Below are 122,606 nucleotides of genomic sequence, written 5' to 3'. Positions count from 1 at the left end.
TTTTTATTCAAACAATAAAAATTTTATTTTTTTATTTATTTTTTTTATATTTTTTCCAACCATTTTTCATAAATCTAAACAACCTATTAAAAGAATGAAAAAGAAAAATGTAATGTCATCTTTATAAGTGTTTTCATATATATACTTTTATATTATGATTGTTTTTATTATTTTTTTTATATTTTTTTGTTACCTATGACATATTTTATAAACCACTCCTGATAATTATCTCGAAAGACATGAGATCTTTAATAAAAAAAAATACTATTTTCGATTTCTGATTTTTATTTCTATGAAATTGACTAGTCTTCCTATTAATATTTTCTTTCTATATTAACATAATAAGTCTATATGGCATATTAAACTGTTAATTTATTCATTAAGAGTTAATTAGAATTGACAATTTTTTTTGTTGGAAATTTTATAGTCTTTTAAGGATAATTGTCAATGTCGTTTAATTTTTTTATATTTTTTGTTATTTTTTCAAATATATTAGCTAAATTTATTGTGTAAAATTAAAAAAATATTAATATTTTTAAAATTATTTTTATTTATAAAAATTAAATGGAATATATATATATATATATATATATATTAGTAATTAACGTATCACATAAGTATATTGACATATTGTTTGAATTATTATGATCAATTAAACTGACAAATGCAAGCTTAGAAACACTAGAATGAGAGAGAAATTAGCTGCAACGTAATGAATGCAAAATACTTGATATGCATGAGGAGGTAGTTAATTACTATCAGGAGCCTCCAGTGCAGCTTGAAGTCATTGTGTTTGTCAGAGATCACCAAAATATCCTATTGTAAAGTCACATTTTGCTACAGGTTGGTTAGAAAAAAAGACTCGAACTCCGCATTTTTCTCTTCCACAAGTACAAAATTAATGAGCAAGATATTCGAGTTTTCATCTTGCGCGATAGCCAAAAGTAAAGTACTGTCATACTTGTCATATAAATGAGTACCGTCGATACTAGCTAGTGGCTTACAATGTCAAAATGCCTCAATACAAGAGAAAATGTTCAGAAAAGACGATGAAAGTACACAGTACCCTAAACCTGATCACCAACTCTAACCGGAGAAGTTTTTAACAGCACAATAGTTTTCTCTATGGTGGACTGCACTCCAAGGATCCAATGAGGTAATTCGTCATAGGACTCTTTTCAATCTCCGTAGATCTGTATTACTGCCTTCTGTTTTGCCATTTAGACCTTCTTGTAACTAGGTATGAATCTATAGGTTGTTTCAGTAGCTTGCTGCAACATCTTTATTGTAATAGTAGCATCGACTCTAACTAACGAAAAAGATCCTCACATAAATAACATGATAATCAACTTGTCGATGATCCTTGAAATCGATATAGCCAAGCAAGTGTGAGGTTTATTGTATCTTTTAACCTCTCAAGTACTTTTTCATTGCCGAAGTGTGATGCGAATCAACCACGTACAACCTTTATCGAACTCCTTGCATCTCTCATTGTACTTAAGATGATCTGACTCTATCACCCTATACTCAACTCCACGATGGATGCTATAATCTTTTACACTCAACACATATTTCTCCTTACTTTGGAAGGATTGACCAATCTAAAATTCTGTAACAGAAGTTTCCTCCTGCAATCCTTGACCCCCAAAGATAGTATTTATGTCTGGTTGTTGGCCAATGGGTTCCAAGTTCAAAGTTGAAAAATATGGAAGATGTTGTTGTGTGCTAGAACTTGATGATCTCTGATGTGTATGTGGATTGCTCCGAATATCTTTATCATTGTCCCCAACAATGTCAACACACTTTTTGTCCGAATCATCCACTCACATCGCATTTTCAACTTGATCTGGTTCACTCTCACCTGCAATATCAGGAATAAAACGGGGTGACTTAGCTATCCCAACTACAACAGATGGAGGATCAGTCAACAGACAAGAAGGCGCAACTACAGGCATCAAGGTAGAAGCACCCCCAACGTAACGTAGTCGTCTGTGGATTTAGCACTGATGCCCCAAAACTGTTGACACCATCTTCTAACTTGGCATACAACTCGTGTATTCTCACTTCCGAAAAACTTCGTCGACAATGAAACAAAATTTGCATATCTTCATTGGACCCTATGAAAAATGTTTCATACTTCACACCAATTGACACAATGGCAATAGGGATATTGTAAAATAACTTTTTTACCCACTTTGTCCCACACACCCCAACTTTTGCAATATACTGATTTTTAGTTCTGATAACGTATTTGATGACTGAACAAAGACACTCAGTGATTCCTTATCAATAAACTTAACACCATGCCTTTTGCTTTTTTAAATTTTTTTCAGAGCAATGTACTAGAGTTAGAAAACTCTCATCACTATCCATTTGTAAAAATAACACTATATTTCTTAAAAACGCCTCATACTGGATATTTATAAACAATTCTTCTATGCGTAAACTGCTACTGTGTGCCATGGTTTATGCAAACCAATACTTCTTCATAAACCGCTATAGCCACTCGTAGTTTTTAATCAGCATAACTTCTTCAGAAACCGTTACACCTTGTAATGGTTTCTTCCCAGCACAAATTTTTACGTAAACCGCTACATCATATAGCAAATTACGTTCAATTGAAAACCACTATATTCTGTAGCAGTTTTTATAGATATAAAAAATTGCAATTTCGTGTGCTGTATTAAAAAATTGTAATATGATAAATTTAGTTTTCAAACAATTTATATACGTAACTTGCCTTAAAAACAAATAAAAATATTTTTTAATAATCATAAAATATTTTTGTTGTTTATAATTATATCATCTGTTAATATTAATTTTTTCCACCACATGAATAATATAATGAGTGTATAAATCAATTAATGAATTATTAAAATAAAAAATAACGATTAATTTATTTTGAAAATAAAATAAAAATGATTTATATATTATGAAAAAATAAGACTATATATAAATATTTAATATCATTGAATGAATTAATGGATTCAACCAATTATCCGACAATCAAACTAATAATTCATTATCTCAATATAGTTACCGATTTGATTTTGATAATTATGCTATCCATTTGCATACACTTATCAATTTCTCACTCCAAACCCTAATTAAGTTAAGGGAATGTCAGAGGACAATAATTTTATTGAACAATATGAATAACCATCAATCAAATAAAAATACATTGGATTAATGTTTAAATTCATCCTTAAAAGATCACGTGATTAAAAAAATTATTTGGGGACGAAAATCATTCAGGAACCACTAATTTGACTAACAGCTTATCTTTCAGGAACTAATTTGATTAAAAAAATCATTCGGGATAAAAATGAAAATCGCGTAATCTTTCAGGGACGAATTTGAACATTAACCCAAAATACATTATACCTCCAAATTAAAACCTTTAAATTTTAATATTAAAATAACCATCCATACACTTGTAAAATGAACATCCGATATATCTATTGTTTATATTGTTTAATATTTTCATTATTTACCTATACTTTTCCTTAAGTTAATTTGATGATACAATAAAACAGCAGTCGAATTAAGCTAAGCATGAAGGTATACTGTTATACTTCAATTAGAATTCTAAGCCACATGATAATTGTTCCTTCTAGGATCTTTAACCTGAATCTTGGAATGGGCATCAAAAGTACTATCATTCATGGCCATCCTTCTCCACTTTACAATCCTTTGATTCATCTTGTTGCTAAGCCCACAATAAGACTGCAACTCTTTGGGCATGGCATCATAAACCTGCCACCATTTTTGGTGTGCCAAGTCACTAGCAAACATGCGGTACTCTTCTTTGTCCCAGTTGCAATCATAGTCCCGGTAACACATCCACGGTTTCAACCCTAAATAATGTATGGTGTACAAATCCTCATCATCATCATGGTTCCCACTATTATTAGACCTAAAAGTTTTAAGCTTGTTTAGCTTTGATGGCGTCCTATGCCACCATGCGAAGACTTCATTTAAGAAACCTTGGTCACCTCCGTTATAAGATTTCACCTTGTGAATTTTGTCCAACATGTTCTCGAACATGCACTGTGACGGTTCAATCACCATGACTCCGGAATTAAACATAGCTTTCTCGTTGGGTGCAGCGGATAACTGCGGATAATAGAAGAAACCATGTATGCTCTTGAGGACAAGAACATCGGAATCTAGGAAGATGATTTTCTCGTACATTGTGAGTTCCCATATTCGAAGCTTGCTGTAGTTCCACTCGTTGTATGAAGATTTCTTGGCGAAGGGGCTTCGGATGCGTTGGATGCGCTTGATCTTGTTCCAGCCGGCGGCTTTCAGAGCGGTTAAGGATTCGGAGGTGATGGAATCGTCGGCGAGAAGGACAAGGTCTTTGGTTTCGTGGAGGCGGTGGGTATCTTTGTCGGGGTTTTGAATGATGCTCTGAGCAAGAGAAATTGCACCACATACATAAAGCTCTGAAGAGTGAAGGATGGTAACATAGGCTGTTCTTGCATTGGGACTGAGGGTAGTGCTGGAAGTTTGTTTCTTCTTCTCTGGCCTCCATCTCCATGTTTCCTTACCTGAAATTAAAATGAAACTCATCAATTTTCCATCTTAGATTTTATTAACGCTGGAAACTCAGGTACAGTCGACTTCGCGTAAATAAAGTTGATAACTGAGAGCCGTTAGATAATTTGACTAATTTGACTAAATTTTCATCTAATCGCTCACAATTATAACTTTACATAAAGTCGATTGTACCTAAATTTTTACCTTTATTAACATTTAACAAACTATTTTTTTCAATATTTTAATATATTTTACTGATTTTTAACTATCAATTTTACATATGTTTTTATTATTTTAAGCTAATAATAATTTAAAAAGTGAATACATTAAAATAATAAATATGACATGGTGAAGGATTTAAGTTGTTATTGTAGAGAGAAAAAAGTGTTGATGGGTTGTTAAAATAATATTAATTAGTTTCCCCAATATTTTTTTTTCAATCTATTTTTTTTAACTTTATTTGATTGATATTTTAAATTGCCAAGTATTCATCAAGACAATCACGGATGAAATGTTTAGCTTAATTAAAATAATAGCATCTCTAATTAAATGAATATATTAAATTATTAATGCAATTATGGATATTATATATAAATTTAAGAAATTTTAGGGAGCCAGCAATTTTATTAAAATTTAGTTAGTATTTAATTAACAAAAAAAATAAATAATTCTATACTATTAAATATAATTTCACACCATTAAAAATACTAATAATAACTAATTAATAATTACAAATTACAAAAATTACTAACCCTCTAACACTTTTCTATAAATTTTTTCAATATACATTAGTACATGAAATATTAATATGTAATATTTATTAGCTCTGCATTAATTCATTATTATAATTAAGGTAGTTGAAACATGAAAGTTGTGCGCGGATCGGATTTGGAAATTGAGATTATCACAAAGATTAACCTTCCATAATTATTAGGATTTTATCTACTGTTAATATATTTTTTATGGTCATCTTAAATATATATTAAAATTAGTCATTAAAATAAAATATATATTAAAATATAAAATATATATTAAAAATAAGTTAAACTATATATATTATACAAAAAATATATAATTATTGATTTTAATATATAAATAATATTTTTGTATTTTTATTATTTAATTTATTCCTAGTACAAATTTAATTAAAGAGGCATGAACTATGAACATCAAAAAGTGGCATCTAATTACTATTTGATAAATAGTTAAGAAAGAATAAAGAAAAACTAATTTTTAAGTATTTAATATTAGTCACTTTTTTATCGTTAAAATATTTTTTAACTTTTTTTTAATTTAAAATATAAAATTTAATATTTAAATTTTAATGTTTAAAATTTAAAATTTTAAAAAATTATTAATTAATATTGACTAAAAAAAGTTGCCTCTTTAGTTTAAGTCATCACTTAATAACATTCAATGATGAAGAGAAACAAAAAATATGTTTAGAAGTAATTAGAGTGCAAAAATGTTAGGTATAGATTAAAATTAACTATCAAAATCAACAATAATATATATATATATATATATATATAATTTAACTCATTTTTAATGTATATTTTATATTTTAATATATATTTTAAATTGATAATTAATTTTAATGTATATCTAAAATAATTGTTATGATTTTATTATTATAATGCAAAAATGATCACAGAACAAAATATAGGTGCGTAAAATATTTATAATAACATATAAATTCCAAAAAAAGAAAAATTATACCTCTTATATTTATTCAATTCAGAATACACTAACATCCGTAATAAGAATGAGTATAAGGCAAAGTTTTTGAATAAACACACTTAAAAAATCGATCATTTTGCACAATTATTGTTATATAGTTAAGTAACTAAAATGAGGGGTGAAAATTTAGATTAAGTCGATTTCATGTGAAATTGATATCTGAGAGCCGTTAGATGAAAATTTAGTCAAATCATCTAACGGTTCTCAAGTATCAACTTTACGTAAAGTCGACTCCACCTGAATTTCCACCAAAATTATAGGAGATTATTCACATGAAAATATTTTCATGTAATACCTGGTTCAGCATAAGCAGGTGCAATCTGGCATGAACCAATAGGCATAAGGGTTTTGTGCTTGAGGCTTCTCAAATCAGGCTTGTAAACCCAGTAATACCCACCTTCTTGATGATTATGATTATTATTATTATGCATCAAAAGATCATCACACCTGAAAATCTCTTCCATTGGACCACAAGAAGAAGAAGACCCAACAAATACAACATACACAACCCTATGATCAAACTCCACCCAACTCACCCACCCATTCTCCACCGCCAAATTCGCCACCACCAAATTCACTTGCAACCTAAACACATCCCTAACCCCACATGATGGAACCCTGGCCACCACAACATTCAGATCCTCTTTCGCCGCCGCCATTGCCATTTCCGGGCACTTGGGCTTACCCCATCTCTCATTTTCATCAATCCACTCAGGATACAACTCCTCCCACTTCAAACTCTCATTCACATGATCAAAATTCACAGTTAAAGTCTCTACTTTTGGATGAAGGTGATGATGAAGTGAACCTACTAGTTCTTCGTCGTCTTGGATATTAACAAGGCCTATCTTAATCTTCTCTTCTTTGATGCCTTTTGCTATGACATCAAACCAAGCTGGTTTTGTTCCCTTCTTCTCATGAACATTATTATCATCGCTTAAGGCGGTGCCAACTAATGGCGGTTTTTGGTGTTTCGCTGAAATTATTATTACAATAATCAATGACGGTATGGAGATAAGTAAAAGACAAATTAGGAAACGTTTTTGCTTCAAAGAAGATGAATGAGGAGAGTGCCTAGGAGGAGTCATCATTTTTGTTCAACTATTAATTACAAAAGGACTCTACTCTAAGGTGGCACTTATATTTATACGAAAAATGCTAAATAAACAATGATTATTTTAAATAATATGAACAACCACCAATCAAATAAAAATATATTACATCTTTAAATTGTTCACCTAAATTTTAATATTAAAATAACCATCTTAGTAAAATGATGAACATCTGATATATCTATTGTTCACATTATTTAATATTTTTATTGTCTACCCATACTTTTCCTATTTATATTTAATGCTTATAATAAAGTCAACAAGTTTTAAGTGGCGGTTTTGCATGAAGACAAGTTGGGTGCACCTTTGAAAACGAAAAGAAGCCAAGGTTAAAAAATAAAAAATAAATGAAACTAAGGATTTGATTCGTGTAATTTGTAATTTTTTAATATTATGGTTGTTAAATCAATTTTATTAAATAGTTAAAATATTTTGATGTCCCTAGGTCATTTTTAGTATTAACTTCAAAAAGTATGTATTATATTATATATATACACACTATATTTAAAAGAGAGATAAGAGATTATTTGATGTCCAATTTTCATTTTTCTTTTAAAATATTATTTTTCATATATTCAAATACTATATATGAAATGTTTTTTCATTCTTAGGACTCAAACCTAGGACTATTATTTAGTTACAAAATTAAAACATTTATTATCTTAATTAATATTACATTTAATAATACTATATATATGCTAAATAAAAAATGGTATATTAATAATCACATTAGTTCATGTATGTTAATCTACTACTAACTCAAAATGCATGTATTAGCAATAGGTTCGAAAAGTACCTTCCAACCACTATAAAATTAGGTCCAAAGATAATGCATTCTATAAACTATAGCTAATAAATAAATTTAGGTTTAGTTATCCTTATCAATTTAATTAAATTTTTTTATTGTAGAAATTTTTAATTCACAAAAAATATTTCGTTAATTCAAATATTTTTTACATTAGTAAAGACTAATTGCAAAATTAAAAGTAGTATAGAGATTAAGTTGAAAGAAAAAAGTATAAAAATTTAGTTGTAAATTTAATAAAACTATAGAACGAACAGAGTAATTAAATAACTATAAATTTAAGAATTATGAACACCCGAAATAATTAAATTGTTTTAAATAAATATGATCAAATTATCAAAATAATATTCGAAAATTCATTACGCAGATAAAAATAATCTCAAAAGATGCGAACAATAAATAAATTTTTGAAATATTTAAAAATGTGACAAAAAAAATTAGATATTAAATGTATATTCTAAAAAATATTCAAAAATTGAATTTTGATAAATTTTTTGCAAAGATTATTAAAAAAATACTTTCATCCTTAAAATTTGGTAAAATTTTATGTTAAATGAATTTTTTATTTTTTATTGAGAATAACCATTTTTTTAAAAAAATAAAAAAAAATTAGAGATCAAATTTTATTGTGTATTTTTTTATGCATCTTCTAAATATTTATTTATATATTAACACAAAGATTCGAATCAAATGGATAAATTATTTACTAAATATAAAAAAATTTTCTTATAAAATCTAATATATATAATCGTATTTTTAAATTATTTTAAAATTTATTTGTTGTTAGAAATTTTTAAAGGTTATTTTTGTTAGCGGTATAAATTATATGGTATTATTTTAGTAGTTAATATATCCAATAAATAAATAAATCAAATTTACATTTGACATCTCACCTCAACAACTTGAAATTTCTGATACCAACACCCCGAAACAGATTAGAATTCATTGATACTTGAAAGAAAATGAAAGCTTTGATGGCCCAACCAGACGGAATCGCTTTCACATTTAGCAAAATATGCATATTCGTTCCTCTACCTGTCTGTCATATCTCTAAAATAAGACAAGAATTAAACCACTACTTTTCCTTAGAACAAAATTTGATATATATGCACCACTAGCTATGCAATAATAACTAATTAATAATAATGCCTACAAGATCAGAGGCATACAAATCACTACTACAAGTTGAAGAATCATCAGAAAATGGGACCTTGATACCCCGTGCTCTGCTTATTTTGTCCTCTGTTTGGGAGAGATCGATTAAGAAGAATGACAAATTGGTGATGATGATATCATCAAAGAATATTACCGTGTTCCATGGATCGAAGGCACCAAAGTTGAGCATCACACGGTACATGGAGCGCATCGTAAAGTATGCACGGTGCAGTTCCTCTTGTTTTGTGATAGCGCAGATATACATTGACAGGTATTTCAGTAAAAATGGTGGATACCTAACTTCCTTCAATGCTCACCGCCTCCTCATTACAAGCCTTCTTGTTGCTGTCAAATTCCTCGACGATCGGTACCGTACCGTTACTTATCCAAACTTGCATATACAATTACAATCATCTTATATGTGTAAAAAAAATTATATAATATATATCTAAATATAAAATATATATAAAGATGAAAATTCAAGTACAGTCAACTTCACGTGAAGTTAATAACTGAGAGCAGTTAGATAAAAATTTAATCAAATAATTCAAATCATTTAAATTATTTGACAGTTCTTAATTATCAACTTCATGTCAAGTTGATTGCACATGAATTTTTATCATATATAAATATAGGATAATTGATTTTTGGCAATATTTGCAGATATTTTAGCAATGCTTACTATGCTCAAGTAGGGGGAATTAGCACCCAAGAGATGAACAGGATGGAGCTAGAGTTTCTGTTTAGTTTGGAATTTAGATTGTTTGTGACAACTGAAATGTTCGTCAAATACTGTGAGAAGCTTGATAAGGTTGATAATATTGGAGAATATCAGATTCGTCGTCCAATAATAAGAAGTAATGCAAAGTAATACAGAGTTTACTCTAAACATGTACATGTTAAATCATGTTTAGACACTCAGATAAAAATGTTTAAAATGTCTTTTTTTAATATATTTTTTAATAATTAAAATTTAACAAATATAATTGATAAATTATGTTATTTTTGTTAAAATTAAGTTAGACAAATTGATTTAAGCGAAAAAATAGTGAATCAAAATTTGAACTCCCTTATTATAGAAAATAATTAAAATACTCATATATATATATATATATATATATATATATAATGGAAATATTTTAGTCATTTTTTATAATAAGATATTGTAATCATTTTTTATAAATGATAATATTAATTTAGATCAGTTCAACATTTGATTCATTATTTTTTTCGGTCAAATCAAATTGTCTAACCTAATTTTGACAAAAATAATACGATTTAATCGATTATATATATTAAATTTTAATTACTAAAAATATCTTTAAAAAAATACATTTTAGGCGTCTTTATCTGAGTGGCTCTCTTTGTTTATATAGGATTTTACAATTAAAAAGATGAAAATTAATTACTTTTTACTTTTTAAGTCTTAACTCACATATAAAGAATAAATATATCACTTAATATTTTTTAAAATATCTTTTAAATTTGGAATAAAACCAAATTGATAATATACAGCTGGGATTTTATTATCTTAATTTTTTATAAAATTTAAATAAAGTATACTACAAAATTATCATTGTTTACTTTCATATCATTATCGTACTTGTTATTTAAAAAAAAGAGTGTTAGGGGTCAGCAATTTTGCTAAATTCTGGCCAGCACTTAACCATCAAAAGAAAATTGAATGATTCTCTACCATTAGATGCAATCTCACACCATTAAAAACATCATTAATGGCTAATTGATGACTAAAAATCTCAAAATCTGCCGGCCCCTTAGACTTTCTCTTAAAAAAATTATATCTTTTTATAATTGTAAAATATTTTTGTTAAGATGATTTTTTATTTAAATAATAAAAAAATTAAAGTATAACAAATTTTTATATATTTGCTAAATCTATGTTGGTAGAGAGGTAGAATTACCCTGATGGGTATTAATAATTTTTTTTAAATTCATAAAAATAATTTATAAGAATATAAAACTTTATCAATCAATATTTATTTAAAAAATTATCTTTGAATCTTAGGTCATGTAGCTCAAAAGTTCATTGTATCTATATTTTCTAAGATTATTTTAAAAAAATAAAAACTATTCATATTTTTATAATTGGTTAAATGAACAAATAATAGTAATAACATTGTAATTTTAATGAATAAAATAAAATAATTTATCAATTCATATTAAATTATTAATTTCAGTTATATTTAAAAGTGAACAACACCTTAAAAATAACTTTAAAAAATTTCAAAAATATTATGCAAATCAACATGTATATAAAATATTATGTATTTCTATTGAAAAAAATAACATTAGCCTGAATAAGAAAAGTATAGAGACCTAATTAAAAATTTCATAAAAGTATAAGAACTAATAGAATAATTAAACCTAAAAATTATAATTAGTGCCTTCTTAGTTTTTTAAAATTTAGACTTTTTAATTTACAGATTAAATTGGAATGGAATGTGCAACTTCTTAGTTTTTTCGAAGAATCTCTTTTTTTATAAATACAGTGATTCTTAAATGAGGTGGACCTTCCAGATGTGCTTAGAATTTGGATGAGTACAATTTACTGAGCAGGTTCAGCAGTATTAAGATCAATTATATAAATAATTTTATGGCCTTATATTGTCTAAACAATAGTTTGATTTGTCTAAACAAATGCTATATCGATAAAAAAATCTCATAAAAAAATTTTCTGAGTGAGAATTTCTTTTAAAATCATAAAAACATTTGCATTCTCAACATTATCAACCGCTGCATGATATACACAAGTAGAAGCAAATGGATTAAGCACAAACTCTTTTTTCCAAATTTCATTCCCTTACACATAGGATGTAAAGATCCCAAACTAGATAAAAATAACAACGTTGAAATGAATTGCAAGAATAAAAAAGTTACAGAAGATGACCTTTTTGCATAATAAATAACATGTAACAAAGAACAAACCAACAACAATAATATAAAAAAGAATATTCAAACTTTAGGTTTGAATAGCAAATGAAACAAACTTCAAGGACCTAACAAATTTATTATGATATTTGACACAAACACACTTTGAAATCACAACCAGTACATCTCGCATGAAGAGAACAGAATGGGAGTAGCGATTACGCGATTTGTTCCACCACCTTTTTTTTTATTATTTAAAAAAATATATTTTTCTTTAATTATAAAAGACTTCTGTTAAAATTAATTTTTTATTTAAATACTTTTAAAAAATTAAAATAGAATTAAATTTAAATTTTAAATTAAAGAATATTTCTTATATATTTACTAAATCTATGATGATAATGATGTAGAATTACGTTGATGGTATCAATGACTTTTATTATTTAAAAATTTATAAAAATAATTCACAAGAATATAAAATTTTACCAATCAATATTTATTTAAAAAATTATCTTTTTAATTTTAGACCATGTAATTCAAAAATTCATTGTATCTATATTTTCTAAAATTTTAGAAAAATAAAAATTCTTCGTATTTTTATAGTTAGTTGAATAAACAAATAATAGTAATAATATTAAAATTTTAATGAATAAAGCAAAAAATATAAGTATGTATGTAATAATTTTTTATTTATATTTGTTATTAAGAGTGAGACTTAATTGTAAATCAGAGAGTACTCATAGAGTACTAAACTATATCAACTAAAACTAACGGGTTTTTTTATTTTCATTTCTTCTAAAAGTCAAGAATGATAAAATATATATTTTTCTTTTTAAAAATTACTTTATTCTTTTTATCTATATAAATAATATGATTGCAAAAAATATATACTCTGTCTCCTTCTCACAATTTATTTAACTCAATTCAGCATAAATAAATTTTTTTATCACCCACAAATTATTAAAATATTGTAATAATTTTTTATAGTTTCCATGAAAATATAATTTTTTATGATAACTTGTACTTTTTTTTGGCATACTCAATCATAGGAAATTTTTTATTTAAATAAATAAAATAAATATTTTAATTATTGAAATAAATAATTATAAAAATTATTATCGAAGTCGTTTTTCAGAGTCTCGTTTGCAGTGTAAACGAAATACACTTAACGGTGTAAACCAGATACGTACATGTTTATCTGGTTTATAATATAAACGAGATAAGCCTGGAGAACGAATTTCGACAATAATTTTATGATTATTTATTTTAACAATTAAAATATATATTTTATTTATTTAAATAAAAAATTCCAATTATGAGTAGTATCATGTTTTGTAATTTCTTTGGAGACAAAAAATAAATAGAAGTGTTTCAATATATAATTAATTTAATAAATAAAAAATATACAGAAAAATAAAAAAATATATAATAAAAATAGATAAAGATTTAAAAGAAGAGAATGAAATAAAAAAGATAACAATGGAGATAGAAAAGTAAATAAATAAAAAAAACTTAATTGATAATTATATTGTGATATTTTTTAATGATAGTGATATTAATTTCTCTTTATTGGTAGAATTAAGATAAAAAACAGAAATTGGATATCAAACTTTTTATATTTTTTTTATATATTATTATAGATTGTCATGGATGATGATGATAAATTTGAGATTTGTAGATAAGTATGTTATACAAAAATTAAAAAGTCATAGATTTAATTTTTAAAGTTAAAAATAAATTTTTATAAATATACGATGAAAATATTTAAAAAAATGTGTACACGAACTCACTTTCATATTTTTATTATATATATTGAGATATAAAATATATATTAAAAATGAGTTAAATTATATACGTATTTATATATAAATACATAATAATTAATTTAGTAGCGTATTTTTTTGTATAAATTAGTGTATGTTCTTGTGACATGTACGGGATAATACATAAAAATATATAAATTTTTATTAAAATTAAATAAAAAGTATATATAAAAATTATCACTATAAATATTTTATAAAGTTATTCAGTGTTAAAAACATCAAAAGTAATTAATATTTTTGTCAACTAATTTGAGTTAGTCGTTGAGTGATTATTTTACTCATTTGTTTAAGTAAGTATCAGAGATTTAAATTTCTACCTTGTGTGCAGTAACCTGTTAGCTAGACGAAGACTCTTAAATAAAGCTTCAATATACAGTAGATTAGTCTCATTCTGCCGAGTCAAAAAATACCATAGGAAAAAAAATATATAAGGATTTGTCTTTAAAGTAGAACAATTACTCATTGATAGCAATACTTATAAAAATTTATTTTTGTTAAAATTTATCCAGGACAATTTTATTTGTTAGTATTATATTCATTTTTGAAATCAAAGCAATATGATTAATATTTTACCGGTTAAAATTTCATATTTTATGACATGATTCTAAGCTTTAAAACTTGTAAATTTATGTCATTACAAAAGCTATTGAATTAGTTAATATTTTTTGATAACATCACCAGAATACTATCCTTAAGTATTAGTTTGTGTGAAAAAAAAACAATAACAATTTTTATTATGCAATAATTTATTCGATTATAAAATAATTTATTATCACCTAGATTGGTAAATATATTTTTTTCAATTTTTATACTATTTTATTTAGCAATAATTGCCATTAAAAGATAAATAACCATACTATTCTACAATACGATGTACAAAGTATTTTTAAAATTTTTTTTCTTAAATAAAATAAAAAGACCCCAAAATTACCAGATTTTCCTAAATCAATTTTTAAAACGCAAATCTCCTATTTCTATTAATATATAAATTGCTCAAGGGTTGTGTATTTTAGATTATATGTTAAATGTTACACTCTACCACGATTTATGTTTGGAAGTCTTCTAAAAAATTACTCATAAATCGTTTCAAGGTAATGAGCTTACCAAATTGAACATAAATCGTCTCACCATGTGATGATTTCCGCTTTTTACTTTTAAAACACAACAACTTAAGACGATTTATGTTCGAATCTAAATCTCAGAACCCGTGACGATTTACATGTTGGAGGCTAACCCTCAAAATTTTGTGCGATTTACGTGCGAATTGTAAGGATATTAATAATTTGGATAGATCAATATGTATATAATGGTCTTCATTGAATGAAGATTAATAGAACGTCTTTATTAAATTATATATATAGATGGTACATATAGAGATATTACCATTGAACTGACTTACTCTGAGAATTTTTAATGGTTATAATTACCATGTATTTGTCATATGATGTTCTCAAGATGAACATGATAATAAAGTTTTCTTTGACATGTGACTGTCAAAGTAATTAACAATATATTTATTATACTTTGATTTCGCACACCTAATATTCTAGGGTGTTAGTTGAATGGATATTAGGTATGATTTAAATACTTATAGAATTAATTATTAGTCGATAAGAAATCCATCAACTCTCAGTAAAGAGTTTGATATCCATGGTTATAATAATTGAGATGAATAAAATCTTGGCCAAGAGAATTGAATGAATGAGAAAATGAGTTTCTTAGGTTATTCATAATTCATTATAATAATTATAACAAGTTAGAGTTTGACAATAAAATAAATTTATTTAGAATGAAAGTAATGTGATTAAGTATAATTTACTTAGATGTAATTAAAAAATAATTGAATAATATGTATAGTAAAAAATTGATATTATTAAAAGATAAAATTAAAATTTATTTTTATGTATCGTCTTTGTCCCGAACGTTTTCTTTCTATTTATTAAGTCCCTAACGTTTCAAAATCATCTCAATTTTGTTCCGCTGCCAATTCTGTTAACGGATCCCTAAAACGTTAGGGATTTAAATAGAACGGTTGAAATGTTAGAGACAACTTTAGGACTTATTCCAAACGTTAGGGACAAAAACGATACTTTACTCTTATTTTAAATTCAGATTAAATTATATATTCAAGTTATATTTGTTTGTTTATCATAATTATTGTATATTGTAGATAATATAATTAAGTATGTTTTGAAAGAAACTATCCAATTTTATACAGTTAAAAGATAACTATGATATTGAGATTAACACAAAGTGAAATATACTAAATATATGAAGATTTAAAGTAAAATAACTAATTAAAAATGAGTAAATGATTAAATTTGTTCCTAAAAGATCACTTATTCTCTAAATTATCAGATTTGATTTGATTTGATTTATTAAATTAAAAATAAATAAAAAATAATTGATTGAATTAATTAGTTGATATAATAATTTATTATAATTGATTAAATTTAATGAATTAAAATAAATAAATAAAAAATACTCTTTTAGAAGATAATAATTTTTTTAACTAAATTAATCTGTATTTATTGTATTTAATTATAATAAGTAATAACTAATAAATCATTTATTAAATTGTCAATGAACTATAATTTAAATGGTATAATTTTTTTATATTCATCTAGAGGTTGCGAATTTGAATCTTATCCTTAACTTTAAAAAAGTCTCATCTATTAAATTAATGAATCAAAATAAACGATATAATAAATTATGTATTCGATGAGTCAAAAAAATAAATCAAAAATATTTTTAGAAATATATTATGTTTGTTTTATCATTTAGTGTAGAAATTCGATTTTTACATAATAGATAGATATAGATTACACATATCCGTTCAATTAAGAAGTTTTCTTTCTTTTTGGGTCCTCAAAATGTTTTGGGCTATATCAAATACCCGCTAAACTAAATAAGACATTGACATTCACGCCCCTTTGCCTTAAAAAAAAAAAAAAAACTGAGACATTTACTGATTTACGAGACTGACCACCATGTTTGACGAAGAAAAACTAAGAGGAGCTTAATATTCCTTCCACAAAACTCCATCAAAAATAAAAATAAAAATAAAAAAGAACTTGTTCTGATCTGAGGTGCGATAATTTGCGGTGTGGAGGGATAAAAAACGAGAAAGAGAACGGTGAAGGTTGAAACGCTGAAACTCTCAAAGTGTTGAAGATTGAAGAACAGAGAGAAAGAAAGAGAGGCAGATCTGAACATCAAGATGATGTCAGGCAAATACACTACCATTGATAACCAGCCAGGATCTGTTCCTGTCAGTGCTATTCTTCTTCTCTCTTCTTCCATTCACTCTTCCGTTTCGTTTCGTCTCGTCATCTCACTCTCCATATTTCCTTATTTCCTTTCAGGCGGTTCCAGATTCAGGCCATGTCGCTGTTAAGTTCGCCGGTACATTATTCTTTTTCTCCTTTCTCTCTTCAATTCTCATTCCAATTGCATCTCAATTCGTAAGGTTTTCTAGCTCCGTTAAATTATTAGATCAGGTTCTAATTATTATTATGTTCATTCGTTGCATTTTCAATATTTTAGATCATCGCACTAGCCGTAGCTATGTGAAATTTGGAAGGAGGATCTTTTGAATCCGTTATTAATTATTAGTGTAGCCTGGATAATCAATTCTCCTTCGATCTGAAGTGTTGTGAGCTGATTTTATAATAGTTGATCTGATCCGAACTTTTTCATTTTCTTTTCAGATTCAAATCTCCAGACATTTCCTCCGTCTAGCGCACAGGGCAAGATTACCGGTGGTTCCAGGCCTCCTCGTGATGCCGATGGTATGTGCCTGTTTAAGGATTTTAATTATTTGTTTTCTTTCCTAATTGATAATCAACAATTATTTTTCAAGTATATATACTTGTAATTTTATTGTTTACATTATATTGTTTTTCATTAATGTTGTTCATTATGGTTAGGAAGATGTTGTGTTGAAATTATTTTCATTCGTTTTGTGCAGATACATTTTCAAAACCTGGATCTGGTGGTTCTTCAGATGAATCCCAGCAGAGTGGGTGGTTTAAGACGTTTGCACTCTCTACATACAAACCCTTCTTTGATGTTGACACTTCAGATGTTGTAGAGAGGATTATTGACTCACTCTTTCCGTTTAGAGGAACTTTTACTGAAAAAACTGCTAGCAACCCTGATTTGTAAGTTGATTTTGTTGTTTGCTAATTTGCTTTACTTATTTAGGTGCCAATTCTATGGTTGAGTTCTGTCAAACAACGAAACATAGATAATGCTAATATCATTTGTTTGGCGAAAAGAGGGAGCTAAAATATTGAATTGCCATGTCATGCCTTGGTATCATATTCCCTTATGAACTGAAGTCATTCATAAGTTGTTAATCAAAACCTAAAATACAATAGTGGTTCGGCATTTTGGGTTTGTTTTTCTATTTCTTTAGTGTGACACATTATCATCATGAAGACTGGCGGTCGATGGATATCTCTTAAACAAGCATCTCAAATAGGGTGATGAGTTGCATCACTCATGAACTATGGAAATCACCTTTCGCAAATAACAAATAAACCTTTTGGCTAGAAGTTACGGATTTTGTATTAGTGAAACACTAGTGTCTTGTTGAGCCTAACAAATGGAGAAATGAACTTAGTAATTAACAATTTATCCATAATGTAGAGATACTGCTCCTGAGTCCTACAGCTTGATTTTTAGGAGAAGAGTGCCACTACAATAAACGGTAATCAAGCACTGATCCCAGTTGATATGCAACAAGTACTCCTGCATTGGGGTTGGACAGACAAACTATTTCTAGTAACGATTAATCATGGGCAGAAGAGCAAAAGGCATAAGATGGATCAACACTATCCTCCATTAGAATCTCCTAGGTATAAAGTATAAACATTAGAACACAGAATATCCATAAGTCAAGGTTTATTGTAAAATAACCCAATATATCCCCAACATAAATCAGTTATTTGTTTTTAACCATTTTATATGTGGCTTTGGTTTCTTTTCTTCATTATGTTAGTCATTATAATATCATGTGTGTAGTTTCTAGCCATATAAATACTATTTTCCTACATAGAGGCTGTTAACCATTTTTGTTAGACTTTGGTGGACATGTTTTATAATTTGTCGTAAAAGGAAATGAATTCTGTATTTCTATGCTCTTGTCTGCGTGTAACTTTGGTTTGTCACATTCACTATAAATACACAGGTATGGACCTTTCTGGATTTGTACCACCTTAATATTTGTAGCGGCATCTATGAGCACATTTGTGACATATATTTCACACAAGCTGAAGCACGAGAAATGGGAATATGACATTAATCTTGTGTCCTGGTCTGCTGGTTTGTTTTATGGTTATGTTACCATAGTACCACTTTGTCTATATGTAATTCTCAAGTACTTCTCCGTGCCAGCTGGCATTGTCCAATTACTCTGTCTATATGGATATTCCCTGTTTGTCTTTATTCCGGCTCTGGTAAGTTGCTGATCATACTTTTTTTCTCACCCTTTTGGCATTTCCCATCATATTACCCCCTGAAACCCCTTGTTTGGTGCAGTGTATGTCCATTGTGCCTCTGGAGATATTTAGATGGGTGATTGCAGCTGTGGCTGGGTTAATGTCAGCGACATTTCTGGCGCTTAATCTCCGGGCACATATCGTATCGGCAGGTGAAAGGTGGTTCTTAATTGTTGCTGGCATTTTTCTGTTGCAGCTGGCTTTAGCCGTTGTACTAAAGGTTTACCTCTTCACAGTATCAGTTTGACAGGAATCTGGATAGTGTCAATGAAATATAATTCACAGATTAAAAATCATGTATTCATTCATTTGTGCAATATAAAGGCGAATAACTTGTGATTTTCGGAACTACAAGCATTTGTCTTAGACATTGCAAGGTGTAATACACTGCAACTACACAAATTATTCGACAGATAATATACCAGCTCATTTGTAATTTGTAAACAGTTTTCGCAAATGCTGGTTCGGCACAGTAAGCACTTAATGTAGTGGAAACTGGAGTGAAGACGATATAGACATTTAGCATATTTTCAAAGTTTCAAGCTGACTGTGTCATAGGGCATAATAAGGAGCTGCTTTTTTTTGTTGACGAGTTACTAAGTCAGTATCGAAGCAATGGTGCTATGTGTCAATGTATTAACTAGATTTAAAGAAATAATGTTATTTAATGAAAATGTTATAAAATATAATGAATTAGCATAGTTTAAAAACACTCTACTGAATGAACCCCACCAAAAATTGTAGTTATGGTCTTATGGACGGTTCGTTTGCATTCACTTGCGTGTGATGTCATGATTACATAACTATGCTGACAAATTGTCAAACTTAGCATGCTTGGACATGATTGATTTGGCTCCGAAAATCATCAAGGTTAGGCAGAAATTACTACTCCTAATGAACTATGCTCCGTTGTCAATAGACTCTACCAACCAACCGATTTCTACTTTATTTGTTTGCTTCAATAACTCTTATTCTCTTAAGAGGCAACAGCCAATAAGAATATCAGACATTTACAATAAAATTACTAATACAATATAATCATTATGCCTCCGTTACTTGATTTTTTTTTTTTTTTTGGGTCATGGCCTCCATCACTTGACTCAAATACCATTAATGATCCCCTCAGATTTCAGCAATTCCTAGCAGAAGTCAAATCCCATACAAGTCTTTCACCTAGTTGATGCCAAAAATAGTTACCTTTTCTGGTAAAATAAGGGGCCAGAAGCCCGAAGAAGAAACAAACCACAAAATGCTCACACTTCTGGGCCAAGTGGTCCCAGTAACATCACCTATGTAATTGTATTACTACATTGAAAAATTAATGTGTCCAAATAGTACATATTTTATGGTACCAAAAACAGTAAAAATGCAACTAGTAAAAAAATCTATTTATGCCAATGCCAACTAAAGTTAGAAACTCGAGAGTCGAGACAATAAACTTCGCCCCGATTAACATTGAGAACTATTAGGAACCGACCAAGACAGTGTCTACAACTTGAAGTAGTATTCAGTTAATTGAAATCAAGCTCGGGGTCACAAGTCATTGGAACAAGTTTTTAATAATCAGTTAATGACAAATTTCTGACACAACTATGCAGCTAAATAGAAGCAAGCGAACCCCAATACTACAAAATGTAAAAGCTGCCACAAACAACTCCAAAGAAACAAACAAGCCCTTATTAAAATACATCACTCGAAACCTGTTAAGCCTGATTAGAAAACAAAACGTGAGCTAAAAAAGATACCATGTACTGTATACTGAAATCGCTTGCTCCTTCAACTGCCAAATATCTTAGTTTTGTGAGACATTGATATTGCTAAAAATGTGAAGATACCATAGGACATAGTTAAAGAAATGATGCACTAGCATTAGAAAATTTCATTGAGAAAAATAACACAAGCTAAGTGGAGACATTAAGTGTAATTTTAGACTTTGAGTATGAAAAAAATGGCATCATATAATAAACTAAACAAAGGGGTCAAAGTCTTCATCCTGGAATTGCGGTTCAATGATGGACTTGTTTAATTGACTTTGAAGAATGTAATGGTTGGTATCTAAACCTAATAGTGTACACATTATTTCACCAAAGATCAATGCTTAAACTCTAGTTTCTTGTATTGTTTGATTAACATTAACATTCATTATATGAGCACTAGCTAAGTACGGCGCATGGAAAAACGGTCAAATATGAACTGTGATTCGGTAATTATATTACTAATTAAGTGAGGCACAACCTTGACCATTTGTTCTTTCTCTACTACAGTTTCCATTATGGCCGATTCACACGTGGAAGTTCGTGGAAACAGAGAAAAAACTGGCCCCATTTATAACCAAAAATACTAATCTAGTTGAGCCTTAACCTTGTTTGAGCTTTTGACACTACTAATTAGATCCTTCTTTTTTTCCTACTATCTCTTACACATTCTCATTCTTGATGATGTCAAGTTCATCAAGGAGTCAAGTGGGGTGTCTCTTATTGATGATACTATTAAGTGTTTCAGTTCTAAGAGATGGAGTGTTGGGTGGTAGATATGTAAAAGTAACACTAGTGGATGAGTATGTTCTTCAATCTCCTCCATGTTGGAGGAAAAGCTGCATTAACAATAATGAAACAGATGGTGATGGAGGCTCTTACTCTTTCGAGACAGTTCATAGAGAAGTTCCATCCTCTCCTGACCCCTTACACAACAGGTAGTAGATATGCTACTTCTTCAAGTTAAAGCTTACATACATGTATAATCTGTTTGTCATCATCATTCATAAGAATCACAGCATGTTTCAGATCATTTGACCAACAAAGTTAAGGATGCTCAAGTTATAAGATCTTGAATCTGGGGGTTCAATATTTGAACTGCAGTGCCACTCATTGTGGGAAATGTTGAGAGTAGATATACTATTTGTACAGCTAGATATGGTTGTTCATGTTGGCAAGTTATTATTTTATTATTTTATTTTATTTAACGTCTATTATTATGTTTTTATTGAAACCCTGTAACATTGTTGGTCATTACTCATTATTCAATAGTACACAACAATAATTTGCAATAAAATATCCCCTTTCCAGGCTCTAATAGTAATGGTATGTATTATTAAGCGACAATCAATAATAATCACTGCCTCAGCTCGTGGTCATTTTGAGCTTAGTTACTATGCGCACCAAGAGAAAAATTATACCAAAAAATGATGTTTCTTATTGTTCATTCTCCCAAAAGAACAAATCAAAAGAGTGTCCTAAAAGAGCTATGACCGTGAATGCTACTCTGTTAAGAGCCAGCTAAAAAGATTGGGCACCACAACAATGCATCTGGTGTGTCATTATTCTATTACAAAACTTGTTTCAATAGTTTAGTCCCAAATTTCCAGACGGTATTGCTCTTTTCAAAAAAAATTGTAATTGAAGCCAGGATAGACGCAGATCCATTAAATTGAACATGGTTCAATTTCAATGACCTGCAAGACAGAAACCACGAAGACTTCAGAATCTCACAACACTTCTAGTATTTGAGGTTTATGCCCCTTCAACCAAAATTATAACATTACAAACATGATGGGCTGAATAATATCATCATTCACATCAACAATGTGATGCAAGCCAGCAAGGAATAAGGTCATTAAATAAAACTTTTGTTAAGACTTCTACAATGTAGTAACTTAAGTTATAGTTTGAATATCTAAGTGCGTCCTTTCTGAACAAAATCGTGAATGAACATTTTCTTTTTTCATAAATATCATTGAGACTAAATGAAATTTAGGCCTTTGATTTCTTCCCTTTGGCTTCAATAACTGGTTGGTTCTTGAAAGGCAGGAACGTCTTTCCACCCATGAATGGTCTGAGGGCTTCGGGTATCTCTACACCATCCTCCTTCTGGTTGTTCTCAAGTATGCAGCAAATGGTCCTCTCAGTAGCTGTGAGAGTAGAGTTCAACAAGTGAACATATTGCTTCATTTGCTCATTGCTCTGCAACACCAAAGAGGATAAGTTAGAATTATGAAAGATCATTGGTGCATAGGTAAGTGTCAAACAAAATATCGTTCAACTTAAATAACAAAAGGTGCATCTATTTCAGATATAGCACAACAAAAGAATACAGAGACCTGCAAGTCTAATCACAAAATATATGCATAGACAACTCCACTCTTGGCACACATGCATCATCATCGTCATCATCATCATCATCAATATTTGCTCTTAACAAATTACAAGATATAATGCATATCCTGAATTCAGATCACTAGATAAATATTATTGACATATACCAGGCAACAGAAATGAAATCTGCTATTACCAAATTGTTGAGAAATATTACTAAAGCTTTTTTTTTCCTTTGACCGTAAGAAATAGCTACTACACTGGTAATGACATAGCATTTGAGGGGATGTGGGATCAGATTCCACACGTGGCATATCAAAACATTGATAACTATATTCAACATAACTGACCTTCTTTTGCCCGTATCGAATTTCTAGTTTTCGGGACTGATAGTCTGTACAGTTTGAACAGGATACTAGCTCTCTGTAAGTTTGTGAAGATGGAAACCATGCTTCTAGATCATACTTCTTTGCTGCAGCATCATTCAAAGCACCAGACACAATAGCAACAACTTGATATGGAATGTTCAACTGCAGCAAATATTGAAAGGGAATTAGGGGTTTGGGAAGTCAACGTAGGTACGAAACAACCAACCATTTACACACCAATGTATGTAGAATCATTAACAAACATGCTTTTATGAGGGCAAAATCATACTTCTTTATAGAAATCTTCGGAGTTTTTTAACATTTCCTCATGCATGTTCCATGAATCATTGTCATTTGGGCTAGTAAGGCAAAACTGTTCCACTTTCTCAAATTGGTGAACACGGAATATCCCAAGAGTATCTCGACCATGTGAGCCAGCTTCTTTTCGAAAGCAAGATGAATATCCAGCATATCTAAAAAACCATCTTTTCAAGGTTAAAAACAATACTCTTTTAATTTACCATGCATTATTAAATGTGATCAATGAATACCTTATAGGTAGCTGGGTTGGGTGGATCCAATCATCTAGATGATAAGCACATAGGGGCTGCTCAGCCGTAGCTATCAGATATTTGTCATCTCCTTCACCCGTTACCTGCATAACAAATAATGGTGGGATGAAAATTTCATTTTAAGCTTTAGTGACTGTCATAATACAACAGGGCTTTCAACACACAGATTTAAACATGTTAACCAATATGCGGTACCTTGTAAAGCTCTTCATCAAATTGTGCTAATTGAGCACACTTTGACATTATATCTTTTCTCATGAAGAAAGGAGTATGCAACAAAGTATATCCCCTTTTCTCCAAAAAATCAAGACCAAAGTTTATCAGTGCTTGATTAAGACGAACACCATCTCCTTTAAGATAGAAGCCTCTACCTCCAGCAACATCAGCTCCTGTTATGTATCAAGCAACATGACGTTGAAATGCAAAAGATATGCTCCATGTAATAACATAGTCTAAATCAAAACTCAACATGCTAAAAATTTAAAGTCAACTCCTAGTCCAATGGTACAACAATAGATACAGGCATTGAATTGAAGATCATAAAAAGAAAAGTTGTGACCTTTTTTTGTGTCTGCGATTCCAAGAAGCTCAACTAGATCGACATGATTCTTTAGCTTAGGCTCGAGCCTCCTCTCTCCCCACGTTCGAATGACAGCATTGTTGGACTCATCATCACTGACGGGAACAGAATCGTGGACAAGGTTTCCAATGCTCTCCAATTTAGAGTTCAAGAGTTTGAGAGTGTCGCGAACTTCGACCTCTTTGTCAGCAATGAGTTTCTTAGTCTCCTCCGATTCGGCAATAATCTTGGTTGCATCTTCACCAGCCTGGGGAAAAATTGAAGAAATGATGCAATTGAAGAAAATGAATGAATGGAATTGAGAGAGTGAAGTAGTGGCGTACACGCTTGAGCTTGGAGACTTCCTTGTTGATCTTGTTGAAGTCTTTGCGGAGAGTCTCGAGCTCGAATTGACGCTTGCGCCACTCCTTGTCGAGATTGATGACGTCATCGACGAGTTCGACGCTGGCGAAACGACGGCGTTGAGATTCGCGGATGAGTTCAGGGTTGTGGCCCTTCTCCTCCCTGAACAGGTTAATATCTAACATCTTCAACCCTCCGCCGCCGCTGCTGGTGCTTCCGCTTCCCAAAAGCAATAGGGTTTAAGAAGCTTTGTGTTGCGTAATTGCGTTATTCTTTTTCCTCTTCTACCAGACCACTTCCTTAGTGTAAAGTGAAAACTATCATGTATCCCAAAAACATTTGAGCACAAAAATATTTTATTTTATATTTTTTAATTATTGTTTAATCTATTTTATATTTACTAGTTATCAATAAAATAATTAAATAATAATAAATATAATAAATATATAATTAAAAATATCATATGAAAATATAAAGACTAAAAGTGTCATGAATCGAATCACAAATTCATAATATTATCTGTATTCAATTGGATATAATCTGATATGCACTCTAATAAAATTAGATAGCAGATATCACATAATAAATAAATAATATATATTATATTTATATTTTATTTTAATTAATAATTATTATTTATATAAATTATATTATTTTAATTTTATTATTTAAAAAAATTAATTTAATAATATTTTAAGAATAAATAAATTTTAAAAAATAAAAAAGATTTTATTCTAATAAAAAATTATTTTTTTTAAATATATTTTATATTATATATATATATATATATATATATATAAAATACTCGATCTGATCTAATAAATTTAATACAATTTTAAATAAAAATTTTAATCATGACTGCAAACACTTTAGCCAGGACTAGGATCGATAATGTTAAAGAAACAAAAAAAATTAAAATTTATCTTATTTAACATTTATTAATTATCACAATAAATAATAAATGCTAAATAAAGTAAGTTCTGACTCTTTTAAACTATTTTTTTTTGTTATCAAATATTTCCAGACTAAGATTCCACTAATACCAAACATTAATTTATTAATTTCAATTTTTAACAATAAGTTATAAGTTCAACTAAAAAAAATGTAAGCACATCCCCCAAAAAAAAAGTGAAAAAGAGGGAGATTGTATCACAACTTTGTATAACCCTAAGTAAATACGCATAGTCGTTCGTGAGATTCGCGCAAATACTTAATGTAATTCTCAAGATCCCAAATTTTTTATTTTAGTCCTTCAGAGAGAATTCTGAGTACTCAAAGTGGTCACTGTGCATATTTCTGGTGATGAGTCATCACCAGAGCACTGACGTGGCCTCTGTTTACCACGCTGGAGGGATCCAATGGCTATTTGAGCTGGTCAATTTTCGATTTGTACCCACGTTGATCCTTCCCTTTATATCTAACCCTAAATCCCCAAATTTTCGTAAATTTCATCTCTTCTTCTGGTTCATCGCTCTCTTGATCGCATGCTCCAGCTTCTTGCTGATATCATAGTCTTGCAAGAGACAGCAACAACCATACACCCTTTCTTTGATCTTTGTGGGAACTAAAAACTGGTTGGGGGAATTCATGGTACCATCTACTTTGTATAGATGCAGGAGTTACAAATTAAAACAAGCTGCAAAATTTCTATCTAATTTTAGAAGCTCTTTAGCAGCATATGTGGTTAAATCCACATTTCGATGGGCTCTGCAAGCATAAAGCAGAGTCCTCCATGCTACAACATTCGGCTCACAATTTATCTCCTGAATTAGCTTAACCATGTCATCAAGCTTCCCAGCTCTTCCAAGAAGATAAAGCATGCAACTATAGTGCTTTATTTCAGGATCTATCCCATAAATATTCTTCATAAATCGAAAGTAGTTTCAGCCTTCATTTACCAGTCCTGCATGACTACGTGCAAATAGAATCCCAAGCATTGTTATATAGTTTGTTTTTGAACCCATAACTTTTATGGAGTCAAACAAATCGAGAGCTTCTATGCAGAAATCAAAGTCATCCATGAAACAACATTTCGTTTGAGCATTTCATCAAACAGCTTGTGTTCCTCTTCCATAAACGAATTTAACCTCTATAGTCTTTGTTTTTAACATCTATATACGAATTTGACAACACCCAAAAAATACCAGACAATCCTACAAGATGAAAAATCATAAAATAGACCAAGAAGATCCAAAAATGTTTTACCAAGTAACGACACAAAGCCACAAAGACAACTACATGAATTGTAAAACATTACCCTTGAAATTTTCAGATGTTGTTTCGTCAACAGTGCACTGAAATTATGTGTGGGTGGTGGTGCTAAAGGCATGCATGCTCTTCTTTACCTCTTCCATGCTAACAATACACAAAGCAAAAGCATCAGAAACAAAATACTAGAAGAACAAAGTTCCTCCCATATCACACACACAATACACCACTACCAATGTGCCATAATCCACAAGGCACAAGTAGTGATTATACACATATGAGCATGGTCGAGTCTGAGCCTGAAGATCTGTAAATTCTTCTAGTCGAAATCGTGCTTGTCCTTATTCTTGGGGCGCTTTATGAGGTCGGGAACAGGGCTTTTGGGGTCGTTGGAGTGGCGAATGGCAGCACGAAGGCCGTTGGAGGTGGAGGGTTGGGCATCAGGATGGATGCATAAAGAAAGAGAATTGGGAGCCTAAAGAATGCGATGAAAAACGCGAGGAAGAGGGAGAGTGAAGCGTGCAGGAGCGGGACTTTGTACAATAACATCAACTGCGAGGGACCAATGTGGGTATAAATTGAAGGAAAAGTCTAGGGGGCCAGCAATTTTATTGCATTTTGGCCAGCATGTAACCAGCAGAGAAATATGAGCCATTGGATGAAATCTCACACTAATCTCACACCATCAAATCATCATTGATGGCTAGTTGATGGCTACCAATCACAAATGTTGCTGGCCCTAGCATTGCTCTAAATTGAAAATGCACTAGCTCAGCTCCAGTCTGGCAAAATAACGCCACGTAAGCGTTCCGGTGATGACTCATCACCAGAAATATGCTTAGGGACCACTATGAGTACTCGGAGTTCTATCTGGAGGACTACCATAGAAAAATCGAAATCTTAAGAATTATATTGAGTATTTGTGCGAATCTCAGAGACAACTATGTATATTTACTCTATAACCCTCTATACTTGCTTGTCTAAAAAACTTCTATTTGATTAACCATAAGCATGCTCTGTTTAAGCATCGACTCTAGATGTGTGACTAAGTATACGTATGACTTCAAATTAGAAGTTCAACCATCAATAATCGTTCCTAAAAATAATCGAAAATATTTAGTAACAAAAAAAATTAGTTAAAAATAGTCATAATTTATCTCACAACAATTAATAAAAGTTAAATAAACCAAATTCTAGCTTTCTTTTTTCTCTCTGTAATATTACCGAAAAGAATCAAGTTTCAAATAATGCAATGATAATACATTTTTACAAGAGAACCACTCAGATAAAAAACGTTTTTTTAAAGATGTTAGTATATATAATTGATTAAACTGTATTATTGTTGTCAAAATTAGGTCAAATAAATTAATTTAATCGAAAAGATGGTAAATTAAATTTTGAACCGATCTAAATTTATTTTTTATAAAAAATAACTATAATACTCTTATTATAGAAAATAACTAAAATACTTCTATATACATATACATTAATTTTAAAAACTTTAAATCCTAATTTTATGACGACAAAAATTTAAATCCTAATCTTATGACGACAAAACTTTTAGGTTTGTCAAAATTAATATATATATATATATATATATATAATAAAATTTATAATTGAATTATTTTAATTATTTTTTATAATAAAAATATTCTAATTATTTTTTATAAAAAATAATATTAATTTAGACCAATTTAAAATTTTATTCATCATCTTTTAATTAAATTAATTTATTTAATTTAATTTTGATAAAAATAATATAATTTAATTAATTATATATGTAAAATTTTAATTATTAAAAAATATCTTTTAAAAAAATATTTTAAATAAAATATTAAATTTTAATTACTAAAAAATATCTTTTAAAATTAAAAAAAAAAACGTTTTAGACAAGACGGTCTTTGAGTATTTATCCGCGCAGCTCTTTGAGTAGCTCTTTATCTCTTTGAGTAGCTCCCTTTCCACAATTGTCTAATCAGGATAAACCTCCAAGGATCAATGTAAAATATTATCATTGTTGGTATGCAGGGCATATAAATCAAATTCTCATGACCATATTAATTAATTAATCAAGTATCTAAAATCAAACTACACATCTTAATTAACAGATAATTAAATTAGCGAGTCCAAATCAAGTTTACATTACATACAGCAAATCCAAATTACACCTTGGATTAAACTCTAACTAATGAAAGTCCAAAAGAAACAGAAAGCATTGAATCTAATTAACTAAAGCTAATACATACTATTAATTACTACAACAAGAGAAGAAAAAGCAAAGCGAAGAACATAAAGTCCATGGAAACGGCATGCTTAATGATGCCAGAAGTTGCTGCAGCAGCATGAGAAGCAGAGAAGGTGCCAGAGGAAGTGTTGGTGGTGAGAACAAGAACCATCCAATCATCCTCAGAACCAAGACCAACCCCAGTGAACCTGGAATTGTTGAGAAACCGTGCATAGCGATCAGAATGCGTGTAATTAGAGAGCACAACGGTGGGTTCCAATTTGGACACACAAACTGGTAGAATCACACCGTCTGTGGTGGTGTTAATGTCAATGTCACATTTGTCTACGTGTTTTTGAAGGTTTGGAATGTTTGCGCTGGAGGCAGCACCAGTTCTTGTTGACGGGTAGAACTGGTTCACGTTCTCGCATGGCTCGTCCTCTATTTCTTCAGCGATCTCATCAGCTAAACAATTTGCCTTTTTAACTTTGTTCAGTGTTGGAAGATTCTGAGTTTGCCTGAAGCTATTGATTCCCTTCAGAACACTCTCCTCCTCCTTATCTGATTCATCAAATAATAGTTATTAGTTATTTTCATGTAAAAAGAACCAACTACTTTGTAATTAAATCTATTAAAGTACCGCTAGAGTGTGCAGGAGTATAAAGGAGTAGAAGATTTGGAAGAAGGAACAGTAGACCAAGTTTGATTGAGGCCATGCTGTGTTGTTCTCTCTGTTTTGGTAAACAAAACTAGTATTGTTGATGAAGAACAAGTACATTGGAGTTAGAAGAAATGGATCGGAAAAGAACTAGAGACTTTGTTACTGACAAGTGTTAAATGACTTTTCTTCCGCGTGGCATCCATGCAAAGCAAGCTATGTTCTAGAGTTTAATACAGTGAAGTTGATAATAGAAAATTATTAAGGGGATGCTTCCATAAAGACGCAGAAAACGTCTTTTTTTAAAGATATTTTTTAATAATTAAAATTTAACACATATAATAATTTAAATTATGTTATTTTTATCAAAATTAGGTCAGAAAAATTAATTTGATAAATGAATAGTGAATCAAATTTTGAATATGTCTAAATTAATATTATTTTTTATAAAAATTACTACAATACTCCTATTATATAAAATGATTAAAATACTCTTATTATATATATTAATTTTGAAAATCCTAAATTCTAGCCCTTTTTCTCTATTGTTATAAGGTTAGAATTTAAAGTTTTTAAAATTAATATATATATATATATATAATAGAGATATTTTAGTTGTGTTTTATAATAAGGATATTATAGTAATTTTTTATAAAAAATATTAATTTACACCAATTCAAAATTTAATTTATTAATTTTTGTGCTAAACTGATTTGTCCACTCTAATTTTAATAAAAATAATATAATTTAATTGATTATATGTGTTAAATTTTAATTTTTAAAAAACATCTTTAAAAAAAGACGTTTTTAACATCTTTATTTAAGTAGCTCCCAATTATTAAATAAAAATTTAATAAAATTAATTAAATTATTTAACAATTTTTAATTATTAATTTTATACTAAATTTAATAATTTAATTAAATTAATTAAATTATTTAACGATTCTCAACTCATACCAAATTAACAGCACTTGAATTTTCGCCTAGTAACAATTAATAATTAGTAATGCAATGAAGACATCTAGAAGTTAAACACCACCGATGAAAACCTAACTTAATTTCACGTGGCCACTGCATGAGATGATTTGGACACTTAAACACAATCCTACTCCCACTTCTCGCCACGTGGCATCATAAAACAACATCTGTATAGACCTGCCTTTCATCACCGTCACACTTGCTGTGCTGGATCATCATCACCACCAACTACATTACATATGCAATGCAACATGACACACACAACACAACCAGTGAACCAAAATCCTTCGTCGTCAGAAAATGGCTTCCCAGAAGCAACACACACAACCAGGGAAAGAACACGTCATGGATCCAACACCCCAGTTCACCTCCCCTGACTACCAACCATCAAATAAACTTCAAGTACTAAACAAAATTTTATTTTGTAAATACATAATTATAATAGAATGTTTAATTCATCATCTATTAGATTGATATAAGTAATAATGTTTCAGGGTAAGATAGCAGTAATAACGGGTGGCGACTCCGGAATAGGAAGAGCTGTATGCAACTTGTTTGCATTGGAGGGTGCCACCGTGGCCTTCACCTACGTCAAGGGCCACGAAGACAAGGACGCGAAGGACACCCTTGAGATGATCAACAGGGCCAAGACTCAGGATGCCATGGCCCCCAAGGCCATAGCTGCTGACTTAGGCTTTGATGAGAACTGCAAGAAGGTCGTCGAAGAGGTGGTCAACGCTTATGGCAGAATTGACATCTTGGTCAACAATGCTGCTGAGCAGTACGAGAATATAACTATTGAGGAGATTGACGATCCAAGGCTTGAAAGGGTTTTCCGCACTAACATCTTCTCATACTTCTTCATGACCAGGTACTAACTATAACTGCAATAATTTTAGAGGGAAAACAATGAGAAGAGTGAAAAAAATGAATTCTTCTCCTGGTTAAAGATAATGAAAAATTCCCTTTCGAAAATATTTGTTGAGTTATTATATCGAAATATTTGTTGAGTTATTATATCTTTGTTGAGTTATTTGTTGAGTTATTATATCCGAGACTCTTTACGAACTCTCACTAACAAAAATATTTAAATAATTACAATAGTAAACATATTAGTGATAAAAAAATAATTTATGTAACAGAATTACCTCGTGTATTTGTAGGCATGCACTGAAGCACATGAAGGAAGGAAGCAGCATCATCAACACCACATCTATAAATGCATACAAGGGGCACCCTACACTGGTGGACTACACTGCAACCAAGGGGGCCATTGTGGCCTTTACAAGAGCACTCTCAATGCAGATTCTGAGCAGGGGAATTCGTGTCAATGGCGTCGCCCCCGGACCCATCTGGACACCTTTGATACCAGCTTCTTTCGGTGAAGAAAAGATTGCTCAGTTTGGTTCTGATGTGCCAATGAAGAGAACTGGTCAGCCTATTGAGGTGGCTCCCTCTTATGTTTTCCTTGCCTGCAATGAGTGCTCCTCTTACATAAGCGGCCAAGTCCTCCACCCCAACGGTCAATAATTCTATAATAGTTTATATTTTACACTATACTCTTAATCAGGCTTATGTTGGTATGCGCTTTTTATCTTACAGTTCTTGTGATCTTGGCCTTTTTCAGGTGGTACCATTGTCAACGGTTGAAGAATGATGGAAATTCACAAGTGATAACGAAGTTCGATATGTAATGTTTTGTTATGGTTCTTGTCTTATGTAAGAATGGTAAAAGAGCAGTCAATACCTCAGTACCGTGTGAATAAATATATGTACACAGCAGCTTCTCTCTGCTTTTTCCTTTTGTTCTTTCTATCAGAAACCTAAGAAAATAGCTAGTACTTTTGATAAACTAAAGTGTAAGTGTGTAACACTACCACTAATAATAATATAGATGATCAATATGTGTGTTGAACATATAATGATGCAGAGAATCTTCCTGAAAATAATGCAGTTCTTATCATGCTTGTGTGTTGGACATATAACTTGGTGTTTATATAATAGTATAGATACAACAGAAAACGAGAAGATAAAAACAGAAATATAATGGAAAACCTTAAAACGACAATTTGAATCAGAATCAGGATCATGAATAAAGAGGATACATGTTGGAAGAAGTGTGAGAACACAGCCACCACCACCAGCTCCGGTTAATTTGGAAACCAACTTGTACTTCAATGTAGTTCTAAAAACAGATTCTATTCTGGCATGACTGACCACCACAGATTGGAGCAGACCTTGGTTCATTTCTCTTCTTTCTCGGTTACAGAGAGAGCATCGTCTGATTCGGGTGACTGGAAAATCAAGGTCAATTCCTTGCTGATAGAATCAACAGCACTGAACACAAAAGCCATTGCCTCCGGGTGCCTTAACATCCTCTCTGAGCTTTTGTGTTCCTTCCTACTTTGGTGTTAGTTATGAGCATTTTCAGTGACACGTTTGCCTTCATGTGTGTCATGTTACGAGACTTGAAGCTTATAATGTTACCTGATAATAATAGCAAAACCCAAGTAACTTCAGCATTCAAAGGCAACACTTACTTAAATTTGAGAACTTTTAGTATTGCATCATAGCTCCTCGCCTCCTCCACTACCAGTATTTCGGGATGAGATAATATAAGATGAGAAGATACTACATCCAACTCAAAATCTTACAGTAATAAGTTAATAGGTCTCTCATCTTATAAACTCTTCATTCTTTTTTATTTTCTTTAATGTTTGACTAATTTTATATACTCTTCACACTTGCAACATTAACAATGTATACACAAGTCAAATTCGAGCTAAATACTTATTTAAACAAATGATTGAACTAGCCACCCAAGTTGGTTTTTTTATCACATATTTAATATGTACTTTAGAAACATTCTAAAATCTCACCGACTAATTTCAACTCTAATATTAGAGAGCTGCATAGAAAATTAAGTATAGATGGTTACCCATGAATGCAAATTAGTAAAATTTGTACAGCTATAGCCGATACCTTATAGGTTTTCATTTGTTTGAGAGGCCAACTCCTGATGATGTTGTACATGCTCTACTTTCTGATTCTCAGAAAACTCTTAAAATAAGAGGAGCTGGTTAGCCTTCTTCTATTTGTCATCTTTGGGGTCTTAACTCCCTTTTTCTAGTTCATAATAAATGTACGTAATCTTATCAGGATTCATATTTAATTTTCAAGTATTATATTCAAAAGAATTATATTTTTTTTTTGGGTACTCATTTTCATTATTGTACCAAATTTTTTCAAAATTTTTAATCAAAAATTAATTTTTTTTTTGACGTGGAAGGTAAGATATTATAAGAGTTATAGTTTTGCCATAATGGTGTGTTTAGGATCCATTTAATTAATATAGATTTTAATTTTTAATATTAATGCTAAGTAATTCTTTTGTGAAAATAATAAGAATTACAAATTCAATTTTAGAAAATTTTGATACAATTAAAATTCATTACCTAATATCTTCTCTTTTTGGATTTTTTATTTTAATAAATAAATTAATTATAATAATTACTGAAATAAATAATTTAAAAAATATTTATCAAAATAATTTTGCATGTATCTCGTTTACAGTGCAAACAAGATAAAATAGGTGGACGCGACAAGTGTATATCTCGTTTACAGTGTAAAATTTTTTATTAATACTATTTTTTGTTGTTCATGGTATTCCTTAACCCTACATATTAAGGATTAATCTATGGCAGATCTAAATTTTGTTTAAGGATCTGTCATTGGTCAATGAATTATTGCATGCACAAGATGAAATTCGAACTTTTGACACTTATTTAAACAAACGAGTGAGTTGACAATTCGACCAACTTAAGTTGGTTATTTATTAATACTTTCTAATATATGTATCTCGTTATATTTGAGATTTTATGATATACTCGTAATAACTTTTATGAACAATATGAACAATGGCTTTAAAATTGGCTCAATAAAATAAAAATACACTACATTGGTCTACACCTCCAAATTACCCACCTAAATCTTAATATTAAGATAACTATCTGCACAGTAAATTAAATATCCGATATATCTATTGTTCACATTATTTAGCATTTTTATTGTCTATCTATACTTTTCTAGGGAGCCAATGACCTAAACATACAATGTGTACAATGGGCTAAATCTTTGGTTTATGAATAAAATGAACATCACCTATACTATCCATAATAACCATCCGGATACCAGGGATAATAAACATCTCATGTTATAAAAAACTAATTTTGGTTCACCAAGGTTCAAACTCTTAACCTTCCGGATCTAGAACTCTAATACCATGTCCTGAAACCACTCATCCCAAAAGCGTAATCTGATAGGACAATGTAACACTAATAATCATATTTCTAATACTTTCTAAACCTTCATTGTACACATTGTAGGCTTAGGTCATTGGCTCTCTGTACTTTCTCATTTTAATAAGCTACTTGATGTTGAATGCGAAGGCCTTTCATAGGCCAAAAACGAATTAGCCACAGTAATCTAAACTCTAAAGCAACTAATATGAAGCAATGAGGTCTATGAGGAATAATTGATAACCGAAAACTCAAATGTTACAACGGCTTGGTCATGAGAAACGCGAAGCCCAATTTGTTGACCATAATTGAGATTTCTCTTGCTTATAATATGTTTAAAAGGGTGAATTGAATAAACAAAATCTTGCCTTGCTTTAACCGCATCATAACTAGGTAGGTCCGTCATGGTTGCACCCACATCTGGCTTTTCACCCAAAGCACGAATAGGCTCAAACCAGAATGACTCTTTCTTCCACAATTTTGTATCATATGTCTTACAAATATCAACATCATAGATCACTATCTTTACTGGCCTCCATGACTCCAACGCTTGGCGGCTACTCTCATTCATTTCTCCTAGGATCTTTGCTTCAAACTCCTTGGAAGGTAGGATCTTGATGCTATCCGATTTCATGCAATCCCTTGTGAGCTTGATTCTGAATGGCCATGGATTATTGTTGCCATTGCTAGAACAATCTTGTGTGGCATAATCCATCGTAACTTTCAAGAAATGAACAATGAAATTAAGCGATATGTGATATATGAGCATGTATGTGTGTGGCTAAAGAATCCAAGTCCTAACATATATTATGCATGGATTTCATGAATAAATTATTATTATGATTCACGTTTAATGTCTTACCATCTTGGACTTTGTTCCAACGTTGGTCATTGCCACTTATATGGTATTATTCACGATTTTGGAATTTACTCTGTATCCAACTGTAATTTGCTGTTAGTCTTACACAAAGCATCATTAGCATATATAAAACGTAGCACTGCATTAAGTGAATCTAAGATTGGACTTATCTATTTGTAGGAAATGGTGGCACATGAGAAATGTAAACATGATCTTGTCTTGAAACATAACTCTATGTTATACATAAAATATTTGTGTGCGCATGTACTCTAGACCTTAAGAGAGATTTATAATAATAATTGAGTCAAACAATTTTACATCCTAAATTTTTACTTTGTATAATAGACAATAAAAGTGTAAATATATAAGGTTATGATAGTATGTATATATCTTGAAAAATTTTAAAATAAAACTAACTTAAGAAAAATAATAGTTGTATTATTTTATGAATAATACATTCCAATGTGAAAAGTGCTTGGAAAGACTAATGGGCAAGTTTAATTGTCCTTCTAATTCTATAAAATTTACATTTATTAAAATTTTGTGCAATTTATTAGTATGTGTTTTTTTCTCTCCTTGTCACTAATTTTATTCCTATTTTATCCACAATTAGTTAATTATAATATTATTAAATCATCAAGTGTAATAAAAATAGTACAAAAAAGAGAGTAATATTAATCGTTTTTATTTAGGTTCAGTTTTAATTCATCCTAGATGAATAAGAGAAGGATAAAGTAATATAATCTAACATATAGAATAAAAACAATCAAATCAATAATGATCACATAATAACAAAAATAATTAAAACCACATATCCAATGCATCAATTAACCCAAAAACAAAAAACAAAAAAGTAAAAATAAAAATTTTCTTCATGTCCACTCTAGCGTTCTAAATTCCTAATAATCCAGATAACCATGTCTTTAATTTGTATTCTCTTCCAAGACCTGTAAATGCATAAACTAAAGATCACACTAAAATTTACTAAAATAAGTTTCCCTACTGTTCATACCCTGGCCCAACGATAAAGGCCCAGGTCCAAATAGAAGGCCTAACCTAAAGGGTTACGCCTAGACAGAATACCGACCTTCACATAAGAAGTCGGTATCAATCACGACTTGGTCTGAAGAAGTCGGGTAAGAGATTAGCTGGCAGATAAACACTCATTCGAATGAGTAACCGCCCCTAAAATCTCTCTAACCACTTCATAAAGCCATATCTTAACCTCCCCAAGATAATGGGGACGGTTAGCACCCTAAAGATACGGCACTACACCAACGGTGGTTATTGGCTCACCACTATAAATACACTGACACCCCTCAGGTATCTCTAAGTTCCAATACATTCTAAACCTGCTTAACCCCATGCTGACTTAGGCATCGGAGTGTCTTTGCAGGTACCACCCCCCATCTCTTGGAACACACAACTCGGAGGCAGCTCCCAGACGTAAACCAAGTCGGAGACCACACTCCTCCAGCGCTTGGGCCTCAGACAAGCCCAACCACCGTCCGGTTCTAGGTAAGCCCCGGAACATTGGCGCCGTTGCCGGGGACCCGAGAGATCATTCATCGATGGCGGAAAGATCCCACGAAGAAGGCCGTGCGGAAACAGATTCTGGGCAAGAGAATCTAGACACGGGTAACAACAATGGAGACATGGCCCAGCACCGGGATAACGACCAACACAGAGAAGGTACCTCCGGAGTAAAGAATCCGAAGGTCAATTCCTCCGATGGGCGTGAGTCAGAAAAGAGCGGACCACCCCACGTAACCGAGCTGATGGATTTAGTCCATAGCCGCCTGGAACAACTGGAGAAGGAGCGGGAGAGACAAAAAGAAACCGAAAGGTACCTCAAAGAGGAGATGGAACGGCGAAAAGAGTTAGAAAGAAAACTCTTACAGCTGGAATCCTCCCTCAAGAATTCCCGCGACGAACAAGAAGACCAGCTCCCGGGCGGAGAAGACCCTTTCAGCGAGGACATAATGAGGGCAAAAGTTCCAGGGAACTTTAAAAGCCCCGATATGGACCTCTATGATGGAACTACGGATCCAAAGCATCATCTGAGCAACTTTAAAAGTCGGATGTATCTAGCTGATGCCTCCGACGCTACGAGATGCAAGGCTTTCCCGACCACTTTGTCGAAAGCAGCGATGAAGTGGTTCGACGGCCTTCCCCCGAGATCCATCACTAGCTTTGAAGACCTCTCAAGAAAGTTCCTGATGAGGTTCTCAATTCAGAAAGATAAAGTAAAACATGCACCGAGCCTCCTGGGAATAAAACAGGAGGTCGGAGAGTCTTTACGAGCCTACATGGAAAGGTTCAACAAGGCATGTTTAGAGATCCAAGACCTGCCCACAGAGGCAGTAATAATGGGGTTAGTCAATGGACTTAGAGAGGGTCCCTTCTCACAGTCCATATCTAAAAGACATCCCGTTTCTCTAAGTGATGTACAAGAAAGGGCCGAAAAGTACATCAATATGGAAGAGAATGCAAAATTAAGAGACCTGAGTTGGCGACCTGGACCCACTTCCTCATCTAAGGAGAGGGAAAGGGAAGTCAAGAAGAAGGAAGAACTCGGTCTCGAGAGGCCCAGGAAATATCACTCTTATACTCCTCTAAAGACTTCTATAGTGGACGTATACAGAGAGATCTGCAACACTGAAAGGCTGCCACCCCCAAGACCTATTAAAAATAAAAAAGGGGGAAGCCGCGGCGAGTATTGCGAGTACCATAAAATATATGGTCACTCCACCAACGACTGTTACGACCTCAAAAATGTGATAGAAAAGCTGGCTAGAGAAGGCCGACTTGACAGATATCTCATGGAGAGGTCGGACATCCATGGAAAGAGAAAGCGAGATGATATGGATAGGAGAGATCCACCACCACAGACCCCTGAGAGACATATCCATATGATCTCAGGAGGATTTGTGGGAGGCGGAATCACTAAATCTTCTCGCAAAAGACATCTCAAGAGAGTCTATCAGGTCGGGGAAGAAACACCCGACCTCCCTACTATCTCATTCACCAAAGAAGATGGGCAAGGGATAATCCCCGGGCACGATGATCCCGTGGTGATAACTATGATCCTAGCCAACGCCCATCTCCACAGAACCCTAGTAGACCAAGGAAGCTCGGCGGACATCCTTTTCAAGCCCGCCTTCGACAAGCTAGGGTTAAATGAAAAAGAATTGAGAGCCTACCCCGACACCCTCTACGGACTAGGGGATACGCCGATAAAACCACTAGGATTTTTACCCCTTCACACCACCTTTGGAAAAGGGGAAAAATCAAGGACTCTAAGCATAGACTTCATAGTCATCGATGAAGGGTCAGCCTACAATGCCTTAATTGGCAGGACTACCCTTAATCGTCTTGGAGCAGTGGTATCTACTCCCCACCTTTGCATGAAATTTCCGACTCCAGGAGGAATAGCAACGGTGAGGGGAGATCAAAAATTGGCAAGGAAGTGCTATAACGAAAGCCTAAATCTGAGAGGGAAGGGCAAAGAAGTCCACACCATAGAGCTGGGCGGCGCAAGGACCAGAGACGAGTTGCGACCCCAACCGGGAGGAAAAACCGAGGAAATACAAGTCGGAGAAGAGGAAGGGAAAAACACTTACATAGGAGCAAACCTGGGGGAAACCCTAAAACAAAGGTTGAGTGAACTCCTAAGAGCTAATTCTGACCTCTTCGCCTGGAAGGCTTCCGACATGCCCGGGATTGATCCCAAGCTCATGTCCCATAGGCTCTCGGTTTACCCAGGATCCCGACCTATACAGCAAAGAAGACGCAAGCTCGGCCCAGAGCGAGCCTCAATAGTAGAAGAGCAAGTACAGGCGCTTCTGGAAGCCGGTTTTATTAGAGAGGTCAAATACCCAACGTGGCTAGCCAATGTAGTGCTAGTCAAAAAACAGAATGGTAAATGGAGAATGTGTGTCGACTATACCGACTTGAATAAGGCATGTCCTAAGGACCCTTATCCTCTACCGAGTATTGATACCCTGGTGGACTCCAGCTCGGGGTACCAATACCTATCGTTCATGGACGCCTACTCGGGATACAACCAAATCCCGATGCACGAACCCGACCAGGAGAAAACATCGTTCATCACACCGAGAGCCAACTATTGCTACGTGGTCATGCCATTCGGGCTAAAGAATGCAGGAGCCACGTATCAAAGGCTGATGAACAAAGTGTTTTCCCCCCATCTAGGGACCCTAATGGAGGTATACGTCGACGACATGTTAGTAAAAACCAAGCAAGAAATCGACCTCTTAACCGACCTCTCACAAGTCTTCAACACTATAAGGTTGCATGGGATGAGGCTAAATCCCGCAAAATGCGCCTTCGCAGTAGAAGCGGGGAAATTTCTAGGCTTCATGCTAACACAAAGAGGGATTGAGGCCAATCCCGACAAGTGCAGAGCCATCCTGGAAATGAAAAGCCCGACTTGTTTGAGAGAGGTTCAACAGCTCAATGGCCGACTTGCAGCCCTCTCCAGATTTTTGGCAGGATCGGCACTAAAATCCCTTCCATTATTTTCCTTATTAAGGAAGGGATGCCAGTTTGAATGGACTCCGGAATGCGAGGAGGCGTTCCAAGAGTTCAAAAAATTCTTAAGCCAACCTCCTATCTTAACCCGACCAGTACCGGGAAAAGACCTTGTCCTATACCTATCCGTGGCAAACAGGGCTGTCTCATCAGCCCTGATCAGAGAAGACGAGGTCGGTCAACACCCGGTCTACTTTACCAGTAAGGTCCTACAAGGCCCTGAACTAAGGTACCACAAACTAGAGAAGTTTGCCTACTCCTTAGTGATAGCCTCACGAAGACTACGACCTTACTTTCAGGCTCATACAATAAGAGTCCGCACAAACCAACCCATGAAGCAAATCCTCCAAAAGACGGATGTTGCCGGGAGAATGGTTCAATGGGCGATAGAGCTCTCCGAGTTCGATTTGAGATATGAAACTCGGACAGCAATCAAAGCCCAATGCCTCGCCGACTTCGTTGCAGAATATGCAGGAGAACAAGAGGAAAAACCGACTACATGGGAACTCTATGTAGACGGATCCTCCAACAAAACAGGGAGCGGCGCAGGCATAATATTGGTAGATGAAAAAGGGACCCAGATAGAGGTCTCCTTAAAATTTGAATTTCCGGCTTCAAACAATCAGGCAGAATATGAAGCCTTGATCGCCGGATTAAAATTAGCAGAAGAAGTTGGTGCTACAAAGGTGATGATCTACAGCGACTCACAGGTGGTGACCTCCCAAATAAGCGGAGAATATCAGGCAAAGGATCCCAATATGAAGAGGTACTTAGAAAAAACCTTGGAGCACCTTGGACACTTTGCGGAAACCGAGGTCAAACACATAACTCGGGATCTAAATAGCAGAGCGGATGCCCTATCCAAGTTGGCAAGTACCAAACCAGGAGGAAACAACAGAAGCCTGATTCAAGAAACCCTCCAAGAACCCTCAGTAACAAAAACGGAAGACAAGCAAGAGGTACTTGAGGTAGTCGGCTTGAACCTCGGATGGATGAATCCCTTGGTCGAATACCTGAAATTCGACATCCTCCCCAAGGAGGAGAAAGAAGCTAAAAAGATCCGAAGGGAAGCACAGCATTATACTTTGGTGAGGAATGTCCTTTACAGAAGAGGGATATCAACACCATTGCTGAAGTGCGTACCGACCTCAAGAACCACCGAGGTGTTGGAAGAAGTACATAGTGGAATCTGCGGAAACCATCTCGGAGCAAGATCGCTTGCCAGGAAAGTAATCCGAGCAGGATTCTATTGGCCGACTTTGCAGAAAGATGCCACAGACTTTGTGAAAAAATGCCAACCATGCCAGATGCATGCGAATTTCCACGTAGCTCCACCAGAAGAGCTCATCAGTATCACTTCCCCCTGGCCTTTCGCAAAATGGGGAATGAATTTGTTAGGTCCTTTTCCCCAAGCACCAGGGCAAGTAAAATACCTGATCGTGGGAATAGATTACTTCACAAAGTGGATAGAAGCAGAACCATTAGCCACCATCACCGCCCAAAGAAGTCGCAGGTTCCTCTACAAAAACATTATCACAAGGTATGGAATACCTTATTCTATCACCACAGATAATGGAACCCAATTCACTGACGCCACCTTTAGAAGTCTGGTAGCCAGTATGAAAATCAAGCATCAATTCACCTCGGTAGAACACCCACAAGCCAATGGGCAAGCCGAGGCAGCTAACAAAGTCATACTGGCAGGATTGAAGAAGAGATTACAGGAAGCAAAGGGAGCTTGGGCTGAAGAGCTCCCCCAAGTGCTGTGGGCTTATAGGACAACCCCTCAATCCGCCACAGGAGAAACACCCTTCCGACTAGTCTACGGTGTAGAAGCCATGATTCCCATAGAAATCAATGAGCAAAGCCCAAGGGTAATTCTCCATGATGAAGTCGGAAATGTACAGGGACACAAAGAGGAGCTCGATTTGCTCCCCGAAGTCCGAGAAGATGCCCAGATAAGAGAAGCGGCACTAAAGCAAAGGATGACTACCAGATACAACAAGAAAGTCATTCGAAGAACATTTGCCTTAGATGACTTGATCCTAATCAGAAACGACATTGGCGTCAACAAATCAGGAGAAGGAAAGCTCGCCGCAAATTGGAAAGGGCCATACAAAATCAAGGAAGTGTTAGGGAAAGGTTATTATAAAGTAACCGACCTAGACGGCACTGAGCTACCAAGGTCGTGGCATGCTTGTAATATGAAAAGGTACTACAGTTAGAAGCGAACTCTACTCCCTGATGTACTCTTTTCCCAGCTTCATGATTTTTTCCCAAAAAAGGGTTTTTTCTGGAGAGGGATTTTTAACGAGGCATCATAGTAGAGGCTAAGGGAAAACATGCTGTCAAGACCCTTAGTAGCAAAAAGGTACCTTCCCAATTAATAAAGATCTTTTTTACAATATCTCTCTTAAAATCCTCCTTTATTTTCATAAGTCTTTCTACGAAACGCGCCGACTTAAGCTCGACAAAACGTGAAAATCCCATGAACCGACCTAACATGGTCGTCAGGATAAAACGACGAGGTACAAGTCGGCGTAAAGAGGTTATATGAGTTGATCGTATTAAACTCGGGAACAGTCCGACTCATAAGTCGAAGACAAGAACCCGAGTAGAAAAACTCGGATATATTCCGAGTAAATGAAAAACGCATCGCAAAAATAACCTAAGTCATAAAAACTCACTAAAGCAAAAGTTGAGTATAAAGGATAATAAAAGAGATATCAAAACCTGGAAAAAGTTCAAAGGTTGCATGCAAGCCTTTGAACTTAAAGGGCTCGAGAAAACAATACAAGCTAACAAAAGGTTTTTTCCGAAAAGATCAAACATATCCAAAACAGAAAAGCATGTACACGCACAAGGTAACTTAAAACCCTTATCCAAAAAAGGGTATTTATTTTGTTTTAAACCCTTATCCAAAAAAGGGCACGGATCGGAATATTTTGTTGACGGCCTTAAAAGGCCAGAAAGCAATTATTCACAACCACCAACAGAGAAATAAAGTTTAAAAAAGGGGGGACCCACAGGCCGGGCCCCCATATAGCCATAAAAAATAATAGAAGTTATTTTTTGATCGGAGTAGAGGAATCACCACCACCAGGGGAAGCGCCACCAGGACCGGGAGGAGGAGCCGAAGAGGAAGTCGGGGCAAGGATTGAAGAACTCGGAGCATCTTTGGAACGAGGAGGAGACTCTATAATCCTCTGCCCCCGAGTCTTTAGGTCTGACTCGGAAACGACCTCGGGGACAGGAGGGTCAACGATAGCGCCATCGATAACTACCTTGTCAGGATGTAAAGGAGAAAGGTCCAAGTCGGGAGCGATAACTCTGACTTGTTCCAAGAAAATTCTCCAAGACTCCTCGGCGCCCTCGGCGATAGAATCCTCCAACTCGGCGTATGCGTTCCGGGAATTCAACAAGTCCTTCCTCACAGCAACAATATCTTGAAAAAGACTGTGATAGCTCTCTTGCGCTGTTTTCCTCAAATTTGCCTCCAAGGTGCATTGAGCCCGCAACTTACCCTCCTCCTCCTTAAGGTGATCCCTCTCCTTCCTCAGTCTATCTCTCTCCTCTTTCAATTCTTTCTCATGTTTTTCATAAATGAGAAGTCTCCCCTCCAACTCCTCAACCCTCGAGGATGCCCCCAAAGAGCTGAGGGGAGCCTTCTCAAAAATGTCCAAGAGTTTGTTACAAACACCCGCTGTCCTAAAACTCTCCTCGGCCATGGCGGTGAGGTGGTTTCGAACAGAAACATCATCCATACTTATAAAAGGATAGATGTTCTTTCGGACGAATGCCAAAGCATCCGCCTTAACTCCGCCATCAAAAGAAGAAGAGCCAGACTCTGAAGTCTTGCGCTTCTTCTTCTCGGGCTCGGAGAGAGTTTGGGCAGAAGGGGGTGGTCGGGGCAAACTTGAGGAAGAAATGACAAGGGGTTGAGAGGGAGTACCCACATTCTTAGGAGGAGGAGGAGGTGGAGAGATGACCGTCTTGGCCCTAGCCCGGGACTTTGCCTTAGCCTCCTGGACCCTTTGGTAGGCCTCCTGAGCGTTCCTTTTTGCCATATCTACAAAAGAAAGCAACTAACAAAAGTTACAAGTCGGTAGGATGTAAGTCGGCAGTAACAAAATAAAGAATGCATGCACTACCTAGTTGAGATTGAACAAAAGTTGGAGTTCCTTGGAGGATTTTCCTGGTATCCAAGTACGGAGCCCTCCCCCATGCTTCTCGGAAAAACCCTACAATGGCCGCCTCCACCTCGTCTAGGTCATCTAGACCAATCTTTTCGCAAGGGGAGGCCGGCAACCAGTAAAGGGGAAAGCGAGGGGAGGAACGCTCGTCCAGGAAAAAGGGGTGGTGACCCTCTACGGCTTGAACTTTGAAAAAGAAGTTTTTGAAGTCGTGGAAAGATTCGTCAAAAAGGGTGAAAATCCTCCGACCTTGAATGGCTCGGAAGGATACCCACTGCTGCTTGTTGTTTAGCCCACTAAAGGGCTTAGTCATATGAAAGAGAAAGAAAAAAATCCTCAAAGAGGTCGGGAAGTCCAGAGCATGGCTGATAAACTGATAAATCTTCAAAAAACCCCAAGAATTGGGGTGAAGTTGAGTAGGGGCAACTCTACAGTGATGCAAAACAGATATCTCGAAATCGGAGAAGGGAAGAAAAACACCCAAACGGGTGATCATACATTCATACATAAAGAAAAAATGAGGGGCCGCCTCATTTTCTCTCCCAAAACAGACCCGGTCTTCAGGACCCGGGATTATCAGTTCATATTTTGGCTCGTCCTCCTCCGAAGTACAGAGCCTGTGATGAGTACGAAGATGAGTAATGAACTCAGCATCGACCAACGGTTCCTCCCCAAGAACCGTAACGTCAACCCACTGAGAAAGAGTGTCTACAGAAGCCATTTTTTTTATATAAAGAAAAAGTGGCAGAGACCTACAAAAAGGAAAAAGAAAAAGAAAAATCAAAAAACAGGGCCCTAAAGAGGAGAGACATGAAGCTAGAATCTACAGGACAACCTATCCACTCGCAAAACAAAACATGCAAACATAAAGCATGACATGAAAAAACAAAACTAACCTTTATCCGAAAATGAAGGTTGGAGAAGAACAGAAGTCTTCGAACGCAAGAATGCAGTACGAACAAGATAAGGAGAAGTTTGAAAGATTGCAGAAACGGAAAATAGAAAGAGAGGGAAAGTATTTATAAATACACCTAGGGGCATAACGGTAAAAACGGAGCAGTCATTAATGAGATTGCACCGTTACCAAAGCCCTCAACACTTCCCCAACGGACACGACGCTTGAACTGACGTAACTGTCAGAAACAAAAGGTCGCGAAAATCACGTCGGTTTCTAAGACCCACGTTTTCTTCAAACAAGTCGACTACGTACCCGAGTTGAATACTTGAACCCAAACTTTAAAGAAAATTTGGGCTCAAGTAGGGGCACTGTTCATATCCTGGCCCAACGATAAAGGCCCAGGTCCAAATAGAAGGCCTAACCTAAAGGGTTACGCCTAGACAGAATACCGACCTTCACATAAGAAGTCGGTATCAATCACGACTTGGTCTGAAGAAGTCGGGTAAGAGATTAGCTGGCAGATAAACACTCATTCGAATGAGTAACCGCCCCTAAAATCTCTCTAACCACTTCATAAAGCCATATCTTAACCTCCCCAAGATAATGGGGACGGTTAGCACCCTAAAGATACGGCACTACACCAACGGTGGTTATTGGCTCACCACTATAAATACACTGACACCCCTCAGGTATCTCTAAGTTCCAATACATTCTAAACCTGCTTAACCCCATGCTGACTTAGGCATCGGAGTGTCTTTGCAGGTACCACCCCCCATCTCTTGGAACACACAACTCGGAGGCAGCTCCCAGACGTAAACCAAGTCGGAGACCACACTCCTCCAACACTTGGGCCTCAGACAAGCCCAACCACCGTCCGGTTCTAGGTAAGCCCCGGAACACCTACCATTGATGATTTAATAATATTGTAATCGACACTAGTTGTAGTAGTCAAAATCTATTATCTATTATCAAAATCCACTTCCTTCAATTAATAGTATAACTGACGTGGCATATTTTTAAAGGTAACTTTTTATTTATTTTGTATTAATTTTTTTGTGTTATATATTTTAATTAATAATTTTTAAAAATATTATAATTAATTATTTATTTAATTTAATTGAAATAAATATTAAATTATTTAATATTTTATTTGACCACATTAATTATAACTAATTAATTATATTAATTATTTATTTTAAATAAAAAATTAATTAATCTTATTTTAATTTTTATTAATTTTTTTGTTTTATGCATTTTGATCATTAATAGTTTTTCTTATAAATTTTACATAACATATTTATAAGATATTTTTTATTTATTTAATTTATTTTATTGAGTCAAATAATTATAATTAATTTATTATATCAATTATTTAATTTAAATATATGTTATTTGATTTAATTTATTTTTACGTTAATATTTAAATTGTTGTTTACCAGAAACTCCTCTTAAATATTTTTATTTTTAAATTTAGACTTTTATTCATTGCTTATATATATATATATATTTGGTGACTGCTTATATTTTTATTTTAATATCAAATATAATATTTCTAGTAATATTTTTTTGTAATTTATTGTCTAATAATTATGTGTCCATCATCAATTATATGGTCATGAATACTTTTTTAATTTATGTATTAAAAAAAATCTCATATTTTTTTATCAATTACTTTCATTTAGTAATATTTTTTTCTTCCTATAATACATTATTTCTACTCTTTTGATTTTTTTTAACTATAAAACATTATTATTATTCGTTATTATATAATATCAAAAATAGAATGCCAATAAGCTAGAGTAATAAATTACCAGATTTGTTTCCTTTCATAAAATCTTGAGCATTTTTAATTTTTTTTCACCTATAGAAAAATGTATTTTATTTTGATATAAAATTAAATTAGTGTATTAATATTTCAATAATTTCATGATTCTCTTTAATAGTTTTCTTTTTGACCTTTTTAATTTTTTTTTTTTTTGGCCACCAATCCATATCTGATCTCCCATCTCGACATAGCATAAATACGAAACCAAACAACATTATTTAACAAATAATAATGGTAAATCTGAGCTATTAACAAATCTTAAAATATAAGTTTAGACGATCTTATAACAGGTTAGATCAAATACATACAGATTTTCAAAAGAATCGTAAATCCTTCATATTTTCATGATACCATATGCTCCTCAACATGCTTCTTTGGCAGTTGCTATATTAAACACATCAAGAAATGCAACAAACTTGGTTTATTTTAAATAAACCGAAAAAGATGATAATACATCAAAATGCCATTCTCTCTTTGTTAGCAAAGTGCAGAAGCATGAGTGAGTTGAAGAAACTGCATGGGCTAATAATCACAACCCCAACTATTAATAAAAGCATAATCCCTTTGAGCAAGCTCATTGACTTCTGTATAGATTCACAATTTGGGGACATCGATTATGCACACTTAGTTTTTCGCCGAATTGATTCCCCCAGCGTTTACATTTGGAACTCCATGATTAAAGGCTATGCCAATGGTCACAATCCAAGAGTGTCTATGATTCTTTATAGACAAATGATGCAGACAGGGTACTCACCAGATCACTTCACATTCCCTTTTGTGCTCAAAGCAAGTTCCCTGCTTTATGATCAAGATTGTGGAAGATGCATCCATAACTGCATAATGAAATCTGGGTTTGAAGCAGATGCATATGCAGCCACTGGGTTGCTCCAAATGTATGTGTCTTGTGCAGATATGACTTCTGCGCTCAAGGTGTTTGATAATATTCCCAAGTGGAATGTGGTTGCTTGGACTTGCTTGATTGCTGGGTACGTAGACAATAATCAGCCATACGAAGCTTTGGAGGTGTTTAAGGACATGGATCATTGGGGTGTAGAGCCAAATGAAATCACCATGGTTAAGGTTATGATAGCTTGCGCACGGAGTAGAGACATAGGTACGGGGAGATGGGTCCACGACCGCATTCGTAAGGCCGGTTATGATCCCTTCCTCTCATCATCAAGTAGCAATATCATTCTTGCAACTGCAATTCTTGAGATGTATGCTAAATGTGGTAGCTTCAAGACTGCAAGAGATTTATTCAATAAAATGCCTCAAAGAAACATTGTTGCTTGGAACAGTATGATTAACGCTTACAATCAATATGAGCGACATGAGGAGGCACTAGATCTCTTCTTTGATATGTTGGTATCCGGCCTTAATCCGGATAAGGCCACCTTTCTAAGTGTTCTGAGTGTCTGTGCTCACTTGTGTGCTTTGGCACTGGGACAAACTCTTCATGCTTATCTTTTGAAGAGCAACATTGCAGAAGACATTGAAATGGCAACTGCCCTTCTCCACATGTATGCCAAGACCGGTGTGTTGATTAGCGCGCAGAAGATTTTTTATAGTCTGCAAAAGAAAGATGTGGTGGTTTGGAGTAGCATGATTAACGGTTTAGCCATGCATGGTCATGGAAATGAAGCACTGAGAGTGTTTCAAATGATGCAAGAGGATGATTCGGTTCTCCCTGATCATATTACTTACACTGGAGTTTTATTCGCATGTAGTCATGTTGGGTTGGTTGAAGAGGCTAAAAAACATTTCAATCTGATGACAGAAAGATATGGTATAATGCCGGAAAGTGAGCATTATGGTTGCATGGTTGATCTTTTGAGTCGCGCAGGTCGTTTCAGAGAGGCAGAAAAATTGGTGGAAACAATGGCGGAACAACCAAACATAGCCATATGGGGTGCTCTTCTAAATGGCTGCCTGATTCATGAAAATGTCTCTCTTGCCAATCAAGTGAAAATGCAACTTACAGAGCTGGAACCTGCTGATTGGAGTGGAGTTCATGTTCTTCTATCTAATATATATGCCAGGGCTGGTAGATGGGAAGAGGTTAACATGACTAGAAAAGTGATGAAGCATAGAAGGATCACAAAGACAATTGGTCATAGTTCAGTTGAAATGAAGTTGATAAGCTAATGATCATCGTAGGGTTCATCTCTTGTATCAGATTATAGAGTAACTCCTTTACTTTCACCAGTGAAGGTTAGTAGGTTACTATTAACGGATCGGAAGCCAAATATAGTTCAACAATATAAGTGTGCAAAATTAATGTATTGTATCCAATTGTTTTTATTTATTGTTGCCTACTCGATCTCTTGACATTTTTTGCCCTTCTTGTTATGTAGCTAAAGAAAAGAATAAATAGAAACCGTCCCTACTATATGGACTGATTCATACACAAATCTGATGGTGTGATTTGAACGTGACACAACTCACTATAGTTCCACCACAAAGGTAATCACCTGTATAAAGGAAGCATCAATGAAGATAATAATAGAGATGGCATTGATCCTAAGTGTTCAAGTTTATAACGTTGCTACATATAAGTAAAAATCGGATCCTGTATTCCATCTATAATCTGAAAACCAGAAAATTAAGAAATACACCATCTTAACCAGCTTAACCAAAGATAATTTTAGTTTAAACTAGCACAATATCTACATATGTTTAGGGTCTGCATTGCATTTAAACTATCTTCAGCTACGAATTCTGATCGCTATGGACCTTCCAAACCACCCCTGCACTCGGTAGCAACCTGCAAGCCATGAAGTGTAGGTACTAAAGATATCAGACCCGAAGTTATGAAAAGGAAGCAACAGGTTCAAGCATGGAACATTTCGGTTATGAAAGAGCCATGCAAACAGAGTTGGGTGAACTATTAAATTCCATTCAAGAAACTGATATGGAAATTAAAGACTAAGTGAGAGTCTAAAAGGTTCACCTTAACTTGAATGTCACAATCACAATGTAGCAGCTAATGATCCGGAGATGATTGTCGTTGGTCTGGTGGCTGCGGCCACATTTGTGGAGCCATGTAGGGATGAGATTGCTGAGCGTACATATTTGGGTCCATCACAGGCTTACCCATTATGACACCTGCAGGTCCAACTTGAGGTGCATGTTGAGGCGGCATATAACAGTAAGGCATTGCATCAGCTGGCCCTGCAACAGGCATTGTTCCTCTTGGGATCGATGCTAGCACTTCATCTTTCAAGTCCTCACGAGGCACAATATCAACCAAGAAATCAAAGATATCGGTCCTCGTGATTGCAGCAGCAATATCATTTTTCTGAAGGGTTCTTCTTTTGTTCTCTTCAGTGTGATTCCAAGAACGCAGGGTTAACTCTAAAATGAACATTTCGCATGCCCTTGCAAATATGACAGGTGCCTCAGCCGATATCATTCTAACATCCTCATCAGCCTTCATAATCTTCTTGATCCTTGCCAAGGGGAGACTGTGGTTCTTGAAATCGGTTACCTTCTCAATTTCTTGGTATTGATTTGCCCAAAAAGCCTGTAGTTGTTGCTGAAGTTGCTGCTGTTGTTGCTGATGAATATGCTGATAAGCAAGTTGATGTTGTCCCAGTTGAGCTCCAGCAGGTTGACCGCTTTGCATGTTCCCAACCGATGTAACAACTGACCCTGGTGCCCCAGTCATTTGGTTTGGCTGGTACGGATTGGAACCATACGTTAGTTGAGCCCCACTACTGACAACCCCCATGGATGGGTTTTGGCCATGCCCTTGATGATCCATTCTGTTACAATTGAAATCAAACAAGTCAAAGCCCATGCTACATGTGCATCAGAAAACAACGAATCGTGTAATCATTAAAGTGAATTTGTCAACATACTAATAAATATATCATGAGAACAATCTAAAGTGCCGGCAATGAGAAATTTGACCTCCAAAGCAGTGCTCTCGACTCAGTGTCAAGATCGAAAATGACACAAGCACAAAATGCAGACAAGAAACAGGCATCCCATTTTCAAGGAAAGCATAAATCATGAAAATAGTTACTTATGTATAATCATTCAAGGCAAACACAATATATTGTTTTGGGGAGAAGAAAATTGGGATCCGGAAAGACCTATGTAAAGGCAACATGTGTGATATAACTAACAGTTCTTAAAGCAAAATAAATATCAAATCTGACCAAATAATTTCCATTTAATAAGCTTCCTATATGGCCCCAAAAATCAAAGGACATCCAAAATCCACAAAACATGAAGAAAATCCGCTAAGAAATTCATCTCTCCAAACAACACCCATCATCCGGGGATCTGTAATTCATCCCTTATTCAGAGAAGAATTGGGATTTTAACCATGTGCTTGATATTTTCCATAACAATAGAAACTTTCAGCTTCCAATATTTTCTAATAACAAAAGATAATGTGTTTTTAAGTTCCCATCACATGCCAATTTCACATAAAGGGAGAATTCGCCAAAATTAACCTAAGAAACCAGCAGCAGCAAAGGGAATAATCAAGTATGTAAAGTAATCTTTTTTCTTTTCTAAGAAAAAGAAATCACAAACAAAATCAGTGGAAAAAAGCTTTTACCTTTGTTTACAGCTGATGCTGTGCTCCGCAAGAACTCTGAGAACACAGGAACCTGAAAAGGGAACCAAAAAGTGGGGGTAAGATCAGGAATTAAGATCGACGAGAATTGGGGCGAGGGGGTTGGAAGAAGAAGAAGAAGAAGAAGAAGAAGAAGAAGAAGAAGAAGAAGGTCTCCGCCGTTTTTTGTTTCCAAGATCCAAAATCAAAAGAGCAGAGAAGAAGTTATTAGGGTTCTGAGAAGAAAGAAAATAAAAGAAAAGAAAAAGAAGAGAGCTTTCGTGAAGATTGACGATGTTCCCTTTGGAACGAACCTCTGAGAAAGCGAAGTACGAAAGAAAAGCTGTGTGATCGATTCTGACTACCTTTGTCAGAGGAACCTAACTCCTTGTAGTTTCTTGTGCTCTTATTTATTTATTTTCTTTTCTTTTCTTTTATTCTATTTTATTGCCTGCTCAGGAATCTACCTCTACCTCAGTACCTCATTTGCCCAGAGTTTTTTTTTTAAAATTAAGAGGGAATATATATATATATTTTTTAAATTGAGAGAATAAATAAAAAAAATTTCTTTGAAAAAAAGAAGAAGAAGATACTACTACAGATAAAAAAAAAAAAAATTATATAACTCAGGTTTATTTGGGTGGGGTAGAATAAGATGGAAATGTTTATGATTGAGCAAACATTTAGGGTATACGGTATTTGGGAGTGTTTAAACATTGAATTTATTTGAATAATTTTTTTATATAATTAATTTTTAAAGTAAAGATCAAATCAAATAGAATTGTCTATGTATTTTCTTATTTATAATGGCGGGTATGTTGTTGCTGTCACATGAATATGAGAATAATATAGTTTTGAACAATGAAATATTTATTATTTTTTGAGTTTTTATATAACATTTTTGAATTGTTCTCTGTTTAGTACTTACCACGAATCGTATTAAAACAGGTGAAGTTTCACTTCAAAAGTCATTATCTACGTGGTAATTTTTCATAAATAGACATATCACAATAGCTAAAATATATATAAGCAGCATGTTAAATTTTATGTGTTAAATTAATATAAGGACATAATTTATCCACTGTTTATTATTGTAGAGGACAAAATTAATACACTTTTCTTCAAGAACTAATTAGTTTAAAATCAAAATCTTCAACGACCTAATTATTACCTTACTCTAATCTTTTAACATAATTGATCATGTGATATTTCATTTAGAATTTAATTTTGATGTATTATATAATGTAAAAATTTTTTTTTACAAAATTATCTAATCACATAAGTAAGTAAAAAGAACTATTTTTCAAATTAATCGTATAAGTGGTATTTCAACAGAAAAAATGAGATTAAATAACTTTGAAAAATATTTTACACTATGAAAACATTAAAATTAAACTCATTAATTTGTATTTACACATTTTAACTAAAAAGTAATTTAACATAATCTATTGTGTTTAGAATATATGAAAAACCTATTTTAAGTAATATAATTACAAAAATAAGTATAACATAGTTGTTTGTATTATTATTATTATTATTTAATATTTAATAATTGAGGTTAAATTAGTAAATCATTATAATTCACAAAATAAATTTTTGCTTATAATCTTATGTTTCAAAATTTTATTTAGTTTATAAGCTTTTTTTTATCTTAAATGATCAGTTTTGATTATAATTTATTTACAATTTTATACTCAATTATATTTTAACAAATACTTTTTTTATAAAAGAAGGTATTTTTATAATGATTAAAAACATGTTCTTAGTAAAGTAACAATGAAAGTGATTTCTTTTGTTTTCTAAGAAGGTAAGTCTAAAAGTTGAATATCAAATCAAATTATAAAACGTATAAATTAAGGTAGAAACTCAAGTAAAATCGACTTTATATGAAGTTGATATCTGAGAGCCGATAGATGATTTGATTAATTTGGTTAAATTTTTATCTAACGACTCTTAAGTATCAACTTCAGATGAAGTCAACTTCACCTGAGTTTTTACCACAAATTAAACTCAATTACTTAACATTTGGAGTTTAAATTTTAGATTACGAGGTTAGTTTTGTCAATTAAAAAAATTGAGTTGAGATGAATGAGAGAGAGGAGGGAAATTGAGGAGTGTCTGGTGAGTTGCCTCATTCCAAAGCCAACATTGTAAAAGAAAGAGCACTTCCTGCCTTTGTTTCTGCATCATTATTTCTTATTCATCCATCTCATCATGTCACTGTTATCGTTATTACGAGGGCCAAGTGGCCACACCATGCCACCATTTTCAGCATGCAAGTACAAAATCTTGCACTCTCTTTGTTTTCTACTTGTTATTTTTTTTGTTCTTTTTTCTCACTTTCTATCATAGCATTGACATCGCACCTAAGAAAACTTGCACAAAATTGCATAACATGGTACTAGTGAACGGGGGCATAGGAAGATTCTTTTAAGGTGTTTTTTTTTTTAATTTTTTGTACTTTATAACTAATAAATTTGAAAGAAACAAAAAATCTCCACTTTTTTCGGTTAGTGTTCGACATATTGTTTAGCGCATTAGTTTATCGACAAATTTTTAAATAAAATTTTTATTTACGATGAATTAGTTATTTAAATTGTCAGAATGGAAAATAGCATGGCCGGTGTGAAACAAAAAAAATAAATTGATTACTTATTAAGTAATATATATACATTATATTTAATTAATTTAAATTGATTGAATGATAAACTTACTCATCCGATTAAATAAATGTAAATGTCGGAGGTTGGAAGGCTTAAGACTTAACCTTTTTGAAGAGAACATTACTGCTCCTCCAATAAAAATCATACCATTGTTGACTTATTTAATGGTTCAGTTTGTGACATTGGATACGTTGAAGGAGCAACAAATTGATTGCCTTTAGAATAATTTCAGTCAGCATTTCTTTTTTTAACAAATCAATTAATTTTATAATTATAATTAGATCAAATATTTTTTTACAATTTAAATTTTTAGTTTTTTAGTCCAACCGGCCAATACTAATGTTGAGCAATGCACTCCATACAAAGTAAGGATCGCTGCATTTCTTCAACTTTAAATTTTAAATTTTAAATTTTCTATATTAAAGGTTTATTTGGGTAAATTTAAAACAAAAATTAGAGTTATTTTTTTAAAAAGATTTTATAAAAAAATAAAAATAATTTTATATTTAGATATTTTATACAAAAAAATTTATCTATCAATTATATTTGAGTATAATAATATAAAAATATTTTGTTTATTTATTATGTAAAAAAATAATTTTTTTAAAAAAATCTTTAAAAACAATTTTAAAAAATATAGATTATAGTTTCTCAATTTTTTTATTTTTATTATTAAAAATTTATTAAATATGTTAAAAAATAAATAAATTTTTTTATTAATTTAATAACATCTAAATAAATACTCAATTATAAATTTGAGTCACTAATATTTATAACAATATATAAAGGTGGTTGAAAAAATTTACTGTCCAATTTCTTCTTTTCTATTTTACCCCCCCCCCCCCCAAGTACTACAATTACATTAAATTAAAGTCATTATAACATGATGATGAAACGGTTTTCAGATTCACACCGTTATGTTTATGTCATTATATCACAACTTCCGTTAACAACTTCATCTTCGCATGCACACTTTCTTTTCAACTCATTCTTTCAAGAATACAATTATCCTTCCCCTATTTCTTTGCATTCTAGCATTCCTAGATCAAAATCATTTTTCTTTTACTTAATCCAAGGTTTGTTGTGCCTTTTCGTTATCCTCTTTTTACTCTTTTTTTTTTTAATTCTTTAAATCGGGGCGTTTACATTATTCTTCACTAACCCTTAGAATAAGGGTTGTGATTTAAATTCTTTTACAAGGTTCCAAATAGTTATTATTGTTAATTTACTAGGTGTGGATCGAAGATTATAGGAGGTATCTATTAGTGTTACATGAGTTTGCTTTAGTCTATTGACCTAATTGGTTTATTATTGTTTTGTGCTCCACTTGTTGTGTTGAGTTTTTACTTTAAAAAAAAATTCAATTATTCTGATCCCATTATTTAGAAAAAAAAATAGAAAGGTAAAAATTCAGGTGCAGTCGACTTCACGTGAAGTTGATAACTGAGAATCATTAGATAATTTGACTGATTTGACTAAATTTTCATCTAACAGCTCTCAGCTATAAACTTCATGTGAAGTCGACTGTACCCGAATTTTCACCAAATAGTTGTAATAGATTCTTCAAACAAGACAAAAAATACTTGTTAGGAATTATTTCCTAATCTATTTATGGATATATATATATATATATATATAATCACAAATTAAATATTTTATATTATATTATTTATATAACTATTATCTCAATTATTGTAATTAATATTATAAAAAAAACGGTAAATATCATTAGATTTACCGTTTGATTTAGCATTAGAGATTAGCAATGGATATATCGGCAGATCTTCTAACAAATGTGGTAATAAATTCGTCGAGTAAAAAAATTACCGTCAAATTCGAATTTTTAACGGTAAATTCGCTGATAATAATTGGAGGGAAAAAAGCTGGAGCGATCATTACCGTTGAACTTGGGGAGAAAAATCCGACGGTAAGATAATTAAATAAAACTCACCGTTTTAGTTATAGGCTGTGCGTTACTGGCAGATTTTTTCGATAGTAAATCCACGGTAAAATTACCTTAAATTCAAATTTGCGAACTCTTTCCTTCTATTTCTGCAACCTCACTTCTCCCCCCTTTGTCTTTCTCCCTAGCCGTCAGCCCCTTTTCGCTGCCATTTTGCCGTCATTGACCACTTTCCACGACTCTATCCATCGTGGTTGTTGAAGAGCGTCCACCTAGAACTTGTTTCTGTCATGGAGGAGCTTGTTTCTCCCCTGCAAGTTGCTGCCTCCGTTTTCGTCGCACCACCACTTGCCTCCATCAGCAGTGATGCTACCTTTCGTCCTTTACCCTGGTATGTCTTTTTTCCTTCCTTCTTTTTTTGGTATTGTTGGTATTTGCTAAATTCTAACCCTCTACAACTTCGTCTCCTTTTATCATGTTAATTACTTGTTTGGTTTCTTTAGATTGTATAATGATTCTGGATTTGTGGATTGATGATAAAATGTTGATGTTTACTGTAGTTATCAGAGTCAGTGGTTCTTGACTGCATTGATTTATTGATATTGAAAGACTCTGTCTTAAAGTTTTGATACTATTATTAGGAAGATTTTTGATTGATTATCCTCAACAAGCTCATCAATTAGCATTAAATAGGTGAAATCAAGATTGATGTTTGTCTAGTTGATAAAAATAAAATATTTATTCCCTTTTTCCTTGGTATGGTTAACCCTTTTTCATTTTTGGCTTAGATAGCTAAGAATTATGTACTAAACTATTCTTTGTTTTCTTTTTGCAGAATAACATTCTCAAAAAAAAAAAACTAAAATCATCAAATGTATCTGATTCTAAGTTTCTAACTCATCAAAAGATCAACTTAGTTAGCAAATTTTAGATTTGTATTTTAGGGTTTTAAGGCTGATATACCTTGTTATAATGGCTAATCAATAGTTTTGTTGATCAATTCATAAATATTTATGCTGACCTTGTTATTAAGTATTTCATTTGTAGAATCTTTTTGTATAAAAGCTTCTTTATATACATGGTCTGCAATTAAATGAACCGTTAATAAACTTAATATCATAAAATGGAATTATATGCCACTAAGGGTAGACATAATGTGAAATCAGTATTAATAGTAATGAGCAGCAAGTTTGTATAGAGTAAAAGTCATCTATTTGTGAGAGCTTTTTATGTAATTTCTTGACACATATACTTTATAATGGAAGTTTTTTTTAATTCATTGAAAGATGTATATTTTATACTTCGATTTAAAATCCAGTATGTTGAGTATTTGTATGTACTTACTATGGATTAATTTTTTCGTATTTGTATGTACCTACTATGGGTTAGTTTTTTCCTTACACTTGTTTTATAGCTTGCTTTTTTGGCCTTTGCATTGTGCTCTCTCTATTGTTGCGGAATTTGAATTTTTCATTGTGATTTGAATTCCTTACTGTGTTCTTTTTTTTTTGCCTTTGCATTGTGATTTGAATTTTTTATTGAGTTCCATTACTACTAAGAACTAACTATTTCTTTTTATGATTTATTTTACTTACTTTAGTTTTACTTTATTATCTCGATCTACATCTATAATTTTAATTTGAATTAATGTTCTGCTATGCACTTTTTTATTGTCATAGTTTATTAAAGATTTTTTCTTAATCTATTTCTTAAACTATATTACTAGGTAGTATGCCATCAAAAATACCGATATTCTTCAATATGTGTATATAAATTCTTGCGGGACAATTTAATTCTACTGAAGGGTTTATCTTCTCCGTTGGAGATATTTTCGATTTCTATTTCTCCTCTCTGCTACATGTAATCAATTGGTTCTTAATTTTATTCTCCTTCTTATTTGTGCTCCGAACACTTGTAGAAAAACTTGCAGCTTTCGAATAATCCTTGTAGAATTTTGCAGCATCTTCAAGGGTGTTAAAAGTCATCACAACCTTAGAAACAAACTGCTCATCAACATCAAAGAGGGCTACAAAATACACCCAAAAAAATCCAAAATACACCATATTAAAATAAGCATAAACTATAAAATGCAAATACAACTATAAAACCATTATTAAAAATAACAAAAATAAGATTCATGAATCATCATCAAACAGAAACTAAAATAATTAAACTAAAAGAATAAGACAACTCATCCTCAGTCAACTGAAAAGTTAGAACCTGTAAATACACCCAAACTTTTCCAAGTTACACCAAAATATTCATGATTTATACCCGAAACTCTGATATAAAATGTAGAAAATTCATCAGAACTAGTACATTACATTCAATTCAAACAATGAACAATGAACAACAAATTTCACAAGCAAGATTCACAACATTATTCAGCTCCACAATCATAAACTACTACTAACAAAAATATTAACCGGAATTAAACCACACCTCAGGAACTTTATTGGATTCAAATTCAAAATTCACTTCGCTCTGGTTCAGCTGACAATGTGAAGTTAAATCATCCATTATCTTCAAAACAATTTTAGAGCAGAGCTTGATTTCAAAACGATTTTAGAGCTTGATTTCAAAAATAATAGAAATTGAGAAAAACGAACAAAGAGAACACATAGAAAAACACACATAAACGTCGAAGGAGAACGCAAAGAGAAACGCAATAAAGAGATCGCAGAAAGAAGGCAAAAAAACACAGAAGAAATTGAAAAAAGAAAACGAAATCCTTTCGAAAAAAGAAGTTATATATTCTTGCGCGTTGATTGAAAAATCTACTAAGAAGCGCGTGGACTAGACGTGCCAGAAGAGGCACGTTTTAGGTATAAGTGAGTATATGTACTTGTAAGATTTGTATAGCAAAAAGGTTTGTATGCGGAGATTAATTCTATAAATATATAGCTGTAATATGAATTTACCATCAATGTTAATTCACTTCTTTCTTCTTTAACTACCTCATTCTCTCTTTGTTCTTTTTTAAAATATAATATGGTATCAAGAGCTGCAAAGATTCAGGTCTAACAACATTGACATTGTGGATGTTGAAGAACTTGAAGATACATCAGATGTGAATACATCATCACCTACATCTATTATTAATTCAATTTCTGAGTCACCAAACAAACCCTTTTACTGTTATACCTTTAGCTGACAAATTTTGTGATGATAATTTCCTTACGCAATGCCACTATCTGTGGTCAAGGAAAAAGAAAATATTCGGCCCAAGTTTGCTTCTGCTGCTAATGAATTAAGAAATTTAATGAGTGACAAATTGATGACTATAATCTTACATCATGGTTGTTTGCATCTATGGACAATTCTTTTAATAAACATCAATTCATTGGACTCGAGCTTGCTTATGAATTCATGTGTATTTTGCATCTCAAACCAAAGTTAGAGAGCGACAATTGCAACTACAGTTAAAGCTTAAAAAATTGGTAAACTCTCTTGTAGCAATATAATAGGATCTCCAATTTCTGATTCGAGTATCACTCGTTTATCACCATAATTACTGGAAAAGATCCATCATACTATATACCAGATTTAGAAGAAGAGATAGTAGAAAGGTTCAAAAAGCTACACAATTCAATGATATAGATTCAAATCAATCAAAACAATTGGAATCCACACTTTTCTTTGGTAGTGGAAGAGGAAATAATGGAACTTTAGGTCGTGGATTTGGCTAAAGACAATCTTATGTATTTCTATTTTTGATATAATTATTGCTTGGTTAAATCGCACACTATGTATTGAAATGGGGGCACTTGCCCCACTCTCATTTCAATTTTTTCTCTTAAAAATTTATATACATGTATAATGTGTTCACATTCTAAATTTTAAATGACCCACTACAAATAAATTAAGTCTAATTGCTTAAAATCCTAAATCTACTTTGTTTTCTTTTTTTTTTTATCATTTTGACTATTAGTTAACCTAATTAAATTTAGTCTTCTCCCGTCTTCAAATATCAACTGTCACTCTTTTATTCTCTTAAACCCTCTTCTTAGTTTCGTATTTTCAATTTTCTTTTTCTATTCCTTATCTAGTCGCCATCTTCTGTTCATCAAAAAGATAAATTTTAAATTCTCTATTTTTTATATAACTTTCTATAACTCTATGTATTTTTCAATTTCATTGTTTTTCTTTTTAATATTTTCAATTGTAAATTTTAATTCAAGTAATTATGGTTTAGGTATTAATCTAATTTTTTATTCTCCTCATAAATTTATATATTTTATTTTATTCTCAATTTATTGATCCTTATTATTTGTCTTTTTATCTTTCGTTCTATTCTATTATATGTAACTGTGTTGTATATAAATTTCTAAAGTGAATTGATCAATTTACTAATTTAGAATATTTTTTTTATTTTTAGAAATAGTAATGGAGAAATATTTCAAAAGAAAGCTACCACTAAAATATGAAGTCACTCAATTAGTCTTTTCTAATAAAAAGAACTTCTTAGAATTCAATGTAGAAAGCCTGGTAGCTGATCTTAGACACGACCCAAATTTCAAATTATGATCCAAACTATGGAGATGAAATTAGATGAGTTTATTTGTAAAAAGGTCATTGTCAACCAAGAGAACATGATTTTCCACAAACATATTTGAAGAGAAGAAAGTTAATGGCTAATGTAATTTTTGTTTTTTTTAGTATTCAAATAATTAATGTGCACTTTTATTTTTTTATTTTAGATTAATATATCTTTTGATAATAATATGTATTATTCCCCTCCTCCAGCATAAATTTTCTGAGTCCGTCACTAAATAGAATATATAAGTTTGAAAAGATTGAAATTCCAAGAAATGTATGCAATGCTGCTGTATTTGCTGGAAACATGCTACTTTAGAAGTATATCATAGAACATTTGGACACCCTTCAATGAAAATTGTAAAAACTATATTGAAAAATGTCAATTACTTATTTTACAAAGCAATAAAGATTTTGATTTGTCACTTGGATTGTGAATTTTGTTGTCTTGCAAAAGCTCATTCTTTGCCTTACTCTCTTTCTGATCATGTGTATAATTCATCATTATTAGCCTTAGTTCTTTCTGATGTGTGGGGATCATCCCCAATTACATCTCACCAAAGATATAGATATTATGGTTTTTTTGTTTGTTTGTTGATGTGTTCTCTAGACATACTAGTATATATCTTCTTACACACAAATCTCAAGTTCTCACTGTTTTTAAGCAATATAAAACATATATGGAAAATCAATTGGGTTACTCTTTGAAAGTTCTCCGACAGATAATGGTATAGAATATTGTTCAAATGCTTTTATCAGTTATCTAAGAGAAGAGGTTATAGCTCATAAACATACTATTAATTCAAATCCTACAACTAATATGCTCCTTGTAATTTCAGTTCTCCCTCCTTCTCATCTATCTCCATCAAATCAGATCTTTCAACCCCAAATCAATCCCCAACACACAACTCTTCATATAGATCCTTCACATGAGAATAATGCACCTATTGCTACTGATAGTAACACTACAAGTACAGATTTAGCAACATCATCTCATATTTTGCATCTACTCTTATACCAATTTCATCTATTAAAATCACCCTACCTTTTGATCCCTAAAATTTACCTCCTCAATCTCCTCAACTTGAAAACCATCATCCTATGAGGACTAGATAAAAAAATGGTAGCTTGAAACCCAAGGTACTGCATAGCAGTACCACTGTCTCAGCTTATTCTCATTATGAGTAATTACCAAAATCTGTAAATACAGCTTTATAAATTCCTTATTGGGTGAATTGTCCCCAAATGAGAAGGTGGTAAGCTGTAAATGGATATTTGTATTAAAAAGAAATGTCCAGGGTCAAGTTACTAGTCATAAAGCCAGACTAGTGACTAGGGGATATACTCAAATGGCTGGAGTTAATTCACTCACACTAACCCTCACTTAGTTTGTAACTTGAATAAAGTTATTTATGGCTTAAAGCAAGCTCCAAGAGCTTGGTATCTTAAAATTACTGCTGCTCTAAGACAGTTTGGTTTTGTGTCTACAAAATTAGATCCTTTAATTCTGCTATTTATATATTGATTTATGTGGATGATATGGTTGTGACAGGAGATAGTGAAGTTGAAATTGCCTTAGTTTTAAAACAATTGCATTCAACTTTCTTACTCAAAGAATTAGGTGACTCTATACAAAATAGTAGCCGTGACTCATATTCTTGGTTCTGAATAAGTAGCAGACATTATGACAAAGACTCTCTCTCAAGCTATATTTGATAAATTTCGAAGCAAACTCGGATTGGCAATAAAGTCTTCCTAAGTTTGTGGGAGATGTTAGACTATAGAAAAGTTAGTTATAACCGATAACTAACAGCATCTATAAATATATAGTTGTGATAGAAATTCACCATCAATGTTAATTCACTTCTTCCTTCTTTCACTACCTCATTCTCTCTCTATTCTTCCTCTGCTTTCCTCTGCTGCTGCTACTCATTCTCAGTCAATCTTTCTTCTTGAAAATATAATATGAAGAAGTTTTTTTATTAAGGGATTGTTCGATGCTAACTTAATTTAACTTTCCTCTTCTTAAAAAAAGAGATTTAATCTGCTGGTGAACAAACGTTGTTCTCAATATTATTGCTTTTACATAATTCAATGTCTGTTGTGCCTTTTCTTTTTTTGGTTTCTCACGATATCCCCCAACCCGACAGGTCAAGGACTAATCCGTCGCAGATCTGAGCTTTATTTAAGGGTTTATTACCGCTGGTCAATGAATTGTTGTGTGCACAAGGCGAGATTCGAACCCCAACACCTGCTTAGTGGACGAGTGAGCACCAACCCAAGTTGTTTGTTGTGCCTTTTCTTTATCGTCTTCTCACAGTCTTTTTTTTTCGAAAAAATATTCATCATCAAACAAATGGGCGGTGGGCTTACCTCTTTTTTATTTCTCAAATGGACTAGCCACTGGAATATGGGCGGTGGGCTTGCATTTTTTTTCAGGATTCCAAATAGTTGTTATTGTTAATTTGCATGTATACTTCAATTATTCAATTACTCCCATCTCATTTCTTTGCATTTTTCCATTGCTAGATCCCAATCTTTTTCCATTTCTTAATTCAAGGTTTTTTCTGCTTTTTTTTTAACTCATTCTCATCATCTACTTTTTTTCGGAAAAAAAACTTTCAAAGGCGGAAGTTATATTCTTGAGTAAAGATCCAATTTAGTCTTTAGTCCAAAAAAAAAAAAAGAATATTTCGATTCTCAACATTTTTATTTAAGAATAATAAAACTTCTTTGTTAACAAAATCGTTAAATAGTAATGAAAATTAATTTTTTAAAAATTTTATTTGTAATTTGTGAAATTTTAAACTCATACAAATTATTAATAAATTTATTTTTGAAAAAAATTTTCACTGCAGAAAGACCATTGTTAGAAAGTAATGTTGCAGGAAAAAAAAATAATTACAGTACGAAGACCTTTTAAAGACAAAGGATAACATCGAACAAGAAATAAAATAAGATAACATTAATATTGATAATATTTGTATTGGTGATAATGACAATAAAAAAGATAACAATAATGATAAAGTATAATTACACATTTTTTTTAATAGTAGCGTCAAATAGTTGTTATTGTTAATTTACATGTCTCAAAATTAATGCTTTAAGATCGGATATGAAAATTTTTTTAATTAATAAATAGTTCGAACTTAATTAAACAATTTTTTAAAAACTCAATTAACAAAAAGAGTCTGGATTTAAGTTTATTTGAAGTACGTTTCAAACTTTTACTGCATATTAGACAACTGGAATAAATGAATATTTAGTATTTTACATTAGTAAACAATAACATGTATAGATTTTAATAAATTTTTAAAATTAAAAAATAAAATAATTTGATCATAACATATTATTTAATAAAGTTGATGGTAAAATAGAGAAAAAAAAAACTCAATACACTCTCAAGATTGAATATAATAGTAGATATTGAGAGATTTTAAAAAGTGAAATATTGAGGTACATTTAGTTTGTCTTCTTATTTTCAATTTCTATTTTTATCATTTTTTGTTTACAAAAATTTGTGAAGAAAAACAATGAAAATAATAAAGATTTACATTATATATTAGAATATTTAACCATCTTAAATAGGAAATAATGGACAAATAAAAAGTGACTAACTATAAATAATGAATTGCATAAGTAAAAAGTTACACAAATTATTGTGACTAACTATAAAATAAGAAAAAACTTGAATGCACAACTTGCTAAGATATATAAAAAAATTTTCCAAAAAATAATCTAAATGACTAAATGAGTCTTAAAGTAATAAAAATAGACGTGAGCCATTTTTTAATATATTTAAGATCATAAAAAATATCAATATCTTATATTCTTAACAGATTTTATATATTTTCTTATTTCATGTATTTTATATTTCTGGATTTTTCTCTCAATGAAATATATTTTACATTTTATGCAGAATAAAAATAATTACAACAGAGATTGTAAATAATATTTATAAATCTTTATATTAACTTTGTTGCATATAACAATGTAATTATTTTTTATCATATCTTATTTATTTTAAATTTATTTGTTTTATACATTCTATATTTAAATAACGTAACTGATGAAATCTTTATTTTGAATAATTCATTATTTTATTTTAAATTATTTATATTAAATTAAAAATTATAAAAAATATAAATTTAAAAATTAATTTCATAAAAACAACAAAAAGGCAGCTGAACAGGTGCGCCAGCTGAATTGCTAGTAAAATATAATAATCAAAATATTAATTTTAAGCCGTTTAAGAATAAGCGTCCGGCTCCCATTGTAGTTAAAATATTAATTTTAACTGCCTCAGCAGTGGGTATGCTTAAGTGGGAAAGATTACCAGTCGAGGTGTGAAGATTCATAAATTAAAATTGATTGATATCTTGCTTGAAATGTGGCGACATGGGGCATTTTTTAAGAGAACTTTTTAACTTTGATATGGAGTAAGTGCTGGTATATGGCATGGTTATGGAGATATAAGGTGTTTCAATGGATTCTGATGACTGTGCCAAGCAAAAAAGACGGTCTGATGGAAGGGAGAGTAATTGGACGTTCTGATTACAGTAATCGGATAATACAATACATAAATCGGACCGTCCAATTTACTTACACGTTCATGTGGCATGCATGCAGTGGGTCCTTAAGATTGGCTTTATTGCTTTCTATACCATTCGAATGTTACCCCATCTCAGCATCTATCACTTTCACTCTCATACTTTCTCCAGAACGGTCTCTTCATTTTCAGCCATTGTTTAGACTACCAAAGCAGGAGAAAAAAATTTAAAAACAATGCTAAGAAAACCAAAAATAAAAGAAATAGATCAGAGTTTTACATTATTAATTATCTTAGATATTTAAATTATGTAAATTTTTATTATCTAATATTTTAATTTAATAAAAATAATAGTGATAATTTTAGATTTTAGTAGAAATACTATAAGTCTATAATAGTACTAACTAGAGATTAGATATGTATGCATGATATTATTATTAAGTGTTAGAAATAGTGAATAAAATAGAATTAATTTATAAAATCTATAAATAATTATTGAACTAAATGTTATTATAAATGTAGTGTTTAGATATTTAATTTAGGATTAACAACTTATTATTATTATGTGTTGGAATGAAATTTTAATTAATATATTTTTTAAATTGTAGTGTACTAAAAGTATAACTTATGAATTTAAGGTAATTTAAGTAAAGAAGGATGAATTTAATAAATTATTTATGATTATTAATAATTGAATTTAGTATAATTTAGTGTAATTTAGACAATAAATTAGTAACACTAAATTTAAAATATAAATTTAATATATTATTTATGATTATTAATAACGTTGGTTTCTAATAATAATAATAATAATAATAATAATAATAATAATAATAATAATAATAATAATAATAGAGGTTATAAAAAATATATATCAATTTTATAAATAATTTATGATTATTAAAGTTATTCTGGTTATATAAATAGAAAATGAATAATAATTATTGTAAAATAAATAGATTTTAGAGGTTTGTGCTGTTGTATAAAACATTTATCAATTTTATAAATAATGTGATTATTAAAGTTATTCTGGTTATATAAATAAGAAATGAATAATAATTGTTATTATAAAATAAATAGATTTTAGACGTTAGAAAAAAATATTTTTAATGTATGTAAAAACAATAATTAGATTATTTAAGATTTATTAATTATTGTTATAAGCTAATACATATGAATGTAGAATTTTTGTATAACAGATGTAATATGTATGTTTGAAATAATTAATAATGTAATTGTTAATATAATTATATTATACTGGTATTTATAATGGAAATGTGATATTGTAGGGTTCATAGATGTTGACATGTGATCACTTAATGCCGTCGGATTCGTATAACCAAATTGTTGAGGGGTATTTACAGGAGACTGATTTTTATCACGTTTCGCAGATTGGAGTCATCCAATGTCAGTCAACAATGATTAATGCTCTAATTGAGAAATGGCAGCCTGAGACTCACACATTTCATTTTCTAGTTGGCGAGTGTGCTGTGACATTGGAGGATGTGGCGATAATTTTTGGTCTACCGACAAATGGTCTTCCGGTTATAGGACCCACCATGAGTAGTTTTGAGACTTTAGAGACCGAATTCTTGCACCAGTTTGGGGTTGCACCAAGAAAGACGGATTGTAGAGAAAGCTTTATAAAATTGATGTAATTTAAGGATTTAAAAGATTGCTTAGTCTTGACTGATGATATTCACATTCAGAGGTACGTAAAGTATCACATAATGTTATTATTTGGGATAATTATGTTTGGAGACAAGTCGGGTACAGCGGTGTGCTGGAAATTTCTACTGTTGCTCTATAACTTCGCTGGGATCATACAATTTAGTTGGGGATCGGCATGTCTCGCGCACTTGTGTAGATAATTGTGTAGGGCAACTCGTGTCGACTGCAATGAGATGGATGGTTCATTGACATTTTGCTTACTTGGACTTGGATCCGTCTACTACTTTTTGTGCCGATTTCGAGCAATCCCTGAGTGTTTCCGATTGCAAACACGTAATTTTTACTGTATGTCTTGAACAAGTGAGGAAATTGTATTTTATTTTTTACAAGATAACTTAACTAAGAGATTATCTTGACGGCAGGTGGCGTAATTGGGATCGTGGAAACCGACCTTAGATTTCATTCTCTTGCTCATTATAGGAGGCTGTTGGATGATCTGCAAGAAGGACATGTATGTTGTAAAAATTAAGTACATGTTTTTGTTTGGTCAATGAATTATTTGTTGTGTAATCCTCTTATACTTTCGATGTGTCCAATTTGTTTGGCAAGCTTATGGCGTTGAACGCATTAAGCCAGACGTGATTCCTTTAGACATCCGTCAGCATTCGGTTATTTGAAGTGCTACAATACCGCTTATATCTTTCGAATGCGTTGAGTGGCATGCATCCGATAGATTCAGGAGGCAATTCTATTTGATCCAGGACGTTCCTCATGAAGAGCGGGATATAGGTGCAGCACACGGCGAAGTACTGATTAGACCTAAGGATCAAGATTGGTCCGACACTCTTTTTGGGTGATGCAATGGACCAATCGGTATAGTTACATTCTTGCTGATGACTTAGTGCCTTTACATTATTCTTTAGAAATTTATACGCATTAGTACCGAGGATCATATGGTTCCCACTTGCAATTGTCAGACCTCGTTTTTCAAGATATTCGAAGGGCTCTCTAGTGCATAATCAGGAGAATCAACAACAAGAACGTTTTTCTTGAGATCTGATAATTGCAAGTGAGCACCATATGCTCTTCGGTATCAATGCATGTAAATTTTCAAAGGATAATGTAAAGGCACCAAGTCATCTGCAAGAGTGTGACTATACCCATTGGTCCATTGCATCACCCAAAAAAAGTGGGTGTCGGACCGATCTTGATTCTTACGTCAAGTCAGTACTTTACCGTGTGCTTCACCTAGATCTCGCTCTTGATGAGGAACGCCCTGGATCAAATCAAATTGCCTCCTAAATCTATCAGATGCATGCCACTCAACGCATTCGAAAGATATAAGAAGCACCTAGCACTCCAAATAACCAAATGCTGATGGATGTCTAAAGGAATCACGTCTGGCTCAATGCATTAAACGCCATAAGCCTGTCAAGCAAACTGGACACGTCGAAAGTATAAGAGGATTACACAACAAATAATTCATTCACCAAACAAAAGCAGGTACTTATTTTTTACTACATGTACTTCTTCCAGATCATTCAATAACCTCCTATAGTGAACAAGAGAATGAAATCTGTAAAGCGGGTTTTCATTATCCCAATTATGCCACCTGCCGTCTGACAATTTCTTAGTTAACTTATCTTGTAAAAAATAAAATACAATTTCCTACACTTGTTCAAGGTATACAGTAATTCATTTTACCTGTTTGCAATCGGAAACACTTGGGGATTACCGGAAATAGATGCAAGAAATGGTAGACGAATCCAAGCCTAAGTAAGCAAAAGTGTCAGTGGACCATCCATCTCCTTGCAGTCGACATGAGTTGCCCTGCACAATGATCTATACAAGTGCGCGAGGCATGCCGATCCCCAACTAAATTATATGATCCCAACGAAGTTACAGAACAACGACAGAAATTTCCAGTGCACCGATGCATCCGACTTGTCTCCAAACAAAATTGTATCAAATAATAACTTATGTGACACTTTACATTCCTCTGAATGTGGATATCATCAATCACAGACTAAGTGATCGTTCAAACTCCTAAATCACGTTAACTTTATGAAACTTCCTCTACAATCCGTCATCCTTGATGCAACCTCAAACTGGTGTAAGCATTCGGCCTTTAAGGCCTCAAAATTACTCATGGTCGATCTTGTAACCGGAAGACCATTTGTCGACAGACCAAGAATTATTGTCACATCCTCCAATATCACAACACACTCACCAACCGAAAAATGAAATGTTTGAGTCTCAGGCCGACATCTCTCGATTAGAGCATTAATCATTGCTGACTGACATTAAATGACTCCAATCTGAGAAATGTGATAAAATCTAGTCTCCCATAAATGCCCCTCTACAATTTAGTTGTATGAATCCAACGACATTAAGTAGTCACATGTCAACATCCGTAAACCCTACAATATCACATTTCCATTATGAATACCAATATAATATAATTATATTAACAATTACGTTATTAACTATTTCAAACATACATACTAAATTTGTTATACAAAAATCCTACATTCATATTTATTAGCTTATAACAATAATTAAGAATCCTTAAATAAATCTATAATATAAATCTAATTATTGTTTTTACATACATTAAAAATATATTTTCTAACATCTAAAATCTATTTATTTTATAATAATAACTATTATTCATTTTCTATTTATATAACCAAAATAACTTTAATAATCACAAATTATTTATAAAATTCATATATGTTTTTTACAACAACACAAACATCTAAAATCTATTTATTTTGCAATAATTATTATTATTCATTTCCTATTTATATAACCAGAATAATTTTAATAATTATAATTAATTTATAAAATTGATATATATTTTTTATAACCTCTAACATTATATATATATATATATATATATATATATATATATATATATATATATATATATTAAAAACCAATGATATTAATAATCATAAATAATATATTAAATTTATATTTTAAATTTAGTTACTTAATTACACTAAATTCAATTATTAATAATCACCAATAATTTATTAAATTCATACTTCTTTACTTAAATTATCCTAAATTCATAACTTCTACTTCTAGTACAATACAATTAAAAACCATAAATTAAAATTTCATTTCAACACATAATAATAATAAATTGTTAATCCTAAATTAAATATCTAAACACTACCTTTATAATAACTTATAGCTCAATAATTATTCACAGATTTTATAAATTAATTCTATTTTATTCGCTATTTCTAACACTTAATAATAATAATAATAATAATAATAATAATAATAATAATAATAATAATAATATCATACATACATATCTAATCTCTAATTAGTACTACTATAATATTTCTACTAAAATCTAAGATTATCACTACTATTTTTATTAAATTAAAATATTAAAAAATAAAAACTTACATAATTTAAATGCCCAAAATAATTAACAATGTAAAACTCTAAAACTCTAACCGATTCATTTCTTTTATTTTTTTTTGTCTTCTTAGCATTGTTTTTAAATTTTTTTTCTACTGCTTTGCTGGTCCAACAATCGCTGAAATTGGAGAGTAGTGGGGTTGGGAGAGCAGCCGTTCAGGAAACTGTACGAGAGTGAAAGTGATGGGTGTTGGGAGGGAGGTGACATTCGAATGATATAGGAAGCAACGAAGCCAACCCTGGAAACCCGCTGCATGCACGTCACATGGACGTCAGTATGCAAATCGGACAGTCCACCGTCCGATTTGCTTCATCACAGCCCAGTGAAACACCTATACCCCGTAACCATGCCATACACCAACACTTACTACATATCAAAATTAAAAAGTTCTTTATAAATTACCTTTTTAAAAATAAAAATTTTACGAAACCAAATCCAGAAATACAGTCAATTTACTACCCGACTTGATTTCATCCTCTTGTGGTTAGGTTTGGATTTGCTTATGAATATAAATCGACGCTAACAGTAACAATCACCCTGAAAACATGGCCACCATCATACTCACTGCTACAAAAACAACATAGAGGCCGACGAGACAAAACCCCCAAAACCTAGGCACTCGGAATCTGCACCAAGTGATCACTAAGAGAGACCCCATAAGGCTTAAAAGCAGGAACACAAATGCAATCACGATACCTACGTGGAAATTAAGCACATAGGCTTTAGGGTGAATATTTGCCGTCTGAATCACCAGAGCTGTTCCAAGACCTACAAGCATGTTAAACATTGGTCCAGCAAAGCATCCAGCCATTGCCATAGCCGGATGACCGGCTTTAGCTACCGCAACATCGGCGACGAGATCCCCCACTGAATTTCCCCATGCCAGCACCGTGAGACCGAGGATTGCCGGTGGTAGTTTGAGAACTAGACCTAGAGTTTCAAGGCAGTTCACCAGTTCTCCAGCTGTGGTAGATATCCAAAACACGCTCATAACAAACGCCATGACAACCACAGGTATTTGCTCGGTTTTGGGTGGTTCTTTTTCCATTACAAAATAAAGGCATGCAAGGCAGAAGCTTGTGGTGAGCACCACTGACCAGAGGGGCAAGTCAGTGTTGGGGAGGAGGAAAGCTATGGGATGATCAAATGGCACAAATGATTTGCAGGCATATAAGAGGGATATCGGACAAAGAGCGATGTTGGCCGACGAGTAAAGTCTGCTCCATTGCGACGGCGCTGGCTCGGGGATCGACAGTTTTAAGAGAGTGGCAACAGGAATCTCCCATGCTTTAGAAATCTGAATGAAGAGAGCAAGGGATAAGTCAGGACAACCTCCAATAGAATAATGTTATCAAATGAACTAGAATTCTATCCCTGCAATGAACAGCATTGCCTTAATTATCCAATCAAAATGATCATGGTTACATCAATGCAATGAGTTTAATCAGAAAACGTGCACAGTACCATGTACACTGCAAAAAAGAATCCAACGAATCCAACGCCTAAATTCAAATGAGTTAGTAAGAACATAGATCAGGTTCCTTATCCCTACTACTATTTCTTTCATTCAGGTTCTAGCCAACAAAGTAACAAACCAAGAAAGCCAAGTTACCAGATCCAATTGCCATAAAAAACCAAATCCCTTTATATCAAACTCTAAATCAGAAAAATTATCAGTTTAATTGAAATTGAAACATACCAATCCATAAGCTCCCAGGAATCCAGAACTGCGCTTCTCGTCGTTCATAGATCCCGAAACCTTGGCGTCGGAGTCAACGTGCACCGCAACTAATTCCTTCTGCTCCTCAAGATCTGTGGAAGAATTCCCACTCTTGCCTCTGCCATCAACTACTCCCAAGTCCATATAGAACACGAGACCAACGAAGAATGCATAAAACCCTACGAATCCAATCGCCTGCCACAGGAAGATCTCGGCGCTAAGATACACGTAGAAGAGGAACATCGCTGCCGTCAAGTAGAAGAGCACGTCTCTGACGAAGGGCGCGGGGTCGAGGGAGAACGGAGCAGCGTAGATGGCGACGAATCCGACAACGAGGGCGGAGACGAAGGTACCGGCGGAGAGGATGGCGCCGAATCCGGTGCGGTACTGGCCGGAGCGGAGGGCGGCGAGGGAGGAGAAGACGTCGGGAGAGCCGTTGCCGAGTGCTAGGAGGGTGACGGCGGCCATGGAGGGGGAGAGGTTGAGGTGAGAGGCAAGCTTGGTGGTGACGACGGAGAAGTGGTGCTGGGCGGTCTTGATGAGGATGTAGAATTGGAGGAGGAGGAGCATCGAGAGGGCGGGGATGGAGAGGAGGGCGTTGCGGCGGAATATGCAGTTGTGGATGTAGAGGTAGTTGAGGATCCCGCCATTGGATCCCTCGTCAGCGGAACACGTGGTGGTTAGAAGGGACCTGCGTGTGGTGACGGTGGCGGTGGAGGTGGAGAAGAGAGAAGGAGAAGATGGTAAATTTACGAAGAAGAATAGTAATATGAGAATGAGAAGAAGCAGTGTGAATGAAGATGCAATTGCAGAGAAGGCCATCCCAGGGCCAATGCCATTCCTCGCTATTATTATTCTTCTCTCCACTCAACTGCACCTAACACCTCACACTACTACTATACACTACCGCGTTTTTTGCTTTCTCATCTGTTAAATGCTACCTTTATTCTTTTTTTGTTCTTAATTTTGACTCCTGATTACCATACCTTAATCACGTTTTTACTCTCTTCTAATTAGTAATTACGACTGTTTTCATGTTATGATCTAATAACCAGTCTAGCGAACAATTGAAATTCAGGGTGTTATTGAGTGCACCCTTCACCCTTGTACTGGATTAATTTTATTGTTAACAAGAGGAGGCAATTAAATACCACAAGAAAAATTCATTTCCACTTTCTCAAATCACTAGTTTCCTCATTCTAGCTCTTTGAGGTAACCCTCTATATCCATTATAGAAAAGGCTAAAGTTACAGTAATACATCATTAATAAGACATGAAAGAATCATCTATATTCCTCTGGCAAACGGTAACCCGGCATGACTATTTTGTCTGCAAACATTTTGCCCGTCTTTGGCATAACATGCCAGTGCATAGTCAAGTTAAATTCTTTACCACGCAAATTCCTTCCCTGAACACAAACGAAAAATGCTAACATATCAGGACCTGATGAAATCTAAAGCGATTCATACTAGTGATCACATTGTATACCTGGTCGATGAAGCGGTACTTGTTTGAAGTATGAATCCAAAACTTTGCGTGCTCTTTTGAGGGAATGATACCATCCCATAGGGATATCTGCAAATGGCAGCTCAAGAATGTTAGAAAAACAATTGCTATAACATGCTATGGCAGAGAAACAGCATATTGATAGGCAATGGCAGAGTTATCTTAGCGAGATGAACACTACTCTGGGTTCTTTACTCTCTCCTCAAAAGAAGGCGGCAAAACTTATAAGTGATTTATATTTCAAGTCGTACCTGATTCAAAGAATTCTTTGGAGTTTCATACTCGGCGGCCAAAAAGACAAAAACCTGCAAGCATAAACAGAGAAGCAAAATAAGTGCCAGGGAAGCCTGAAGTTATAGCCTAACTGCTTAGAATAATTGATCAAATATTATTATCCCAATCCAATATATTATATCTTATATCAGGCAGTTACAACGCTAGCATGGAAACAAATTTTGGCTATGCACCATAGAAATGCATAGATGGGGGCAAGAATAGAAATATAAAATTAAACAAGATATGACACTAGGTAAGGCTTATTAACTATTAAGACATGCATTATTAAGGAAGGAACAGAGGAAGATCATGCAGATTTTGCCCATTGCATCTTGATGCACTAACTTTGCATTGCTCCCACTTATCTTCCTACCTTCGGCATCCATACTTTTAAAGAACCAACAGGGATGGGTAATGCAAATTCTATTCACAAACCTGTTTTGTGTTCCATGTGAAAAGAGATTGTAAATCTGCCGATATATTCATTGTCATGCTGACCTGCAAGGAAAGACAGGTGTTCCACTTCGGATTAAACAACAGATAGAGATGATGCATAAATATCAAAGAGAATGGCATCACAAGGTTCTTTATGACACAATATGATATTAAAATAAAAATATCAGACGCAGCTAAAAATTCAGAGCAGGTATATGGTAAAAAGATAGAACTTTTGAAAAGGTCTAACATGATGGGCAGATAAATAGTCGCTTTCTATGGACAAGAACCATTTCCCCCTTTCAACAGAAAAAAAAAATTTCTTAAGCGTTGTGGCCTTGTTGAACTAGGTTGTGTTGGTTAACAGTGATTGCATGACTCCATTCTGATGGTTTCAAGTCCAATTATTCCTGGATTTGTGTTTGATTATTTCCACTTTTCAATTATATATGTATTTTCGTTTTCTGATGTTGTATGTAAAAATATGAATATCTAAAGAGTGATTAAGCAACGACATAGGAAATGTTTCAGATACACAAGGAATTTGGAGATTTCAAGGCGTGTTCTACATCAAATTTATGTATATTGGACAAGGCTATAGTTTTAAAAACCAGGAATTAAATCATCCCTAATTCAGCATAAACCTTCATTTTAGACAATAAGGCATTGACAATATTCATATTCCTAAGAACTACATATTTTATCAGACCTAATCAGAGTCGCATAGCAAACTATTACAGTATCCCAACTCTGGGCAAGTTTTATCATCAATTCACAAATTTGGCTCAATTCACCGTTATCTTAATTTCAGAATGAAGTGCCAAAGCTACGAGAATCATTGTTGCTAAGCATAGACTATAGCAACGAGATGAAAACATCAGAATTGAATATATAAAAATAGTGATATTGACAAATGACTAGCACACGGACCACAAGAAAAACAGCAAAACCGTTGGGCAATTAAACCCTAATCCTAGATCGGAAAAAGAAATTAAACCTCGTCGTTTCCGTTGGGTTGTTTCTGAAACCAGTTAACGTTCAAGACCTGCACAGAAGAAAGAAGAACAAAATGAAGCGAAGTCGTTGAATTACGGATCAGCGAGAGAGAGAGAGAGAGAGAGAGAGAGAGAGAGAGAGAGAGAGAGAGAGAGAGAGAGAGAGAGAGAGAGAGAGAGAGAGGGACCTGGACATGGGCAGAGGGAGAGGGGGAGTTGAGGTTGTCGGAGAGGGAAGCCATAGCGCACATAAGGGCAAGAATGGTAATGGCGAAGGTGAGCAAAGCGTTGGCTCTGTAACCGAAGGAATGCATATTTGGAGAAGTTGAGTAGCGAAGGAGTTGTGTGACAAAATGGATCAAAACGAAAACGGCGAGAGAGGAAGAAGAAGTGGCGGTAGTCTAGATTCACTGGTATTTGAGTAAGACTATTTTATTACGTTGCTACGGTCTCCTTCCTTCTCATTGGATCTGACACGCACTCCCTGGGGTCACTCCGCCATTTTTATTTATTTATTTATTTATTGAGGAATATTTCTCTTCAAAAACCAAAGGGGCACTATTTGTAATTATTTAAAAGATTCTTACCATATTACACCATAAGAATTTAATTTTGTAAAATAATTTTATATATATATATATTTAATTATGTAATACCATATCGACAAAAATAACTACCTTTTATATTAATCACGTAAATAATAATCCAAATAAACAGATGTGATTACACGACTGTATACATTATCCGTGCATCAAAATTAAACTATAAATCATAATCATTCTTTTTTATTTAGCAAGATTTTAGATAATACAAAATTTTTAAGTTAAGAATTAAACTTAAATATTATGTCCTCATTCTATGGCCCAAATAATTAAAGCTATTTTTCAAAAAGAACTACACGGATTAATCTAGCCGACTTACCTAGGATACATTACCATAATTTTTATTCAATCAGAAACGGATCCAGAAATTTTAATATGGAGGACCGAATTTCAGATAATTTTTTTTATTCCATAAAAATAATTAACAAATAGTTATTAGAGTTAGTTTTTAAAAAAATTTATCAATATATATATAATTATAATTTTTTTCATAATTTTATTTTTAATATGATAATTACATAAAAGAAATATAACAATATCAATAATACATTATAAAATTATAAAATACCAATAATTTATAACGTGTTTAATTAAAAAATTATCACATATCTTATTAATTAAAATTAATTCTTTCAAAAATTTTAAAAAATTCGAAAATAAATTATAAATTATTAATTATTTGAAAGACACAGTATCCTTATAGAATACAAGATATAAAATATCTTTATAAAAAATTTTCTTTTAACAACGAAAATTTAAAAAATAATGAGTATTTTTTACAAGAAAATAATATCTAAAGTATATAATGTGATTACCAAAATATAACTACGTAAGTCATTATTAATATATGTTAACAATTAACACACAATCAATGCCCTGTTAGGGTTTCTTCGTGCTCTGCTAGGGTTTCAAAAAAATATCGCCCATAAGGTTTCACAAATACAATTGCTAATTGACAATCACAATACACCAAACATTTTCTCATTCTTTATTCTATCAGCTTGGATACATTAGGAGGCAATCAACAACATACAGGGGAGGAAGACAAGGAGAATACAGAGGAGGTTGTGGTGCTTAAGGAGGAAGACATCTCTGAAGGTTTGCACGCATGCATAAGGAGTTTGAATGGGAGAATATTTGCTGATCGCACCTTTTCGACAGGCACAATGGAAGGGGCTATGACTGTAATATGGGGTAGATCGGAAGGATTGAGAGTCGTAGACAAAGGCAAGAATCAATTTCAATTTTTTTTATAAGGACATAGACGTTGCACGAGTTGAACGAGATTTCCCTTGGCTATTTAAGAACTTTATCCTCCATTAGGAGGCAATCAATAACATACAGGGGAGGAAGACAAGGAGAATACAGAGGAGGTTGTGGTGCTTAAGGAGGAAGACATCTCTGAAGGTTTGCACGCATGCATAAGGAGTTTGAATGGGAGAATATTTGCTGATCGCACCTTTTCGACAGGCACAATGGAAGGGGCTATGACTGTAATATGGGGTAGATCGGAAGGATTGAGAGTCGTAGACAAAGGCAAGAATCAATTTCAATTTTTTTTATAAGGACATAGACATTGCACGAGTTGAACGAGATTTCCCTTGGCTATTTAAGAACTTTATCCTCCATGCTGTGAGATGGACGGAAGATCCGATGGAAGACAAAAATGCTATATCTACTTTTTCAATTTGGGTCCAAATCTAGGGCTTGCCAGAACAGTTTAAAACAATTGAAGTTGAACGTAAACTTGGTATGAAGATTGGAAGCGTTGTTGATGTTGGATTATATGAGGTGAGAGGGAAAGAAACTCGAATCATTAAAGCCAAGGTGGAGATGGAAGGGGATAGGAGGCTGAGGGATTCAATGAAGATCACTGGACCAAATCAAAAATTGATCGAAGTAGGTCTCCGATATGAAAGGTTGGGAACATTCTGCACCTATTGCGCGCTTCTAGGACATGATTCCAAGCATTGTCAACAGCTGTTGGATGACTCTGCAAGTGACAATGTTAGAGAAGAAGCTATTGGAGAATGGATAAAGGCAAATCAAGTAGGAAGGAGAATTGAGAGTAAATCGAATTCAGACTCATCTTATGCCAGAGCTTCTGGTTCTTCCACCCATAAACCAAGGAAGAAACCAGCTCCCTCTTGGCTATTGGAGAATTTTGCTTAATTAAATATAAAAGGGGACAAGAAACAGGCGAGGAAGACCACCAATCCTACTTTAAAGACTGAAGAGGAAGAAAATGGCAACTTAGCCGACTCTTTGAAGGCTCTAGTGGTTACCATTACAAATGATGTTCTGCAAGAAAGACCCATCCCAATGAATACTGAAGAGAATATGATTATTATGGGTGAGGCTAAGGAGGAGCGAGGAGAAAAGCAAAGTATCAAACAACTTGTTAAACAAATGGGGAGCCACGGGGAGACCTACACTGGCTATAAAAGGGGGTATATTGGTAAGAAAAATAGTGGCAGCTTAAAGAAGCCTTGCTTGGAGGAAGTCTCAGATGTTAATAAGGAGGTGGAGGGTGTCAGCCGTCAATTTGCACCCAAAACCTCATGAAAATCTTAAGTTGGAATTGTCGGGATTTGGGGAGACCCCTAACAGTCCAAAACCTTAAAGGGGTCTGTCGATCCCACTCTCCCGAGGTGGTATTCATTTGTGAAACTAAGAATCAACCTCGAATGGTGGAAAGGACGCTACGGACATGCATGTTTGAGTCTTGGAGAATTGTGAGCCCGATTGGGGTAGTGGGAGGTTTAGTCTTGGCTTGGAAGGAAGAGGTGGAGTTGCAAATCCTCTTGAAGAAAGAGTACTACATTGCTGCCACGGTCAAAGACTTGTCTAACGGATAGAGTTGGGGCTTAATTGGTGTTTACCTTAACACAAACGAACAACTCAAAGATGGTCAATTCCAGGAGCTGTCAGCTATTATACGGCAAATGCAAAATGAAATGATTGTGATGAGAGATTTTAATGCCATCGCTAGTTAGGAGGAGAAAAGGGGTGGAGGGTTGAAATCTTGGTCCTCTATTTCAGATTTTAATAACTTTATTGATGGAAGTAGCTTGATGGATCTTGGTATGGTGGGTAGGAATTTCACTTGGTCAAATATAAAGAGATAAGAATAGCAGATTTTGGAAAGATTATACCGTGTTTTGGTAAGCAACAGCTGGCTGCACATGTTTCCTACTAATACAGTGATTAAGATGCAGGAAAATGGATCTGATCATGTCCTTTTATTATTGGATACCAGTCCTCAAATTGAGAGATCTAAACGTAGGTTGAAGTTCCAATAGAGATGGTGTGGGATCGAGGCGGTTATAGGGGTTATTATTGAGGCCTGGAACTCTTACTTTGAAGGTTCTGCAATGTTTGTTCTAGCTCAAAAACTAAAACTCTGCAGACATCGTCTTGTGCAATGGCAGCAAACATCCAAATCCAACTCTAAATCTGAAATAGAGGAGATTCTCAAAAAATAGAAGAGCTTAGAGAGACAGAGATTAATGGAGGAATTGAGGTTGAGAAGCTGTAAAACATGCTAGAGGACGCTTATGGTAGGGAGGAGAGCTACTGGAAGGAGAAGTCTCAGATAAAATGGCTGAAGGAAGGGGGTAAGAACACTAAATTCTTCCGCCAATCCTTTCAATCCCGGGTTCGGCGTAATAAAATTTGAAAATTGGAATGGAATGACGGGAGCTTTGCTACCTCTCGAGCTAATATAGCCTTAGTTGTAGAAGACTATTTTAGAGATATTTTTTTCTACCAAATCAACTGATCTGGAAGTGGAATTTGAAGACTTTCTTTCCAAAATTTCTCCAGCCATGAATGGAGACTACTACGGCCAGTTTTCCTAGAAGAAGTCAAACGGGTTGTATTTAGTGTGCACTCTGAAAGTGCGCCGGGTGATGATGGGTTCACAGCGAAGTTCTTCCATTATTACTGGGACATCGTGGCTGGGGATGTGTTTCGAGCAGTGAGAAGCTTCTTTATTAGAGGTAGAATACTCAGGGGTTTCAACCACATGCAGATTTGTTTAATCCCAAAGGTTCCGAATGCTATAAACATGACACAGGTCAGGCCGATTAGTTTATCTTCTGTGGTTTATAAATTTATTTCTAAAGTGATTGTTCATAGGCTATACAGTATCATGAATAAACTAATTAGTCCTAATCAAAGCGCTTTCTTAAAAGGAAGATACTTATAGCTCATGAATGTATGCACTACTTGAAAACCAAGAAGACGGGCTTGAATATTGAAACGACTGTAAATCTTGATATGAGTAAGGCTTATGATAGAGTGGAATGGCATTTTTTCTGGCTCATGCTTCGAAAGTTAGGATTTGATGCTAGATGAATAGGTTGGATTCAGGAGGTGGTGACTACAGTTTCTTACTCTGTTATTGAATGTCAACCTTTTGGTTTTTTTTTAAGCCAAATAGAGGAATCCGACAAAGAGACCCTCTATCACCGTATCTTTTTCTATTTTCTGCAAAAGATTTATCATTTCTGCTGAATAAGGCAAAGCAAAACCATCTTATCTCTGGTGTCCAGATCAATAGAAGATGCCCTCCCATCAATCATCTACTCTTCGCAGACGACTCTATCCTGTTTAGTAGGGCCTTAGAGGATGGCTGTTATAATATCCTGAAGATCCTTACTCTATATGAGAGCTTTAGTGGTCAGAAAGTAAACTTATCTAAATCAGCTGTGCTTTTTAGCAACAATACCCCAGGGAAAAAGAGAACTGCCTTGGCTAACAGGCTCAACATTAGACACATAGGAGCACAAGACAAGTATTTGGGGCTCCTTTCAACGGTTAATCGGTCGAAGAAGGTGACATTTGGGGCTATTAAAGAAAAAGAGAGAAAAAAAGATCCAGGGCTGGAAACGACACTTACTATTTACGTTAGGCAGACATGTACTAATTAAGCCAGTCGGAGAGGCCTTCCTATTTACACACTCTCTTGCTTCAGGCTTCCAGATACTTTAATTTGCGAGATTCACAGTATTCTCACCCAATTTTGGTAGGGGCAAAAAGGAACAGAAAGAAAGATAATGTGGATTAGTTGAGACACTATGTCTAGACCAAAGAAGGAGGGTGGCCTTGGTTTTAAAGACCTGCGAGCTCAGAACCTAGCGCTACTCGCTAAACAATGCTGGAAACTAGCTATGCAACCTCAATCATTATTATCAAAAATTTTCAAAGGCAAGTACTACTGTTACAGCAATATCATGAGAGCAGAGACAGGAAACCAACCTTCTTGAGACTGGAGAAGCCTTTTGGAGGGCAGCAAAGTTCTAGAAAAAGGCATATGCTAGAAGGTGGGCAACGGAAACAGCATTCGCATTTTCCAGGAACCGTGGGTAGCTACATCCCAACCTTTCCTTGTCCCACACAGCTCATTCATCAGCAATCAAATTATGGAAGTAACATGGGTGAATGAGCTAATCATGCCTAGCAAACAATGGAACCTGAAATTAATCAACAATATTTTTTCTTCAGACATGACTAATCGTATTTTGCTAACAAAAATTGAGGAAGGTGATGATAATTTATTTTGGGCCAGAACCAAACGCGAAAAATATGAAGTCAGTTCAAGATACCAAATTGCCTACCAGTACTATCACTCTCCAATTGATTACTGTCCCGATTTGATATAGCACAAAAACACATGGTTGGAGCTCTGAAAAATGCCTCTACTACCAAAAATCAAGTTTTTCCTCTGGCAATGTTTGCACGAGAAGCTCCCGGTTCTGGAGAACCTCCACCGCGGCATCCACACAAATTCTCCTCTCTGTAAGCGCTGCAATCTCAGCCCAGAAATCATTAGTCACTATTTATTCTTCTGCCAAAAATCGAAGGAGGTATGGGTTAGAAGATCATTACCTAGATTGGTTTATGGAGATGGGTCCTTCTCCTTCTGGCGAACGTGGTCGGAAAGTGTGGGCAAACTTAAGAGGCGGAGAAGCAACAACCGTGTCTTTCAGATGCTGGCGATTATGTGTTGGCAAATCTGAAAATCAAGAAATCGGCTCATCTTTGAAAATGATACTGAAGGAATAGAACAAATTCTTACTGCAACTAGCAACCTTCTTCAAAACATGCAAGGTCACATACCTTAATTTTTCTATTGGAGTGCTTCATCTTCTTTTCTTAAGCTTTTTTGTGTTTTAGCTCGTTAAAGAACTTTTGGGTGATCCCCAATTCATGTATTGCTGTCCTAGTTATGGACAATGTCTATTTTATTCAGTTGAATAAAATAATTTATCTTGGAAAAAAAGTTATTATTAATATAATATTATAAATGTTAAATATATTAATATAAAAAATAAATGATTTTTTTTAAATAAATATAGAGATTATTATATAAAAACTAATTTAAAAGATACAAAGACTTGAGGGTATAATATTAAATTAGTTAAGTAAAAAATATTAGTGAATTAAATAATTAAGATATAAATCCATCACATAATAAAAAATAATACATATAAAACTATTAAATTACATAATATTTTTTTTATTTTTTAAACACATATCTCATATATGAGTATAGTTTCTTAAAATTTTGGGGGGACTGAGGCCACTACTCGCCCCCCTCTAAGTTCGTCCCTGTATCCAACTTAACTTGCATCGCAAGCAATAGCTTGTCACTTTACTACTTCTAATATTATCCACGGATCAATAACAAGCTCAATAAAGAATAACTTTCTATAATACAAAGGAAGAAAATTATCTGCTATCTATAAGTGAAGTGATAATCAAATTATTATTCTCTCTTATAAATATTCTGTCAAACTCAAATATTTTTCAACTTCATTTTACATATAACCTACTTAAACTCCACCCGTTATTCTGGAGCTAATATGAAACTATTTAGGACACATTCACCATCATCTATGACCTCATTGCTCAAAACCCAATTGCCTATAATCCATTTTAGGTAGGCTTTCGGAACATTATGTATAATCGTTTTAGTTTCACCAAATTTTTAATTATGAATTTTTTTAATTATTTTTGTTAAAATATATACTTTTTATTTAGAGTATTCATTTTTATATTTAATATAAGATAAATTATAAAACATTTTAAAAACAAAGTTTCAAAATTATTGTATTTTCTTCAAAAAAAAAATAATAATAACTAATAAAGATGAAATTATATATTTTTATCTAATATAAAATTCAATTATAAATTTTTAATTATAAAAAATATAATTAAATTATAAACACTAATAAAAAAATTAAACCTAAAAATTATTCTCTTTCCAAGTCCTAACCCTATATTATTATTCTAACATATATATATATATATATAATTTCATAAATTTTAACATTTTTTAAAAAATATTTTTTTTTTATTTTGATATGCATTTTTCTTTCATCCTGCTCTTTCTTCTTCCTAATATAAAATAAAGTAAAAATAAAATCATAATTTAATACTTTATTTAAAATTTTATATTTTAAAATTTTTATTTTTTGATATATTTTTCTTTTTATTCTGATGAAAAAATAGAAAAAAAATTAAAAAATTGCATTAAAAGAAAAAAAACTAAAAATGAAAATAAAGGAAAACGTAAAACAAAAAGATAAAGAGGATAAACATATATATAGAATAAATAACCATTTTTGACCATAAAAGATGTAAACGCTAATGAAACTGATCATGAAAAATTGAATTTAAAGTTTTTTATCATGAAAGATGCGAACGCTGATAAGTCTGACTATGAAAAATTGAAACTAAAGCTATACTCATACAAGATACATTTTGTTCGATAAAAATGATCAATCTTTAAATTTTTGTTGATAATTTCATAATAAATACCCCTCACCTTTCATCTTCTTTCATCTTCAAATCCAATTCCTAACCCTAACAATATAACCGCGTTTCCTCCTCCTTTGTCTTTACTCTCCACCCTTCTCTGCCACCACACAACCCCCTTCCACCACCACCATCCCTTCAATCCCCTCACCCTCTCTTCCCCTTCATCCCCTATGCATAACATCTATGTAACCTTTGATATTTTATGGGAAAAAAAAAAGAAAAACATAAATTGTGGGGTTTATGTTTATCCTCAATTTTAATACAACCACCAAATTTTTGGACAACCATGAAATTTGACATACAAAAGATATGGTAGAATTTTAATCACTCACATCTTCAAGTTCTTTCATACATGCTTCTCTTGGGTCAACCGTGGAGAGCTCTCGACAAGGACTAACTTTCAACACTCCTCACACTTGCAACACCCTTCAAGTGTGAGCCTCCACATCAAGCGCCGCAAAACACTGCGCCGCCCGGACTACTTTTGCCGGGAAGACTTTTGATGCTTCACCTTGAATCCTCTTTAAAACCACCAAACCGATTAACCATCAGCTCTGATACCACTTTGTTGGGCCAACCGTGGAGAGCTTTCGACAACTGGGGAGATTTCGTGAAGGAATCAAGTGAGAGAACATAAGATGAGAAGACACCACATCTAACTCAAAACCTTAAGGTGTCAAGTTAATGAGTCTCTCATCTTATAAACTCATCACTCTTCCATACTTTCTTTGATGTGGGACTAACTTTCAACACTCCTCACACTTACAACACTAACAACTTTGGCCTTTCCAACATTGCTGTTATTTTCCATGAGTATGTAATTAGTTACTTTGATTTCTGTCACTTTAATCTCTCATGGACTTTCAAGTCCAGAGCTTGGGTGATGACAGATTAAATTGCCCGGCTTACTCTGCACCTGATTTCCATATAAGTAAAACTGAGTAATATATGAAAAGAAACTTGTATTGACACTTTCATGGTTAAATGCATCTCTCCAAGTATCCTAAGATTACATCATTTTTCCTCTATTATATGAAAAAAGGTCATAAAAATTATGCCTAAAAATGTACCTGCTCAATAAGACAATAACTTCTTCCAAAGATTCCTTGTAGTTTCTGCAGATGTTCATAACAATGTTATTTGTCTAAAATTGTGCAAAAAATAATTTGATTTGCTTACAAATGCACAATTTAAGGTTGGTTCATGAACATTCTCAAGCAATATTACATGCCCAAATCCTACAACAGTATATGCCATCTCCCTAGCAAGCTCAGCTTGAAATCACCTAAACTATAAAATATATATACATCAAAGAAAAACTTCATATATGCTTTTGCTAAGGTGCATCTAACTCTTAATAAGCATGCAAACATTTAACCTATGAAGCACGGACACTTTGCTGAGTTACCGTGTCTACGTATCGAACACATTTCGGATACGACACTCACCGACACTCGTCTGACACGCGTGTCTGCTGTGTCCAAACTGTGTCTCAATAAAAGATTAAAAAAAATTTCGGACACGTTTAGACACACCTAAATACCATCACATGTCAGCTTGTCCGATCTTATTCTTAATATATATTCTTAAAATAAATTTAGATATAGTATATATTATTATTTATTAAAACAAAAAATATTTTAAATACTTAATATAATTAAAATAAGACATTAAAAATAATTTTAAAAATTAATTTATATTTTAATGTTAATAAAATATTAAAATATCATTACGGTTTATCTAAAAAAATACTTTATATTTTATATGTATGCGTGTTCCCGTGTCATATAAGATTTTAAAATTCGCGTGTCGGCGTGTCCCATGTCGTGTCGTGTCTCGTGTCCGTGTCAGTGTCCGCGCATCATAGCATTTAACATATAATAGCAAGATAGAAAGCAAGTTTAACTACAATATTACAAGCATAATGATCACCAAGCCTTTTAAGTGTTCACACCATTTTGTCAACCAAAACCATAACAATTCCTCTTCAAATCCCTCATGTTTTCTAGGATTACAAACTCAAACAAATTGCCATATAATTGGGGGCATTTTACACTTACCTTGTTTTCCCTTTGTATATTTAATCTGCAACCCAACTTCATATATAATGCAGAATACCATTACAATTTTCTTCATCCTTTTATTGTTATGTATATTAGCAAAAGTGTTCGAAGTATGTATGTTCATCATTAAAACCCCAAGAATATAATCAAGAATGGCGTTGAGCAGTGGTGGAGCCACATAGTGGATTGCCCCCTAGTTTAATTTTTTACATGTAAATTATATGTAAATTTCAGCTTAAACTCCTTTAAAATTTTATTTTAGACTTATTTTATTGTGTAAATATTTTTGACCTCTCTATTATTTCATCTAGTTCCGCTCCTGGGGTTGAGCCCTTGCAACCTGGTCCTTATATAGCAAATGCTCCTTTAAAACACCTTAGCTGAGCTCCAAAGGAAAGAGAAGCAAGAAAATATTATATATCACAATAAGTACCCACATAAATGTGCTATGGATAATTGTGCACCGTTCTACAGGATTTCATCCTATTTTCTTCTTGCATATCCTAGAGTTATTATCAGAAACGCTTCTAAAGGGTCAGATAAATCCGCTTGGCAAACAATGGTTTATTCCATAAAGAATTAACAATTGAACATTGCAAGAAAAGGTGTGACTAGTTTGATCCATGCAAGACACAAATACTGGTATAAATGATTGTTTTAGGTCCATAAAAGCAGTCATAACTCTATGTTGCACACCTCCCATATTAAGTTGGTATTTGTTCAAAAAGAAAAAATGAAAATGAACCAAGAATCAAAAGTTTTAAACTTTCAATAATTCAAAACAGAGTGTGATTGAAAAAAAAAATTAAAATGAATAAAAGAATTTTAACCTTAGCCTCCTCATAAGCTAACATGTAGCCAAAGGATACTCTTACAGCTCCAGTTGGTTTTCCATTAATTACATCATGATCATCCCAGCAAACATGTCCAGCCTGAATGCAGAAATATTATTATTGTTTTTCATTATAGAGTAACATCACATCTAGACCAATCACAGATAGTCATGAGCAAGTTAAAGCAGAAAATAGAAATATCTCTGTATTTCAAAAAAGATCCAAATGAGACAAGCCAAGGTAGTTTGCATATGCACTGGATTGCAGAAGCATCCTGTCTAAATAGACAGCAGGTGAAGATTATCCGTCACCATTCAATTGATGACCGTAAAGTAAAGTACAAATAAACAGTTCCTATAACCAACAAAAGTCTTTTCTAAATTCTTCATCCAAGTTCCTGTAAAATCAAGTCGTATTGCAATTTGTAAACTAAAATAAGAACTTATTAATTACATAAGTATTAGGGGTGGCAACACTATCCAAATCCGTGGGTACCCACCCCGCCCCTACCTGTTCGGAGAGGATAATTATCCGCCCCCACATCGAGGCGGGTTTTTAACAGGGCGGGTTCTTGGGCGGGATGGGGACGGGATCAGATTTAGGTTAAACCCGTCCTGGTATATATAATATATATAATATATATAAAATAATTAGTAAAATATTTAAATTTTTACTTTAATTTATGTTATATATGTAATGATAATTATATAAATTTTAAATTTTAATTTTATTTGTTGGATTTTAATAATTATAAGGACGGATAGGTCGAGACGGGTACTCATAGAAGTGGGTTAGGATTTAATTTTTTACTACCCACGAGTAGAAGTGAGGCGAATTTGATACAGGTTATTGTAGAATGAGACAGAATCGTGTAGGATAAAAACCTGCTTCTATCTATTCCATTGCCACCCTTAATAAATATAATATGATTGAAGGAAATTGGATACTAGTAATTAAAAGAAAAAGAAAAGAAAAAGCTATAAATGTGTTTATTATGATGATACTTATTGATGATTGGGTTTGATTAATCAAATAAACTCATTTCAGAGATAGAAAATTTGAAACCACAACTTTAGTTCATGATTCACTCATGAGAGATTTTGGGTAGGGGTGTGCAAAAAAAAACTAAAATGTGGTTAACCGGTTAAAAAACCATAACTACATTTTGGTTAACCAGTTTTATAAAACAATTTTAAAAACCATATCCATATTTTTCAAAATAGGTTAACCAAAACCAAATAAAAAAACCGGTTTTTAACCGGTTAAAACCGGTTAACCAAATTAAAATAAAACCTAATTTCACTTCTTCTCCTCTTCGACAAATCCTCTTCAACAAAAACAAATCCACTCTTCGCCAATCGCGGAATCGCCACCGTCAACATTTCTTCTTCTCTGCCTCTCGTCGGAGCTCGCCGGTGGTTCGTCGGCCTCTACCTCTTCGAGTTCGAGTCTTCCGTCTTCACTTTGATTCGAGACTCTGTCTCTCTGCCTCGACCTCCATTCGCGACTTTGTCTTCTCTCTTTTCGGTTCTCTTCTTCTTTTGTTGGTGGCTCGTCGGAGCTCATGCTCATCAATTGAGGTAAGCCTCATCCTTGCCCTTGGTTCTGAATTCTGAGTTTTATCTGGGTTATTTGTTATCTGGGTATTTTCTTTTTTGTTGATTTGTTCTGTTTTGTTCCTTCATGAGTATACTGACTTCTTCACTTCAATGGATTGAATGTGCAGATTTTAAAATCTCTCAGTATTGAACATTTGAACTCTCCATTTCAATGGATCCTGCTGTAAGTTTCTTCTTCACTGTGGTTCACTTTTTGTTGAAAAATATCTAATTAAACTAAGTAGTAGTTGAATCCTTGATGAACTGATTGCCATGCTCATTTATTATTTTTTTGGTTCATGCATGTACCATAATATATATAGTATATATGTAGCGCTAGTTGTGTTATATACAGTGTATGAATTTTCAAATTGAACCCCCCTAAAACTTGATTTCATAAAAAATCTACTTGCTGATTTAAGCCAATACGTAAGTGTTCTATATGTATTGTGCTACTTGGTTATATATATATATATATATATATATATATATATATATATATATATATATATATATATATAACAGAATATGGTTACTGAGGCTAACTATAATCACTAACTAACTAATCAATAAAACCAACAACCAATCTCCTAATCTTTTATAGGAATTAGAATTAGATAGACTAGTAGTTGAAGTTGCAGGGATGAATGATGAATTTGAACAATGCTGCATAAGAGGGATAATAAAAACACTTCAAATGGTGACATTGATTCAAGAACTTTAGTAAGAAGTGTATTAACTCTGGTTCAATTAGCAATCATATGAAAAATCATTATTTAGTTGAAGAAAACTAACTTATCTTATACATGTTTCTGGCTTTGTTGTTCTGATTTTTGTTGTAAATAGAATTTTGTTCTGAAAATCATTAACTGTGTTCTGCCTTGGCCTTCTTTTTCTTATCATTATTTACTGCCTTGAATCTTTCGCTCTAGCAAGTAGCAACTATAGTATAGGCAATGGAAACAACTCAATTTAGGAGTATAGTATAGTATAGGACTTAGGAGTGCTTGCTTTCATTAGTCCCCACCTTAATTTGTCCACAAAATCCTATTTCTGGATTAGAAGTAGCCATATGTTTTGTTCCTGAATTTCCAGAAAAGCTATACTTGGTTGCTTGAATGAAGAAAAAAAGAAAAGCTTTGCTTCTTGTGGTCTTATGAGGAAAATGAAGAGACAGATCAATGTAGTGATTAGCAAAAAAACACAATGACAATAGATGATTTCAACAGTATTTTAGAATGTGGGCCCTTGGTGCGATGTGATGTTTTTATTTCAGTGACAAAAGTGATATTTATCAGCAGTTTCTTGCAATGAGTAAGAAAGAAACTAAAGTGTAAGTGTCAAACTAGAAGAGAATATTTTCAAAGATTTAGTAGATGAAATAATCTTCACATGAAAAATTTTCAAGAGAAAGAGTGGATGCACTACTTATTTTAAAATGCCTGCTTGGTTCTTAATTTCTTGAAGTGTTATAGGATTCTGTGAGTTCATGTAAATAGTGTAGATGTTATGTAAGGGTTTGACAATGGAGTTTTATTTATTGTGGATTGATTTTCATGTAACTTACATGTGAGTGTATATTACTACCAGTGTACATGTTGTTTCTATCTTAATTTCTCCAACTTTAATTCACTATCTATGTTTCTACGTAGAAGATAGCAACAGGGAGAAGAATATATTGGTGACATTCTTATTTGCTTTGTCTTTAAGGCTTATATATCTATGTATATATATTGATAGCTCTTTTTAAATCAAGTTCTGGACCAAGAAAAAGAAATGGAATGATAAGGTTGTACGACTCTGATGATAAACAAGAACAAAATGGATTGTTAGGGTTTAGGAAATCATGATGAATTCAAATGATTCATTACTATGTATATGTATGTGATCTAAGAATGCAAGTTGCATCGGTTGTATGTGAAAAAATTAATTTTGATTACAAAAATTAATTTAAAAAAAAAGTAAAAAAATTTGGGTTTTTGTATGTGAAAAAATTAATTTTTGTGTAAAAAATGGTTTTTAGGTGTAAAAATAACTTTTTTTGTGTGTAAAAACCGGTTTTTTGATATAAAAATCGGTTTTTTAATGTAAAAACCGGTTTTTTTGGTAAAAACCGGTTTTTTTATGTAAAAACTGGTTATTTTTTGAAAACCGGTTTTTTTAAAAATAACCGGTTAAAAACCGGTTTTGAATTTTATTAACCGGTTAATAACCACTTTTTTAATGTAAAACCAATTTGGTTAATAACCAAGACTATATTTTTGGTTAACCAAAAAATTGGTTTGGTTTTTGGATTAACCAAACCATGAACACCCCTAATTTTGGGCCATGCATAGGCCTTACCTGTTTCTTTACCTCCCTCAAAAATGAAGGTGAAAATGTATAACCTTATCAATGTGGAATGAATGTACAAATCTAAATTGAAATACAATAATATTAAGCAAAAACATTCTTTTAAATAAGCAAAAGAATAGAAATGAAAGCAACTTGTAACCATTTTACAATAGATTTCAGCACAACAATCATTTATCTAAAATAGATATTAGACTTGTAGAACACAATTAGCATAATTAGGGAAAATTTTTAAGCTCCTCACCTCATTTTAGCTGCTCCAGTGATTGAAAAATGGAATAAAAGACCTAGGACAGAAAGGCTAGAACAGTGAGTAGAATCGAGTAGGGAATTTAAAGGAGTAGGCACGGACGTCGAAGAGTATGTAGGATAGACCTGAACCTGTGATACGTGGTGCTGGCGACGGAGGCCGGAGGTGACGGTGGTATGACTCTCGTGCAGCTGCATCCTATTTGAACCACACACTGCACAAGATGAGATCGTGAGTAAATTGCGGCGAATGAAACAGAGCAAAGGAGCACGATGTCGACCTTGAATCCGGCAGAAGAAATACTTTTTTTCAAAGGGGAAAGGGTGCTTGTAATGAGGTTAGCAGCGACGAACATGAGTTTGGTAGAATCTGAAGATTTGAGGATGAGAGAACAATTGAGGACTAGAGTTCAAGTTTGGTTTGTTGTGAGAATAAAAAGATAATGAGATTAAGGGAGAGAAAGGAGTGAAGGGGGTTAAAACAGATTAGCAGCTGTCACAGAATTTGTCACTACAACCGCCGCAAAAATGACATATAGCCGCGGTTTTGCTAATTGTCGCAAAATAGCCTTCTCTTTTGTAGTGTGAAAATGAAACAAAATAAAGTGTAAATTTTTTGGAGGGTGTGTAATTGGAGAACGTGGGTTCGATTTTTGTTTGTTTGATGAACTTTGCAAAATAAAAAAAAATTCAACAAATATCCCTAACAAAAATTATCAAGTAACAAATAATCAGATTAGGAATAGAATTATGATAACAAATTGTGATAAATAAATAGAATTAAAAAATAAAAAATCCTAAGACTTGAAAATTTTTAAAACAGAATTTAAAAATCATAATCATAACAATAATGATGACAAATTAAATAAAAAGAATTTAAAAACAGAATTAAGAAAAAATTAAAAATTCTAAGAGACTGGAAGATGCAGCGACAGAGGCAAAGAGACTGGACAGTGGCAAAGAGGCTGGATGTTGCAAGACTAGACAGCTAACGAACTACGATAGAGCACGACGGCGTTGAAAACGACAAAACACCAAGACACTGAGAACGACAAAACACCAAGGCGCTGAGAACGACTGGAGGCGAACGAACTGCAACGAAGCCCACGCGACTGCTGGAGGGCGTTAGGTTTTGATAGACGGCGGCAGAGAGGAGAATAGAGTCTGAGATTGCGTGAGTGAGAAAGGAGTTTGTAATTGTGTGCACAGAGAGAGAGAGAGAGAGGAGTGTATAATAGGGTAGAAAATGGGTATGCTTTTAAAAAGTCACCAATACAAAAAAATAGTGACGCTTCAAAAGCGGGCCGATTGATACCTTTAGGCCACGTTTTTGAAGGGTGGTAATAAAAAACGTAGCGAAAGAATTTTAAAACGTTACCATAAGTCCGTAATGTAATTCTATTGGCATGCTTTAGCTAAATCTCTAATCAATCGTCACTCCCGTAAAAGTCTGACTATTGACTCTTTTTGGCACGCTTTTAAAGCATTACAAAAAAAAACATGACCCAAATCTCTAATCAAACCTCATAAAAACATGATTATTGACCCCTTTTGGCTATGCTTTTGAAACATAGAAAAAAAAAAGGCAACTACTCCCATGAAGATGGCAAAAACATCTTCTCATGATGATCCTTGTTCAAAAAGTGTAACTTATTTATTTAGCAACATTTTAAATAAAAGTAACACTTTTACTTCAAATCAAATCAAGCCCTACAATCTATCATCCAATGGTCAAAATGATGTATCTTCACATGATGATAATCATTAAATCTTCATTGGAGTAGCCACCAAAAAAAAATATGACAGACTTTTTTCTTGTAGTGAGATTGCCAAGGCATGCAATACAAGTCCCTTTAGTTCAGCATTTCGAATTTGAATTTAACTTTTCGTAGTTTTCGCCTCTCACTCATTTTATTACATTAGAAGTAGTTGAGAACTAATGAATTTTTTTGATTAACAACGCGAGATGCGTTCCTTTATTTCATCATTATTATTATTATGGTAACCATAACAAGCAGAGAAGCTTATGATATATATGGTTCTATCTGATCTCTCCCTCATCATCTATGATTTGTTAGCGAAGCCGAAGAGATCAGAACAGCTCCTCCCGCGTGAGCATAGGGAAGAGCTCAACCCCACTCTCGACTTCACCAGGTCGAACACCACCACCTTCTCCTCCAGCTGACGTGTCCCTATGGCTATGGCTGCTCTAGGATTCGTCCCTCCATTCACGACTCCCAAACACGTCACCCCTGGCCGCGCCTGCACCATTAAGTTATCGCCGGAGATACTCCACGATACCTCACGGCGGCTCTTCTCCACCTTCACCACCATATCCACGCTAGGAGGTTTTGCGTTGTTTATCCTCTTTGAATCGTAACACAACCCGAACGGCGCCACCGCGTTCACCTGCCCCTGCATCGGAAACTGTTTCCCGAAAACTTGCCTGAACGTTTCGAATATGGTGTGGTGCAGAACCATGTAAGGTGCTGTGGTTGAAATCAGAGTAGCCCCAAGCATACCACTCGGAGAATACAACGACGATGACAATAATGAAGACGACGAAGGAGACACTGGGAAGACGGAGCGGCCGTTGATTCTAAGGGAGTTGATTTCCATGTAGTACTCTCCTTGCGGACTGACGGTTAGTGGAGTGTAAAGAAGATCACGTGAAAGATCGAATTTCTTGTTAGTGTAACCGAAAAGCTTCTGTGGGTCCCCAAATAGTACAGCCCCCGTGGAGGTTGGGTTGCGAGAAAGGCAAAGTGTGAATTGGCGCTGCAAACCGAAGTGTGATGCGAGTTGGTTAGGGAGGGAAATGGGCCCGTGGCCCAGCCCAACAACGCCTTCAACCTTGTTGGGCAGGCCTTTCTGGACCAAGGAGGCAGGCGCGCATGAGAAGAGGAACTGAGGGTCGGAGACCGTGGGGCCCAGTCTGGGGCCGTTGTTGGCGGCGGCGTTGATGGCGAGGACGTCTTGGGCGAGCTCAGACACGACGATCTGTTTGGTGATGGGGTTGGTGGACATGAGCGCGCAGGTGTTGTTGTGGCAGCCGGGCCTGGGGAGAGAGGAGCCGACGCAGGTGTGGCAGGTTTGGGTGGTGGTGGCTGTGGAGCATTGGGTGGAGTGGCAAGAGGGTGCTTGGTAGGTTCTGGAGGCGTAGTGGGTTTGGCAGTTGATCCACATGTGATTGCCGTTAAGATCCAGAAGGAGTGGCACCAGGGTCATAGGTGTTCTCTTGTGAACGTGGGCCCATGGAAGCCCTGTGGCTGGGTCCTTGTGAACCGGTAGAACCAGCAGGTTGGGTTTGTAATTGGTTGTGGTGGGTGGATGGGAATGATGGGAGGTTGTGGATACAGATACGCCGAAGAGAATAGAGAAAGAGAGATAGGTGATGGTGAGTAGCAATTTGGAAGCCATTTTTGACATGCAAGAGAGCTTAATTACTAGTTAGCACTGCCTATATATATATATTTGAAACTTTTGGAGTTATGAGGAAAACGGTGATTCTCAATGATGAGTAGCGGTGACTGGTGAGTGTAAGGGGGCACTTGGCAGCGGAGAAGAAACGCCGGTTGCATGACTTCGTGCCGCTTTGCATATTATTCTGATTTGCAAGGGAAGCCAATGAACCATGCAGCGAAACATCTCTTTCGCCTGCACTCGTTTTCGTCCTCCACTTCCGGGACATTCTTTGTATCATATATATATGGACCACCTTATCTCTTTTTGTTGGTGTTGAACTGGGCCGCCCAAGCCCAAAAAGAGACAAAACTAGTACTCTAATGTAGAATGTTTGGGCCATTGGAAGATTAGAGCATGGAGCCCATTAGCAATACCTCTTTCACTTTCTACAAAAAGGAAAAACTACAATTTGAGAAATTTGTTTGGTGACCTAGCTTGTAGCTGTGGCATGGCATTCTGTGTTTCTTCTCCTCCATATCGCTTTCAGTTATATACCCCCGCAAAAATAATAAATACAAAAATCTAACCGTGATCTAAGGAGCATTGCTTGCATGAAATTAACTTAATATTGAGTAAATGACAAAACTATAATGAGGGGCTTGAATTTGATCTTCTGATGGATGGACTATACGAGTTGGAGTTATATGCAAGTGGCAATATTCCCTGACAAACACAGATCTCTTAATGAGTTAATTCACCTGCTTGCCCTTCCCCGTTTTCTATTTTCATTTGTCTTCATCAGATTATACATCACATATAGTAAACCCCAACTGTAACATAACATGTACTCTTAATTCTTAATGCAATCTACCATTCAACTTCACCATTTGCTCCTTTTTCCTTTTCTTTTTTCGACCCTTCAACTATAGTTTTCCATTGGATTTTAAGTTACAAAACTACTTCAATATATTATTTAGGATTTTATTCTCCTTTGATGTCAATACCAAAAGTAATTAAGTAAGGGGGAGCTCTTAACTCAACGTAGTTATTGGAGTAGTCTTCCTAAAATGGTGTTGTTGGACTCATCACTTTACAGATTCAATTATGAACAACTATTTTTATGTACGTTTTTTTGTGTATCTTTTGCTTTTGGTATTTAAAATGATAGATAAGAAATGAAAGAAGACAAAAACTTATCTTTTATACCACAACAAAATGTAACACAAGAGAATGTATATATAAAATCTAATACAAACATCATTTTTTGTAATTAATTAATTTTTTTCCCCTTACTTTCTACTTATATTCCTTTGAAACACAATATCCACATTGCTTATATTGCTTATATGTCACCTCTCCTCATTTTCTATCAAAGTAAAAAATATTGAAAATCTATGTCATGTAAAGCTGTTACAAATGTAAAATTCTAATTATTTTCATGAAGTGAATAGCCACCTTTTAACAATAAAAGTATGTGGACGATATTATTATTTAGGTTTTCTAAGTTTGGCAACATGCACACGTTTACGCATTGAACTCTCTCCATTATTTTATGACTAATAAGGAGTAACATTATTATTTATTTGGTGAAGGGTGAGGAAAATGCCACCGTACCATATGGTAGCTAGAATAGTTGCCTCCCTCATGATTTCTATTTCATAGTACTGTTGCTCTTGCTGCCATAATTATTATTATCCTTTTGTTTGTTTCCTTCATACAAGAATGAGATCATTTGAACTGAGCAAAGCAAATAATCTATGATAAGTAAAAAATTAGAGGGAAAAACATGGTTGAGCGATTCGAATCTAAGGTGAAAAAGCGTCAAAGATTTTGTAACGCATTGAAAGAGACATATATAATACCTAAAAATTACACAACGGTAGGACTTGATGAAGTACACCAAAACCAATTAATTAGTTAATTAAATTAAATACTTCTAAATGAAAGAAAATGATATAGTATGAGGAGCTATAGAATATTTGTACAATGTGTACATTGGAGGTTTATGGAGTATTAGAGATATAACTATTAGTGTTACCTTTTCTCATCAGCTGAAACTTTTGAAATGAGTGGTATCATGACATGGTATTAGAGCGCTAAATCCGAAAGATCAAGAATTCGATTTTTGGTAAACCCAAAATCAGTTTAACCGGGATCCTTGCACAATTAGACTTGCATTTAATTAAATATTTGATAAACTAACTATGAACAAGTGTGAATAATGAGATGTTAATCGATAATTGTAAAGAGTACATATTAATTCTTTTTGTTAATAACCCTAAACCCTATCTATATATAAACTCTCTATTATTGATGGAATTGAATTTAATGACAACATAAGCTAAGTTCAACAAATTAAATTTAACTTCAAAATAAATGAAATATAGTAAATGGACACACAAAATAAAGTGTAGAACCGACACAGAGATAATAAAGAGTGAACTGATGATAACATATCTCTTGAATGGAATAGACTAGAAAAGTCAAAAGTGTCAAAATATTGACTATAAAGAAAGAAAAGAATATAAATAAAGCATGACACTTCATCAATTTTATATAATAATATTTAAAGGATAAAAAAATAACTAAAATAATACAAACTTATTATATTTAATAATAATTAATAAATTTAAATTTTGATAAAAACTCAGGTGAAGTTGATACTTGAGAGCCGTTAGATAAAAATTTAGTCAAATCAGTCAAATTATTTAACGGCTCTCAAATATCAACTTCACGTGAAGTCGACACCTGAATTTCTACCTTAAATTTTTTTTGTCTTCTTAGTATTACTAATTCTACTGATATTCTTGGATGGCCTCTTTTACCTTCACATCCAAAAACAGAAATCCCATTAAATATCTTGCATTCTTGGTTTGGGCTCCTCTCTCACTCTCTCTCTCTCAGTTATGGAAGTAATTAACAGCAACACAACCGCTGTGCCTGCAACCAACCAAACTTACAAACACTCACATTCACATTCACATTCCAATAATGATTTCCCCTCCAAAACCATTCTCATTACCATCACTCTCCTCACCTCTCTTACCCTCTTCTTTGCCATTTTTCTTGTTGCATTCATGCTCCGTCGTCTCAAATCCAAACACTTCGCTTCAAGTAGTCCAGGTATGTATGTAACGATTTCTTCAAACACTAGTATAGTAGCAAGTAAGTAGTTATTGATTATTGCAGAAGTGAAAGGAGGATGTGTTGATCATCAACATCCAACACCAACAACACCAAATAAATTTCGAGGTGTTCAAGTGTTGACATACAGAGAGATAGAAGTGGCGACAGGTGGAATGAGTGAAGGAAATGTAATTGGGAATGGAGATTCTGGTTTGGTGTACAAAGGAATCCTAAGTGATGGAACTTTGGCAGCAATTAAACTCATGCGAAGGGAAGGGAAGCAAGAAGAGCGTGCCTTCAGAATTGAGGTCATTCACTTCACTACCTATGCTTCATTTAATTCACCCTCTTCTTTTACCTACCCAAACCTTTAACAAACGCACGTTACTCTTTGGAGTAATAACTACATCATACATTAGTTACCAAATTTTATATGTACGTTTGGGATATTAATTACTCTGCTATTTATTATGGTTTATCAATCATACTAGATGTATATTAAAATTAATCATTAAAATTAATTATTAATATAAAATATAAAATTAAATATACATTAAAAAAGTTAAACAACATATATTTATAAAAAAATGTTAGAAAGTCATCATAATTTATTATTTTTGGTTATCAATTAATCATTATATTTAAACGTATAAGATAAAATAAATTATTAAATTATTAGACTAAAAAAATTAAGTTGGTGGTTAAATAATAACAAAAAAAATTAATATTTTTTTATATTTATATACAAATATATAATAATTAATTTTAATATATATATATATAATATTCTTTTAGCTTGTTTTTTAAAAATATTATATACATATTAAAATTAATTATTAAAATTTATTATTTTATATTTGTATATAAATATATATTATTTAATTTATGTTTAATATATATTTTATATTTTATATTATTATTTAATTTTAGTAGTTGATTTTAATTTATAGAGATCATGTTTGATTATATTTAGGGGAAGTGAATGATCGTAATTCGGTAGAAACTCAAGTGCAGTCGACTTCACGTGAAGTTAATAGTTGAGAGTCGTTAAATAAAAATTCTAGTCAAATCATTTAAGAGTTTTCAACTATCAACTTTACGTTGCACCTGAATTTTCATCTGGTAATTCTTTCAAATAACTTATGAAACACAGAAACGGTGAAACCGTGACACAGTCTGACGACTTTCTGTGACTCTTGATATCTCTATCAAGAATGGGACCAAGTAATGAAAATTTGCGGTGCATGGCATACTGCATACTTCGTACCCTTTTATTTAATTGAAGAATGTTAGGATTAGCAAATTTTGTGTTTTATAACCATCAATTGGTTAGTAATAATATTTTTAATTATGTAAAATTATATTTAATAGTAAAAAATGACTCATTTTTTTTATGATTTACAAAACACAAAAATTATTATCCACTAGATTTTTCCTATTTAATTTATTAATTTCTTTATTAATTATTATGTGATAGCAGTACCAATAAATTGATGAGGCTTCTGGCTTCATTCAAACCTAGCACATGGGTGTGGCAATGGCAACCACTGAACCACATTTTAATCCTCCTTTTTAATTTCTACTTGGAATTAATTAAATTAAATTAAATTAAATGCAGGTGGATATCCTAAGCCGTTTGCACTGTCCTTATTTGGTGGAATTGCTAGGCTATTGTGCGGACCATCACCACAGGGTGTTGGTGTTTGAATACATGCCTAATGGAACACTCTATCACCATCTCCACTCTCTTAATTACAATAATCAATCTCAGCCGTTGGATTGGTGGACCAGGATGAGAATAGCCCTTGATTGTGCCATGGCTTTGGAGTTCTTGCATGAACATGCTCTCTCCCCTGTCATACACCGTGACTTCAAGACTGCTAATGTTCTCTTGGATCAAAATTTTCGTGCCAAGGTCTCCCATTTTGGATTGGCCAAGACTGGCTCTGACAAGATCAACGGTCAGATTTCCACCCGCGTGTTAGGGACCACCGGATATCTCGCACCCGAGTGAGTACACTCAATATTTCTCTTTTTAGAGATAGAATTTAATTTTGATACACTGTAAAATCATTTTTGATTACTCAATGTGTATACTAAAATCAGTTATTAAACTCAGCGAATAGTATAAAACATATGTTGGAAGGTCTATGCTACGTATATACTAAAATCAGTAATCAAAGTTAGCCATCAGTATAAAATACATGTTATACAAATACACATTGAAAATAAATTAAACCACATGTATATTTATACACAAATACATTGGTAACTGATTTTAATGTATAAATAATATTTTTAATTAATGTTGGAATATAAATACACATTGAAAATAAATTAAATCACACATATATTTATACACAAATTAATAACTAATTTTAATATACAAATAACATTTTTAAACCGTGTTACATGTATATTTAATCACATAATGCCACGTTAGCATGCATGAATATCATCCAAGAGAATAATTATGATTGCATTACTATGTAAAATATTTTACACGGTTAATACTTGAAAGTTAACTCTATAAAATATTCAAACTACTTAGCTTTAAATTAAAATTCTGTCTTAACTAACATTGTTGAATAATTTCAACTATCTTATTGTAGGTATGCATCAACAGGAAAGCTTACTACAAAATCTGATGTATATAGCTATGGTGTGGTTCTTCTGGAAGTGCTAACCGGTCGCGTACCGGTTGATATTGAGCGACCTCCGGGAGAACATGTACTTGTCTCTTGGGTAAGTATTTATTTTAATTTCCATCAAACATTAACAAATAACGACTTAATTGCATTGTTAATTATATTAAAGTTTCTTTATTCATATATTATCAGGCTCTTCCAAGGTTAACAAACAGAGAAAAGGTGGTGGAAATGGTTGACCCTGCTCTTCGAGGACAGTACTCAAAGAAGGATCTAATTCAGGTAGGTACATATATACGGTCAAATTTCATTTCAGTCAATAATTATGATCTGCTAATTAATTAGCTAAGAGGAGTGCTAGGAAATCAGCAAGTTTTGTGATTTGTAGTCAATAATTAGTCATTATTGATAATTTTAATAGTGTGAGATTTTATTCAAGAATGTGAAATTACTCACTTTATTTTTGCTGGTTAAGTGCTGATCAAATTTTAATAAAACTACTGGTCTCTAGATTTTTCCATGTTAATTAGAATAATGTGGTTTATACAGGTAGCAGCAATAGCAGCAATGTGCATACAAACAGAAGCAGATTACAGGCCACTAATGACGGATATTGTTCAATCACTGATACCACTTGTTAGGAATCCCTCCTCATCATCTAGTTCCTTAAGATTTCTTAAAAGTCCAACCTATTAATTATTATATCTAAATTTATTTTGTTCTTAATTAGACTACTTACATCAGATATATATTTGATAAGCATAATGTAAGGTTGCCATTAACCATGATAAGTTGTTACAATTAATATTCTTAATATTGAGGGTAGCTACAATTAGTTGGTAGGTGGCTGATGCATTGATTCATTGAAAGGAATTAAGAAGTAAAATTAGGAAAAACAACACATGTACCATGTTACATCAACTTATTATATGTATTATGTGTAAAATATTATATTTTATAATTTTTAAAAAATAAAATAAAATAAAATAAAATAAAATGTTGTTGAGTGTCCCATAAATATTGAAGAATTATAGGGTAGCTATCTAGAAGCAGTAAACAAAAAAGACCGGAATTATTTTAGTTGCCGGCGAGAGACTTGCATTATTGAATCTCTATCCTTCAAGTAATCAATGGTATCCTATCCATGACCATGACTAGTCACGCAAATGCCAAATTCTCCGTTGACACATGAAATTCAAAACTAATACAATAACCACGAATTAAACGATCCATTTAATAACTATTATTAGTACTTAAATAAATATATTATATTTTTATGTGCACAATTGGATTGGGTCTAGGAATTAGGAAACCCTGTTATTTTAGACCAGTGCTTATTATATATATATATATATATATATATATATATATATATATATATATATATATATATATATATATATGTCGTTGTTATTATAAGTTCGATCGCAGAAAGTGACAAAACCACGAGAAGGGTACATTTGAATTTTGAACCTGGAAGTTCTCAAGGATGATTGGAATAATGAGATGATTAAAATATTTGCGAAGTTGAGAAGAATAAGCTTGCCCATCGCCATCACTGTTAATTAAATAACTAGGAGTATTTGAGTTGCTAACGTTAATTTAAATTAATTTCCCTTTGTATATAATTAAGCCCTGTGTCAACAAAAGTTGCTTGGAATTTAAGAGTTTTCTGTGTGCGTATGAGGTGATGCATAATGCGGTCATTTGAAGAATTAGCACCAAAATTATGACTAACTGGATTCAGATCAAGTATCGCAACAACACTCCAGATTATAGTGGACTATGGTTTGGCAAAATTATATTAAATACAAAAAGCTAGCTATTAAATCAATCACCATGATATGTGTTATTTAATTTATTTTTAATGTATATTTTGTATTATTATATGTATCTTATACATATAATATGATTAATGATATTTATATATATAATTTGAATATACAAATGACATTGTTTCTTACTAGCTACTGTATATCTTTGGTTCATGATGAATGTTGTTGCTTTCGTTTTTTTGTTTTGCCGTAAATCAATAAATTTAGTCATTATAACTATTTTGCTACAACATACATTTATTTTTAGTATATGCAGAAACACAAAGTGACTATTATTGTGAACATTAGAAGGAGCAACGACATCAAACCACAAAGCCCCTATCGATCTCCTTGAATTTATATTTATGATCAATAATGTAAGTACTAATAATATGTGCATGAAGGCTAATACTAGACTCAGACGTTCAACTAATATGTTCGCTGTTTAAAATTCAGTTTTATTTCACGGAACAATAATTATTAGTTTACCTTTAATTTCCCAATTATTATTGTTTGGTCATAATATATAAAAATAACTTTAAATAGTGGAAACCACAATATGGCTGAGCTTCAGCTTCTCGCACTAGCGGCCAAGTCAAAGAAATCAACCTTGCAAAAGTAGGTTAGTTAGCTTCCATGCACGTTTTCTCTCTTGCTGGCAGCCATCATATCCGTTTACTGGACAAATGATTAAAGACTAATGTTATATATACATTATTTAAGAAGGAAAATTTCAAATTTATTGTTTCTTCCTGCTTTTTTTTACCATCTGAATTGCAAAAAATTATAATTCGATGCGTGCAACTCATATTTATGGATATGCTTTTGTGATAATAGAATTCTAAACTCAAGAAATAATTAATTAAGGTGAAGTTGGCCTAGCTAGACATGTTGCACTTGTTACCTTATTATACACTTTTTACAAAAGAAGTGAAAAAACAAAATCGTGCCCTAAAAGGGGATAGAAAAAATTAATAAATACAATGAGCTGTAAAGGCCGTGCTAGCTGACTAGTAACCAGGTCATACCGGAGGTCGAGCAGAGTCAACGGCCGACGGCGGCAAAATAGGGGCTGTAGACGACGACGCCCCTGCCCCGCCGGTGCTATCAACCACCTTCGGCGACCTAACCGAAGATCCTCTGACCAAGAACGGTGGCGCCATCGTCAAAACCCACCGGTCGGATTTGAAACTCCGGTCCAACCGCCTCAAAGTCCTTCCCCTACTACTTCCCTGTCTCGAACTACCGTCCCTAGGCAAAACCAACAAGCTGTTAGACCGTTGCAACTCCCGGTTTATTATCTCTCTTCTAACGGCCACAGGCAATCTCAAAGTGAACCGGTCCGTGTTCTCTCCCGGTTGGACCAGAGAATGCCCGGTCGAGTGCGACCGAGGGAACTGCCTCCTCCGGTTGGAACCGCGCGTCGTCCTGTTCCGATTCAGCGTCAAGCTTTTCGGAATCGCAATCACTTCCGGCTCCGACGACGCCGCGACTCCTCCTTCAGCATCCGCCACGTTGACACGCACCTCCGGCACTGCGGTGTCAACGACGGCGTCGTTTTGCGCCTCGACGTCGGTGGTTGGCACGAGTGGAACCGCATGGACTGACTCGCCGGGTTGCGGGACGAGGTTGGCGCGGCAGACGGGGCAGGTTGTGTGGGAGGCTAGCCACTCGTCGATGCACTCCGGATGGAACACATGGTCACACTTGGGAATCAAACGCAGCGTTTCGGTGTCTTCGAATTCACACAGGCACACCGCACATTCAAGAACCTCTTTTCCAATCTTGTGGATCTTGACCTCCGAATACTCCAGAATCGGGAAAGTCTCGATGACTGCAGGATCGAGACCACGTGCCCCTCTTCTGGACCTCCCGCCTCCCGTGGTTGGAAGGACGGTGCCGGAGGGTGAATCGGCGCAGTGGCGGATGTAGATGGAGAAGAATCCCATGAGGAAGAGTGCTGCAACGAGAATGACGACGATTATCGCGAGCGAAGGGCTGAACTGCGTGTTGTAGTTGTTGTTATTGTCAGAAGCGGCATTTTGGTTCTGCGCAAACGTTGACGGAACGGAGAGAAGGAAGAAGAAAATGAAAAGAAAGCAGAAATTGGAGGTGGTTTGGTCGTTTTTGTCCTTCGTCATTGTGAAGGGTGAGGTGAATGCAGTGTTTGGGAATAGAAAGAGAGAGTGCGAAGAATGAGTGGGGTTTTAAAAGGGTGAATGGTCAAAGAAAGTGTGCAGCTTGGATGAAGCTTCCGAAGAAAACGGAGAATATGTAATGTTAACTGTTTAATCGTGTTTTTCAATTTTCAGCTTCTGCTCCATTCTTGTCAAAAGTCAAACGCTCTATCTATCCAATTCTTTTCCTACGCTGCTACCGCTAACATCATCATCCTCTTCACATACCTAACTTTCTTTTTTAGCCCGGGAGGATTTATCTACATTTACTTAAAATCTATTTATAAAATAAAATTTATTTTTCATACATTTTCAGTATAAAATAATTTCTGCATTTAATTACACAATCTCATATTAATAAAAATAAAAAATTTTATATTTGACCACATAAATAATTATCTAAAAAAATAGATATAATTACATGTATAAAATATTTATATTATTAATACATTAAAATTAAATTTTTATAAAATATTTTTTTAAATCAAAATATTTATTCCATAATCTAGTTAACTAAAATACTCTTCAATATAGTATAATTATATATTATAACTTATTAACAATTGTTTGATTATATATATATATATATATATATATATATATATATATATATATATATATATATATATATAATGACTTTTATGGGTTTATAATAGGAAATTCAAACATTTTGGACGCGCGCAATAATGAAATTCATGTCGTAAACTATGTATTAAATATTTGAACGAGTCTACCAACAAAACAATGCATCAATGTTATGATTTTCTTATTTGCTTGTGCAAGAGTTCATCAATCTTCTTTTTTTTTTCTTTTTCAGATTGATATTCTTCAAATATTTACATTGGACTATTTTCTCTTTGTAACACGCCGAGATAAAATATGCATTTAGTCGTTAGAATTACATTACTCCTGTCTAATAATATAATATTGAAAAAAAAGAAGGAGAACATATTATTTATTACTTTTCCATTACTATCTTCAAGCAAGGTTGGGTAAATTAAAGTCAACAAAGGCATAAGCGTACGTGATTTAAATATATTGTAAACTAAATAATTAATTAGTGTGGCTAATAATTGTCGTGTTAAGTGCTAATTGCGCTAGCTAGTTGGACAGTAGTAATAACTAATAACTAATAAGACTGATAGCTGTGGCAACTAGATGGGGACAAAATTGTGTTATTAGTATACTATATAATTAATAGAAAAACGTTCGTGTTAAATATTGAAGTGTGGCCAGAATTTATAATCCCTTCTAGAAGCACGTGATTTTAGTTATTTCAATATTCAGTCCTAACTGCCTGTTTATATTGTAACTACACTAACTATTTAGACACACACACACAAAATTAGACTTACTATTTTTATTTTTAATTAATTCGTATATTTCTTATAGCTTGCTAAATAATTGAATATCATTCATTAAAAATATTGTTTAGAGCATCATAAACAAGGCATCGCATAATATGCTCCACGATGAGTACAGGTGCATGATGCACTACATACTTAACAATCCGACGGTTTAAATATGGTCAAAAGTCATAGATATACCTACGACGAAATAGTCAGAAAGAAACAGGTAAAATTTGATTGCTATATAAGCCTTTAAGGGATACTCTTTTAACATATTTACTAGTGTATGTTAGGAGACAATACATAAAATTATATAAAAAAATTTATTAAAAAATAAATAAATCATATATATAATAATTATTATTATAAATATTTTATAAAGTTGTAATTAAAATCAAATTTTAAGAATTTTTAATATTAAAAATAATTAGTATTTATTTTAATTAATTTAAATTTGTTGAGATCATCTCATTCATTCGTTTAAGTAAATATTAAGACTTCGAATCTCATCTTATATGGATAGTAATTTAGTGGCTAACGGTTGATCATTAATAAATAGAGTATTAATATATGATTAGATTTTACAGGAGTACCGAAACTCGCGAGTACCAAACCCCCATCCCTACCCGGTCAGGGCAGGTAATAACCCGACTCAAGGTGGGGTGAGTTTCGTTCGGGATGAGTATTCGAGCGAGGCATGATGGGTCGGGTTTATGATGTATCCGCTCCAGAATATATACATAGAAACACTTTTTAGAGATTAGAATTTGTCTCACATCATATATTAAGTGATTCATAGTCTCAGTCCATTCTTCATAACCATGTTAGAGAAATTCTGTCATCTTCTTCCAGAGTCTTCTCTCCGACTTCTCCATAAAAAGCCTCACAGCTCTCGTTACCGTCACAACTCCTATCGTCTCGCCACTGAGCCCATCGTCGTCGCTGTTGAGCTCATCATTGTCTACCTTCACAACTTTCATTGTCGTCGTTGCTAAGTCCATCACCATTATTGCTAAGTTCGTCGCTACCTTCTTGCTGAACCCCTTTTCTCTAGGTAAATTCCTTAAACCCGTTGCCGCCTTCCTCTTGTTGAGCTCCTTTATTTTTTCTAGGTAAATTTCTCTCTCTCATTATGAGTCGGTTAAGTTCTTTTTTTCTTCCATAGACGCATCACTTGATCGTCGTTGCAATTTTATGTGAGTATACTATTGGAATCCCTTTTTCCTGAACATGTCGCTGTCTTTTTCCTCTATCTCTTTATTTGCAGATAAATTTTTCTCTCTCTCACACATTATGAATGATTGAAAAAATTAACAAAAAAATCATAATATAATAATTATAAAATAATTAATTAAATATAATTTAACACATCAATTTATAATATATTTATTATGAAAAATAATATTTTAAAATTAAAAACATGAAGAGTGTTAGTAGCAAATAAAAACTTAAAAATTATATGTAAGTAAATCAAAATGATGTTTTAATGTGATTTGCAAAGAAAAATTTTCGTTATTCAAGTATAATATATATTTTATTATTTTGTATGAAACAATATTAGTTTTAATTTATATATTATTATTATTAGGTATTAAAAATAAACCGTATTTATATTATTAATATTTTTTTTTTACTTTTCTCAACTCTAACCGTGATTAGGTCTAAAAGCTCGCTCACCTCGTTAGAAACAAATATAATCTAATAAATTTCTATCCTATAGTGTTATACACTGGGATAATCATAAAAGAATTAACTTTAACGACGAGTTAATAGTACGATATTTAGTCACCACATAAGTGTTTTTACACAAAATTATCAATCAATTATGTATGACTTCTCATGAAAATAATATATTCAACATAAATAATATTGTTTATTAGGTAAAAGGTAATAAATTGACAAAAAAAATTATTACAATAGGTATATTTATTTTAACAAATGTTCTTCTATCTAATACTATAAAAAATACACTAATCACCTTAATTACTATAAATCTAACTTCCATCAGCAACAGTAAAACGCTTAAATTGAGTTATTTCTAGGCTATAGTATTGGTAAATAATCAATGAAATATTCATCTATGCCTTCTCATTTTACATAAAAAAATTTATACATAAAAAAAAGAAAAAAAGAAGAGTTAAAATAGTAAGAATGATAAACATAATGATTCTTAGAGTAACTCTAATGAGATCAATTTTAGGTATCAATTTTAACCGTAAATGAACTGATTTAAAATTAAAACTTGCATTGAATACCATTTTTAAAATGATATTGGTATCACTTAAAAAATGGTGAAATATTACCACTAATTCATACACATCCATTAAATAAACACTAATGGTATTATTGTAATATTGTAACATTGTTTTATTGTAACATTGTAACAAAGACTCTATTAAAATTTACTCAAATAAATTAGATATACTTATTTGTACTCTGTATTTTATTACTTTATTTTTTATTATCTTATCAATTTGGTAGAAAAATAAATTCAAATCAATTTAATGTAATTTTTTTAACTATTTATAAAATTTTAATTTTTCTCTCAAGATATATAATTATTAATTTTATAATTTTATGTTTTTATTTTAGTTAAATTTTCACAATTTAGTTAAATTTTTTTAAAATAATAAAAAATAATTTAAAATTTAAATTGAAATGAAACCAAGCATTAGAGTGACAAATTTTATATTAAATTTCAAATCTTATAATATATAGTCTACAAATATTTATATGGCATCTTATGAAACCTAAAATAAAATAAAATTAATATCAAACATTAGAGATGTCCTTATAAATTTGTTTAGCTATCTATATATAAAAGATCAGAAAATATCTAACAAAATTAATTTGTATTTATTACATTTAATTTGAATAAGTAAGAAATTATTTTATTTTAGTTTGATCCTTAATTCACATGATTTAAATTTGACTCAATAGATATGACTTGATTTGATATGATTATTAATTAAAAATATCTCAATTGTCTATTTTATTCATAGATTTATTTTTTAATAACTAATAAATTAATCAAATCAATTACTTAATACACATAATTAATATAATTAATTTGGTTTAATAAATTAAAAAAGATTACAAGAATATTAAAAAATAAATTAATATAAATTATAATAAATTATGTGATATTTAAATATCTAATCAAATAAATTAGTTGATATAATTAATTTATCGTAGTAAATTATATTTAATAAGTTAAAAAAATAAATCGAAAAACACTTTTAAAAATATGTCATATAAGCTCCATCATTAAGCGCAGAAACTGATTTTTATATAATAGAATAAATTTGTATTTAACTAACTATTAGTTAATTTTTATTTTATTAGAAATATTGATTCTTAATATTTTTAATAATCAATATGATCTACCATTTTAATTTATTTATTATGTAGTCAGAGTCAAGCCTTTAATAGTCTGATTTGGATATGAAAATTAAACCATATGAATGATGATGCCGGTGCATGGATATATATTGTATGTATAAAGGTCCAAGATTTAACGTCTTATTCAGCATCTCCTTCCAGAAACAATAATTTCAACACAATTGAAATTGGCACTTACGACAACACCATCCTTATTTCAATTATTTTATCTTTGAATAAATGAAAATTTGACTAATTATCGGACATGTGAAAACTCCCTTACATGATTCTAGGATATAGCAATTAGCATGTCTCTAGATTAGCGTTCGTTAATATGTGTTTGTAAAATTAGTTTAAATAAAATTGGATTAGGATAAATATGATTTATGTTTAAATATTTTATTTTCAATGTGATTCAGAGAGATTAAATATTATTTGAACGATGGTAGTTAAAATATGCTTAAATGTATAATTACTAGCTAGTAAAAAGAACACAACTTATAACATTATTTATATTATTTTTGTAACTCAGTTTTTAAATAAAAGATTACTATTAGAACTTAATTTTGATATGCAACTAGGTTTTATCCGGTTATTCAATTATATTAATGTGTTTAATAAGTAGTAAATTTGAGAATTAATTAATTTTACTAATATGATAATACATTAATACATGATTAGTTGTGTGTGTAAATTCTTTTTACACTAACAGTATATAAAAATAAAATTCTTAATATTATTTGAAAGATATATATATATATATATATATATATATATATATATATAAAATAAACGTAAATAATAATTTTAAGTATATTTTTTTTGTTGTACCTTTGGCCCTGTCCTTTAATAAATAAAAAAAGAAATGTATAGATAAAGTTTAGTATAAGAAAATAAGTTAATTTAAAGTTGAAGATTTAGTTACATGATATCCCTATCCATTTTCCTTTCTCCTTCTAATAATTTATGTTCTCCATTCTGTGCTCAACTTTCCCCAAGCACCAAAAGTGTTTCTTCTACGTCATCTTATTACTCATGAAGAATTCTTTCCAAAATTGAATGTCAAAATAAAAAGTTGTTATTGTTAGAAAATGCCTATATAGGCCCAACTATTCTTAGATTGGACCTAAAAAGATACCACATTGAAGAGAAGGCATAACCTAAATCCTGATGAAATTTACTCAGATTATACTAGGAACTATAAATTAAAAAAAAAAAAAAATTCAATTTACGTCTAAGGTCTACATATATAATATTAATCTTTATATTCTATGGATCAAGATTAACTTGAGTCTTAGTGGCAAGTACCTCAACTGCAAGTTCATTAGATCATTAACGACTGAAAGTCTATCATTCTCCTCCTACGAGTTAACCTAGCTAAAGATCCAATGCAACACCTCCTCAACATTTGCGTATTATGTGAAAATTAAACCCATGATTCATATGGTTAAAATCTACGAATCTAAATAAAACACTCTGTTATTATGGAGTTTGTTGAAACTTGGAATTCATACCATTATCGACTTTTGAAAGCGGGTACGTCTAAATCTGAATAGTATGTATCTACATAGATTTTCTCTTCAAATATTATAAATAAATAATTCGAATGAGTGGAGGAGAGAGTGTGAAGGTGAAATACGGTAAGGGTGCCAGCTTTGCCGACAAAAGGAATAAAGAGAAGAGTGATGGGAGAGGGTGTTTTGAAGGTGGGAAAATAAGGAAGAGGCAATCTGCATGAGAATAAGCAGAGTGGGTGAGGGACTTGCTAAGGTCATTGTGATCAAACTGAAGGGACTTTGGAAATTAAAGACATGGAATATGATGCGCCATGGTTGGCATTGGGTGATTTTAATGAAGTTCTAAGGACAGAGGAGGTGAAAGACGGGCTATTTTCTAGTGGCAGAGCTTCTTTTTTCGCTTCGGTGCTAGAAACCTACGGTATGTTGGATCTTCCTATGATTGGTAGGAGGTTCACATGTAGAACAACTTAGATATTACTAAGAAGTTGGACAGGGTAGTTATTAATGGTGATTGGCTCTCTCTTTTCCAAAAGTTTATGCAAAAATTTTGTGTATATTTCATTTAGATAACTGTCCAGTTGTGGTTAGGTGTAGTGAAGCCCCTTGAATTAGGGGAGAGAGGCCCTTTTGTTTCTAAGCAGCTTGGAGTATCCATCTCGCGTTCAAACATGTTGTTCAGCAAGCCTAGTTGGGTTACAATGGAAATATCTCTTTTAACTCCAAGGTTTTTGGCAATATCTTTGCTAAGAAGAGGAGTCTAGAGTCAGATAAGCACTATTCAGAAGAGTTTAGAAGTTGTTGACATTCTTCATTTAAGATATGGAGATATAGATAGAAAGATCTTAATGACGAATATAATAGTATTCTCTGTAGGAAGAGTTATTTTGGTACCAGAAATTTCGGGAGAAGTGGGTGAGATTTGGGAACAAGATTACCAATTTTTTTTCATCTTTATATACCTTGGTTAGGAGGAAAGCCAATAGAGTTAATGAGCTATTTATCTCAGATGGTTCTTGGGTTACTGATCCTGAAACTCTACAATATGAGGCTGTTTTTTTCTTTCAAAACCTTTTCTGTTTCACAGAGGAGGTTAACTTGAACTGTTCAAGGGAAGTTCCTTTTCCTTGTTTAAGTGCAGAAGCTTGTGAAAATCTTATAGCTCCTGTCACTATATCAGCGGTTAAAACTACTGTTTTTAGTATGAACTCTTTTAAGGCTCTAGGGCCGGATGGTTTCCAAGCCTATTTCTTCAAAGACTATTAGGAGATAGTTTGTATTGATATTTGGAAGCTTGTGGTGAATGCGTTTCAAGGATGCTGTTTGGACTCGAATATTATGGAGACGCTTATCATGCTTATTCCAAAGGTTGAGACTCCTTCTCACATGAAAGACTTTAGACCTATTAGTCTTTATAAAATGGTGTACAAAATCATCACTAAGGTGTTTGTCAATTAGCTCTGGCCCTTCCACTTTGAGATTGTAGGTCCACTTCAATGTGGTTTTATTCCTGGAAGGAGAACACCAGATAACATCATTATTGCTCAAGAGATCCTCTACTTCATGAAGCATACTAAATCTCGGAGAGGAACGCTAGCTTTTAATATTGATCTTAGAAAAACTTATGACAAAATAGATTGAAATTTTTTGGAGCATACTCTCCTTAAGTTTGGCTTTCCAGCTGCTATTGTTAGACATATTGTGTCATATGTGTAGGATTCTTGTCTTTCTCTTTTATGGAATGGAAACAGACTTGAGAGCTTTGCTCCTAAAAGAGAAATTCGTCAAGGTGATCCTATGTTTCCTTATTTATTTGTCCTTTGTATGGAGCATTTGGCTGGTTTTATTGCTAGTTAGATCGATACTGGGCTCTGGGATCCGATTTCAATATCTAACGGTGTGCCTAGAATCTCTCATTTAATGTTTGTAGATGATTTATCATTGTTTTGTAAAACTTCAAAGACTCGGGTACATGTTGTTATGAATACTCTCAATATTTTTTGCAAAGTCTCTAGGATGAAGATTAATTTAGATAAATCTAAAGCCTTGTGTTCGAAGAATGTTAGTAGAAGAGGGAAGGAGTTATTTACTGGTATTTTCGATTCGGTTTATGCGAGATTTGAGTAAATACCTGGGTGTTAATCTGCACTATGCTAAAGTTAATAGATCCTCCTTTAATAATGTCATTGATAAAGTGCGTAGACAACTTGCTAATTGGAAGGGTAGAATGCTTAATAGAGCTAAAAGACTTTGTCTCATCAATTCTGTGGTAGCATCTATTCCTGTTTATCACATGCAAGTAAATTTTTTTCCAACTAGTGTTATCAATGATATTTCTAAATTAATGTGACTATTTTTGTGAAAAGGGGAGGTAGAGGAATGGAGCTCAAATCTGGTAAGTTGGAAAACAGTAGTGACACCAAAGAAATTTGGTGGACTTCGAGTAACGGACTCTTTTTGTGCAAATGCAGCTTTATTAGAAAAGCTCATTTGGTAGATTTTTCAGTGCTCACAGAAGTTTTTGGTGCAACTTATTCATCATAAATATATCAAACGACATGGTTTGAGGGCGTTGATGCTTAGCAAGAATGCTTCTATGGTATGGATGAGTATTTGCAAGGCTTATAATTTGTTACATGATGGGTTCAAGTGGAATACTGGTTTTTTGGAGCAATCTTTTTGGTTTGACAAGTGTCGGAAAGAAGGTGCTTCATGTGCATATTTCATATTTGGATTTGTGCATTGGTGATGTGTAGCGCAATGGGAATTGAAAATTGGAGGATCTATATACTCATATTCCCCTGGTGTCAGGGGCGGAGCTACATACTGCGAAAGGGGGGCAGTTAATTTTTTACATGTAAATTATATGTAAATTTCAGTTTAGCCTCCCCTCAAAAATTTGTTTTAATACTATTTTATTGTGTAAATATTTTTAGCCCCCTCTAATATTTTTTCTAGCTCCGTCCCTGTCTGGTGTTAAACAAAATATTCTTACTTATAACCCGGATACTCATTTTGGGGACTGTTCGGGTTTATTTTGGACAACTTATACTTCTTCTAAGATTTACTCATTGAGAGGTGGCTAGGTTTGGCATTGCAAAAGACACTATGGCTGGGAGGATTATGGTGATTGGCTTTGGATCTAGAAATTAAAAGTCCTTGAGAAATTCAAGATGCTCCTCTAGCTTTGTCTCTATGATGTCATTTCTACTTCAGTTTTTCTTTTCAAGCGAGGTATGTCTAGTTCTTATCTCTGTCCATACTGTCATCTAGAACTAGAAACTGTTCTTTATTGCTTGCGGGACGGTCCTGGAGCAAGCTCGGATTGGCATCGATTGCAGTTCAACTTAACTCGTAATAATATCTTGCCTTGGATCCATTGTGGTAAGAAAGTACATGAATTCTTGTTGTTGGTGGGATATTGGTAGATTTAGAGAGTTTGGAATAATGCGTCTTTAACTTGAGTGATTATTAGAGTATTGATAAGGTGATAGCTCTTACTCACTTTTTGAATAATGAATTTTTTAAGAGTTACTTTTTTTCAGCAGTCTTCTACTCCTCCTTTCTTGGTATTAAAGTGGTCTCTTCCCGTTTAACATTTGGTAAAAGTGAATTGTGATGTTGCAGGTTTAGAGATCCTACTGATTTTAGTTGTGTTTTGAGAAATTCTTCGGGGTTTGGATACATGAGTGTGCGGGTGCCTTGCCCTCAGGGCTTATTCTTCACATCGAACTTTTCGCAATTTGAAAGGATTTAATTTTAGCGTGGGACACAAAGTATAGGGATGTTATTTGTGAAACCGTACATGGAGACTTTTACTCTGATTAATGACAAGAACACTGTTGGTCAGAGCTCCAACCATGACTTGGTATGTAAAATTATAGATGTTATGAGATGGAGGTAGAAAATGGATGTTCATTTGATCAGAAGGGATGTCAATTGCATTGCGAATTATCTGGTCAAATTTGCAGTTTCTAATGGGATTCATCAGGTGGAATAAAAAATGAGTCTTGGGATGAATTAGAGCTTATGTTGCAAAAGGATATTGCTCCTTTGACTTAGGCTTAATTGTCTTGATTTGTTATTTTTTTTTTCTATTATTTTTTTTTGTTTTTCTTTGTTTTATCTTCAGTCACCAAAAAATCCTTAATTTTTATATCTCTTGAATCAATACTAACTTAAACATTGAATTCTTTCATAGATACTCCTACCACATATTCGTTAAAGAGATTGAATGTTGATAATTATAAAGAAAAAAAAATACCCAAACACCAAAACTCACAATTCAAACAAGTTAAAAGGTGGATTTGGTTAATAAAAAGATAATTTAGACATGCACATAATCTTTGATATATTTATTAGTAGAGTAAAGTATCGTTTTTATCCCAATATTTTGGGTAAGTCCTATTTGTAATCCTTAACGTTTAAATCGTCCTATTTGTATCCCTAACGTTTGTAAAAGTGATTCAATGTCATCATGCCGTCAATTATACACCATGAGTTTTACCTGTATTTTTGAAAAATCTCTTCTTGATAATTAGAACACAAATGTTTGGGACAGAACCAATGATCCACTCTGGATAATAGCTCATAAAGAATTAAAATTAATCCCTGCAACATTTACATAATTCACCTTTTTAGGAACATAATTGAACCTGAATTCAAATAATGGGTATAATATTGAAATCGAACACATCCAAATGAGACTTAATTGAGAATGATAGAATACATCCAAGTGAGAATAATTGAAAATATAATCTGATCTGTTGGTATAATTAACAGCAGAATAACATTGAATCACTTTTATAAACGTTAGGGATACAAATAGGATGATTTAAACGTTAAAAATACAAATAAAACTTATCCTAAATGTTGGAGACAAAAATGATACTTTCCTCTTTGTTAATAATATGTTTTCACCCAGGAAACCAAAATATTCAAAAGTATAATGGAAACTATATTAGGGGTGTACATGGTCCGGTCCGGCTCGAAGATTCGGTCTGGCCCGAATACTTTAGGAGCTAATTTAGTGTGATTTCATCAGGTTTAGGACCGGGTAAAGGTCTCAAAAATAGACCCAGTCATTATTTCGGGTCGGGTCCGCACCATAGTTCGGGTCACCCGAACTCGGCCCGGTGGCCCGGTCATCATACACAATTAATATTTTGTGTTATTAGTGATGAATGATGGCTATTCTTATGTGGAATTTAAATATTATAAATTTTAATATTTTGTGTTATTAGTTATTATAAGATTATAAGTTAATGTTTTGTGTTTAAAATGCATAAGACTTTTGAGTAATGCATAATATTGTGTTATTTGTATTAATTTAAATATTTGGTGCTATTAGACAATATTAGTATTAATTATGATTATGCTTTAATTTTAGAGAGGGTTGGTTCTTGTTATATTTTTTTAAGTGAATTTTACTATGTGAATTGTGAAATAATGGTTGGAGATTAGGTGATTTTTACATACTAAATATTCGATTTTCATCCGATTTTCACTTGGTTTTCACCCGGTCCAAAGATGTGTAGATTTCATCGGGTCTAGAATTGAATTAAAGTCTAAAAATTAGGTCCGGTCTATATTTCAGATCGAATCTGAATTAAGCCAAACCCAATATAGCCCGGTCCATGTACACCCTTAAACTAGATCATAGCATAATGGCATATTGATAGGTGTTCAATAACATCATTAATAATCAATGCTAATTTTTAATGGAATGAAAAAATTCATTCCGTTGTCATTCTCGATGGAAAAGTTTTTGAGAAATACTATAGGTATAATTTTTTTTAGTCTAACCAAGTTAAATAATAAAATTTAGATAAATAAATGAGTAAGTGAATAAATGAATGAATAAAAATGATGAGAATAATTTTTGTTCGTATTAGACCAACTTAATTAATTGACAAAAAAAATTATCCGTATAGCATTATTCAAAATTCTTTATTATTAGAATTTAATTATCTTGTTTCTAAAGACACATTTTAAGAGAATAATAATATTTTTTAAAGTTTTTGATGTATTTAATGTATTTAAAATATGAAAAAAAACCTTTTCAATAATTCTTAATAAAATATTTTTTATAATATTTTTAAAATATCACCTTAAAATACATATTAGTAAGATGATGATGATAATTGTTGTTGGGTGATCCTTGATGCAACAACTAACGGGATGCAAGGGTTTTGTGACATGGATACAAGGTTCTAACAAAACAAAAACAGCCTATTTGGGCTGGAGCTCAACTCCATCGTTAGTTACAACAATTAATTAGACAAGGGTCTGCGGGTCCAAAAACAAACAGACAAGGTTCTTATAAAAAAACAAAACAAAACGGGAAAGTGAAACATCCGACCCAAAAAAAAAAAAAAAAACGCATTCCTACTCCTACATACCCTATATACCCTATTGTGATTTTTCAGTTATTATATATATAAGTGAAAAATCACCCGGAGGTGTTCACCATTTATCATCTAACCAAAAAAAAAGTATGACCAACTTAAAATGGAACCTTTCCATGTTAAAAAAAAAAATGGAACCTTTCAATCAATCAAAGAATATTATCTTTATATATATAAAAAATAAATTACTAAATCATCAATCACTTTTATAAATTAAAATATATGTAAAAATATAAAATATATATTAAAAATAAATTAAGTTATAAATATATTTATATATAAATAGTTAAATACATACAAACTAATTTGGTGGCTTATCTTTTGTTTGTAGATAACTTTTTTTGAATGAGTGTTTATATATATTATCATTTTTTTACAAATTTAAACAAATATATAATGCAAAAAATTATTTATAAAGTGACATTATAAAAAATATGAATGACAATATCATTACTCTTCAAAACTTAAAGAAATTCTTAAAATTTTAATAAATATTAAGAATTTTAAAATTTTTTTAAGTATTGGAAAAATAATAAATTCGTTATTTTTTATTTTCAAATTACTGAACAGTACAAAAATTATATTTTAATTTGAATAATAGCTTACGTACAATTTAGTTGCGGATTTAATGGTAAAATGATTTATAATTTTCCATTTTATGTTTTAAATTTGTGTAAGTTGAAGAAATCAATATAACTTTATAATTCTCTAAGAAATTTGATTAAAGTTTTGGGAAAAAAAAATCTTAAATAAAAAATTACAAAACTTTTAGAACCTTTTGCATGCACGCACCCTGCTTAGTAGTTCTTACAATCGCATAGAAAAACCAAAGTGTGTTGAATATTCTAATCTTAATTATTTTATTTACTAATGAATAAACAAGTAAAAATTGTAGTTTGTGAACGAATTATAACTTAAATAGCATAATTTTTTCATTCCCATCTAGAAGTATTAGATTCAAGTTTCACTCCTAAGTGAAAAAAAACAAAAAAAAAATTGTAGTTTCAATGTCAACTTCATAATGGGACCCAAAAACATGCAAGGATAAACAAAATGCACAGGAGTATCAGAAAAGCTACCTCTAGGTCTCTCTTTATTTAGCCCCTATGCAATTTGGAATTTTGTTTAGATTCAAAGAAACAATTATTATCATAAAAATAATCATGATGAGAGACCACTAAATCGTAATTAAATGAACCCTATCTATCTTTGAAATTCTCATCCATAGAAGAATCACAAACAAAACTAACTACTTGCCCTTAGGAAAGGACCTAGAAGCGGTAAAGAGACAATCTTTGTTTAAAATTCAAAGCAAGCAAAAAGTACGTATGTTTCAACCACTACTAAGCAAATCTAAATTCAAGGTTTAATTTCTTAATCAACTCATTCTAGCTAGCTGATGATATAGTATTGTTATTTCGTACGGTAATGTAGCTAGAAATATAAAGCCTACAAGTTGTACATTCATTTGTTTTTAATTTAATCAACGTATAAGATATTAAGATGTCCTCGCTTAAATGCATTTTAATTACATGTTAATCTTATATGTCCGTTGTTCTGGAATGACTTGAAACGATAATTTGGGTTTAGACGTGATGTCCAAATTAAACTCCTTTCGAAGTAGCATTCGATTTGTTCTACTGTTGAAGTGTTGCTGTGTAAGTTCTGCATGAGGAGGTGGGGGTGGTACTTATAAGAGACTCATATGCTTAAATTAACAAAGGTTTTAAGCAGATTTTTTAGTATATTAGGATTTAAATATACCTGAGGGGTATTAGTATATTTATAGTAGAGAAATAACCACCTTTTGGAGTAGTTCCACTTTTGTTGGTGAATAACTATTTCTTTTATCTTGAGAGTTTGTTGAGATCTACCTTCTAGACGAGGTAGAGATAGTAGAAAATATTTAGGGGAGGTAGTTACTTATTTTAAATAAGCAGGATTGGACTACCCTGTCGTACTCGACCTCCAGGAGGTTGGGTAGAAGTAGAGGAGACCATCTTTCCGGGTGGGCTTTAACTCTTTTTTTGGGCCTGACCTCATTTTAGATCATGATATGAACAGTGTCCCTACGTGAGTCCAAACTTTTAGGAAGTCAGGCTCGAGCATTTGTACTTCCAGTTGCCTACGTCGGGTGTACTGTTTTCAGGAGATCGAACACTCGACATATTTTAAAAAAATTTGAAAATAGCTGATAACGACAAACATGTTGAAGTTGGGTTAATAGCCCAATTGAGTTTGATGTGTTTATTAGTGATACAGGCCCAAATTTGAATAAGTCCATTAAGCTTGCACATTAGATAGCAAAACAAAGCCAAGATCATTGTGAAGCCCATGGCCTTAATTGAAGGAAACAAAGCTTGCTACTGTGGAGTGTTGCTCATTAGGGAATAATTTAGAACAGAAAAGAGGGTTCACTTTTCTTGCTATGTTGCTTCGGGTAATACCCAGAGAAAAAAGGAGAACTCACTTTCTTATTCTATCACCATACCTCTAAGAAAAAAATGTTGCTTTATCTCTCACTAGGCACCAAATCAGAAGAAAGAAAAGCAATTGTCTAATCAAAACACAATCAGAAGAAAAAGATAATTTGTTTCTATTTACATACAAAAAAATCGTTTGATGATATCTTCTTCCCTTTTCACTACCATTTCGAAAAATATGGAAAAAATAGAGGCAGCTTTTCTTTGCTGTAAATAAATGGATAATATTGCTCCTTGGTGCCAAAACACAAGATTAAGAGTTTAGATTTATCAAATCTATTGAGGATTTGTTTTCAAAAAATCTGCATTATTTGTCTCTGATTTTAAATCCCTGATTTTTAGGGCTGATGGAAGAAAGAAGAAGAAATATCTTAGTTAGATTTAGATTTAAGAAGCTGACTTTGTGAAGTAAGCACTAGGTGTTGAAATAGAACTCAATACAAAAAAAATTCAATTCATTTGGAAACAAAGGAGAAAGAACCTAAATTGGAGAGAAGAGTGAAAACCTCACAACAGAGTTTGAAGTCTTGAAAATATTACACTTATACTAAAGGGAGCACTCTACCAAGATGAAGAACAACGTTATGAGTTTAGAAGTTGGGTTCAGCACATAGAGTCAAGGCTATGAATCATCTTCTCCTTCATGGTTTACTGTTATATTTCTGTTTCAATGTTGTATCTTTCTTTGTATTCATTCAGTGGTAAAAGGCAAGAGGAGAGGCATTGAGAAAAAAGCCATTGAGAGAAAAGGTTGAGAGAAAAATTTGGAGAGAAAAGCTAAGAGTGATTTCAGATTTCTTTTGATTGTATTTTTGTTTTGTGTCATGTACCTAAGAGGTATCCCGTGCTAAATTAGGTAAGAACTTATTGTGTTGAGTCTAGGTAGTTACATAGGCAAGTCAAGTTTATGTTGAAACTTGATGTGTCTCTGATATGATTATATTGAGTTCTTGGGATTGATGTATGTAATAATTGGAAAGATAGTGAAAATTCCACTAATGTTGTGGTAGAGACTGGATGTAGGTTACATTGCACAAGGCAACTGAACTAGGATACATGACTGTGTCAGCTTCTTCTTCTATGCTCTAATTTTATTTTTCGCAATTCATGGGACAAAATGAAATTGTCTCTTATATAATCTAATACGCAGACCAAACAGAAGCTAAGTTATAAGTTCTTGTTTGAGGCTTTATTAATCAAGTTTTAAAGAAGGCCATAGATTCAATCCCCTTCTCTAGGCCATCAAAAACCTTCAAAACATTTGAAATGTTACATCCTTTGGCACGCGTCATGTTTGTGGTTTTCTTAGGATCCGCACACATTAGGGGTATGAAATGGTACTTTTGCCCATAGGGTATCATAAATACCTCATTTTCCTTTCTTTCTCCTTTTTTCATTTTCATACGTTTTGCGCCCTTCTCTTTTCTCTCTTTGAACTTCTTTCGTGCATCCATTTCGAGTCTAAAATTTTTTCACCTCGAAATTTTATAGGATTTTGTTTGCATTTCGAAGAGGATTGTTTGTGTTTTTGCAGTGTCGGCGTGCCCCTTGTATTTGTTCCTTCAAGATTGGTTCTTTACCCCATTTTTTTCTATTTTATTTCAATTGCTATGGGTAGTATCTGTATTTGCTTTTATGGTTTGAAATGTTGTTGGAGATGAAGGATTTACGTTTTCTTTGAAATTGCTGCTGTGAATTTTGATGTAGCTGTGTTTGCCCCAAAATGGTGTCACTTTAACATGTTTGGAAGTGATACTATTTATGTATTTGGAAGTATGTTTTGGTATTTTGTGTGCAAAATTTTTTTAAATTTGTACCTTTTCAAATTGTTGATGATAACCCGATTTTCTTTGATTGGTGTCCAACTTCTTTTGTGACAATTTATTTGCTTGTTGTATTTGTAGGTATAGCTTTTATGTCTTGATCTGTAATTCACAACATGTCCACCAAAGTTTTGTTCGACCTGACTTGGATAGATATAACTGTCCTTACTCCCATCCTTGTAATTGATAGAGAATATGCTAAAAATTCCGTAGACATCATAAGCTGTGTCTGAATCGAGAGAATGAGATAAATTATGAGATAATTGTTGCTGATCCTGAGGAGAGTGTATGCTTTTTTCGACTTGATAGGTCGGAATGCCACTTATTCTACGCCTATGATTGCTTTTTTACTAAGTTAGATGCCAGCCTTTCTTTTTCTGATTTTAAAATTGATGTTCTTTGGATTTGAAAATATCGATCCTGCCCAACTGCACCCTAATTCTTGGAGTTTTCTAAAAATATACCAACTTT

The 122,606-nt window shown here is 32.8% G+C and overlaps 13 protein-coding genes and 3 long non-coding RNA genes across 17 annotated transcripts; 8 read left to right on the top strand and 8 right to left on the bottom strand.

Moving 5' to 3' along the window:
- Positions 1-3,453: 3,453 nt before the first annotated feature.
- On the bottom strand, positions 3,454-7,373 carry LOC112695513 (putative UDP-glucuronate:xylan alpha-glucuronosyltransferase 4). The gene is made up of 2 exons (XM_025747867.3): positions 6,578-7,373; positions 3,454-4,553 (listed from the first exon to the last, which is right to left on the bottom strand). Exons 1-2 carry the CDS (start codon positions 7,371-7,373, stop codon positions 3,589-3,591), a joined length of 1,761 nt encoding a protein of 586 aa, XP_025603652.1. The 3' UTR covers positions 3,454-3,588.
- Positions 7,374-9,286: 1,913 nt separating this feature from the next.
- On the top strand, positions 9,287-10,277 carry LOC112698057 (cyclin-P3-1-like). The gene is made up of 2 exons (XM_025751474.3): positions 9,287-9,721; positions 10,018-10,277. The coding sequence occupies exons 1-2, from the start codon at positions 9,345-9,347 to the stop codon at positions 10,223-10,225; spliced, it is 585 nt and encodes a 194-aa protein (XP_025607259.1). The 5' UTR covers positions 9,287-9,344; the 3' UTR covers positions 10,226-10,277.
- Positions 10,278-16,912: 6,635 nt separating this feature from the next.
- LOC112695512 (uncharacterized) lies at positions 16,913-20,014 on the top strand. The gene is made up of 6 exons (XM_025747866.3): positions 16,913-17,337; positions 17,432-17,471; positions 17,777-17,857; positions 18,037-18,229; positions 19,261-19,528; positions 19,611-20,014. Exons 1-6 carry the CDS (start codon positions 17,287-17,289, stop codon positions 19,815-19,817), a joined length of 840 nt encoding a protein of 279 aa, XP_025603651.1. The 5' UTR covers positions 16,913-17,286; the 3' UTR covers positions 19,818-20,014.
- Positions 20,015-22,037: 2,023 nt separating this feature from the next.
- On the top strand, positions 22,038-22,642 carry LOC112695511 (uncharacterized). Its single transcript, XR_003150407.3, has 2 exons — positions 22,038-22,262; positions 22,344-22,642. It is a non-coding gene; the product is annotated as an uncharacterized lncRNA (long non-coding RNA).
- Positions 22,643-23,052: 410 nt separating this feature from the next.
- LOC112695510 (serine--tRNA ligase) lies at positions 23,053-25,888 on the bottom strand. The gene is made up of 7 exons (XM_025747865.3): positions 25,505-25,888; positions 25,161-25,428; positions 24,797-24,990; positions 24,581-24,684; positions 24,319-24,502; positions 24,012-24,191; positions 23,053-23,529 (listed from the first exon to the last, which is right to left on the bottom strand). The coding sequence occupies exons 1-7, from the start codon at positions 25,706-25,708 to the stop codon at positions 23,320-23,322; spliced, it is 1,344 nt and encodes a 447-aa protein (XP_025603650.1). The 5' UTR covers positions 25,709-25,888; the 3' UTR covers positions 23,053-23,319.
- Positions 25,889-29,809: 3,921 nt separating this feature from the next.
- Positions 29,810-30,755, bottom strand: LOC112695509 (uncharacterized GPI-anchored protein At5g19250). Its single transcript, XM_025747862.2, has 2 exons — positions 30,596-30,755; positions 29,810-30,516 (listed from the first exon to the last, which is right to left on the bottom strand). Exons 1-2 carry the CDS (start codon positions 30,669-30,671, stop codon positions 29,987-29,989), a joined length of 606 nt encoding a protein of 201 aa, XP_025603647.1. The 5' UTR covers positions 30,672-30,755; the 3' UTR covers positions 29,810-29,986.
- A 1,077-nt stretch (positions 30,756-31,832) lies between these two features.
- On the top strand, positions 31,833-33,513 carry LOC112695508 (NADPH-dependent aldehyde reductase 1, chloroplastic). The gene is made up of 4 exons (XM_025747861.2): positions 31,833-31,993; positions 32,086-32,462; positions 32,755-33,113; positions 33,219-33,513. Exons 1-4 carry the CDS (start codon positions 31,892-31,894, stop codon positions 33,239-33,241), a joined length of 861 nt encoding a protein of 286 aa, XP_025603646.1. The 5' UTR covers positions 31,833-31,891; the 3' UTR covers positions 33,242-33,513.
- Positions 33,514-48,713: 15,200 nt separating this feature from the next.
- Positions 48,714-50,363, top strand: LOC112695505 (putative pentatricopeptide repeat-containing protein At3g05240). The gene has a single exon (XM_025747858.3). The coding sequence runs from the start codon at positions 48,714-48,716 to the stop codon at positions 50,361-50,363; it is 1,650 nt and encodes a 549-aa protein (XP_025603643.3).
- A 346-nt stretch (positions 50,364-50,709) lies between these two features.
- LOC112695506 (nuclear transcription factor Y subunit C-3) lies at positions 50,710-53,425 on the bottom strand. 2 transcript variants are annotated; one of them, XM_025747859.2, is made up of 4 exons: positions 53,100-53,425; positions 52,789-52,840; positions 51,169-51,982; positions 50,710-50,982 (listed from the first exon to the last, which is right to left on the bottom strand). In XM_025747859.2, the coding sequence occupies exon 3, from the start codon at positions 51,979-51,981 to the stop codon at positions 51,202-51,204; it is 780 nt and encodes a 259-aa protein (XP_025603644.1). In that variant the 5' UTR covers position 51,982; positions 52,789-52,840; positions 53,100-53,425; the 3' UTR covers positions 50,710-50,982; positions 51,169-51,201. The 2 variants fall into 2 exon arrangements, with proteins under 2 accessions (XP_025603644.1, XP_025603645.1); XM_025747860.3 differs by having other exon boundaries at positions 53,151-53,283.
- Positions 53,426-57,533: 4,108 nt separating this feature from the next.
- Positions 57,534-64,401, top strand: LOC140173323 (uncharacterized). Its single transcript, XR_011861940.1, has 2 exons — positions 57,534-57,742; positions 64,038-64,401. It is a non-coding gene; the product is annotated as an uncharacterized lncRNA (long non-coding RNA).
- A 7,519-nt stretch (positions 64,402-71,920) lies between these two features.
- Positions 71,921-74,252, bottom strand: LOC112695503 (cation/calcium exchanger 5). Its single transcript, XM_025747856.3, has 2 exons — positions 73,249-74,252; positions 71,921-72,846 (listed from the first exon to the last, which is right to left on the bottom strand). The coding sequence occupies exons 1-2, from the start codon at positions 74,089-74,091 to the stop codon at positions 72,082-72,084; spliced, it is 1,608 nt and encodes a 535-aa protein (XP_025603641.1). The 5' UTR covers positions 74,092-74,252; the 3' UTR covers positions 71,921-72,081.
- A 90-nt stretch (positions 74,253-74,342) lies between these two features.
- Positions 74,343-76,999, bottom strand: LOC112695504 (signal peptidase complex subunit 3B). The gene is made up of 6 exons (XM_025747857.3): positions 76,670-76,999; positions 76,484-76,531; positions 75,487-75,549; positions 75,027-75,080; positions 74,758-74,844; positions 74,343-74,677 (listed from the first exon to the last, which is right to left on the bottom strand). The coding sequence occupies exons 1-6, from the start codon at positions 76,793-76,795 to the stop codon at positions 74,552-74,554; spliced, it is 504 nt and encodes a 167-aa protein (XP_025603642.1). The 5' UTR covers positions 76,796-76,999; the 3' UTR covers positions 74,343-74,551.
- A 12,057-nt stretch (positions 77,000-89,056) lies between these two features.
- On the top strand, positions 89,057-89,775 carry LOC140173405 (uncharacterized). Its single transcript, XR_011862096.1, has 2 exons — positions 89,057-89,386; positions 89,533-89,775. It is a non-coding gene; the product is annotated as an uncharacterized lncRNA (long non-coding RNA).
- Positions 89,776-93,842: 4,067 nt separating this feature from the next.
- On the bottom strand, positions 93,843-95,996 carry LOC112695502 (basic 7S globulin 2). Its single transcript, XM_025747855.2, has one exon. It carries the CDS (start codon positions 95,432-95,434, stop codon positions 94,070-94,072), a length of 1,365 nt encoding a protein of 454 aa, XP_025603640.1. The 5' UTR covers positions 95,435-95,996; the 3' UTR covers positions 93,843-94,069.
- A 2,226-nt stretch (positions 95,997-98,222) lies between these two features.
- Positions 98,223-102,026, top strand: LOC112695501 (probable serine/threonine-protein kinase PBL7). Its single transcript, XM_072196568.1, has 6 exons — positions 98,223-98,533; positions 98,600-98,844; positions 100,155-100,546; positions 101,149-101,281; positions 101,377-101,470; positions 101,738-102,026. The coding sequence occupies exons 1-6, from the start codon at positions 98,317-98,319 to the stop codon at positions 101,878-101,880; spliced, it is 1,224 nt and encodes a 407-aa protein (XP_072052669.1). The 5' UTR covers positions 98,223-98,316; the 3' UTR covers positions 101,881-102,026.
- A 1,291-nt stretch (positions 102,027-103,317) lies between these two features.
- On the bottom strand, positions 103,318-105,302 carry LOC112695500 (E3 ubiquitin-protein ligase ATL6). The gene is made up of 2 exons (XM_025747853.3): positions 104,027-105,302; positions 103,318-103,676 (listed from the first exon to the last, which is right to left on the bottom strand). The coding sequence occupies exons 1-2, from the start codon at positions 105,137-105,139 to the stop codon at positions 103,674-103,676; spliced, it is 1,116 nt and encodes a 371-aa protein (XP_025603638.1). The 5' UTR covers positions 105,140-105,302; the 3' UTR covers positions 103,318-103,673.
- Positions 105,303-122,606: the final 17,304 nt, after the last annotated feature.

The sequence above is a fragment of the Arachis hypogaea genome, chromosome 6 (genome assembly GCF_003086295.3).
Source record: "Arachis hypogaea cultivar Tifrunner chromosome 6, arahy.Tifrunner.gnm2.J5K5, whole genome shotgun sequence".
Classification (NCBI taxonomy): Eukaryota; Viridiplantae; Streptophyta; class Magnoliopsida; order Fabales; family Fabaceae; genus Arachis; species Arachis hypogaea.
Note: the sequence above shows the minus strand (reverse complement) of the source record. Positions and strands in the feature narration are given on the sequence as shown.

Bases quoted from the DNA above. Each gene is read 5' to 3' on its own strand.
- LOC112695513 (XM_025747867.3), bottom strand. From the start codon at position 7,373: ATGATGACTCCTCCTAGGCACTCTCCTCATTCATCTTCTTTGAAGCAA. The intron at 4,554-6,577 runs GTATTACATGAA...TTTTAATTTCAG, and splicing joins ACCTGCTTATGCTGAACCAG to GTAAGGAAACATGGAGATGG.
- LOC112698057 (XM_025751474.3), top strand. From the start codon at position 9,345: ATGCCTACAAGATCAGAGGCATACAAATCACTACTACAAGTTGAAGAA. The intron at 9,722-10,017 runs GTACCGTACCGT...CAATATTTGCAG, and splicing joins GTCAAATTCCTCGACGATCG to ATATTTTAGCAATGCTTACT.
- LOC112695512 (XM_025747866.3), top strand. From the start codon at position 17,287: ATGATGTCAGGCAAATACACTACCATTGATAACCAGCCAGGATCTGTT. The intron at 17,338-17,431 runs GTCAGTGCTATT...ATTTCCTTTCAG, and splicing joins ACCAGCCAGGATCTGTTCCT to GCGGTTCCAGATTCAGGCCA. The intron at 17,472-17,776 runs GTACATTATTCT...TTTTCTTTTCAG, and splicing joins TGTCGCTGTTAAGTTCGCCG to ATTCAAATCTCCAGACATTT.
- LOC112695510 (XM_025747865.3), bottom strand. From the start codon at position 25,708: ATGTTAGATATTAACCTGTTCAGGGAGGAGAAGGGCCACAACCCTGAA. The intron at 24,685-24,796 runs GTACCGCATATT...TTTGTTATGCAG, and splicing joins TTGATGAAGAGCTTTACAAG to GTAACGGGTGAAGGAGATGA. The intron at 23,530-24,011 runs GTCAGTTATGTT...TTGGTGTTGCAG, and splicing joins TTCGATACGGGCAAAAGAAG to AGCAATGAGCAAATGAAGCA.
- LOC112695509 (XM_025747862.2), bottom strand. From the start codon at position 30,671: ATGGCCTCAATCAAACTTGGTCTACTGTTCCTTCTTCCAAATCTTCTA. The intron at 30,517-30,595 runs GTACTTTAATAG...TTGATGAATCAG, and splicing joins TACTCCTGCACACTCTAGCG to ATAAGGAGGAGGAGAGTGTT.
- LOC112695508 (XM_025747861.2), top strand. From the start codon at position 31,892: ATGGCTTCCCAGAAGCAACACACACAACCAGGGAAAGAACACGTCATG. The intron at 31,994-32,085 runs GTACTAAACAAA...ATAATGTTTCAG, and splicing joins AACCATCAAATAAACTTCAA to GGTAAGATAGCAGTAATAAC. The intron at 32,463-32,754 runs GTACTAACTATA...GTGTATTTGTAG, and splicing joins TCATACTTCTTCATGACCAG to GCATGCACTGAAGCACATGA.
- LOC112695505 (XM_025747858.3), top strand. From the start codon at position 48,714: ATGAGTGAGTTGAAGAAACTGCATGGGCTAATAATCACAACCCCAACT.
- LOC112695506 (XM_025747859.2), bottom strand. From the start codon at position 51,981: ATGGATCATCAAGGGCATGGCCAAAACCCATCCATGGGGGTTGTCAGT.
- LOC112695503 (XM_025747856.3), bottom strand. From the start codon at position 74,091: ATGGCCTTCTCTGCAATTGCATCTTCATTCACACTGCTTCTTCTCATT. The intron at 72,847-73,248 runs GTATGTTTCAAT...CTCTTCATTCAG, and splicing joins TCCTGGGAGCTTATGGATTG to ATTTCTAAAGCATGGGAGAT.
- LOC112695504 (XM_025747857.3), bottom strand. From the start codon at position 76,795: ATGCATTCCTTCGGTTACAGAGCCAACGCTTTGCTCACCTTCGCCATT. The intron at 76,532-76,669 runs GTCCCTCTCTCT...TCTTCTGTGCAG, and splicing joins CTCCCTCTGCCCATGTCCAG to GTCTTGAACGTTAACTGGTT. The intron at 74,845-75,026 runs GTACGACTTGAA...TGCCATTTGCAG, and splicing joins CAAAGAATTCTTTGAATCAG to ATATCCCTATGGGATGGTAT.
- LOC112695502 (XM_025747855.2), bottom strand. From the start codon at position 95,434: ATGTCAAAAATGGCTTCCAAATTGCTACTCACCATCACCTATCTCTCT.
- LOC112695501 (XM_072196568.1), top strand. From the start codon at position 98,317: ATGGAAGTAATTAACAGCAACACAACCGCTGTGCCTGCAACCAACCAA. The intron at 98,534-98,599 runs GTATGTATGTAA...TGATTATTGCAG, and splicing joins CTTCGCTTCAAGTAGTCCAG to AAGTGAAAGGAGGATGTGTT. The intron at 101,282-101,376 runs GTAAGTATTTAT...ATATATTATCAG, and splicing joins AACATGTACTTGTCTCTTGG to GCTCTTCCAAGGTTAACAAA.
- LOC112695500 (XM_025747853.3), bottom strand. From the start codon at position 105,139: ATGACGAAGGACAAAAACGACCAAACCACCTCCAATTTCTGCTTTCTT.